The sequence below is a fragment of the Ceratotherium simum genome, chromosome 15 (genome assembly GCF_057802395.1).
Source record: "Ceratotherium simum simum isolate JZ-2026a chromosome 15, ASM5780239v1, whole genome shotgun sequence".
In the NCBI taxonomy this organism is placed as follows: domain Eukaryota; kingdom Metazoa; phylum Chordata; class Mammalia; order Perissodactyla; family Rhinocerotidae; genus Ceratotherium; species Ceratotherium simum.
The window spans coordinates 50,822,995-50,943,711 of NC_141914.1; the positions used below are offsets into that span (position 1 = coordinate 50,822,995).

The 120,717-nt window shown below is 38.2% G+C and overlaps 1 protein-coding gene across 1 annotated transcript; it reads right to left on the reverse strand.

Moving 5' to 3' along the window:
* Positions 1–27,182: 27,182 nt before the first annotated feature.
* PRKCI (protein kinase C iota) lies at positions 27,183–98,344 on the reverse strand. Its single transcript, XM_004424754.2, has 18 exons — positions 98,067–98,344; positions 84,213–84,334; positions 66,775–66,864; positions 64,544–64,594; positions 61,494–61,579; positions 59,959–60,099; positions 56,969–57,023; positions 55,811–55,869; positions 47,931–48,107; positions 47,391–47,488; positions 46,382–46,468; positions 44,284–44,419; positions 39,370–39,457; positions 38,267–38,392; positions 37,053–37,132; positions 34,512–34,601; positions 34,023–34,138; positions 27,183–29,837 (listed from the first exon to the last, which is right to left on the reverse strand). Exons 1-18 carry the CDS (start codon positions 98,165–98,167, stop codon positions 29,750–29,752), a joined length of 1,791 nt encoding a protein of 596 aa, XP_004424811.1. The 5' UTR covers positions 98,168–98,344; the 3' UTR covers positions 27,183–29,749.
* Positions 98,345–120,717: the final 22,373 nt, after the last annotated feature.

Here is a 120,717-nt window from a genome sequence, read left to right on the forward strand (position 1 = left end):
GACCCGGGGGCGCCCGGGCCGCTCGGCCGCCGCGCGCCAGGGGGAGGGGGGGGCAGGGCGGCCGCGCGGTGCACTGTGCGCGACCCCAGCAGCCGGCGGAGCGGAGGCGGGGCCCGCCCGGCAGAGTGCCGCCGCCCGAGGTCAGGCACGGCCGCCCCTCCCCCCGCGGGGCCGCAGCTGGGCCGCCCCGCCCCGGAGGCAGCCGGGTGGCGGCCGCCCCGCAGCGCCCCCAGCGTGGGCCCTGCTCGCCGGGGCTGCCCCCCACCCCCGCGGGGCCTCCCGCCCGAGGGCCGCCCCGCCAGCTGCCTGCGCCCCGCCCCACCCCCGCGGCCCCGCCTGGCCCGGGCCGCCTCCGCCCAGACGCCTTCCCCGGGCTGACCTCCATCCGCCATCGGGCCAGGCCCGAGGGCTGGCCAAAGTTCCGGCAAAACCGAGAGAAACATTTTTGTCCCTACTTCTCAGCCTCCCTTTCCCCTCTTCCCACCAGACTGCTCTCTCGGTTCCGAAAGGATGCTAGAAATTACATGTTTCTGCAGTGTTTACTGAGGGGTTTGGGGGTTTGTTTTAGAGGGGAACACGAGATGAGACGAGGAAAGGTACAGCCCAAGAGCTTTCGGCTGTGGCCTTCAGGGGCGAGTAGAGCAGAGCGGTCTTCCTGGCCAGTGTTCCCAGGATAGCCAATTAACATACTGAACTCGGCCGAGCTGCTCTGTCATATTTCGAAATATCGAGAAATCCCCTGTTCTCCACCCCACCACAAGATCAGGAACTGAAATAGTCCACTGAGTCGCAGTGCATAGAATTCAGAAGACTCGAGCTTTGTCCCCCCTTTTTTTTTTTCCTTTTTGCCCATTATCGTCCATTTTATCCTGGTTTTACTACTTCGGGGTCGCCCGTATGGGGTCCACATTTGGAGCTGGCCGACTGGCAATATTCCTATGCTCATAGATTTTTTTTTTCCTCTTTTCCACCCAACTGGCCTACCAAAGGCTCACAAGCCTCTCATTCCCTCCCACTTCCAAGTTCCCTTCCTTACGCCCCCATCGCTGTGCTCCTGGGTCGTGCCCCCTCTCCCACCCCCCACCTTTCCCTCCTTCTTGACTGCCTCCTTTCCTGAACATGAATAATTCCGCAGCACTTCCCATCTGTTATTGCCATAGAGACAGAAGCTCGACAAAGATAATGATGTTCTGTGCAGAGCCAGTGGGGGGAGAACAGCATCTGCGAGTCTGGGGGATAGATTTTTCTAATCGTGAGAATATTCAGAAGGTCCTGCTGAAGATCTGATGTGGAAGACTGGACAGTCCTGAGACTTGGCATCCGGTCAACTCTGGACACCTGGCTCGTGTCTAGCGAGAAGAAACAAGTTTTAGAAACCAAAATGACAGATTTTAAAAAAAGTGATTTCAAATTGCAATTAATGACAAATGTTTAGTACTCATTTTATCAGCCATAAAAATAATTACTTGCTAGCATGTCCAAAGGCCTAAGGACCAAAATAAATTGGACAGTAAATAGACTTTTGAGAAATCAAACACATTATCCCCTCCCCTGTTCTTTTGATTTGCTTTCCCCAGGAATCTGTTTTTTGAGGGAAGGATCTTTTGTGCCTGTGATTTTGTGTACAGTGGTTTGAGATATAGTGACAGGCAAATGTGGCTAGAACTAATCAAGCTTTGAAGGCCTTTTTTTTCATTATTCATCAAAGTACCAAATGTACCAATTTAAAATTCACTTTGTCCTTGAATTTCCAAGGTCTTGGCCTCAAAGATACAGGTTTGAACGCAAGTGAAACTAAGCAGGGTAGATCTGATGCAGATAGGAAGGCTCACACTCAGCCACATTTTTGCAGGTCTACTTAAGGATTGTCAGAAATTATTAGTAAAATTAATTGTATAATATGAAATAAACACTGAAATAAATGATAGTTTCTTTATCTCAGAATTGAACAGAGAATACCTTAGAAAAAAAGAAGCACTGCAAGGTAATGAATATTGTAATTCTTACATACTGATGGTCTTCATCAGTGTTGAAAAGTCAGCTCAAGTGTTGGTTGGTAAAGAGCTATTAGATGGGTTTCTCATGGCCTCCTGCCTCACCCCCTTGGCTGCCAGCAGGAGCTGAGCAAGGCCACTGTGTGAGTGTGTGCCTGTGTGTGCCTGTAAGAATTCCAGATGATTGGGGGTGGTGACCCTACTCATTGTTTCATCTTCCAATAAGCGGTCAGGTAGAAGGTCCAAACTGACTGGTACTAGGTGGTCTAGAATTTCTTCTTCAGTAGTTATGGCCATCTGGTAATAATAGAAACCAAGAATTTAAATGTTATAAATTCCAAGACCAGTTCTGCCCTATGACCCGATAAATGGTTTGGGGCAAATGCTTTCCTCTTGTCTCCATTTACTGATCTATTGATAATGACCTACTAATATTAATTATGAAGACTGTGAAAAGGAAAGGGTAAAGTGCAAACAGTCAATGTAAATTAATTTTGTTTTTATGAAGGAGGGGGAAGAAAAGTCAAATGAATGTTAATTGGATATACAAACACTGGCTTGTGTTTTCGATTACACCTGCTCTTTTCCAAGGAAAAGAAAGCAGTTGTAGCTTGATAATTCTAGTGCCTCCTCTCCCCGCTTCCTTGATCCTCAACAAAAAAACATTTTTTTGAAATATTTTTTTAGCAGCAATTCAGATGCTACAAGGTCCTTCAATTTTACAAAAGAATCTCAGCTATTTCCCTTTCCATCTCATTTTTTTCTGTTGCTTTTAATTTATTTCTACTTATCAGAATTATGACTACGATGATGATGATGATGATGCTCTTCAACTTCCTCATAGCACTTTAATCTTTTTCCCACCTAACCTCTTCCCTGTGTACTTTACTCTCCATAGTGGTTGAATGCTACTGCCGGCCCCTGCTGGTGCAAAGTTCCTGCCCCTTGTTGACTAGGCTTTCTCTTCGGGGCTCCTCTCTCCTTTGAGCTGCCAAGTCAATACTGGATCTACAAGATCCCAACTCCCGTTTTCATGCTTTAAATAAGGTGAGAACCAGATGCTTAAAAACTATTAACCTCCTCTTCCTAAATAGTGTCACACAGCACTTCTATTTTTCAGGGTTTTTTTTTTTTTTTTTTTTTTTTTTGTGAGAAGATCAGCCCTATGCTAACATCTGCCAATCCTCCTCTTTTTTTGCTGAGGAAGACTGGCCCTGGGCTAACATCCGTGCCCATCTTCCTCCACTTTATATGGGACGCTGCCACAGCATGGCTTGCCAAATGGTGCGTCGATGCGTACCCGGGATCCGAACCTGTGAACCCCGGGCCGCTGCAGTGGAGGACACACACTTAACTGCTTGCGCCACTGGCCAGCCCCTTTCAGGTTTTTAACTTGGGCTCTGTGCAATCGGAAAGAAAGTAAAAGGAAGAAAACAAAAATGAATATGCAGAAAGAGTCAAATAGAGAAAGAGGATGTTAGAAATGTTTGAATTTTGATGTTTAAATTGCAATGAACTCTAAAATCAATGTAACAGACACATTAAGTGTATTTCATTGTCAATTCTAGGAATTTCATGAGTGTTTAGAAAGTTTGGCAAAGTTTGACTTATTGAAAATCAGAAACTTTTTCTCTGTATTTTTTTTCCAGAAAAAAAAACGGGAGGAGTCATAATTAGCCCTATGATGTTGCCAGGCTATGATTCGAAACTTGCAAGTTGAGAGATGTTGTCTAATATGTACTGCTGAACTATAAGTAGCTCAAGTGCTTCACACTTTCCTATGAGATACATAGAAGAAATTCCCTTGTTAGCAAAAGAGAAGTCGAGGCAGAATTTAGATCACATGCCAAACCACTTTGCCGATCAGTGGCAGAACAGGCGTTAGAACCAAATATATTTGACCCACATCAGTGGAGTTTCCATTCTTCATTTCCTCACTCATCTTGGTACTCATTCAAATAAACTATAAGGACTGATTCAAATTAGCCAAAAAAGAGCAAATATTGAAACTTACAGAGTAGGTAGCATTGTACCAAGCATTGTGATATATTTATCACAACCCACAATAATACTTACCCTTTCTATGTGCAGTGCTTTCTGATATTTTATTCTGCTCTATTCTATTTCTTTGTATTTAAATTCACAACTAATGCATTGCAACTTACAGTGTAAGAAACAATTCATTAAAGAATAAATAATAATCAATGTTAACATTTATATAGTGTCTACTATTGCTAGGCTCTGTTCTAAACACTTTATGTACAATAACTCAGTTAATCCTCATGACAACCCTGTGAGGTAGTGGTTATTATTACCCCATTTTACAGATGAAGAAGCTGGCACAGAGTTGTACTCAAGATCACACAGCTAGATAAATCCTTCCCCTCAGATTGTGGAAAAGATTATACATGATTTTCAAGTCTGAGTTCTATGTAGGATAAATCTGGATATACAAAAATAGGATTAAACTTTATGTTATACGATTTGAGGGTCACTAAAGATTCTTCCACTGCCTTTCTGACATAGTGTTTGAAATTCTCATAAGATATTTTATTTCTATTATATCCAGGTTAAACTGCAAATGTTATTACTTAGAAGGAAATAAATGTTGTTGTTGTTGTTATTATTATTATTATTAATCATCTCACAACAATGCCTCAAGTTAGGCAAAATTATCCCCACTTAGATGAGAAACTGATATTTTGGGCTTATCTGAAATCTTTGCTACAGTTTGCTGTCTATATCAGATTAATTGCTCATCTAGCAGAATTCTGTTGTAATGGTACACAAGATAAAGAAACTTTAATTAAAGGAGGATGTAGAAATATAGTGTATTCGTGGTATAGTTCAAGGAGAGAAAGCTCAGGTAAAAGGACCAGAGTGGGGAGTCCTGGGCCACCAAATGGTAGAGTGAGAGTTGTAGTGGCCTCCCGTGGGGTTGGCTGCCCAGCTCTGTGTCTTTTCCTGGCTCCTGTCCCCCGCTCTGAACCACATGGCCATGGCAGCAGGCCTTCATGCAACTATGATTGACCTTGCCCCCAATTACAGCCACGTGGACCAGAAATAGACACCTGAGCCATGCTAGGCCAATGAACACCTTCCCAGATATGTCTGGAATGAACACTGAAAGAGTCTAGCCTCAGCCTGGCTAATGTATGGAATGGAGGAAATATAATCTCAGGAGCTATTGGTGGTCATACTTGCTGTATCATGGAGTGGAAAAGCAGAGAAACCAAAATGAGGCAGATGCAAAGAGAGGAGCAGATAGAGTGCTGAGAAGACTCAAGTCTTAGGGTCCAGTTTGTTCCCAGGCTGAGCTGTATTCCTGTCTTTGGATACTCCCGCATCCTTGGTCCGAATCCCCTTTTTTGGTTGAGCTAGTCAGAGTGGGTTTCTGTTACTTGCAACCAAAAGAGTCAGGAAGAAGTGGAAGGATGGGGCAGTGGCACAAAGACCTGCCCACTTCAATTTTACATATCACTGGACTTGATTACAACTGCCAATTCTCACTAGCGTTAGATTCTTCAACCAAAAAAAAAAAATCAAACAATTAAAACAGCCCATCTTTTTTTTTGCCTTTGGAATGTAAAATATTTAAAGATCTTCTCACTTCTTTTAAATGTAGGAGTCTCTAGGCCAGTGCTATCCAATAGAACTTTCTGCAGTGATGGATATGTTCTATATCTATGTTGTCCAGCAGGGAGCCCCTAGCTAGCTACATGTGGCTGTTGAGCACTTGAGATGTGACTAGTGCAACAAAGAAACCACATTTTTTATTTTATTTAACTTTAATAAATTTAAATTTAAGTAGTCACTGTATGTAGCTAGTGGCTACCATATTGGACAGCATACCTGTCTAATCATTGAAAATGGGTTTTTTTCTGTGACAAGATGCAAATAGTAAAGTTGGTTTGCAGTGTCAAGATAAGAATCAAAAGAAAATTGAAAGTAGTGCAGAAACAGTAGGGGACAACTACGAAGTGCCTGACCCGGTCATTGTAAACTACATCCCAACCTCCCACTCCATGCAATAACTTGGGAAAAGGATATTAAGATGCTTAAAGGATAATAAGAATTACCTGTAAAACAAACAAAAAGAATGAAAGGAACAAAGAGGGGAAGGAAGGAAAGAGAGAGGCACAAAGAAGCAAAGTCACTTTGAAGAGATAAAATGGTTCTTGTCAAAGAAAAATTTAACTGATTACATTAAGAAATCTGCAAAATAAATGTATCCCTCAGATGCCATAACTGGGCAGCAAGATTACCAAAACTATCTTGATTGTGGAGGTGAATGCATCAGCCTCAAGGTGTCCAGAAAACAAATTACATATTTAACCTCTCTTATTCTGACTTCTTACCCATGAAGCGAAATTCTGATTATAATTGGGCTTCCCAAACCTCTTGCACTGGGGAGGTCCATGCCAATGCAAATGTTCCAGTTCCTTTCTAACTGTAAACAAATACAGGACACTGGTTGTCCACACCAGGTGCTGTGAGTTTGGTTGAAGTGAACCTGCTCAGACCAGATCCAATCTTGTTTGTTGACAAAATCGAGTGTCTGAACCTTCAAGGCAAAGAGCCAGGTTCTAATTAAACTAGATAACATCAGCTGGATCTGTCCCTGACAGACAGCCACATGACCTCGTCACATTCTCCCCGACCATCCCAGGGACGTGTCTTCAAATTATTAATTCCTAAAGTGGAATCGGGAGAAACTCTAGAGCTCCTCAGTGGATTCTGGCATGGCCTGACAAGAACAGGAGAACCAGAGGGGTTAGGAACGGAAGACTGTGAGACAGATGAGTTGACTAAAAAGGATGGGTAGGAGGAAAAGGCAAGGGCCAGCAGCATTCTTGGTTGGGAAGAACTGGGGAGACAGAGTTCCAGATTCTCTTTCAGAAAGTTGTTTGATGAGACCCGGTACTGACTTACTGAAACAAAGAGTAGCGTAACCAATTTTTTCTATAGAAAAACTTTTTCAAATAGAAAACTTTAAATCTGATTTTCTCCCACCCAAAAAGTACCCATTAAGTCCCCAAAGCAATTTTTCTCAAAGTGGGGTTTACCAAGCACCTGGGCCAGCGTTATCTGAGAAATGTTAAAAATATAGATTCTTGGGCCCCAGAACTACCAAATTAGAATCTCAAGGGTTGGAGTGCAGGAATCTGCACTTTAAATAAACTCCCAGGTGCTTCTCTGCCCTCTCAAGTTTGAGAAGCTCTACACCAAGGGAAATGTAAAGGAAAGGTAGAGGGAAGAATTCTCTTGCCTGAAGTATGACTAGGGACAAGATCGGCAGCAGGATCTCTCAGACCAGCCACTCAGGCAGGCAGGACAGAGTACAAACGAGAACAGCTGAGAGGAGAGCCGGGCCTGACTTTGCAAACTTTGTCAGCTGTTCTACCACTCTGAGGGCAACTTGGTTTGTTTTTGTTTTCTTTTAATCTTTTACAAAATTTGCAAATGAAGTGAAAAAGAGCACCTGGAACTTTGTCTTTCTCTCTCTCTTGGATTCTAGCCTTCCTAGCAGCAGTCAAGCTGCTCTAACCTTTTCTTGAAATAAAAAACATTCTAGAGATATGGATATTTCCCAAAATAACCTTAAAATTCTTTCATAAACAGTTTCACAGAAATACAAGGAAAAGAACAAGGTTATAAAGACTCAACCATTTTTGTTTGAGCTGATTACAGAAGTGAAACTTATTTTATTTCTTATATGTTTATACCCATGGAAAGAGAGAGTAAGTATTATATTCTTGGTGTTCAGTAAGTGAAATATTAAGAGACCAAGAGAAATATAATGGTAAAAATATGGCAGGACAGTTAACAAAATTAAAATTTTTCATACCCTTTGACTCAAGAGTTACTCTTCTAGAAATTCATCCTAACAAAGTTAGTAGACAAATGCAAAAAGATGTATAATGAAGATGTACATCAATGTTCTTCACAGTACAGAAAGATTGGAAACTTCTAATATGAAACATATCAATCATGGTGCATGTTATGTCACTCCTCCATCCTCTTCTAACAGAAGCCCCCCCTGCTCATAGTCCCTTGCTGTGGTCTTAGACTATTCCTTGAGCAAAGGGTGGTCACTGAATGGATCAGGAGTGGGGACCTGGACTATAGGCTGGCCAACAACCGAGGCTTAGCCTCACCTAAAAAGCCTGGCTCAGAGGAGTTGATACTAATTAATTAGGCCAATTAGACTTTCTCCTTCTACAATTTAACAGAAAAAATACAGAATTAGCCAATTGAAATTGACATATACATTTTTCTTTATAAATAAATTATAAAGTTATATATTAAAACCTCAGGCAGTAAAATGGTTATTTATAAATATGCCTAATATAAGTATAAAAGTTATTTTCCTAAGAAAAATATTAATAACACTGTTGTTTTATCCATTAGTGTCTCAACCATTTACCAGATGAATTAGTTACAGTAGGTGGTCGACATATTCTTTCAACTGACAGCATGGGAAATAAGTGTTGATAATAAAGTCTTATATTCACAAAGTTAAATATCTTAGATCTTAAAGCTCACTAGAATTGGCCTCTGTGGGATATGAATATTGGCTCTGTTACCAAAATCAGAGACTGGATTTCTAATGAATAGGTTTTCTTTACACAGGTAATATAGATTTTAAAGAAACCACATGGGCTCATTAAAGTTAATATAAATGTGAAATTACTACCCTGAAGTTCCTTTAGCCACTTTGTTGATTTTTAAATAAATCAGCTTGTCAAATAAAGCTCTATATAATATTTTCCTCATGTGCGTTAGTCACTTTCTCCTGGATGGGCAAGTGCCAGGCATTCAGTATGTTTACACATTTAAAAATAGGTAAAATAAACACTGCATTACCATAATTCTAGGAAAATGGAGAACTTGCCAATAAATGTTACAAAATTATTTAGTTGTAAACAATCATCCACACTGAAGTAGACTCCTAAGTCCCTCCATGAAATATACACTGCAGAGATTATGATGAGCCAAAACAAATAGGAAATTGGAGTCCAGTCTCCCACAGGCCTCTGTGACTCCACCAGCAGCCCCACACCTGCTCAGACGTTCGGTTGAGACCTCTACCTAACCTGGCAGATCTTATGGTGTTGCCTCTTTCAGGTTTGGCTTCTTGCTTCCAGAAAGTGATGCCAGCCGTAACACCTGCTCCGTCGATGGTCCACATATTAAAATGTCAGAAATCTGCATCTGCTGTTACTCAGCTGTATCCACTTTCTGCCCTTCAGGCTATAACCTCTCTGCTCTTTACTTCTTATCGAAGTACGGTTGTGAGGAAGGCTAGTCGTCAAAGTTTGCCTAGAGGACCAGAAGGCCATCCACTCTGCTAAGCATGTTATATTTTTTTCCCCTTTAGATTTTTTCCTTGATCAAATCAAACCATCAGAAATGTTCGTACTTAAACAAGGAGAGTTCCCTTCCTTGGGAGGATTTTGGTATTATGCTCTCCATCTGCATAAGAGATTTTCTAAGAAACAGCCACCTGTCAATTGTTGGTTGAGGATGACGTGGCGTTCGCTTTATGAGGATGCGAGAGAGAAATTTCTGTTGCCTCTCAACTGCTTTGCTTCTGTCTTACAAATACTGAAAAGGCTGTTATTAACCATGTTTCCCCCCAGCTTCTTAGAAGCTCAGAATCAAATTTGTAGAGTACCTCCAGCTATGGTTGTGTGTTGACTCTACACCTAGTTTGATTTTATTTCCCACCTTTAATTTCTCGTTGCTCTCATTTCATCCATGAGACAAGGAAGGAGGGAGGGAGGGAGAGAAGTTGGAGGTAAGAGAAAGAGAAACTGAAAGTTCTCGTTAATTTTGTATGCAATTCCTCTCGCATACAAGGGTGAGCCCGATATCCACCTTATAAACACTAAGATGACTTTCAAGGTTTTTGTACTAAGAGTCTCAGAGCTAAGAGAGGAAAACAAAGCCCTGTTACTATTTCTATTCATCTTGTCCCTATAATTTAATCGGATAATTTGGTTAAGGAAGAGATATCCATTCTGTTTACTTCAAATCACTTCTAGGTGGAGGATTATAAAGAGACCTGTAACTGGAACCGGAAAGTCCTTAGGCTCCTAGGTAGCCTGATACCCCTTTCTTTTCTTCATAACTTTGACTTACACGTGGCGTCTTTTCATTTGAGCTCTTTCCATGTTTCTACATTTAAGTTGTCAAGAAGGAGACCCTTATGGGCTCAGAAAGTCTTACTAAGCCAGACTGTGTTGCTCAGGCCACACTTGGGAATGACTGTCGTGGATCAGGTAACAACCTCTTGCCTAACCTGCAATGGGTGGGTCACGGGCATTAAAATATGACTGCCTAGAAGAGCCTTTGGATAAGGCAGCCTCTTTGGAGGGAATGCACACAAGCAGGCACTGGAACTATCTAGTACACCATGAAAGAAGTAGATGGGAAGGAGGCTCTCTCTCCCCTTAATACCTACTGAAATTCGGGCCACCCTTCAAAGCTAGTCAATTCCCAGATCTTTTGTGAAGCTTTGCCTGTCCATCTCAGCCTTTCCTAATCTCACAATCATTTATATTTACCACATTCTGTCTTAGAATGTAATTTTATGAAATTAGATCTTCGTCTGTATTGTAAGATCTGGCAGGGCAGGAACTGCATCTTATTCATATCCGTATCCCCTTCAGGGCTTGGTATGGTTCCTTTACATGATACTCCCAATAAGTATTTTTTCTTGACAATGCAGGACAATGAAGGCTTGATCCACTCAGCCTTTCTGCTAACCCACCAAATAAATTAATAATCCTATCAGCAAGATCCTGAAACACACCAAAAACCCTGGGTTTTCGTAATAGTTTCCTGTCACATTCTGATATTTCTCTATTATTTAGGAAGAACCTCAGAATTATTTTTAAATTGAATAAAAATCAGTCACAAAGAGGAAAGAAGAAGTAGGTTTCCTGCCTCTTTCTTAGGCCCCTAATTCCCCCTCCGGCCTCTTTACTCCCTTTCAGTGCCCCGGAAAGTCTCCGGTAACTGTGAAGTCTAAGATATGCTTGTGTGTATGAAGAATGCCCTTTGGAGCCGATCAGTGTGGCCACAGCCTGTCAGTCCTGACTGTGACACATCTGACTTTCCACCAGGATGGATTTCCTGTCTGGCTGACACCCTTGGTGTACAGATTCTTATCATTAAATCAACACAGTCAGGCTCCTCAAGAGGCTGCCTTTGTCCTGGTAGTGCATTTCCTTACCCATTCTTGCTATGTCAGTTGAATAAGCATAATATTTTTTAATCCACTCTGACTGGGCACTAGAGTTCTCTACTGACTATCAAAGAGATGGATATGGCCAAAAGTTGTACTTCCAAGAAAAGTCTAGATTCAGCTCAAATATAGGTTTAGGTCTACAGCAGGGATCATGAATTTTGCTAAAGGACATAGTCAAGCTGTACTTTTTGGTCACCAGTGTTTGTTCTCTCTCACTCTCTCCCTCTATCTATCATTGAATTTGAATGCCGTCAGACAGAGCACGTGCTCTTCAATTGACCATGGCCCCAGCACTCCCAATCACTGACTCTGGCACACATTTTCACACTCAGCAATTACTACCATTCACAGTGGCAGACTACCCTGGATCTTCCTTGGCTCTGAAGACCTAGAATGACTCCAAGGCCCCACATACAGCAGGCTCTGTGACAAACCAGAGGGGGCCTGGGCATCTATACTAGCTTTCTGACTGTGTTGTAAAGAGAGTCAACCCTGTGGGATAAAGTTTGTGGCATAAGGAAGGCAGGCAAAATAAGCCTCTCTTTACTTTGTTACGCATCTCTAAACAACAAGAAGTCCTTTTAAAACACAATCACAATACCAGTGTCATACCTTAAACAATTAACAATAATTCCGTAATGTTATCAAATGTCTGGTCAGTGTTTACATTTCCCTGGTTGTCTCATAAGGTTTTGTTTGCTTGTTTTTATAGTTGGTGTGTTTGAATCAAGATCCACATACTGCCCTTGGGTATGTTTCTTGAGTCTCTTAATCTGCAGGTCCTCCTTTTTCCTTTATTTTATTTGGGGAAGAAACTGCATGATTTGTCCTGTAGAGTTTCCTATATTCTAATTTTTGATGATTTTGTTGACCACATCCCTATCACGTCAATTTGTCATGTTCCTGCCCCCTCTGTTTTCCATTGTAGTGGTAGTAAAATCTAGAGACTTGATCAGATTGTGTGTGATTTGTTGGCAAGAATATTTTACTGGCAGTGTTGTCTACTTCCTATTTATGTCACATGAGACACATAGTGTCTGCTTGTCTCTTTTTTTTGTAATATTGAGATCGATCAGTGCTTTCAGGTGTTGTCAGCCTGACCCATCTATTGCCAAGTTCCCCATCGGTTTTCAGCAAATGGATTCAGCCACCGTTGATGATCATTGCCTGGATCTGTTATTTCATTAGGGGTTGCAATATCATTTATTCCTTCCTCATTTATTAGCTGGAAATGTTTTTAAAAAAGAACTCTCCTTTATCATCTATTGGTTACCTTGAGGTACAGTGTTTTTCAGGAAAGGCGGAATGTTTGATTCTTTCCTTTTATTTACCATTTTTCAGAATAATGAGCATCCTCCAAAGATTAGGAGTTTTTCTTTCTTTTTGTGGTTTCAATTTTTTGTGTCCTTATGAACTCGTGGATTTTAGCATGTGTTATGTATCTCAATCCATTACAGTTTGATTTTGCTCAAAATGTTCCACTCTTGGCCGTAGGAGTTGCTTTGGTTCTTAGAGACAAATGACCCACAATCACATAAGTGTTTACTTTCCCATATGACTAAGAGCTACTTTCCAGAATTTACAAAATGATTTGTTATGAGTTACTTAAATCCAGTATTTATAGAACAAAATTAGTGTGTTACTAGAGTTTAAGAGGACTCTACATTCTACCGTGAAGTCTGACTGTTGTGCAGATGGTTGCAGTCAGCTCCGACTGGGAGGAGGAACTTCTCTTCAGTGTGTCATTTGCGTTGCACTGGTCATGGTTTTCAGATGCTGCTGTTCTCGTGAGAATGCTATGAATTTTGCTCTACAAGACTGAGGTTGGAAAGTGTCATTCCCGCTACCTGATATGCAGCCCTCCAGAAAAAATAATATCTGCACCTTCCCAAACCCTCAATAAAAGGTAAGTAAATGAATAAAGTAAGCATAAACCACAAGAACAAAAAAATGCAAAAGATGAGGACAAAGAGAAATGTGAGACTGATGGTGAAGGGAAGTCCCGGGGTGACAAGTCCAGATTAGTGCAGGAGGATGAGAAATGACAGAAAAATGACACACTTCCTAGTGTTTGAACATATTGAGAGAGCCTTACTTATCTGGTGAGATAGTTCGAAGATGAATGAGTGCTAAACAGGTAAATAGAAAACTAAGCAACATTTTTTTAAGGTACTTATTAATGCTAGAAAAAACAAAAAGTTATCCAAGAAATGAAAATCATAATACATTACCTGGCTCTGCTGTGAATAAAATTAGCATCGTCATACTAATGTAAATACTCTATTAAAACCGAAATTGTGGAATTGTGATTTAACTATATTGAGAGGAGGGAGGAGCCGTAAAGTGTATGTGTGTGTGTGTGTGTGTATGTGTGAGAGAGAGAGAGAGAGAGTTGAACTTTCATCCTCCATAGTAAGAAGTCCTTAGGTAATATATTAAACTCAATAACTTCAGAAATAGTGAGAATACATATTTAGAAATATGGAGGTAAATATGAGAAGAAACAGCTTAAAAAGTTGAAGGTGGTTGTTCCTGGGAAGTGGGAATCTGGAGCGTGGAGGTGGGACAAGGGACTTTTATTTTCATTTCTATTTGACCTTTTAAATTATGTAACTATGTACATTTATTCATTATTTTTCATTAAGAACTTATCACATTTCCATGTATCTCTAATTCAAATAATACTGCTGCCAGGAAATTAATCTCAGTCATGATTTGGGGTTCTCCCCCTCCTTGAGGTCATGCATGAGTCCCAGATGGTCTCGTGTGTGTATTCTAGAATATATGGGCAGGTCCTCTGGTCTCTAGTGCACATAGGTCCCCATTCTTTGCCCAAGCCCATAATCTCTTCGGTTCTTGGGCCAAAATCTCTGATTCAAACAATTGACATCCTCCCAACCTTATGTAAAGTTCTGTGTCGAGAGAGTTCCCGGCTCCATCTCAGAGCCTCTCACTCCGCCCCTTCTCCCCTTGCCCTCTCCCCAACAAAATTCTGCAGCTGCAGCTGAGGGGAGCAGGTTGTTAGCCTTTTTTTCTTACTCATGTGGTTACATTTGTAATGTTGTACTTGGTTGTACTTGTGTAATCTGTATATTGTTACAATTTTTATTGTAACTTTGTTTCTCTCCAATTATAATCAAGAAGTTCTCCTACTCCCCAAGAGAGTGTGACACATAGGTCCTTTGCCTCAAGAGCCAGTTCTAAGGCAGCGATTTCCAAAGGGGCATGTGCACACCCCAGAGGTACACATGGTGATCCCTGGGGTGTGGGAAGAAGATATTAGGACTCCTATTCATATGTGTGCTTGTATGTTTTCTAATGTGTATAAAGTATACTTATAAACAAAACAAAAAATTTATATACTTGGGGGGTGCATTCCCAAACTTCATATTTTTCATAGATGAAGTGTGTGATCTAAGATATTCGAGAGTTGTGTTCTAGGGCAACACTGTCCAATAGAAACCTACTGTGAACCACTAATGTGAGCTCCATACATAACTTTAAGTCTTCCACAGCCACAATTTTAAAAAGTAAAAAAAGGTGAAATTAATTTTAATATACTTTCCTTAACCAGATATGTCCAAAGTATTTTCAACAGGTAATAAATTAAAAAATTATTAATAAAGTATTTTACATTCTTTTTTTCCCCTAAGTCTTTGAAATCTGGCATGTAGTCTGCTGTGACAGCTCATCTCAGTTTGGAGTAGACATGTTGCAAGTGCTCAATAGTGCATGTGGCCCATGGCCGCTGTGTTAGACAGTGCACCTTGGGGGTTTTAGAGGGCATCTGAGATGTGTCCTGACTCTAGAACTGCTAAGACCATGGCAGACCTCCTGAGGTTAAGACAGAACTATACCTGCTTCATCTCTGCAGCACGTCCAAGGCAGTAAGGAGAAGAGAACTACAATTCTTAAGCACTTTGAAGTCCGTTCCATTTCATTTTCTAGCATCTCCTGTGAGATAGAGATTATTAAACCATACACAGATGAAGAAACAGAGACTCGGGTCACAGCCCTAGTTAGAATCCGTCTTCTTCACCCAATGCCCTGAACTGTAGATTCTTCTGAACAACACTCCATTCCCTCCTATAGAAGCTACTGAACTGATTCCACTCACTGTTGTGTAAGGCTGTTACCTGTTGAGATTGCTTTCGTACAGCAAGTGAGCAAAGTGCAGTCAGACCACAGGACAGTCGTGATGCCCTCCCCCACCTCCTGGAAGAGCAAAAAATGCAGATGATACCACCGGCCACTCTCCTGCTCTCCTAGACTCTCCAACTGTGCACCGTCAGATTTCCCAGCATGGCACTTCCCTGGCTGGAGCTCCTTTATGTGAAGTCAATCTGCAGTAGATTAATTAAACTATATTGATTTTCTATTCTCTGGCGTACTTCTAAAAGGGTTATATTCTTCAAGCCCCTTCTCTGTGTTAGCAGAACATTTCCCTTTACAAATGTGATACTTAGCACTTTATCACAGTCCTCCCACCCACCTCCACGCAGACATCACCCCCTCACCATCACTTGGCGTAAAATCTAACTCCTTGCCTTTCCCCAAAGATGGTCATGGCAAGAACAGGGGGAGGGAGTCCTGCTGGTTTTCAGGTCACGTTGATTTAACATTTCATGATTTATGCATCCTGGCTGTCTTGCTTGTAGATTTTCATTTTTGCGTCCTGCTAAATACCTTGCAGGAGTGTTGTTCCTCTTAATCAGTTAATGTTTGTAAGGCACGTTACACATGAAAGTGCTGTGTCAGTGCTAAATATGAACACTCGGGTATCCTCAAGCTGTCCTTTGTCTGCACAGGGGTTTGCAGTATAACACAAATCGAGTGAGATCTGCATTTGGAAAAAGGCTGGGGTATTCTCCCCTGAACTACAGATTATTAAAATATATATATTGGGGAGTTAAGAGTGGCAATAAACACAGGGCATTTTGCATTCGCACAGTTTCCTGCCCCCGATGTAACAGTGCTTTCCCCACTTAGAGTGCTATGATGGTGGAGAGTGAGAAAAGAACCTTCTCTGTGAACTGTGCGGCCTTCGCGGTAGACCCTTCACCTTCCTGACATGTAGCAAGTAATAAGTAATTTTTTTTGTTCAGTGAGTGGGCGACTGAAACAATTTAGCTGCATTTCCAATGTGTCTGAGTAGGAAAATAGATTCATTTAAAATTACAGCATGTTAAATTAGGTGTTCAGTAATGTTTCACTAAGAAAAATTTTAAATACCAGTTTCATTTGCTTTTGTTAACATAGTCACTAAACCTGAGTTTATCAAATTTCTAAATGTGTAAAGAATCGTGTTAAGCATCCTTATTAAAGTATTGATTTCAATGGCCCATCTTTGAACACAAACAAAAAATGTTTTCTTTTAGAAGATTGAGTGGCTTTCCATTCTTTATTGTTTTCTAATCCTCTGTTTTTAAGCTAGGTTTATGTTTTAGAATAAGAAAACTGCTTGAAATGGAGCAGAGAAATTTGCAGGCTTCCATTTTAACAGTGAGGATTTATGAAAAATGTGACTTTTTTGGGACCTTGCATTTTTTTTAATAAACAAAAAATAAAATATAAACTTACAGCATAAAACATATTTCTCTCAAATCCACAGAATGGCTTTTACTTGCAAGTAATTTACAGTAATGTTAATAAATGTTATTTTGGCTGATCTAGGTTTCATTCTAAGATGACAGCAAATTATCCTTCAGCTTTAAATTGCTTTTCAATGTAAGAAAAGCCTAGGTTTATTTTTAATAATCAAAATTCCTAAATGCTCCAACAGGATCCTCAGTCAATGTAAATTTACATAATTCATCTTCTTCCACTCAACTTGTTTTTCTATAATTAGTGCAGCTCTCACCAGGGAGCCACATTCTTGTGGGCAGGTAGCTATGGGTACAGCAGGCAGGCTTCAGTCAAACATTTCCTCTTAAACCATCCATCAGTTTTTTCCCTCATTTCAAATGAGTGGAGTTCTATAAAGAAGAATTTTTTTCCTACCTAGCTGATCTCCCTTTTCAAATGTTGACTCTCATTCCATAACTTACAATTCCTTCTCCAGGTCCATGTAGCCAAAATATATAAATGAACCTCCAAAGAATTTCCCGGTCAGGCCAACTTTTAGCCTGTTTCCATGCTATTTCTCTTTATAATGGCCATATTTTTATCAAGACAGATCCTCATTTCAAAATGTGGTTATAATACTGTGAAAAATAAGCCCAGCCACATAAGTACAACAACAAAGCAAGCTTTGTAAATATCTAGCTTTACCTCTTTCTAGTATAGTCTTTCAACCCCCTTACTCTTTAGTTTTTGATATAATCTTCCTCAGTAGGGCTATATATTCAGCCTTTTCTATTGTCTATTCTATCATTGCTTCATTTGTACTATTTATTTTAAGGGCTGAGTAGCCAATGTTTAAATCAACTAAATCTTCACTATAAAAAGAATTTCCTTTAAAATAATAAATGGATGAGGAAAAAGCTAGTATTGATAGTATTTAGTGAGTGCTTAGTAAGTGCTAGGTGCTGTGGAATAAATAAAGAAGTATGTATGTGCCACAATACTTAGGGGATCATAAGAGCTTAGCTAAATACAGACCAAGGGTTTCTGACTTAGATGGGGAAGAGGCTGGCAGATCACCTACATAAAAAATGCCATCATTAGAAGGCTGCTAACATAGGTTAATGGACAAGGGAAGGATTCTTACTGAGTGTATTTTATGTCTATATGTCTTCTGAATTGCCTGGGCCATAGATGATTTCCAGCTAGGGAGCTCATCACAGGAAGGAGACGGTGAGGCCCCAGGCCCTTAACACAGATGCAATCTGGAGGTTGGGGGAGTGAAAAGCTGAGTGTCTTCAAGTGTGAAAGGGACAGCTTCAAGAAGGCCAAACCAGCAGTCAGCCAGGAGGGAGGTCAGATGGGGGCGAGGGGAACAAAAGAGTAGACCAAAGTGCCCAAGCCAAAGGGAGGCCATCAAGGGCAGTGGCCTGGGCACGGGGCATCAGGGCAAGGGCTCAGAGCCCCACTGCTGTTGTCCACATTAGGAAGAACAGAAGGGGAGTCACAAGACACGTGAGCCAAAAGCCAAGGGATGCAGTGGGCAGCTGAATAAGGGACAAGGAAACTCAGTTGGCAGATCCTGGTAGCAAGGAGAGACTGTGAGCCTGAGGCCACACTGACTGGGAGCAGGGCACGGAGGAGAGCAAAGGAAGAAGCTGGAAGTCCAGCTGAGCCAGGGATCGAAGAGTGAAGTCAAAGGGGGCCATAGCAGCTGCAGCCACCAGGAACCAAGAAAGAGTTATGCTGATGACACTCTGGTGTCAATTCAGGACTTCCCACCTGATCCTTCTCAGCCTGAAACATGCTGATGCCCCTTCAAGGGTCAATTCAGGGCTTCTCATCTGATTCCACTCAGTCTGAAAGAAACTCTGCACCAGCATGGGGGAGGCATATAGCAGGCCACCAATATCTATTCGTCTCTTCTTCCTGGGCGCACAGCTGGCTGACATTCCTCAGCCTTCCTTGCTTTAGGAAAGGCCACAGAACTGAGTTCTAGCCAAAGAAATGTAAGCCTAAGAGGCAAGTCACTTCCAGGCCTGGGTGGTCACACCTCCAGTGAGTATGCCTCCTAGCCTTTCCCCTTCCTATGGTGTGAAGATGGCAGAGCCAGCATTGGCCTGGGGCTCTGAATGTCCATCAGAAACAGCCCCATCCTCCCAGCTCTGGACCCAGAGCATCTGTCCTGGACTGATAGAAGAGGAAGAAATAAACTTCTATCACCTTATGAGTCTATCCACTAGAGCTGTGTAGCCCACACTAGGTAATATTCAGTGAGGCCAGAGATTCACCAAGGCCCCGAAAGGTTTATCATAGGGAAAATGCCCCAAGGCATCACCTTTATATATGTTACGTGTATGACCACCCATGCATACACACAGAGACTGTCTCCACAGTCACACTAAGTTGATGAGTTTATTTGTCTGTCCTTTGTTTGGAACATAGAAGATCTTTCTATTGATGTATAGATCTTTCATACAAATGGTGTTAGAAATGGCAGTTGGGTCCTCCCACCTACACCTGCTTAACCTACAATACAAAAGCAATATTCAGTACAGCCCACCATCATTATAACATTTCTTTGCCTGTCAGAGGGTGAAACAGGAAATTAGGAAAGGGGAAATCAGACATCACGTCTGTCAAGTAAACGTTAATAGAAGGAGACTTTGTAATGTTACTCCAGGTTTAAAAGGAGACAGATGCTGTTTTAAGTCCCAAAGTCCCAAGAATCATGCTAGCAGGGACAGTATGAATCTTAAATGTAGACCTGGAGATGGCTGTCATAGGATATTAATCCTCACAATGCAAGATGTCTGGTAGTTTTTCAGGAAATTTAGGAGTGACTAAATTTTTTAAAAAAGAAAAATTTAACAAACAGAAAATGAAAGCAAGGCAATTCCAAATTTTTCCTCCCCTCTTCCACCCCCAGAATGCCTGTTTCCCCTTCCCATCTTAGCCACAGAGATGGGGCGTGAGGTAAGAACAGTGGTTACTCAGGTGGTAAAGGAGGTGGGCGTGGGGGTGGAGGTGGGGAGAGAGAAAGGGGGAGTCTGGGTGGGACGTTCTCTGCTATCTACGAGAGCACCCACATGAGGACTCCCAAAGACCTGGGGTGAGACCCTGCAGCTGTGTGAGCTTCTAGGGACAAGGATTCTAAACTGGAGATGCAATGCCTCTCTTTTCACCCCCACCACTCCAACCCTATGAAATCCTATCAGGAGGAGCCTGGAGTACAGAACCAATTGAACATTCTTCTGGGTTCTGTAAATATTGGCTTGGAAGAGCTTCAGAAATAGACCCTCCCCACCCTTGGCCCACAGCGAGTGCCTGAGTTACCCCAGTGAGCTCAGTGCAGGGACAACAGGCAGAGCTTCTGGGAATCATTGTGCTGGAGAGAAAATATGTTCTCTGGGTCATCCTTTCTTCTCCCTGAGGGGAACTGAAGTCATCTTCTGGGAGCCAAAGAGAAGGAGCAAAATGTCCTATTTACCTCCAGAGGTCATCTCGAGAAGTCATCCCATCAGAGGCTCCTCCGATAGGGGGTGAAGGGGATTAATGTCCAAATTCCGAGGATAATATTTCTTGGATTTGCCCCCACGTTAAACTTGACTCAAGTGGTTTTTGAGTATTTCTGAGAACAAAATCCATCTTCAAAGTAGGAAATGTGCTGCCATTGAGGATTTTTAATAGGATTCACCTTGTTAAGGCAACAGAGGCAATCTATACACTGATATTCTCCTCTCCTAAATTCCTCTTACGAAACAGAAAACTAATAATCACCTAAAATTAGTCTATGCTTTTCAGTCTCTACAATGTTTCAAGAGTCCTCTTTCCCTTGATTTCCGTTTATTACCTGAGTAGTTGGGGGCCTTCTCTAAAAGCTTCCATTTACATCAGTACTGGGAAATCCCACAAAACCCCAGAATGATTCACCTTCCCAACTGCAGCGAAAAGTTTCTCTAGCCTAGGTCAGCACATAGTGTATGGGTGAAGGCCTATCCCTAATGCAGTTTTCCAAACTTTATTAAAGCACAAAAATCATCTGCATGGTCATTAAAAATACTGGTTCCTTAGTCCCCACTCTGCTGGAGCCATGGTAGTTTCACTGTCAACCTCTACTCATGGTGAAACCACAAGCCAGTGGGAGCTCTCTCTTTCCAAAGCACAGAGCTAACGTTTGTTCATTCACTCATATACTTATTCATTTAATAAATACTTCAGGAGGGTCCATGTGCCAAGCATTGTTCTAGGTGCTGGGACTGCAATAGTAGATGGAGTTGACATGGCTTCTGTCCTCATGGAACATACAGATGATAATAAAATAAACCAGCAAATATACAATTACACATTGTCAGAGAGGCTGTGAAGGAAACAAAGAAAGTGCAGTGATAAGAGTAGTGGAGAGATCCACCGGTTAAGGTGGCCTTAGGTTGTCCTCTCTTTGGAAGGGACACACACGCCTGAAGGATATAAGGTGCACTCCTTGAGAAAGGGGGAGGAGGGGAGGAGAATATAACAGGCATGGGGACAGCATGCATTAAGGTCCTTAGGTGGAAACAAGTGTGGTAGGAAAAAGACTGATAAGAAACAAAGGACAGGATTTGGTGTTTGATGGGATGTTGGACCCCTCCCTGGTTCATTTAGACACTGAAGTTGTCAGGATGGCAGACCTTAGGGTAGAGCAGTGAGCCAGGTGCCAAATCTTCCTCAAATGAAATGGAATAAGCAGGAGTATGTTATATGACAGACGCCAAGCCACATAGCATGAACCCCAAAGAAGTGAAGGAGTAATAGTACGCAGTGGCGTTAGGAATCAGGAGAATACTAAACCCTGGGATCCATCAGGAGAATGTATAGCCTCCACTTGAAAGCAATGTCTTCATGTGACAGTCAGAAGGGGAAAGAAAGTACAATGAATAGGCTGAGAAAATTGATGATCATTTACCCAGGAAGGAAGGCCCCAGCGGGCACAGGAGAAATGTTAAGAGGGAGGAGGGAAGGTTGAGCTTGGGCAGGGCAAGAACAGAGAGGAATGGGAATGAGAGTGCAGGGCAGGCCACCTTACTGGAGTCACATCTTGGTTTGGTCACCAAAGTTAACAGATAACCAGCATATGAGTATAACTAATTCCAAGATGTCTAAAAAAAACTAACCCCAGCAGTCACCAAGTGGATTAGAGGGGTGTGTGTGTTTCTGGGGACACCCTGGTTTCCAGAAATCAGCAGCATCCTAGACTTCTTGATCTGAGGGAGTCGTAATTAGGTGAGGAGGCCAGCCACGGGATTATTTCATTGGGCAGGCTCACACCAAATGTTGGACATAGGAACAGTTTCTGATGGGCTATCACACAGTTCTGAGTGCTTGAAAGAAAGGAGTCCTGGGCTGTAAAAGAAAGTGTACTTCATAGGTCTATGAAGTGGGAGGCTCCAACCATGGAAAGATAGAGTGCAACATCATGGGAAGGCAGAGTTAGAGCCAACCAGTGAAAGGACTAAGGCCTTAAACAGACCCACAGAGATGGCAGTCAACAAGTTAACAAGATAGAGTTTGAAAAACAGTATATTAGTTGTGTGTAATCTCTCAGAGGCCAGCCCTGGTAGTCTAGTGGTTAACATTCGCTCTCACCACCGTGACCCAGGTTCATTTGCCGGTCAGGGAACCACAACACCCGTCTTGGTTGCCACACTGTGGCGCCTACATGTTACTGTGATGCTGAAAGCTATGCCACTGATATTTCAAATACCAGCAGGGTTCCCCATGGTGGACAGCTTTCAGCAGGGTTTCCAGACTAAGACAGACTAGGAAGAAGGACCTGGCCATACCACTTTTGAAAGAATCCGCCATGAAAACCCTATAAATAGCAGCAGAGCATTGTCTGATATAGCGCGGGAAGGTGAGAGGATGGTGCAAAAAGACTGGGCAGCCGACTGAGATTTTAGAGCAAACTTCACATAAACTGTCTTTAGAGGCAACAGGCACTGGAACAATATGGACCTTGAGTAAGTTACTTAACTTCCCTAAATCTCCATTTTTTTCCATCTGTTGAATGGTGATAATAGTACATATTAATACAGGTTAGTGGTTCTCAACATTTAACTTGAGATTAGCCTGAGACGCCAAGTCTCAGGTTCTACCAGCAGGATTTTAGTTTAGTAGCTCTGGGGTGGGAAACACTGTCAGAGGGATTGTTAGGATTAAACGAGATGTGTGCAAAATGTTTAGCACATGCCTGGCCTATGTCAGCTATTAAAATCCATAAATAATATTTCCGTTTGGGTGGATCTAGCGTCAAGGAGAACTTTCTTTGGGAAACTTAATTTTCTTTGGCATCACTGAAAATCAAACAGAAGTAAAAACGCCACGGCTCATTATAGTTATCAGGTACAAGCCTTCCCCTCTATTTCAAAATACGAAAAGGAATTCTTACACCTTTAAGAATACTTTGAAGTGGACAGATTTCATACTTCCTAGTTACTCTTGCTACAAAGTTACAATATGCAGATTATAAAGTGGTGTCAACACACAACAAATCTGAAAAAGTTGTTGATGAAAAACCTGTGAAGGAGAACGTGTGAGGTTGTTTAACGCAACTTACAGCACATTGTACAATCGGTTATTTTGGGCAATGAAGTAAATAACTGAAATTGAGGCATGGTGGAAAATAATTTTCAACAAGTTTAGCAGGGAAATGTCTTTCCTTGGCAAACTGATGCTTTCAACATCCACCACAAAAGTGTTTAGTGTTTGTGAAATAGCAAATGGTAAAACTCTTCTGAAATCATGTTTTTAATAGACAATAAATGTCTACAAACATTCATGGGTTAAATCTGTGAATGTCACTATTTTAATGCCATGCAGTATTTAATATTGAAAGTTCCACAACTAAAGAATGTGGCCAATTTCTTGGATTTTGTTTTAACTGAATTCCTCTGTATTTAAATGACCAAAATTAACCCTGGTTTTATTTTCAGCTAAAGGTCTCCTTCATAGATGGAAAAGTGCCCAGACAGCATGAAACATGACATGACTAGACTCTTGCTTGGTACAGCCCCAGTCCCTGGTACATAACCGGTCCTCATCATGTTGACTAAATGTGGAAGGTCTAACACCCAGAACGGTTAAAGAAGGCAAAGCAGTTCTGTGAAACCTTGCCAGACTCCCAGATAACATATTTGAGACCTCCCTCAGAAGAGCAATTCAGATGGTATATTGATTTTTAATAGTTCTGTAAAATCAAAGTGCACACGATCAGCCCTGATAAAATCCTGGAACCTCTTGGTAACTGGCCTGCAGTGACTATACCATCTCCTCCAGAGGGCTGAGGTGCGGGTAACTCTGACCTTCATTACAGCAAGAGACTGTCCCCTGGTGGCGGTGAGGTGGATAGGATCACCATTCTGAGAGAGAACCAGATACACTGCTGTCTTCCTCCATTTCCATATTCTTCAGACCTCACTACTTGAGAGAGAATGTTAATTTTTATTTTAATCATAAGAAATATCCCCTACTTAAGGGATAACATAACATAATTTGTTTTAAATTTAAGCCAACTTTTCTGGAAGGAATTTATTCCTTATATCACAAAAAAATTTCTTACAATAAAACTTTTCTAAATCCTGCAAAATCACACATTGTGAAGCCTCCAATAAATACATGAATCAAAAATTTAAACTTAAAATAATTTAGCAAAATATCAAGTCTTTGGCACACTGATTCAGATTTCCTCATTAAAATATTGTTTCAAACTGGGTAAACTTGAGTCAAACTGTTGACAAATGCACATGCTTTTATGATCCTTAAATTTAAAAATCTGACTTTTAAATAAAAATCTAGAGTGCCTAGAAAAAATTTGACTTAGAAAAAAAATTTTCTGTAGACCATAAAATGTGAGTTAGAATTAGGTTCCTGTACTTAAGTATCTTTATGTGATTTTATTCCTAAATGTATTATGAATAATGTAAAAAGTCACCAAGTATAGCCATTCACACTGCAGAAAGCTTATATCACGTAAGTTTTAAATCCGGTTACGTGGCACCGCCTCTAGAAACCCAGCACTTCCTTTTTATGAAAAAACAAAGCATCTAATTTTTCAAGGATTTTGCTAGAGCCTTTCAATGGGCTCTTTTCAACACAAGTAGAATTTGCTTCTGACCAGCTAAACTGTCGATGAAAACTTGAGCTAAAGCTCTCTCAGTCTAGTGAATCCATCTGGTGTGGGTTTTAACTTCCAGATATCCTGGAAAAGGTCACACTAAACCACCTAATTCCTAGATACTTGTAATTTCATTTTCTTCAATAAAAACATTAAAAATAGTAATTGGAGTAAAAATACAGTGTTAATGCCAGTAAGGCACAAATTGCTACATGAAGGTGAATTGCACCGCCACATTTCATATCCAAAAATCACTCTCAAATTCTGAGCTGGATCCATTTTAATTGTAAGTTTCAGAGATGGATTGTACAAAATCTAAGCAGAAGCACCTGACAATTTTCTCTCCTATTCCCATGTAAAATCCAATTCATATTTCTGAGTACAAAAGCCAAAAATAATCTTATGTACACACAAACTATATGTGTATGTTTATACTATATACTATGTGTATATATAGGCACATAAGATTTTCTTATTGTGTTTATATGAATTCTTATTGCATATGTATTAATTCTGAAAGCTTTGTGAAATCTACCATAAATCTGAAAAATGTCTAGCATGGATCAATTACATATGAATGTCAAGTAAAACTCATACAAGTTTCATTGGTGAAGGGGATAAACCATCACGATCACATGATGTCTATGTTACTGCATTTATTTGCCTCTTACCACTGGATTGTTTGTTGTGGAGACGAACATCTTTCTCAGTATGTCTGTTCCCCATCTCGAACGTCAAGGGCAGAGGTTTTGTCTTTTTATTTGCCTTATTTAGTACCATGCATAGTAAATTTCAGTATATTCTGGAACAATAAACTACGGATACAAACTACTCAGACTATCTGGGTTTTAACTGATCCCTAAAATCCTAGGGCAGAGGAGGGTAAAGCTACCCACAGAGACCATCAAATATACCAAATGACTCGCTGTTGGGTGTTGTCCAGAAACCAACCTGTTGGATTTTGAGATTTTATTTATTTATTTTTTCCCCCCAAAGCCCCAGTAGATAGTTGTGTGTCATAGCTGCACATCCTTCTAGTTGCTGCATGTGGGACGCGGCCTCAGCATGGCCGGAGAAGCAGCGCGTTGGTGCGAGCCCGGGATCCGAACCCGGGTCGCCAGCAATGGAGCGCGCTCACTTAACCACCAAGCCACGGGGCCGGCCCAACCTGTTGGATTTTGAAGACTGGAGATCGGCTTTATCTTTCAGGGAGAAATTGGTTGCCCTGGTGACTACATGCCTTAATGCAAAATTTCCCCAAATCTTCAAACTCCTCTTTGGACTCCAGTTTGGTATTCTACTAACTTAAAGAAAACAACCAAATTTATGATTTGGTCTAGGGGATAGCCCAGACAGTACTACATTAATACTGCCTTTAACTCCATTTTAAAAGCAAGAGTTGAACTCAGGATAAAATAACTGACACATGAGATCAGTCTTCAGCCGTGTTACAGGCCCTAGCTCTCTGACAAGTGATTTAAGAAAAAAGTAAAGGCATTTAAGATTTCATTCTCTCTGTGAAGGCAAGGAAACCTTAAGTTATGGTAAGTCACAGTAAGTCTGGGACACCAGGCTCACACTTGTCATGTACCGACACCAGCTACAACTGAGACAGCAGAAGTTCTGGAAATGTAGAATAGATCACTGTGTTTGGGGAATATCTTCGGGATAATCTGGGAATAATCTGTTCTGATTCTGTTTAAATTTGCTTCAATTTTAAAACTAGTTAAAATGGGCCGGCCCTGTGGCTTAGTGGTTAAGTGCGTGCGCTCCGCTGCTGGCGGCCCGGGTTTGGATCCCGGGCGTGCACCGACGCACCGCTTCTCCGGCCATGCTGAGGCTGCGTCCCACATACAGCAACTAGAAGGATGTGCAGCTATGACATACAACTAACTACTGGGGCTTTGGGGGAAAAAATAAACAAATAAAATTAAAAAAAAAATAAAACAAAACTAGTTAAAATGTTCTATGTTCAGCTGATTTTTTACTTATTTATTTTCCAATAGAAGAGATGCATAGAAGGGCAAGTTTACAAAAACACCGAACAGTATTTTATGAGTGAATGTCTACAATACAACATCCGTACTCCCAGAATGCTGCTTTAAGTACAGCAGAACTCCAAACTCTAAAATTTTCATTTTTCTTCTTGAACGAATTTCGATACACCTTAGTTCTTACACAAATTTCCAATATGCTACATATTAAAAATGTTCCAATCTTGATGAGTATTAAACATTTTATTTAGAGATTTTAAAGTAAAAAAAAGGTACACAAAGACAGATTACATTATGATGACCAAGGCAGTATTCTACATGACAAAAATCAAAACAAAATTTAAAAAGTAAATGTACAGGCACTAAACAAGCAAAATACCTGATATCCAATACAGGCTGCATACACATAAAATGACCTGGCCACATGCTTATGCAAAATAAATTTTTTCTTAGAACACCAAAATTCCACCATTCTGTCAACTGCCTTATTCCCCTGGTGAGCATTTTGAGAGAACTTCCATACAATATGAAAAGAATCGGCATGGCACTTAAAGACTACAAACAACAGAACACAATTAAAAACATTTTTGTAATGTAATTCTGTATAAAATATATACAGTAAATGTTATTAGTTAAAAAAAAAGATTTAAAAACAAAAGACCACCCTGAATAACAGTTAAAACCTCATCACAGAAAAATGCTTGTCTTTTGTAACATTATTGATTAAAAAGTTGATGGATTTTTCTTTTGAGGGGATATCTAACTTGTAGAAGTCATTTATTCAAAATTTATTTAAAATTGTAGGTAAGATAGTAACTCAGGGCCTACCCCTCCTCAAAATGTTTTATCATGAATATTCATTCTGATATTTAACTACAAGACAAAGTAAAAGAATAAAATAAAGAAAGTGTTTCTCAAAATGAGGTCCAAAGCCCCAAAGGAATTCTAAGGTGGGCTCAGTAATGTGCATTTTAAACAAATTTCCTAGGTGATTATTCTACATTTTAAATCTGAGAACTAATGCCCTAGGAGAAACAGCACCACTTAAAAGCAAGATCACAAACACATTTCTGACATAAGATGTCAGAATTTTCTATAGGGTTATGATTTGAAGTGAATACTGCTTTTTGTTTTAAAACAACTTTCAGGTATTAAGAGAAACGTATATACATGTTAAATAAACATATGAATGTATATAAACATTTTCCTTTGAGGTTTTCATTGCTCTCAGACTTAGTTATTTGAAGAAAAAAGAGCACACGGCCAGAAACTTTGGAAAAATTACATTTCTAATGAAATGTAGCATCCAAAAAATATATATATAATTTATTAAATGCCTACAAATTTTAAATCATTCTAAATTTAAGACTAGATAACTTCCCCTCAAATTAAATTTTACTAAGATTGGGCAAATGGAAGTAATTTAAATGATTCTGGTTACTTTATAAGTCCCTTTTCATAAAAAAATATTTAAAATAACAAGAGAAGAATGCTATCTCTGGCATCCCTTTAAATAATAAATTGCTAAATACTAATATTAATAAAAAATAATCTGAAGAACTCTGCCCCTGAAATGTACCTCCTCTGTGTTACATGTGTTGCCTACTTCACAAAAGCTCACTGAAGGAGCTGGAACTGTGATGTGTGTGAGTATATGTGTGTCCTGAACATTTATTCATATTTACTTTATTATTTTTCTTGGATTTCATTGAAGACTCCATAAACAGGGTCCAAAAGTATGGATAATGTGTTTAGGGGGAAGAAACGAGCATGGTTAACACACTATTTGAAAGAGAAATTCTTTTCCTGTATACTAAATTATAAGGAAAAAATAGTATACATTCTGTCTCCACTGGATAAATGGAATGCTTTTCCCAGTTTGGTAACAAGTGAGTGCCTCCTTATTATTTAAATCAAATTACAACAAGCAACTGTGGGATTTACTCTCCCATAAGAAATAAATATTACCATTGCACTTTTTTGGATCTATTTTAAATTTCTATTTTTTCCTTTCTATATACTGAGAGATTTTCTATTCAATTGCATTCTGGATCCTCTGAACTATATTTGTTAACATTCCAGTTAAAGTCCTGGCTGAACAGACAAGCTCAGAAGCCAACCCCTTAATATACTAAAGAAATCACTTGCATCAGTTTTTCAAAAATAGCTAATGATTTGGAATCTGATTCTTAATAAAATGTGCCTATTTTATTCCTCAAGGAGAATCTGCATTCCCCAATTCTAAGCAAGCAACACCTTTTATTACCAATTTAATAACTGTCGCCTTAAAAATCAACAATTATCCAAGGCAATGATAAAATTTAAAGCTAAATTTTTAAACACAAAGAACTCAGAAACTAATAGGTAACATAACAAATTGCCGTATTTTGAATTAATCTTTTATTCCAAAAGTAAACACTTAAATGACTTAAAATGACAAAAATCACGGGAGGCTTATGATGCAATCCCACCATGTGCCTTAATGAAACAGATACCCAACTCTTTTTAAAAGCAGTGATAAATATTTCCTTTAAATGAAAAGGACAACTTCATTATTCATCAGTAGGCTGCTGGATTACCAGTGTAACTAATTTTGACACGATTGTCTGGAAACTAGTTTCAATTTTCTTTCATAGTTAAACTTAGATGTAATAATTGGCTCTTACAGTCAACAACAGAAGATATTGAGTGCTTTTTTGTCGGTGGCAAATATAAAATGTATCCAGGCTAGTAACAAGTTAATCCATGCATTAAATGGCAACAAGCAAAATGCATAGTTGAGAAATGAGGATCAGACACATTCTTCTGCAGACATCAAAAGGGGATTGATATACTCAAAACCTTCAAATTCAGATTGATCAATCTTCCTCACAATGTCACTGTTGAAAGAAAAATAATTTTCATAATCAAGATTTCTTCAACTGTTTATTTAAATGGTAAAATAAGGTTAAGAAAGAAAAATAAGGCTAATTTATATAAATTATGGAAAAAAATTTTTACAAGTTTTTAGATTAATCCCAAAACATTTTCCAGAAGAATCAAGAGTATTGAAAATCAAAAAAGACTAATAATCCCACAAGCAAGTTTAGAACCAAAAGGTAGTCCAAAACTGAAGACTGAGAATAAAAAAGGCACAAGTTGTCACGATCCTAGTTAATCGTAACTTTTGACCTGAACAACATGCCTAATTATAGGTGAACATCCAGGTCTGAATTAGTATTCAATTTAGTAGTCACTTCAATAGCCAGATGGAATATAGCAAAGAGAAGGCCCAGAAGAAGTTAACCAACAGGAAAAGACAATAGGAACAAGTAAACTGAGAGACCTGGAAAAAGGAGAGACCACCACAGGGAGGTAACGGGTCACAGGGAAGGGAGAGATTGGCATTCTGTTACACTATGCTTCTGGTTAATATATAGTAAGAGTAAGTAGTACAATAGAATATTTTAATACTTAAATGTACACCCCACACTGCAGAGCACAAAGTTACACAGGATATAGTCCCTTCCTTCAAGAAGGGAAGGTACCTCACATAACAGCAGAAAGCTACAAGAGAAAGCAGTACCTGCTAAGTTTCATATGGGACAAGCTAATTCCTGTTCTAACCAAAGTTCTAAAGAAAAGGGTGACTTCTAGCTGGAAAAATCAAGAAAGGCAGCATCCATTCCACAAACACTTACTGAATGGAATTATGAAAGATTACAGTGGTTCTAGGAGAATGCACGTAATTTATTAGAGGTGGAGCACAGGAACAGAAGGGTGTTAAGTGGCAGATGATGCTGGAAGGAAAGTCATGGCTGGCTCAAAGAAGCCAGTGATGTTTACACTAAGAAGTTTCACCTTGACCCATCAAAGATCTGGTTGCATGTGAGGGAGCTCTGAAAGATGGGGAAGACTTCAATAGGTTAAAATGAAGGAGGAATAGAGAGGAAACAGCATGAGCAAGCACGCTATCAGGGAATGGTGAGTAACAGACTGATCAGAACACAGAGTCTGTGTGAGAGTATGGTGAGAGAGACGGCTAGAGAGTCAGGCTGCAGCAGATGGTGGGAAGCCTCAAATGCTAGCCAAAACGATGGATTTTATCTGCTAGGCAATGCAGGAGTTACTAAAGGTTTCTACCTAAAGGAGTTAGAGAACTGGAGTGGTACTTCATGAGGTGTACAGAATGGTTGCAAAGTAAAGAAGGAGCTCAATTAGGAGGATGGTACAATATCCTAGGTATGATATGAAAGAGATGTGAACTGGGCTTATGGCAATGCGAATGGAAAAAAAGGATCTGACACAAGTGATGAAGTAAAAGGAAAAACAGACAAGAACTTGGCAGCTGAAGGTGTTATATAGTTTGTTAAGGAAAATGAGGAGTCAACAATCACTGACAGTTTGAATCTGAATGCAGGAACACATGGTGGTATAAAGAGCAGAAAAAGATAAATAAAAACAAGGAACTGATTGAGAACAAGAGAAAAAGAGACCATAAAGGGTCACTATTTTGATTTTAGACTTCATATGTTTGAGATGCTTGTCTAACAAACTAGGGGAGACGTTAAACAAGCAGATGGAAATGCAGCTCAGGAGAGAGATCAGGGAAGGGCTAGGTGCTTTAGAAACCATCGCTCATTTAGTCTTCACAGCAACCTGTGAGGTGGGCAATACGAAAAGAAACAAGCTCGGAGAAGTTATGCAATTCACACCGAGGTTACTCTGGTAAGAAGTGGCATTGGGATTCAAATTCCAATCTTCTGATTAAATCCAGTGTTCTTTCTAACACACGATGCTGTCAGAAATAATGATTTTGGTACATATCTCTCCTTCTAGTAGACAGTAAGTTTTTTCCAAGATTGGCCTATGTCTTGATCATCTTTGAATGTCTAGTACTTAGCATAGTGCCTTTTGCTCAATAATTGTTTGCCAATTTAGCTGGGAGTCATTTAAATAGCTGGTATCCATGCTACAGGACTGGCTGAAATCTCCAAGGTACAAGCTGCATACAGCAAAGAGAAGACTGTCATGAACAGAACCATGGAGCATCTTAGTCTCGAGGGGACAGGGAAAAAGGATGACAAGTAGTCACAGAGATGAAGCAGAACCAGGATGGGTAGTGCCAACCAAAGCAAGGCCATGAGTGTCAAATGCTTTACAGACATCAGGGGAGAGGGAGACTGATCAAAAATGCTTTAAAATTTAGAAATTAAGAAGTCAATTCAGGGGCTGGCCTGCTGCGCTGGTGGCGCAGTGGTTAAGTTCACGCATTCCACTTTGTTGGCCCAGGGTTCAACGGTTCAGATCCTGGGCGCGGACCTACTCACCACTCATCAAGCCATGCTGAGGTGGCGTCCCACACAGAAGAGCTACAACTCTACAACTATGATACACAACTGTGTACTGGGGCTTTGGGGAGAAAAAATAAAAAAAAAAGAGGAAGATTGGCAACAGATGTTAGTGCAGAGCTAATCTTCCCGCCCCCCCGCCCCCAACGAAGTCAAGTCAACCTTCAAAAGCTGAAGGATCAGCAGGTTAAATTGTAAGGGGTTAAAGTGCGGGCAGTAAGAAAGTGCAAGACAATCAACGTTGACCACTCTGAAGGAGTTTGATACAGATACCGCTGATTTACTTTTCTTTTACCAGGAGCATCTATTAACTATCTTTGAAAAAGCTTGAAGATAAAAAGAAAAACATGGTGGTTCAAAGAAGTGCTAAGATTCAAGGGAAAAAATTAGGGTATCTGAGCATGTTTATTAGCAGAGGGAAAGAAGCTGGAAAAGAGAAACTAAAGATGGTGGACTAATGGAGGAAAGTGACAAAGTGAAATCCCAGAGGAAACTGAGGAAATAGGTCCAGGAAAAGAGGAGGGCACCCCTTGAGAGAGAGGGACGGCCTTCTAAGAACAGGGAAGAAGACAAAGGTTGAGAAGCGTTAGAGGGCAAATCTGAGATGCAAGGTGGTCTGGTGACAGCTGGAAAGGGGGCAAGCTCACACCAGGAGGTCTCAATTCTTGCAGTCAAGTTAAGGCAAGGTTAATCCATTAGGAGTGATAGAGGCAGGGTAGGATTGAAGGCATCTAAAATGTAGAGACAGTTTAGAACAGCTGCTGTGAGGAATGGGGTAAGAATTAACAAGATGTAAGTAAAATAACTGCCAAACAGTAATGGCCTCCTTGAGATGACAGAATGAATCTGTAATGACAGGTAAACGATCAAATATTCCCAAACTACTCTAAACCATATTTTTAAAAGATGCAACATAAACACAAAAAATAAATCAGATTACTGCTGGCTGGACTTGATATGTTGATGTAATCTTTTTAAAAAGCAATTTGGGGGCCGGCCTGGTGGTACAGTGGTCAAGTTTGCACGCTCTGCTTCGGTGGCCCGGGGTTCGCAGGGTCGAATCCCTGGCTCGACCTCTGCACCGCTCATCAAGCCATGCTGTGGCAGGCATCCCACATATAAAGTAGATGAAGACGGACAAGGATGTTAGCCCAGGGCCAATCTTCCTCAGCAAAAAGAGGGGGGTTGGCAACAGATGTTAGCTCAGGGCTAATCTTCCTCACACACACACACACACACACACACACACACGCAATTTGGCAATACATATCAAGAGCTTTAAAAATCTCATACCCTTTGACCTAATTCCCTTTCTAGGAATCTATCTTAAGGTAATAGGAACTCAGATAAAGATGGGCATTGTCAAAATGGGAAACAGTGCAGAGCAGTGGAAAGAGCACAGGCCTTAGTCAGTCAGATTTGCATTTGAATCCTGACTCTGCCACCTGATAGCTGTGTAACTTGGCTTAATCTCTCTGAGCCTTGGTTTCCTCATCTGTAAAATGCAGATGACCATAACTAGGTTTACAAGGTTGTTGTGAGAATCAGAGATAATGCATGTAAAGCAAAGTAGAAAATGGCAGTTGTTGTAATTTGTAATAGTATAACAGATTCAAATATCCCATAACTCAATGGTTAAATTATAGTATAATCTGATAATGAAACATTGTGTAGCCACTAAAAATGGGACTTTGAAAGAACTTTAAAAATATTTCAGTCTACAGAATTACTTACTCATCATCTGGAGTGAGCTGGACAGGTTCATTAGTAAACTGAGAATCAAAGTTGTCCAAACCAAATTCCCCAGAAATATTTGGTTTAAAGGGAGGTACCACCTGCTTTTGCTCCATCTAGAAAGACATATTGGATGACAGCTCAAACCTGCATTCTTAGAAAAATTCCACCTCTTCATTTCTCCTCTGCCCTCAGATGTTTCCCAGTCTTATTAAAGTGAATCCCTAGGCATGGTTCTACAATATGCACAATGATGGAAATAAGTTACAAATCTGAACATTGATGCAGGCCACAATAATATTACAACCTGGTCCATCAAATTAATATTCTAAGCCTTTATTATTTTAAAAGCTTTTTAAAAAGCACTTTAGAGAGTGGTTTTAAGTTATTTAAGTGATATACTAGTTTTTCAACATTCTTTTAAGATAATAAAATTTGGCCCAACATAATAATGAAACGTAATATAGAAAACAATCAAAATTTACATACCATATCCCAATCAACATTTCGGAAGAATGGGTGTCCCTGAATATCAGCAAATCCTGTTTGAGGATGACAACCCAATCGCTCCTTTGGGTCCTATGGTGGAAAGAAATGTTTCAAGAACTGGGTGAATATCATGCTTTAGAGTAAATAATCTTTGTGATCTGTGTTTCGTGTCTATTTTACGATACCTTTATGTCTGAAATCAGAATGGTCTACCTTTCATTCTAGAAAGTACAACACTAGACTGAAATGAGTATCTGAAGCTTGTGACAAGTAAGATTTCCTCATGGCTCCCTCTCTCATAGCGTGTAATTAAAGTGGAGATATGTCACCACTCCTTGTTAAAGAAAAATGCCAGGAAAAAGAGCAGCAGCATCATTTGAGCAGCATCCAGCTATTTCTGTCCTAGGTTAGAGTGATAGTCAAAATATGCAAAGCCCCAAACTTCACAAGTTTGGTCTTAGCTCAGTTTAAAAAGCCCTATGCCCAATTACAGCAACAAACCATAATCTGTGTACAACGACACAACCATGATCTGAATCATCGGACTGAGAAGGAGCCTGCAACTTACAGAAAAGTCTTGGCTTATTCATTACTGTGAAGGAGAACATGTTCCCATTTTTCTTTCTAATAAAAGGCATTTTATTTTGCTTATTAACACCTCTCAGCTTCATTTTTCACTGGAAACTTAGGTTTCCAGTTTAAATCTTTCCTTATAAAAAGTACTCATTTAAAACAAATTTCTTATTTTATTAAAATTCATTATTATCTTATCTATTTACCTTAGAAGGTAAATGCACATCGACCTATTTTCTAACCTACCATTTATTTAAAATAAGATTGGGGCCGGCTCCATGGCTTAGCGGTTAAGTGCGCGCACTCAGCTACTGGCGGCCCGGGTTCGGATCCCGGGTGCACACCGACGCACCGCTTCTCCGGCCATGCTGAGGCCGCATCCCACGTACAGCAACTAGAAGGCTGTGCAGCTATGACATACAACTATCTACTGGGGCTTTGGGGGAAAAAAAGGAGGAGGATTGGCAATAGATGTTAGCTCAGAGCCGGTCTTCCTCAGCAAAAAGAGGAGGATTCAGCAGGATGTTAGCTCAGGGCTGATCTCCCTCACAAAAAAAAAAAAAAAAAAAATTTAAAATAAGATTTATGATCGCCAAGATCTTTGTGATACAAGAAGAAGTATATATTCAGTCTTTCTCCCAGGTTCCTGACATAGAGCTTCTAAAACCTTTGTAATTTCCTGATAGGAATGTCTTTTGTTATTCATAACAAGTCCCTTTTGATCATACCTGAGTTTATGCTAATAAAGTGACTCTTGGTAGGTCTTTAGATAGCTTCAGGATGGGGTATGGTTGCCAGAGGAACCAACCATGTGATTAGGGGGTTGGAAGTTTCAGCCTCATTTCCAGAGGGGCTGGAAATTGAGTTCAACTACCAATGGCTGATTTAATCAATTGTGCTATGTAATGAATCCTCCATAAAAAGCTCTAAAGCGTGACGTTTGGAGAGCTTCTGGGTTGACGAACTCATCCACGTGCTGGAAGGGTGGCGTGCCCCAACTCCACAGGGACAGAAGCTGCTGTGCTCAGGACCCTTCTGGACCTCAACCTACGTACCTCTTCATTTGGTTGTTCATTTGTACCCTTTATAATAAACTGGTGATAGTAAGAAAAGTGTTTTCCTGAGTTCTATGAGCCATTCTAGCAAATTACTGAACCTGAAGTGAAGGGGTTGTGGGAACCCCCAACTTTGTAGCCAAGTCAGACAGAAGTGTGGGTACCCAATACTTGCGACCGGCATCTGAAGTAAGGACCGTCTTGTGGGACTGAGCCTTTAAACCTACGGAGTCTGATGTTAACTCTGGGGAGTTAGTGTCAGAAATGAATTGAATTGTAACATACCCACTTGGTGTCAGGAGAGTTGAAGAATTTGTTGTTGGTGTGGAAAAAAACCTACACATTTGGTGTTAGAAGTGTTATGAGTAAAAGCAGTTCAGAATCATAGTGATAGATAGATCCCCAAACTCTCCTAGCCTACCAACTGCAACAAACGAATGGTGTTCAGATTTTTTAAGAGCCAATGATAGCATTTCATTTCTTCTGATTTGATCTAATTATAGGGTTTTTGACATGAGAATTTGTAGGGAAGACCACTGCCCCAAGCCCTCAATGACTAAAGAGATTCTATAAATAATAATCCAAAGAAAATTGAAAAACAGAACTGAAAGTACCATTGAGCATATCCCCAAAGATGCAATTTTCCCCTAAATTGAGTACATGGTATATGTCATTTACGTTAAAAATACCGTAAGTAATATATAGCTGGAGGTAAATTATATTGGCAACATGGAAAGAACAACTTATCTCAGGATCTAATGCTGTCCAATTACTCTGGTGAAGAGACAAATTCCAGATCTAACTGAAAAAATTACAGTCTGATGTTTTGGAATTTTATGTTGCCTGAACCTCTACTTACCAGTTTCATTTACAGAGAGATAAACCACTAAAGACTTTTATACATGATTTATACCTTGTTGAGAAAACTCTTCAGGACACTTGCAGCTTTTACAGACAGAGAACGTGGTATGCGAATTTGTTTTTCCAAAATAACTAGAAAGATAAAATTTATGGCATTATATTTAACTATAACATGGCTGTAATCTTTAAATTTTTATTATGAGATATTTAAGGCATTCTAGCAGGAAAAAATAAGACATTACATACACTACTTAAGCGTCTCGTGTACTTTCCCAGGCCCAGTCCTCTCCTCCTTTCTCAGAGACAGCCTCTAATCTGAACACTGATTTGATCATTTACATGCATACGTTTTATTCTTTGACTACCTTATTGCGACTTGGTTTTCTCATCTGTAAAATTGGAATAAAAATAGAACTTGCTTCATAGGGTTGTTATGAAGTTTACATGAGTTAATATCTGTAAATGCTGGCACATATTCCCATATGTGATTTTATTGGACACTGCCAAATTATTCCCCAAAGTTCTTGTGTCAATTTTCACTGCCGCCAGCAGTCTATGAGAATTCCAGCTGCTCCATATCCTCATCAGCACTGGTATTATCAGACTTTAAAATTTCTGCCAACGTAGGGGTACAAAATAGTAGCTCATTAGTGCTTTAATGTGCATACCCTTAATTACCAGTGAGGATGAACATCTTTCCATATATTCCACGGCCATTTAGATTTCCTATTACATGAAATATCAATAACTACGAAGTGTAGAATTTTATGGCAGTCTTCACACTTCTTTGGACTGTGTGTTGGGGAGTCCCTGTGCTTGTCTGCTTGTTTCTGTTCTGTTTCATTCTTTGTATTTCTAATCTTGGGGTTTTCTTTTCATTTTCTGATCTCTCTTATCTTGTTGGTACTCTATCTTTTCCCCATATTGTTCACGGACTTTGGCACTCAGCCTCGGGGTCCATGTGAAAAGACTGTCCTCTCTAGCCACAAGATTCCTTCCTCCAATCTCTGTTTGTGATACACAGTCTGAAGGCACCTCTTTGTTATGTTTTTGAGTATGAGAAGGTAACTAGTAAATGGGACTGAAGACTACAGAGATTGGAAGGATGTATCCAAAAAAAAAAAAAAATCAAAGCCTCACATATTAAGGAGTATATTGTCTAGATCATTCTCCTCTTTCTTACTCAAAGTAGTAACTTGAGCCATCTTCTTTCATGCTCTACAATAGGTTATTCACAGAGAATCTCTGTAAAACACTGCAAATTACCTTGGAAGAGATAATCCTCTGTGTTTTGATCAGGGTTATCAGAGCTCCCAACAATATCAAATGGAGACCTTCCTGCCATCATCTCAAACATTAGTACCCCAAGAGCCCACCAGTCGACACTGAAACCTTCAAAAAAGAAATTTTAAAGCAACAAATTATCCATTCTGCATTCTTGAACGTCAGTAATTTGAGATTCATTTTATTTCATAAGGAAAAAGTAAACTCTAAATGCATTATAACTACCACGGTAGGCATTGAAGATTACAGGAATATTTCACTTATCAACAAGGGGAGGTACTAAAAGATAACTTTAAAAATAAAATATGTTTCTTTTCCCAAATATGTCTGTAATTTCAGATTCATGGCCTGTTTCTAATATTTTGTTTTAATGATATAATTAAACTGTAATTGAGAATAGCATTCATTGGTCTAAAACCTGATCTTCTGCTAGCTGATTCAAGATCCTTGAAGGACCCTGGAATCAGATTATGAGCAGCTGTCATAAGTACCCAGCCTCCTTTACATCTGCTGAAATCAGAGGGCCAGAACCTAAGGCGTCAAATGTTTTCTTAGGATAAACATCCTCTGGTTCCTGACAAGCAGTCAATCTTTCTCCCATCTTTCAGATTCCTCGGGGAAATATCCCAGGAAATCTGAAAAATCTTCCTGAGTCACTCTGCAGTCACATAGCTGAAGTTTAAATCCCTACTCTGCCACTTTTTAGCTGTACAACCTTGGGCAAGTTATTTAAACTTTCTGTACATTAGTTTCCTCATCTGTAAAATGAGAACTAACAGTGCTTACCTCATAGGATTACTGAAAGGATTAACTTAGTTAACATATGTAAATTGCCTAGAATAGTGCCTAGGAATTAGTGCTTGCCACTAATAAAACAGTATTCAAATTTCTACCCCCAAATACTGCCCAGGTCCCACCATCTCCAATTTCAGAGTTTGGGGTTTTCATGTAGGTTTTAAGGGGATCAAAAAAGTTTAAGTTAATAAGATCAGCACTGAAATACTGTAGAGTACTATAATGCATTTGGTACCACATTTAACCACCCTTCTAGTTCACAGCTAAAATATCATCTATTTATTTATTACCATAATCTTCTCCTCTTAAAATTTCAGGAGCAATGTAATTGGGAGTACCACAGAAAGTGCTGGTTGTATCTCCTGGCCGTAATCCTTCCTTTTATTAAAAAAAAAGAAAAAAGAAATAATAAGATCCAAAATTCTGTTTTAAATTCACCTCCCTTATTTCATCTATCATATGAGCTTAGCATCTGTAGGTAATATATTAAGCTTAAATAAAATATCACTAGCACAAGTGCCTTTAGTATTAAAATCATGAGTTGCCAATAAATAGCTTAAAGAAAACCTGTCCTCATTAGATGTTGGTAAAGAGTCAGTTCAATTAAGATAAAAATTGTATTTAAAATAATTTATATTTAAGTAAAATTTTAATACAAAAATTTAAATTATATAAGTGAAAGGAATCATATTTTATGAAGAAAAGAAGCACTTTAAATCCCCCCCCACCTCCTAACACAACGACTGCTGGCACTGTATTTCCCTTCTGGTTGTTCTTCCTATCAAGTTTTTTGGTTTTGTATTTTAACAGCTACAGGATGGAGAAAATTAAGGCAAAACACACTAATATGTATAAATAGAGAAACTACACAATAACAGATGGAACAACCACCAAGAAGTTATAAAAAACTTATGTACACCTGACCACACAGCCTCAAAATACAAAGAGTAAAAATGGACACAATTATTAGGAGAATTTCACAACCCCTGCTATGGACTGAATGTGTGTGTGCCCCCAAAACTCATCTAAGTCCTAAAGTGATAGCATTGGTAGGTGGGGGCTTTGGGAGGTAATTAGGTCATGAGGTTGGAGCCCCCATGATGAAATTAGTGTCCTTATAAGAAAAGGAAGAGAGCTAGCCTTCTCTCTCTCCCTGCCATGTGAGGATACAATGAGAAGAGAGCCATCTGCAAACCATGAAGAGTGCCTTCAACGTACACTGGATCTGCCAGCACCTTATCTTGGACTTCCCAGCCTCCAGAACCGTGAGAAATAAATGTTTATTGTTTAAGCCACCTAGTCTATAGTATCTTGTTACAGCAGCCCGAACTGATAATACAATCCCCAATCATGACCGGTGATTTTAATAGATCTATATCAGAAAACGACAGATCATACAGACCAAAAAATTAGTAAGCAGAGAAAGATCTGGACAAAAGCTAGCGCTAAAAATATATATAATATTACATACATACAGAATATGTATATCTATGTGAGTGTCTGGAGAAATGCAGGAGAAAGAGAGAGAGTGTGTGAAAGACAGAGAGAGACTCCTTGCATGCAAAATAGAGATTATCTATTCTTTTTTAAGTATACGTGGAATATTGACTGAAAACTAAGTCATAAAGGAAATCTCAATATATTTCAAAGAACCAACATCATGCAGACCATTCTCTAGCCACAGGGCAGTTAAATAAGAAATCAACAATAAAAAGATAGTCTAAAAACAAGCTGACTAATATTAAATATACAATTAAGCATCTGCTTTTTTAACTTTATAAGCATGTAATTTCCTATGTAATTAGACTTCTTGTTAGTAATGACTATAAAAATTCAACTGAACGTATGCATTTAGAATTTAATCATTTCCCTATTGTTAGATTATATGGTACAAAATTCCAAACAAAAAAGGAGGGAAGATATACGTTGAAAATCAAGCCTCCCTCCCATTCCTCTCCCTGACACATCCATTTCCAGCTCCCTAGAGGCAACCACTGTTAGGAGGTTCTTATGTGTCCCTCCCAAGATATTCTGAGCATGGTATATGTATTTTTCTTCAAACTTTACTCTATTATATTTAACACTGCTATAAACATCTAGAAGAAAGATTTAGTAACATGTTGTGAATCCAAGGACTTTCAATGATTCCTAATAGGGATATATACGTAATTTTGTATACAAAGAAATATAAATGTGACAAGTTGTTTTGTATTATTGGCAATGGCTTAAGGTACAGTCTCATGATAAACAACCTGCACTTTCAGGGCAAGAGTCAGAGGCAAGGGATGCAGTCTGTTAATATGTAACAGAGCTATGCTAAATCATTGACTTGTTGACTGAATATCTGGACATAGGCCCATCAGCTAAATTATCTACAGCATGACATAAATGTTATTATTAAAATTCCCCTGCTGATGAAAAAATAGAGTTAAAGGCACATCAATTCATAAAATGGCTCAAGTTTTTCAGTCAATAAAATCAATGTTCATGAAATATTTACACGTAAGTCTGAAGATACTAACTGAAGTTTTCATATGCCTCCAGTCATCACTAGTCTCTGCACTCTTTATATAAAAGCATCTAGGAGAAGCTGAGGAAATTAACTAAATTAATTTAACCTAAAGGAAGTACTTCTGGAGAAACTATGAAAAAAATTTAGTGTTTTAAATTTCCCAAGGAATTGTTACAAGGAAAAGAAATTCATCCAACATTTGCCTTGACTTTAGGTATATTTAAATACTGACTCTAAGTCATATAAGAACATTCAAATCTCCAAGGGATTCATTTCCCATAAGCTTTAACATCACAAGGGTATAAATGTGTCAGTGAGAGAAGAGACCAAGTATTGTCAGTAAAGTCTCTGAACAGAGTTCCAACCCTGGTGTCTTTTCCTACTAATAAAACTAAGTGGCTCCTAGAGGAGGAGGAAAGACAGAAAGGGAGGTAGGCAGGGCAACCAACTTAAAGAACTACTAAACAAGACCTCTAAGATTTATCGAAGATCCTGATTAACCTGATTGAGGATCTCTGGAAAGAATGAGAATGTATAACAAACCAATATTATTTTTCATTAAGAATAACAAAAGATTAAGTAATTTTTCTCTAATAATATCTTCCAGGCAAAACAGGATCCCTAAATTTCTTTGAATAAAAAGAGACAGAAAAGAATGAAGGGAGGAAGAAAGAGAGAGAGAGAGAGAGAAAGAGAAAAGAAAGCCTTAATTCATTTTTGTGAATTTCACTAAGTAATGCATACCCATTATAATAACTTTAAAAATACGTAAAAGTAAACAATAAATGTGTGATGCTACATAATAGGATAATACATAATACATAATAATACATATGAATTAGACAATTCTATACTTTAAAACTTTACTTAATGTTATAAGCATTTTACATTGTTATGAACTTTTTGAAAATATCTTCTTAAATGATTTCATAATGCCATGTTTTTTGGCCCTTCCATAATTTCCTTAATTATCCTCCTTACCAGTAGCCGTTTAGATTATGCATAATATTTATCATAAACTACAATAAAAAATTTTGGTCATAAACCTTTCCTCAAAGACCAAAATATTTACTCAGAATATCCCAGAGGCAGAATTACTGGATCAAAGAATATGGTCATCTTTAAGATTCCTGATACATTCCCACCAAATTCTCTACAGAAGGTTACAACAATATATACAGTCACCAATGACATATGAGAATGCCCATTTCACTAAACTCTTATAAATAGACTACTATAATTTTAAAACCAGTATCTGGCATGCAACAAAAAGTCTCGTCATTGTTTTAATGTGTATATTTGTAACAGGGTTAACATTCTTCATATTTTTTGTTCTGCTTTATTTTCCCTTGACAAATTATAGGACTCCTTTATTATTGTCATTTTTCTTTTGAAATGAGAAGAAAATCCACTGGGAAAAAAATGACACAGACCAAAAAGGTATCACAAATCTGAGTGATGGGTACACAGAGGTTCGCCTACCAAATCTCTACTTGTTTATGATCGAAAATTTAAGGAAATAGAAATTTAATATAAGAAAAGATAAATATCTGAGTTTTGTACATAAAAGCAAAAATACTTTACATGAAGATCTTCTTTTCTAATGCTGCTGGACAGATACTAAGGTTAAACCTTCAGTACTATTAGACTGTCCTATTTCATGCCAGCATTTAAATAATCTCCAGGCTCTGGAGGCGCTCCCCTCAGATGAACAGGGGAATGCAATTCAGACACTGACATGCTTGTTGCCACATTACTGTGTGAGTATAATGCTGTCTGAGCTACTTTAACAAGGAGAGTAGCTCCCTACACATTTGGTGGAAAGAGATTAGACCCTTAAATGAAACACTGCTACAAAAAGAATAAAACACCAAGTAATAAAGGAGATGTCCTGAGAATAACTAAAATTCTTTCTTTTTTTATTAATTTTTTTCTCTCCAGTGAATTTTTGGAAGAAAGTCAACTGGTTCCATGCTTCATGATGTGGGGCAATTTTTTTTTTTTTTTGAGGAAGATTAGCCCTGAGCTAACATTTGTTGCCAGTCCTCCTCTTTTTCTTCTTTCTCCCCAAAGCCCCAGTACATAGTTGTGTATCTTAGTTGTAGGTCCTTCTGGTTCTTCTATTTGGGACACCGCCTCAGCATGGCTTGATGAGCAGCAAGTAGGTCTGCACCCAGGATCCGAACTGGCAAACCCTGGTCTGCCAAAGCAGAATGCACGAGCTTAACTGCTACGCCACCAAGCCAGCCCCTAAAATTCTTATTTTGTTCTATTGTACATTATATCAGGTATTTAAATTTTAAATAGATTTCTTAGGAAAATCTTGAATTCATTATTTAAAAGTTACAATTAAATGGCAAAAACTGGAAGGTGATATGCAAGTAGTAGTGCTCAAGTCGTGGGATTGTAGACAATATTTATGTCCAAATTTTCTTCAATAGTGTCACAACTTTCAAGATAAAAAGTTACAGACATTAAAAAGAAATTAACTCTTGTAGCACATATAACACTCATAGAAAATACAGAATTTCGTAAATAGTTAGGAAATAAGTACATTTGTCTTTGTGTTAGATTTCCAAAAAGTATCCTAAACAAAGTAGCAATCATTTCCCCCTCTTCGAAGATGAAGTTATTTTACCAAAACAATTTTATGAGCTGCAGAGACCTTTTGAATAACTAGAATTTCCCTCACCTTACACATGCCATAGTCAGTGAGCTTAATGTGGCCCTCAGAGTCCAGCAGTACATTGTCCAATTTCAAATCTCGATAAATTATCCCTCGTTCATGAAGATAATTTAATGCTAGACTGATTTCTGCAGAGTAAAATCTAAAATAAAATGAAGAATAACTCATTTGATTCAAATTTTTACATTGTGGTAAGTTTCTAGAGGGAGGTATTTAAGTCATACTTCCAACTGCAAACGGAAACATCAAAATCATGTCAAAAGACTTTTTTCTCCCCATGTTTTTAGGAACAATACCAAAACACAAATTGAATACCACTATAAAATGTGTGAGCCTAAAGCACAATTATAAAAGTTCCAGTCTAAATTAAACTCACACTTTTCATAAAGTTATTAATTTGGAAGTCTCAAATGGGTTCTTTTTTTTGGTAATATTGGTTTATAACATTACATAAATTTCAGGTGTACATCATTATAGTTTGATTTCTGTATAGATGACATGGTGTTCAATCTGGGTCCTTGGATGGACTTCAGGCAGTCCACACTCCTATAACTGAAGGCAAAGTTGTATGTACATGTGTACATGAGCATCTTCTATAGAATTTCCATAACTTTCATGACTTCTCTAAGGGACCAATGACCTCCCAAAATGCTAAGAACCACTGATAAAAAGAATACTAAAAGTTAACAACTCATTCAAAACTATAAAATCTATACCAAAATTCTAGAAAAGTAATTACAAGTAATCATTCTACAACTATAACATCTAATATTAAAGAAAGAACTTTTTAAAACTGCCACCAACTCACTGGCGATAACCAGAACTTCCAATAAAGAAAATGAAACACCCAAGCTGGTTTATAGCTGCTCTGGTGAATGTTATCACCATCACATTTGGAGGTACATAATACACACCTTCTAGCTACTTAATTCTTTGAACAGGGAACTTGAGCCCTTATTCTGTACTTGGGTTCCTAGAAAAGCAAAGATGGTAAAAAACCAGAACTGGGACTTTAATACAGTAAAAACTAGACTACTTTCCCCAAGTCCAACTGAACAAATAAGGAACAAATACTGGCTATGTTCACAATTCAAAATATCATCTATGGCTTTGCTATGAAGGTGACCATTTGATAAAGCTTAAATAAACAACGGACACACAGTAAATTAAAAAAAAAAGACAACAGTTTGGCCCCAAGATTAGATTAGTCCAATTTATACCTTCTTATGAAACAGAAGGATATTATCTCTTTTTGACAAGAAATAATCAATAAACTACCAAGATTTCCACTAAAAAAGTTATTTTTCAAAACGAAATCTCTAACCTTTGTTACATACATATATGAATTCACATGTTTCATTTTGGCATCACTGTTGTGAAGCACAAAAGATGAAAATTCCTGCTAATTATGAGTAACTAAACAAAACAAGACATGGCACTGATGGATTAAATTTCTTATCCAAGGCCATGATCCTTCCTCACTTAACTCCTCCAAACATACAAACAATTTACAATCTTGCATAACAACATCAAATTAAGGGCACAAAATAAATAAATAGATAAATAAATAAATTGATATATAAGTAAATAAATAATATCTAACACTCGTTCCTCTTATTCATCAACATGTATGGGATCAGAGGGAAAAAAGCCAAAGGCAGAATAATTCAGAAATTATAATTACAGGAAAAACAGTCAGAAAAACATAATAGCTTAAGAGGAATTGTTTTATTACTCTCAAAAATATATATGAAAAATAATCTTCCAAAGAAAAACTGTCAGAGATGACTGCAAACCTGATAAGATTAATACGTGTTTGTAAATTCATTAATTATTTCCGTAGCTGATGCTGAATAGACAAAATATTTGAAAATAGACTAAAAGTTTCCCTTTAATATCGTTTACACTTTCCAATTGCTTATAATTATATTATATATGTAATATACAATGTTATGTATGTTATATATTATAATGTAAACTAACTTTTAGCTTAGCTTCCACATGACTTACAAAGAATTAACTAGCATCAAAATAAATGATTTATCTAGTGTTTTCAACCACTGGCACAAAATCCAACAGAAACAAACAATAATAAAAACCTTACCTGGCGTGTTCTTCAGGAAGTTTTCTTTGTCGCTGCATATGAAACATTAGATCTCCTCCATTTACATACTCTATGACAAAGAACAATCTAAAAGACAGAGAGAACACATGAAACCAAGATCCAAAATATGGCAGCGTAACTTTGCATTCTAAACACTAGAGACCTGTTACAACATGAAGAGCATTCTATATGATGTACCCTTAACAAAGGTTCCAGGATCTTGGTGGAAACCAAGGACAGTTGGAGTAGAAAGCTGTTTAATCACAGAAGATACAACGTAAAGCAGCATGATAATAATTCTGTAACCTGCTACTTCTGTTCTAAGGCAGTACCACTTTCAATCCAGAGCCTCTCACTCCCACCCCATATGCAAGATAAGTCATCTTCAACTGTCACTTAAGGTAAAGAAGTTAGGAATTCTCCCCCCAGTTAAACTCTAGGAAACTTTAAATCTAAAACTAGAATCTTGGGGATATTTAAAAGGTTGGATTTCTACTGCTATAGTTATGACCTGGCTTTTTTTTTTTTTTTTTTTTGGTGAGGAAGATCAGCCCTGAGCTAACATCCATGCCAATCCTTTTTTTTTTTTTTTTTTTTGCTGAGGAAGACTGGCCCTGAGCTAACATCCATGCCCATCTCCCTCCACTTTATATGGGATGCTGCCACAGCATGGCCTGACAAGCGGTAGCATCGGTGCTCGCCAGAGGTTCCAAACCCGGCCCACCAGCAGCAGAGCATGCACACTTAACCACTACGCCACAGGGCCGGCTCCACAACCTGGCTTTTTTTGTTTGTTTGTTTTCCCTAAAGCGGGTAATTTCCTAATGCTGATCTGATGTCAAATTGATATCACTGACTGGAGTATGAGTAGCAGGAAATTATAAGCATAGTACTGTTGTGCCCATCTCCATGACTTCCACTGCAGGAATTATAGTAGAAAGGGTTCTTATTAAGTAATATACCAAAATGTGTAAAGCCCAGTAATTATTCCATTATCTTTCAATCTTACCTGCTTTCTGTCTGAAAGCAAGAATGCAGCCCAACAAGAAAAGGATGATTGGATGCTTGCTCAAAAACATGCTTCTCTGTCTGTACCCAATCAATATCCTATTTTAAAATATGAAAGAAATCTATGTCAAACTGAAATGATATCATCAAAACTACGATAAACGTGTTCTTAGCAATTCAATTATCACCAATGCAATTATTAACTAACTAGGCTAAATATCAAAAGCACTGGTGATCAGAAACAACAATTTACATACAAAGAGGAAAACACCCCCAGTAAATCTTTCAATATTATGCAACAGTCTAGAAAACTTTTATGAAGCCCAAGTACTTTCCCTTGATAATAATATGGTTTAATTTTTACTTTTAAAAAAATCAAATAATCATCAGACTACTTTAAATAGATCTTATATAATCTGTTTGAAGCATATACTTAGAAAAGTAGACTGAAATAATAATCAGAAACATTAAGGTTTTCTCTGAAATAGTACACTTAAGCCAGTTTCACAGTTTAGAAGAAATAAAACATCACTGTGCTCACCTCATCGTCATTGACAAGCTCTTTTTTCACAACTTTCATTGCATAAATGCGATCTGTTTTTTTCAGTCGTACCAACAGTACTTTGGCATAACTCCCTCTTCCTATTACCCGGAGCAAATCAAAGTCCTGAAGACCTAAACTGGATGAAGCTTTGCCACTTTCCCTTGTGTTCATTGCCTGTTGAGAATGTTTATATCAGAGTTATACCTGGAAGCATTTTGCATAATACTGTATATTTCTAACAACTAGTTATACCTATAACGATTTTTCAATGTTTTCCGATTTAAGTTCTTAATGATTCTTTTCTTACATCATTCCAAATGATATAACTCTCAAGATGTTGGATGAATTCATGAGTTGAGGTCAGAGGGGTGGTGAGAGCAAGGGAGAAGGAGTTGAAACCTGAGAAATGTTAAACAATGTTTTAAAAAGGATCTGATAACTTCTGGGTATGGAGGCAATGGAGATGCATGAATAAAACAACACTAACTTTGGTGACTGGAAGACTGGAGATACCACTGATAGAAAAATAAAGTGTAAGCATAGGATAAGATTGACAGAGTTGCTGAGATAATAAGCTTGGTTTTTCATACGGAAGTTAGAAGTTACAATGTGACATCAAGATGGAACAGTCTGCTGGAAGCTTGATATATGAAATCTGAGCTAAAAGCGGAGAAATTCAGAGATGTTTTTGGAAGCTATAGGCAGAAAACAAGCATGAGGCAGTTTAGCTAAGGGAAAACATTCTGTTCTACACAATACTAAGGCTCCTTTGGAATGACAAAGTCAGCCTTATAATTCATTCACAACTAGAAACTTAGGCTTCTGGTAATTTATAGAGAAGCGTGAAGATAATCCTTTATTAGATACCTGCAAAATCTCAGCATTCGATCAACAGATGTACCCCAGAGAATTAAGCAAGAATTTTCTAAAGCAAAGAGTATCAAGAAATACAAGGAGTAAATTTTGAGAAAAATAAACTAGTAAGCACAAAACAGAAAAAAAGGTATTATGAAAACTGAACGAGACTGATGATTCAAAAGAAGGGTCATTTAAAATGCATAAAATGTGGATAAACCTAAATAAAGACTGTTTAAAAACACTAATATGCACAAGGACTGACTGTTTAAAAACACTAATATGCATACATACACATACGGAATTTTAAAATATGACAACAATAGCACCAAAGGCAGGAAAGGAAAGTGAGTGAATTTAAAGTGTGCTAAGGTCCTTGCATATTCTGGTAAATGGTAAAAGTATTATTAATAATTTAAATTGAATTGAAGTTAAGTTAAGGATGTAAGATGCAATCTCTAGAACAACCAGGAATAGAAGAGCAAAAGAATGTCAGACAAGCTAAAAGAAGTGAAAAGAGAATAATAAATAACCCAAAAGAAGGCAAGAAAAGTAACATAAAAAGGTAGGATACAGAAAACATGGTTTTAAAATGGTTGATTTAAACACAAATCAGTAATTAGTTTAAACATCATTACATTAAATGTGAAAATACGTAAATTAGAACATACTAAATACTAGAGCCAAGGACTGTCAGACTAGAGGGGAAGAAAAGCCCAACCATACGATGCTAACAAGACACACCTTAAATATATGGGTACACAAAGGTTGAAAGTAAAAGGATAAAAAAACCATATACCACGTAATCACTAACCAAAAGAGAGTTGTTGTAGCTAAACTAATATGAGACAAAGCAGTTGCAGCCTACTGTGGTAGGCTGACTTCTAAGATGGCCTCCAGTGATCCCCACCTCTTAGTATTCATGCCCTTCTGTAATCCCCTCCCCTTGAGTATGGGCTAAACCTAGTGACTTGCTTCTAATGAAAAAAATATGGCAAAGTGATGGGATGTCACTTCTGAGATTAGGTTACAAAAGACTGTGAGTTCTGTTTTACTAGCATTCACTCTCTCTGACTCTTACTGTTTGCTTGCTCTGATGAAGCAAGCTACCTTGTTGTAAGCTGCCCTACAGAGAGGTCTATTTGGCAAGGAAATGAATCCTGCCAACAACGAGGTAAGTTTGGAAGTGGCTCCGTCCCCAGTCGAGCCTTGAGATGGCAGCAGTCCTTGCCAGTACTTGACTGCAGCCTGTAAGGGACACTGAGGTAGAGGAACTAGATAAGCCACACTTAGATTCCTGACCCATGGAAACTGACATAATAATTTTGTTGTTTTAAGCCACTGAATTTTGAAGTAATTTGTTACATAGCAATTACCTAATAGAAGGACTTTAAGAAGCATTACTACAAACAAAGAGGGATATTTCATTATGAAAAAGGGTTAATCCAGGGCCAGCCCGTGGCTTAGTGGTTAAGCGCGCACGCTCCGCTGCTGGTGGCCCGGGTTCGGATCCCGGGCGTGCACCGACGCACTGCTTCTCTGGCCATGCTGAGGCCACGTCCCACATACAGCAACTAGAAGGATGTGCAGCTATGACATACAACTATCTAGTGGGGCTTTGGGGGGAAAATAAAATTAGAAAAAAAAAAGGGGGTTAATCCAATAGGAGATATTATGATTGTAAATTTGTACGTATCTAATAACACAGCCTCCAAATATATAAAGCAAAAACTAACAAAACTAAAAGGAACAAGGGAATCCACAATGAACCCTCTCAGTAGGGAAAGAACAAGCAGTCAGCGGCAACAGAAGACTGAATAACACTGTTCATAATTTTGACCTAACTGACCTATACAGAACACTGTACCCAAAAACTACAGAATATAGGTATTTGAAAATACATATGGAACATTTACCAACGCCTATGTGCTTGGTCTTCAGGCAAGTTTCAACAAAGTTCAAAGGACTGAAATCACACAGAATGTACTCTCTGACTGGCAACGGAATGAAGCTAGAAGTTAATAACAAAAAAAATTTCCCAAATATTCAAATTAATTGGTACAGTTTTATTTTTATTTTACTTATTTATTTGTTTATTTTGTGAGGAAGATCAGCCCTGAGCTAACATCCATGCCAATCCTCCTCTTTTTGCTGAGGAAGAGCGGCTCTGAGCTAACATCTATTGCCAATCCTCCTCCTTTTTTCCCCCAAAGCCCCAGTAGATAGTTGTATGTCACAGTTGCACATCCTTCTAGTTGCTGTATGTGGGACGCGGCCCCAGCATGGCCGGAGAAGCGGTGCGTCGGTGCGCACCCGGGATCCAAACCCGGGCCGCCAGTAGCGGAGCGCGAGCACTTAACCGCTAAGCCACGGGGCCGGCCTGGTACAGTTTTAAATAATACATGGATCAAAGAAGAAATCATAATAGAGATTGAAATATATTTTAAACTGAATGACAGAAAAGCATAAGAAAATAAGAGGAGAAATCAATGCACTAGAATAGAAAATAAGCATTCAACAGAAAAGAGCCAAAAGTCAGTTCTTTGAAAAGACTAACAAATTTATATCCCGCTGGCAAGACTGATGAAGAAAAACAGAATGCACAATAACTTTTATCAGCAATGACAAAGGATATCACTTCATATTCTCAGAAATTAACAACTCTATGTCAATAAATTTGAAATTTTAGGTTAGACAAATTTCAAGGAATAACACAGACAAAGGAAGAAATAGAGAATCTAAATTGTTCTGGATCTATTCAGACATAGAATCCAGAATTAAAATCCTTCCTACAAGGAAAACTCCAGGCCCAGAGTGCTTTTCTGGTGAATTCTTTTAAAAATGTAAGAAAGAAATAACGTCAATCATATAAAAGAATCCTTTTTGGGAATAGGTAAATTTCAAAATCATTTTATGAGCCCAGTATTACCTTGATACCAAAACTTGACAATGCAATACAAAAAGGGAAAATTACAGGTCACTGACTCTCATTAATATTTAAAACAACAACAAAGAAAACCCTAAACTAAATATTGGCAAATCAAATCCATCAAAATATAAAGAGAATAATACAATCACAACACAGAGTTTATTCCATAAATGAAAAATAGGCTTCACACCTGAAAATTAATGAAACTTACATATGGTCAACTCCACAAATGCCAGTGATAAGCATACCCTGATATGCATATCAAATGAAAAGGGATATCTACAAAATAAAAGCCTATAGCAAACATCAAACTTTATGAAATATTAGAACATTTCCCTCTGAGATGTGAACAAGACAATAATATCTGATCACCACTTCTTTTCAACATCATTTTGGCCATCCATAGAGGTCCTTGCTAATTCAATAAGGTAAGAAAACTAAATAAAATCTATGAGATTTGAAAAGGAAGAAATGAAGCTGTTATTCATAGATAAGATTATCATATATGTAGAAAATCTAAAAGTATCTGTAGATAAGCTATTATTATTATTATTTTTTTTAAAGATTTTATTTATTTATTTTTTCCCCCAAAGCCCCAGTAGGTAGTTGTATGTCATAGCTGCACATCCTTCTAGTTGCTGTATGTGGGACGCGGCCTCAGCATGGCCGGAGAAGCGGTGCGTCGGTGCACGCCCGGGATCCGAACCCGGGCCGCCAGCAGCGGAGCGCGTCCACTTAACCGCTAAGCCACCTGGCCAGCCAATGTAGATAAGCTATTAGAATTAACAAGGCAGGGCCGGCCCCGTGGCTTAGCGGTTAAGTGCGCGTGCTCCGCTGTTGGCAGCCCAGGTTTGGATCCCGGGCGCGCACTGACGCACCGCTTCTCCGGCCATGCTGAGGCCGCGTCCCACATACAGCAACTAGAAGGATGTGCAGCTATGACATACAACTACCTACCGGGGCTTTGGGGGGAAAATAAATAAATAAATAAAATTATAAAAAAAAAAAAAGAATAAGGCAATTTAGCAAGGTCTCAGGACACAAGGCGATTTAGAAAAAAACATTATATCACAATATTAAATTAAATTTATTTTAAATTTAAAAATTTACATCAAATACCGATAGTGCAAGAACTCTGAAAACTACAAAACGTTGACAGAAATTTAAAAAGACCTAAGTAAATGGAAGAATATACCACGTTCATGGACTGAAGACTTAATATTGTAAAGATGTCACTTTTCCTGAAACTGATGGACAGGTTTGGTTTATTTGCTTGATTTTGTGGAAACTGGCAAGCTAATTCTAAAATTTACATGGAATTCAAAAGGCTAGTAAGAGTAGCCAAGATAATTCCCAGAACAACAAAGTAGAAGAATTTTACTAGATATAAAGACTTATTATAAAGCTATAGTAATCATAACAGCATGGTATCAGCACAAGATAAATAAAATGATGGAACATAAAAGAGAATCCAGAAATACTTTATGTAATTGATGAAAAGATAGCTTTGCAGAGTAATGGGGGAAAATACACTCTTTTCAATATCCTCAATAACCCTGGGAAAGACAAAGATTTCTTAAAGGGGCCCCAAAAGCACTACCGAAAAAGGAAAAGATGGATGTATTTCACTACATTAAAAATCAAGAATACCTGTTCGTCAAAAGATATCATTAATAGAGTGAAAATGCAAGTCATAGAGTGGGAGAATATATTTGCAATATATAACTGATAAAAGGCTAATGTCAAGAATATACAAAAAAATTCCTACAAATCTATACAACAAAGGCAGACTACTCATTTTTTTTTTTAAAGAGACATACACAGGCACTTAACTAAAGATGATATTCAAATGGCCAATAAATATATGAAAAGGTGTACAGCAAGGAAATGCACATAAAAATTATAATAAACTACTACTACACATTCAACAGACTGGCTAAAATTAAAAAGACTATACAAAGTGCTGACAAGGGTGTGGAACAAATCGAACTCACACATGGTTGTATAAATTGATACAAGCACTTTGGAAAACTGGTATTATCTACTAAAACTCAATGTACACATGGCTCAGGAATTCCACTCCTAGTCATATACCTAACAAAAATGCTAACATATGTGTGCCAAACTACGTTTACAAGAATGTTCATAGCAGTATATCATAATAATCCCAATCTGGGGGAAAAATCAACAGAACAGATAAAATTAAACAATGGTGACAATAAATGAAATACTGCTATATGAAACTTGGCTGAATCTCACAAATGCAATGTTGAGCAAAAGAAGCCAAACACAAAAAGAATACATACTGTCTGAATCCATTTGTATAAAGTTTGTAGGGAAAAAAGCAAAACTAATCTCTGGTGTTAAGGTAGTGGTTACTTGTAGGGAGGATGGAGCGTTAGTGACTGGGAGAAGGCACAAGATGGGCTTCTGGGATGCTAGTAGATCCTACTTCCTGATCTGGGTGGTCATTACACGGTGTCCACTCTGTGAAAATTCATCTAGCTATATACTCACGATCTGTACACTTCACTGTATGTTATTCTTCAATTTAAAAATGTGTTAAAAATCTTGAAGATAAAATCAAATGAGTCTTTGGTAAACAACCAAACCAATAAATAATAAAACAAGCAATGAGAAACTCCAAAAAAACACAGAGAGCATAAAAGAGCATTAAAGGCCAAATAGAAGAAAACATTAGCAACCCATGGTACCACAAGAACAGAGAATTCATTCATTATTATTAGAAATGTCCTCCTTTAAATGACTCATTCAACCTATGAACAAAATATGGAAGATATGGTTGTTGCAGGACAGATTATAAATGTTAACAACCTTGGCAACGTAAAAATAAATATGTAGCTACAAGAAGAAAGTTGGAAGAAAGAGAAGGGATCGCTAAAGGAGAGTCAAGGTACTGACTAAAACAGAAAGAGAACCTAAGATACGAGATTAAATAGGTAACCAACAGATGTGCTCCAAAATAATACAAAAGGGAGAGAAGTGGGTAGACAAACAACACTGGCATGTACTAATAATTGCTTTAGCTGGGTAATGGATACAAGGGCTCTGTTATACTGTTCTGTTACTTTTATTTATGTTTGAAGTTTTCCATAATAAAAAGTTTTTTTCTCTAAAGGTAACCAAGAGTAAAACATAATACACCTATCAAACACTGGAAAGAGAAGGGAAAACGGGAGGTAGTGTGAACTAAACCTTTCATGGCCAGAAATCTATAAAGTTGAAAAATTGAAAAACAGAGGTATAAACATTATGGACACAACTAGAAATGACTAAAAAGGTGGCCTCTCTGAAGTCAAAGTGGGAGTGGAAGGTGTGAGGCATAAAAATCTTTTTCACTACAAGCTTTTTTCAAAGAATTGGTTATCAGTTTAATTAAATATTTTTAAATAAAAATTATTTTGTTTTAAAAACTGATAAAATGTTTAATCATCAGAAAAAAATAATGGCAGTTAAGATGCTTAATTATTTATACTTTAAATAAACAATCAGCCCATAAAATGGAAGGATCTATAATACACTTTAAACAATACTACCAAGTATCTAAACACCATTCTTAAATATATTATAATTTTTAGATTATATCTTAAAATAAAAATAAATTATCCCACCAGATTGTTTCTTAATTTAAATGAAATTAGTAATCTAATTATTAGATTAAATAAGAATAAAATTCTAAAATCGTTAAAAATCATTCCTGCATTTTGCCATTATGATCTAAAATCCAAGCAAGTTGGGGCCGGCCCCGTGGCGTAGTGGTTAAGTGCGCGTGCTCCACTGCTGGCGGCCTGGGTTCAGATCCTGGGTGTGCACCAAGGCACCGCTTGTCAAGCCATGCTGTGGCGGCGTCCCATACAAAGTGGAGAAAGGCACAGATGTTAGCCCAGGGCCAGTCGTCCTCAGCAAGAGGAAGATTGGCATGGATGTTAGTTGGGGGCTGATCTTCCTCACAAAAACAATAAATAAATAAATAAAATAATATAAAATCCAAGCAAGTCAATTTGTCATATTTTTAAACTGTCAAGTCATTAAAAGCTGATAACATATTGTACAACAAGATTAATTATCTTACCTCCTTTTCTTCACCAACTTGGTCCAAACTCTCATGACTTGAAGGAGTATATGGAATTACTAAAAACCCAGTCCCAAACATAAAAAAAAGAGGAGAAAAACATAGCACCCATTAACTGAGTGTGACTTAAAATTTTCTATTGATTTGGTTTTTTTTAGTTTTTATTTCTGAACAAGTTTTCATCATTTAAAATTGAATAGCTGTCCTACTAATAACAAACGGTACATAAATATGAGCTAAATTCTAATCTTTAATGAGGGTAAAGAGAACAAGAACCAATCAGTAGCCAAGTACTGATTTTAACAACTATTTTTGCTATTTTAAAAACACTTCTCTTCTTTACAAATTAATTCCTTCTATAAGAATGACTCTATTAACCCTTTTTAATTATTTTAGTATGACTGAGGCATAGAGATAGAGGGGGTCTCTGGTTTTCAATCCTCACTTACTTTACACTCAAAACGTTCCTGACTACCATACCACATAGGTCAGGTAAGAAAATGACAAAGATTGGACTCTGGGCTTCTATCCTTTCCAGCTACTTCGGGCAAAAAAAAAAGCCTACATTTCATATAACCAGCTTCTTCCATGAACAAGAGACTGCATTCTGTCCTTCCAAAAAAAACTCCCTTGCCTTCCCATTCTTGGTTCATCCCAAATCAGGCTGCTCTGTACCATTTAATTGTTCTCCAAATTTACCAGATACATATTTAAGGTTTTGTATATATTTAACATTTGAACTCACATGATCTTGTTTGAATTTTCTATACTGTACCTCTGTTATCTTTTACATAAAATCTATTTCCGATAATAAAGCTTTTAATAAAAATAGGTCACTTGAACATAGTCAACATGGTCCACAAAATCATGTTTTCATATTAAAAAAAACTAGGTTTGCTGAATTTAAAGGGGTTTCAAAATAAATTTGTCTGAATTAGAGAAAATAGTGATTTGTTATGGTTTACACAGCTGTCTTTTTAAAATGCCAAATGTATTTGTTAAATATCATGACTGATACTACCACCACAAAATACGGTTACCTAAATTTTATTTGGAAAGAACATAAATGCTTTTAAACTTGGGTGAAAGAGTCACCTAAAGAAGTCCTTAAATAATACTTTGTTAATGAACAATGGTTCGTGCCAGCGTCATTCTTACCTGTCTGTGCGTGGTCTGCATGCATGGATGACTGATCCATGGGCATCATTGGTTCCTACAAACATTTCCAAAGATATGGTAAGTTAGTGGATTCTTTTTAAATCCCAATACCTCTATAAATCCAGAAACAACACGATTTCGATGATACACAGCATATTAAAGCTTAAATTTGAAAGAACATAACCTAATAAAGTAAGAATTACATTATTATACTTAATTTATTTTTAATTTTATTTAATGAAACCATACACATTCCTATGAATGTGCAAATGGTAGTCACATTTTACAGATAACAGAAGAAACACAAAACTAATTTCAGACCGTCAATTAGAAATAAAATTAAACTCGTATGTACTCTGATTTGTTTCTCTTTTACACTACCAATTCTTCCTTTGAACTCTATAAACTCACTATAAGTCTTTGGCAAAAGGATTTTCTAGTTCATGAGTTCTTTAGCTGAGGTCCAGAGATAGACTTTAAGACGTCTATAAACCTCTTGAAATTATATGTAAAATTTTGTGGGTTTCCAATTTTACCAAAAGAGGAAAATAAATATCTCCTAGAAACTGACTTAACCAACAAACTGCCAATAACCTCTGGCACAACGCTAATTCAAACCAAAGTGTTACTAATTCATTAATCTTGGACCCAAGCTTAATGAATAACAGCAAGAAAGGGTAAACTTGAGAAGGAGCATTAGTTATACAGTTATAATTTTAACACTGTGTTAAAGATAGGCTCACGGATTTTTCAATGCGTTTAGCACCCATCCTAAAATATCAATATAAGCACTAACCCTGTCCCTCTCGCCTTCTACATTTATGAACTTACACAAGTCATTCCATCACCTGGAACTCCATCACCAAGTCATTCCATCACCATTCCATAAAGAATACTCAAGAATATCAACAGTAACTTGGATAAATTATGCTCACAATTTTTGGCCTTCTGTTTTTCCTTAAGATTGGATTTTCATCTCCCTAACTACAAACCCATTCCTAAGCTCATATGAACTAGCTAAATAATTCTAATATCAAAGAGCTACCAATAATAACCTACTTTCCCAACATCCAAAAAAGGTACTATGAATAAACGTGGTATAGTCATTCTAGAAGACAATTTAGAAAGATTCATCCAAATCTTTTTAAAAATGCATACCCTTTAACCCAGTAATTTTACTTTTGGATCCTTAAGGAAATACTAAGATTGATTTATCAGGAAGTTCATCATGATTTTCATTATAGGAAAATTTAGAAAACAACTCAAATGTTCAATCATGGGGAAAAGGTTAAATAAATTATTATTATATAAATAAAGGTATAACAAAATATTATGCTAAAAATTATGAGGATATAGAGAGATATAGAAAGATCACCAAAATATATTGTTTAGTGAGAAAAATGGGTTATAAAACATTACATATAATGATCTCACTTTTGTTAAAAAGTATGTAAAACAACAAGACACAAACATGTCATGCTTTCTGATGGATAAATACTCCATCTCCTATAAAGTAGTCTCAAAAACAACCCACAAAAAACCCAAAAACCAGAATCTAATCAAATCTCTAGATCCAACTATAATATACAGAAAATAAAGAAAACAGGGGAACATTTTAAACACAACCATGGAGAAGCAAAGAGAAAAAGTCTATGACACTGTAAATGACAACACAGTTTCTTCTACAATTAAATTATAAGGGAAAAAAGAGAGAGAGAGATGGAGGAATCAGTAAATTAAAAAATATCTAAGACATATCAATCAATTGCAAATATGGACTTCATTTGGGTTCTGATTCATAATGAAAACTATTAAAAAAATATAATATTTATGAGATAAAAATTTTGAACACTCCTGAATGAATATTTTATATAAGGAATTTGTTTTTTAGTTAGTTTTTAAAGCATCCTTATCTTTTAGAGGTACATACTGAAATATGTCTGGGATATTTCAAAATAATACAGGGTGAGGACAGGTTAAATGGATGGGGTATAGATGAAACAAGATTGGTCATGCATTGATAACTGCTGGAGCTGACCGACTGGTATATGGAAGTTCATTATACTGTTCCATCTACTATTAAATATGTTTAAATTTTTTTATTTATGTTTAAAATTTAAAATGTTTATACATATAAATTTGCACAGAAAAATTTCTGGAAGGATATACACCAAATGACAATTACCTTTAGATGGTAGATTTCATGGGGATTTTTATTTAATTTTTCTTTATTCATTTGTATTTTCCATAATGAACATGTTTTAATTACATACTTAAAATAGAAAGTGAAAAATAAAAATTTTAAATGCAAAACCTCCCCAGTAATCTCATACTTTAAATAGCAAACATGAAACCTATGACTCCTCTTACCTGATTTCTGCTTAGTGTAGATGCTAGAATAATAGGAGCTATAAACTAAGGAGCTTAGCTTAAAGAAGAGAAAAAAAAATCTCTTAAATGGTTCCCCCTACATCTTCCTAATTTAGACCAGATGATTTTATAGCAGGGTAAACAAAGTTAACTATATTCTACAAAAAAATTTGTAATAACAATTCCAAAATTCCCAGTACATTAACTGAACTGTAAAGTATCCCTACTCATTCTGCCACAACAATGTTGAGCTGTGATTCCTTAATATCTGCCTATTTTAGCCCTCTGTTCTAGTAGTGTTATCACAAATGCTCTATTAAAAAAATAGACAATTAGGGGCTGGCCAGGTGGTGTAGTGGTTAAGTTCATGCACTCCGCTTTGGTGGCCCAGGGTTCACCAGTTCGCATGGACCTATGCACCGCTTCTCAAGCCATGCTGTGGCAGGCATCCCACATATAAAGGAGAGGAAGATGCGCACGGATGTTAGCCCAGGGCCAATCTTCCTCAGGGGGAAAAAAAAAAAACAGGCAGATTGGCAACAGACGTTACTGCCTCAGGGCTAACCTTCCTCGCGCGCGCGAGCACGCGCGCGCACACACAAAAGACAATTACATCTTACCGGTGGCAAAGAATGCCGCCCACATTCAATTGTGACAAGTTTGTGGCACTTCTTATGAACCAGGAGTTTGCAGTTGATGCACTTATATCCCTGGCGTCCAAGTCCCCATATTCGGTCAGTGCAGATGGCGCAGTGGGCACGCTGGAAAGAGCAATTAATTCAACAGTATTTTATCAACAAAAAAAGGTCACAATCATTTCCCAACAGTTTGCTCATGAAACAGTGAAAATAAGTGACTTTCTTCTCTAACTCAATTCCCTTCATCATACATAACTTTTCCAAAGCTGTGATGGTCAGGGAAAAATAAAGAGAAAAGAGAGCTTGTTTTAAAGAGAGTGAAATTTGCAACCATGTTGTTTTCTGTTACAAGTCCAAGAATTTTCATTCTTCACATAATTAAGTTCAGAGAAATGAAAATACGAAGTGAATTAAACTTGAAAAACATGGCAGAAAAAGCTGCCATGTTACAAAAGTGTAAGGACTCCCAACAAACATAAACCTTCCAGACTGTGCAGAGCTCAAACCAAAGCCCAGCTCTCTTAAAGAGCAACACCTAGAGTGACTTCTCATTTTAACTTCTCTTGTTCCCAGTACTGCTGGGAACAAGAGTTTGGGAACCTCAGGTGGTGGCTTCTATTTACATTAACGAATTCAGAACATGGCACTAGTTTTAGAATGGAAATGGAGTCCATAAATTTGTAGTTATCAAGAGTAGTTAAAAACATGGACTTCTGGAGACAGATTGCTTTCATACTTTGGCTTTGCCACTTACTAGCTGTGTCATCTTGGGTAAGTTATTTAAGTGCCCTGGACCTCAGTTTTTTCATCTATAAAATGGGGCCGGCCCCGTGGCACAAGCGGTTAAGTGCTGGCACTCCACTGCGGTGGCCCCGAGTTCGCCAGTCGGATCCCAGGAGCACACCGACGCACTGCTTGTCAAGCCGTGCTGTGGCAGCATCCCATATAAAGTGGAGGAAGATGGGCATGGGTGTTAGCCCAGGGCCAGTTTTCCTCAGCAAAAAGAGGAGGGTTGGCAGATGTTAGCTCAGGGCCGATCTTCCTCACACACACACACAAAGGAAATATATAGTACCTATCTCTCAAGGGTGTTGTAAGGATTAAAGGAGTCAATATATGTTAAGCATTTGGAAAAGTGCCTGAGACATAGTAAAAGCTAGATAAGTGTTTGCAATTACTATTTTCTAAACAGTGAAAATTAAAATTACAACATAAAGTGGCTTGCAAAATAAACCTTGCTTATTTTCTGGCTGTCTTGAATTGTATTAAAAAATCCAACTTTCTTATAGTTGGGTAACCATATAATTAATCATCCAATCTGGAACATTTTTAAGAGTGAGAGGAGATGCTATTAAAAATTACCTCAAGATAACAGGTGTACTGCCCCAGGGAAACTGGGAATGTTAGGTCACCCTGCTTACTCCTTTAAAAGGGAATAACAAGACTACCTTTCTTTCATAGTAGAGAGGAAACAATTGATATCTCAAATTATCAACATTCAACAAACTAAGGTTTACCCTGTTGAAACGCTTGGCTTGAAAAGTGTGGCCATTTGCACAATAAAGCTTTCTCCAGCGGCGTGCACCTCTGCGGTAGATGGATTCTGGAGAGAGATTAAAAGTTAAAAAAAGAAAAAAAAAAGAGCAAGTGTGAATAAAATTCATTTTATAATTGTCCGTGATTTTTTCATGATATTCATTGCAAGAAAAAAATGTATACTGATAAAAACTTGAAAGTGAAAAAATAAAATGGATTCATCAAGGGACTAGATGAAAATAAAGCCTATGGAGTATAAATGTTTGAATAACTATTATTACTTTTCTGTTTTTTAATTTCCCCCCAACTTTTAATTTGAAAATTTTTTAAGCCCTCAGAAAACTTGAAAGAATAGAACAATAAATACCTGCATACTTCGCCTAGATTTACTAAGTGCTAACATTTTGCCACATTTGCTTTCCTCTCTATTTACATAACACTTTTCTTCTGAATCATTTAAAACTAAGTTGCAGACATCATAACACTTCACTCTTAAATACCTAAGTATTCACTGCCTGAGATTAAAGACATTCCCCCTAATTCTACTTAACCACAATACCATTACCATGTCTTAGAAAATTAACATTAATTCAATATCACCTAATATATACAGTTCACGTGCAAATTTCCCTATTAGCACTCAAAGTGTCTTTCATAGCTTTCTTTTTCTCTCCAGGATCCAATCAAGATTCCGGCACCGCATTTGGTTGCTATACCTTTTTTGTCTCTTTAATGTATCCTAAAACATTCATTCTGCCTTATTTGTTGTTTGTGTTTCATGATGTTGACTTTTTTTAAAAAGAGTTCAGGCAGTTGTCTTATATTATGTCCTACATTCTGGATTTGTCTGTTTCCTCATTAGACTCAGTATTAAAATTTATGGCAAAAATGATACATAGGTCATGTGTGTTTCTTACTGTACCACATCAAGAGATACACAAATGTCAGATTGTTGACTTCCACTACTGGTGTTCAATCACTCTGTTGAAGGCAGTGATTGCCAGTTCTCTTTACTGTAAAGGTACATTCTACAGTAAGTACTCTATAATGGACACTTTGTAACCACAAGAATATTCTCTTCCCCAACAATCTTTTATCCAATAGTTTTTATATTAATACTTTTCCTAAATAAACTAAGAGGTTCCACAAGATCAAATCTAGTCCACCTGCATAATTTCGGTTAAGTCAATCACTATTATATATATTGTCCATTACTCATTAATAGTAATATTCCACAGTAATCATTTAATACTGTGGAAAGATTCCATTTGCTTTCTCAAGTCATATTTTAAAGCAAATGTGGCACTAGGTTTACTACTTAAAATTACAATAGAAAAGACCAGTTAAAATGCTTTGAATTAGAAAGCATAATACAGAAAGAACTTTAAATATAGATGCTTTTATTTTTAATTATTTATTCTGTTAGGAGTAACCAAAGCAGAAAGTCTCTGTTAATAATATCTTAACCTAAAAAAACAACCTATTTCAGAAGCTTTCATGAACTACAACTTGATATATCTTAAATTTAAACAAGTTAATGTTGCCTAGGAATTAAAAGAGCCAAGAGAACCCATTAATGGTTATCAATTTTTCTCCATGCTTTAGTTTAGTAATATTTATTACACTAGGAGAGAAGAGTGATGTCAAAATCCCCACCAGCAATTTTTTTTTTTTTTGCTGAGGAAGATTTGCCCTGAGCTAACATCCGTTGCCAATCTTACTCTTTTTGTAAGTGAGCCGCCCCCACAGCATGGGCACTGACAGACAACTGGTGTAGGTCTGTGCCCAGGAACTGAACCCAGGCTGCCAAAGCAGATTGCACTGAACTTAACCATTAAGCCACAGAGGCTGGCCCCCCAGCAGGAAATTTTAAAGAGGGAAAGTGAATATAAAATAGAGTGAAAAGTTAGGAAATATTTTATCTGTGAAGTGTGCTACAGACCCATAAAAGATCTGCTACAATGGCAAAACTCTGGCCTGGACAGAGAGGACAGCTCCTTCTCCAGTAGCTCTGTGAAGGCAGCCTACACAGCTTATCCACCTGCCACTGGAACGCCAATGATATATTCCTAGCTGAATCCTAACCTGAATTTTTCACTATTGCTTCAGGGTTCTACCTACTCCTTATATTTCCCCATCTTCCTATATAGTACATAGTCCCCACTCAACTCTATATACAAATACCCATAGTTAATTTTTCTTTTTCACCAAGTTTCATGAAGAGTCATAGAATTAAAAGTTTAGAACTATTTCCCTGAATTCAAAGCAAAAATTTACCACTGTTCCTTCTAAAGTTATGGATATGTGTAGAAACCACAAATGAAAATGAGTTGCCTACTATCTACAGCTAATAAATTATACCATATATCAAAAGCAATAACTTATGATCATACATAAGTTTTCATATTTAAATTACAGGCCAAAGATTTGATTCTTTCAATTCATCTCATTAATGGTAACCACTAGCTTAGACATTCAAAAGAAAATCCCACAACAATTCCTAAGAACACAGGTTGAAGTACTTAGAGGTGAAGTGTCATGTCAGTTACTTACTCTCAAAGGGTATAGCAAAAAAATAAATAAAAATAAAACAGGTGTATTTGTTATGGATATATATGTATGCATATGTGTGCACACATACAGAAACAGAGATAAAGCAAACACAAACAATGTTAATAATTGGTGAATCTAGGCAAAGGATATATGAGTATCTTTGTTTTCAATGTTGTTTCAACTTCTCCATAGGTTTGAAATTTCCAAAACTAAAAACCAGGAAGAAACATGACTTAAAATTAACTTAATTTTCCTTTCAAATGTGCAAGAGACCATTTTGTCAGTAAGTTGTAACTAAGAACTGCCTGATTTTGATATGGCAAAACTTAGTTTAGGCAGTTGCTAATATATTCTAAATTAGATTGAAGAATGGAAAAGAAATCAAGTGAATTAAAAGTTCTATTTCTGACTTCTTTTCACTTGTGCCACTGTATCATAAATAACTCTCTTCAAAGGTACGAAGTATATAGACACTCACTATCTTCTCCTGGACAGGGCATTCCAGGACGTTCTGGTACACAAGGGAATACTGAAAAAAAATAAACTAACATTAACACAGCATATTTAAAACATACATATTACATACAAATTTTAAATTCAAATATCAAAAAAAATGACCCCGGGGGGCCAGCCCGGTGGCAAGGTGGTTAAGCCCGTGCGCTCTGCTTTGGTGGCCCAGGGTTCGCAGGTTCAAATCCTGGGCGCGGACGGACGCACCGCTTGTCAAGCCATGCTGTGGCGGCATCCCATATAAAGCAGAGGAAGATGGACACGGATGTTAGCCCAGGGCCAGTCTTCCTCAGCAAAAAAGAGGAGGATTGGCATCAGATGTTAGCTCAGGGCTGATCTTCCTCACAAAAAAAAAAAAAAAATGACCCAAATTCAACATGACCCTCTCTTGACACAAGATACTTAGCATATGGTCAGTATTACTTTTTGAAGGATCCACTTTACCAAAGCTATATGAAAGAAGTTTTTATGAAAGTGAACATCCATAAACAATGCATTAGAAGCTCAAATTACTCATTCCACTCCCTGTTACATCACTAATCGATTTTCTTTTGCCCTTAGAGACATCATTAACTATCTCTTTAAATCCTTGTTGTAGTAACAAGTTTGCTACAATGAAGAAGTAAAATTAAATTACAAAAAGGAATACAAAAATGAACATAGCGGGCCGGCCCTGTGGCTTGGTGGTTAAGTGCGCGCGCTGCAATGCTGGTGGCCCGGGTTCGGATCCTGGGTGCGCATCGAGGCACCACTTCTCCGTCCATCCTGAGGCCGAGTCCCACATGCAGCAACTAGAAGGATGTGCAGCTGTGACATACAACTATCTACTTTGTATGTCAAAGTAGGGGCTTTGGGGGGAAAAAATAAAATAAATAAAATCTTTAAAAAAAAAAAAAAAAAAAATGAACATAAACCATTACAGTATTTAAAAGATGTATACTAACTTTAGGAATAAATGAACACCAGAAACAGTACCCAAATCCAAAAATGTAAGTTTTATCTTCGAAACTATAAATTTACAAACATGCTATTATAAAGAGACAGACTATAAAGAAATAGTACGTTAATGAACATCTAGTCAACTATTTGTATTTTGTGATGTACAAAAGGACATGGTTTAATAAAGAGCACAGAGCACGAGAACACAGTTCCTAATACATTTTTAAAAGTTGAATATAAGCTAACTTCTGAAAATGGATCTGTGATATGGTACAAAAAGCAATAAAACTTAAAACAAACTGAGTGTTTAATACTATCGGTCAAGCATTTCTTAAACATTCCTTGTAGTTCTACTTTAGAAAGAGATGACAAAAAAAAAGGGATGACTTCTCAAGTTCTGCTAGGATCTCAACAAATCAGATTCTGGATCCCCTGGGAGTCACTATGCCAAATTCTGAAGGTAGAAAAAAATCAAACTACTGTTTTTTAAAAAACACACTTAAGGAAAAGTATAATGGAATAATAACAAGGTACTGAAACAATTCATTATACTTAGGGGAGCCTTATATTTGTTTCAAGTTTTAAAGAGTTCCCTAGGACTAGTCTCCTAAAGCTCCCAAAAATGTTACATAAAATATTGCCAATGTATTGTAATTAAATGCAGTATACTAAGTGGGCTCTACATGACCTAAAAAATTTGAGGGGTAGCATGACAGAATGAAAAGAACATAGGTTTGGAATCAGAATATCTAGATTGACAACCCAGGTCTACAATGTACCAGTTACATGATGGCTGAGTTTAGGTCTCTTCTACACCACTATCCACCTCTCATAACGTCTGTAATAACTATGGAAATAGTTTCAGTGCTAACCCTTAAACAAAAGAGAGGACATTTAAGATATCTTTGGAGATCATTATTTGCATATATTACAAGACTGCAAGGGGATGGCCTTAGGGTCTACTAGGTTCTCAATTCTTAAATTCTATCCTATACTTTGCTGTGATACACTGAGAGATGATCACAGTTTAACATCCAAGAAGGCATACACAAATAACAAATTTCCCATGACTATAAGAAGCTGATTGATTTTATCTTCTCTAGCATTTGAGAAATTGCCAAGTAAAAACAATTACATAGCGATGAGGGATAGAGATTTAAAAAATGACATCAGGATTATGTGTTAAGAAGGTCAAGAATATACGGTTATTTAAAGAAAAAAAAACAATTCTAGAAGAGTAAGAAACGACTACTCCTTTACCATGAATCAAGAGTTCAGAATCCTTGTTTAGCTCATAAAGCCTAAAAGCTTCTTCTAACTCCAACTGCGATGATACTGTACACGGGTCTCCTAAAAAACATAAAAAGTAAAGTAAAACTCACTTCAAATCCTCTAAATGTGATGATCAGTAAACAATTTCCATCACATAAAATCTTGAGGAAAAACAATTACATATATACATAGAGAAATATCTGACAAGGACAAATCTTTAGATGTTTATTTAGACAATTCTATTCTTTAAAGTAACATAATTTCCATTTCTATTTCTACAAAATATTACATGAGGTTCATAGATACCAACCTTTATACATACAAAACCATTTAATTCTCAAAAATGTATATTCAAAATGTAGCAAACAGAATCTGCCCTGAGTACATTTTAGATTGTCACTGCAATATGACTAATAGCCAGGGACAAGATTTGTGTTACCTGTTTCTTTAAAAGAGGAAGTGGACGTGGTTTCACTGCCACAATATGGTCAGTAAGAGGTCTCCATGTAATCATTTTGTCAAAATTTTCCTTCACCTGAGAGACTACTCAGGCTCACAGAAAGGAAGCACACCTACCAAAGTACCCTGGTCTGAAGAGCAGTCCTATGTGAGCTACTTTTAAATGGAAATGCATTTGTTTTAGTAAACTTACACACAGAGAGGGAAAGGAAGAAAACACCTCCCTTAGTCAACCAGCCAAAGAACTGAGTCATCCCTGGCAATCACTGAGATGGCACATCTCCCTGTATGATGGCATTCCTCAACGAAAAAGTCATTTCGAACATAGTTGGGGCCTGAGCTGGGTCCTCCACACTGCCATTCTCTTGCTCATTCCTGTGGTTACACCAAATGATACCACACACTAGATGCCACCAACCCTGTCCCAAACCTCAGTCACTCTCAGCAGTGAATGCAGTCTACTACTTGAGAGAGAAAAACGAAGTCATGTCTTTCCCAGGCATCTCAAAGAAATGAGTGCTTCTGTTCTTTTCTCCAACTTGGCTGCTGACTCCCTACTTCCTTTTATCTTCTCCGGGGTTGTTCCATTATTCCTCCTCAGCTCCATTTTCATTTTTATTTTCCTCCCACTAGCTTTTCTCAGGCTAAGGCATGTTTGAGTCTCCCTCTCACAAATCTCTTTCCCACTCAGGTTGCCATTCCATTCATTCAGTAGCCACCTACCTGTCTCAAGAGTAAACTGTAGACTAAAACTGGAGGGGGTGTGTGAGAAGAAGGGGAAGAAAAAGGGGCAGGGTCTCTGATTTTTGACTTCATACTTCTCTTTTGTATTTTTTTAATCATAGGCTTATAATCTTTTAGATTTATTAGAAACAACTTTTCTTAATGTTAGGAGTGATCCCATCCTGCTTTTTCCATGTTCCTATCTTCCATGCATTTCTCAAAAGTCTGCTCTCATGTTTTAGTCCAAACACTCTACTAAAACTGCTGTATCTAAGGTCATGAAAAAGCTGCTGTAGTCAATGGCATCTCCTCTGTCTTTATTCTAGGTGCCCTCTCTATAGTACCTCACAAAGTTGCTCATTGACTATTTACAGAAACTCTGTGTCTAGGTTTCTAAAACACCATTCTCCTGGTTTACCAACTCTTCTTTTTAACTTTTTATTTTGGAAACTTTCACATATATTACAAAATCTTGTTTTACCTGCATGTCCCTCCCACTGTATTATTCTGAGTAAATCTCTATAACTCCAGATAAAAATTCTTTAATATAATCACAATACCATTAAAAACCTATAATAACTAACAAAAATTCAGTACAAAATACCCAAACATACCTATACACAAAAGAATGAAGTTGAACTTTTATTTAATACCATAAACAGGGCTGGCCCTGTGGCTTAGTGGTTAAGTGCACGCACTCCACTACTGGCGGCCCGGGTTCGGATCCCGGGCGCGCACCGATGCACCACTTGTCCGGCCCTGCTGAGGCCACGTCCCACATACAGCAACTAGAAGGATGTGCAACTATGACATACAACTATCTACTGGGGGCTTGGGGGAAAAAAAAAAAGAGGAGGATTGGCAATAGATGTTAGCTCAGAGCCAGCCTTCCTCAGCAAAAAAGAGGAGGATTCAGCAGGATATTAGCTCTGGGCTGATCTTCCTCACACACACACAAAAAAATACCATAAACAAAAATTAACTCAAAATGGATCAAAGACCTAAATGTAAGAGCTAAAACTACAAAATTCTTGCAAGAAAACATAGAGAGAGAGCTTCATGACATTGCATTTGGCAAATGATTTCTTGGATATGACACCAAAAGCAGGCAAAAAAAAAAAAAAAAGAGAAATTGGTCTACACCAAAATTAAAAACTTTTGTGCATCAAAGAACACTATCAATACAGTGAAGACAACCTATGGATGAAAATATTTGCAACTCATACATCTGATAAGGGATTAATATCTAGAATATATAAAGAACTCCTACAATTCAATAATGATGACAAAAAAAAAAAACACCCAGTTAAAAAAAATGAGCAAAGGACATTTCCCCAAAGAAGATATACAAATGGCCAATAAGCACATGAAAAGATGTTCGACATCATAATGATTAGGAAGATGCAAATCAATGAGATACCACTTTATCCCATAAGGATGGCTATTATAAAACAAACAAAAAGACCCCAGAAAATAAAAAGCATTAGCAAGAATGTGGAGAAATTGGAACTCTTGTGCACTGATGGTGGGAATGTAAAATGGTGCAGCCACCTCAAAAAATAAAACATAGAATTACCATACGATCCAGCAATTCCACTTCTGTATTTATATCCAAAAGAATTGAAAGCCGAGACTCTAACAGATATTTGTACACATATGTTCACAGCAGCATTATTCACAACAGTCAAAAGGTGGAAGCAACCCAAGCACCCAAAAATAGATGAATGGATAAACAAAATGTGGTATATACATACAAAGGAATATTATTCAGCCTTCAAAAGGAAGGAAATTCTGACACATGCTACAACATGGATGAACCTTGAAGACATTATGGTAAGTGAAATAAGCCAGTCACAAAAGGGCAAATACTACATGATTCTATTTACAAGAGGTACTTAGAGTAGTCAAATTCATAGAAACAGAAAGTAGAATGGTGGGGAAATCAGGAGTTGTTTAACGGGTATAGAGTTTCAGTTTGGGAAGATGAAAAAGTTCTGGAATGTGCACCTGGACTGGCTCTGTCACTACAGTAACTAAGAAAAAGCCACAAAGTGGTGCTGTGCCAGTTCTAGGCTTCAGCCTGAAAAAGGTCTGGCACTTTTTACTTTTTGTGCTTTTGGAAGCCCTGAGCTGCCATGCAAGAGGTTCGGTTACCTCTGTTGTAGAGACAATGAGGAGAAACCAGAGAGAGAGCAGAAGCCCTGAGACTACACAGAGAGGGAGAGAGAACCAACTGTGCCAGCATCCCAGGTGAGCCTTCACATGACTCCAGACCCAGCTGCCACCTGATTGCCATTGCATGTGAGACCAGCAGAGCCAGTCACCTCACAGAAGTGTGAGAGATTATAAAATAAAATGGTAGGGCCGGGCCCGTGGCTTAGCGGTTGGGTGCGCGCGCTCCGCTGCTGGTGGCCCGGGTTCGGATCCCGGGCACGCACTGACGCACCGCTTCTCCGGCCATGCTGAGGCCGTGTCCCACATACAGCAACTAGAAGGATGTGCAGCTATGACATACAACTATCTACTGGCGCTTTGGGGGAAAAAATAAAAAAATAATAAAAAAAAAAAAGGTAGGGTTTTTTTACAGCTACTAAGCTTCGAGGTGATTTGTTATGTAACAAACACCTTCCTACCATCCTTCAAGTTGAATCCTGAAATTCTGGTAATCATAAAGACCCAGGACAAATGCTACCTATTCTGAAAAGCCTTACCTAAGGAGGTAATATTTCACATTTTCAAAAAAATGCTAAATATAATCTACTAATTTTTTAACAACAGCTTTATTAAGATATAATTCACATAGCATTCAATTTACGCAAAGTGTACAATTCAGTGGTTGAAAGTATGTTCACAGAGCTGTGCAACTATCGCCGTAATCAGTTTAAGAACATTTTCATTACCTCCCTCTCAAAAAAACCCCTTGCCTATCAGCAGTCACTCCCCTCGTCCCCTCAACCTCTCCTCCCACTGCCAGACCCAGGCAACCACTGATCTACTTTCAGTTTCTATAGATTTGCCTTTTCTGGACATTTCATATAAATCAAGTCATACAATATGTGGTCTTTTATGTCTGGCTTTTTTTGCTTAGAATGTTCTCAACGTTCATCCATGCTGTAGTATGTATTAGTATTTCAGTCCTTTTTATTAGTGAATAATATAGTAAATATTCTTGAATGAAATATTTGTGTTTGAGTAACTTTTCATAATTTCCTAGAAGTAGAACTGATTGGTTCAAAATATGCCCATTTAGAATTTTAACAATTATTCCAATTGAAAGTAACTCCAAAAAGGTTATGACATATACATTCAACCAACAGTTTATCTTTGCTAATTCTCTATAGGTAATTATTAAATTTTAAATACTTTCTAATCTGATAGGTGAAAACTGATGTCTTATTTTTAAATCTTTGTTTCTTTAATTATTAGTGATCCTTGAGTTTTTTTGTCATTTATGAATTAGCTATTTGCACCTCTTTAAGTAGATTTTTCATCTGTTTTTGACAATTATTTTATATTAGAAATAGCAATCCTTTGCCAATGTTACAAATATTTTCTCTCAGTTGCTACTATTCTTATATCTGTGATTATGGTGTTTTTGTTTTTGTTTTGTTTTTTATAATTTTTATTTATTTATTTTTCCCCCAAAGCCCCAATAGATAGTTGTATGTCATAGCTGCACATCCTTCTAGTTGCTGTATGTGGGACGAGGCCTCAGCATGGCCGGAGAAGTGGTGTGTCAGTGCGTGCCCGGGATCCGAACTCGGGCCACCAGCAGCGGAGCGCGTGCACTTAACCACTAAGCCATGGGGCCGGCCCGATTATGGTGTTTTTTGACATATAGAATTAGGAAAAACCTTTCCTCTTTACATTCACTTTTTCAGAATTTTCCTGTTTATTCTTGAGCATTTATTTTCCAGATGAAACTGTCAATTTTTAACAAATCCTATTAGAATTTTTTGGAGGTGATTGTGTTCTTTATAGATTGCTCTGTAGGGAGTTCACACTTTACATGTTGCTTCTTCCCAACCCCATTCATTCGAGTTTTGTTTATGACATCCATTTTTTTTTTTTTTTAGTTTTCTTTATATGGTTTCTACACATTTCTTCAAAGTTTATTTCTAGATTTAAAAAAAATTTTTTTCTTCCAATATACTTTCTCACTGAGTATTATCTATACAAAGGAAAGCTATTGGTTCTCTCATAGACTCACTTTGTAACTGTCTTAGTGTTGTTACCTTAAGAGGCTAGATGAAAAATAGTGAGGTCAATATGATTCCACCAGATTGCACAGATATACTATTTTTGGATCAACACACAGTACACTGATAATAACAAGTGTTGGTGAGGATGTAGAGAAACTGGAAACTCATATACTGCTGATGGGCATACAAAATGGTGCTGCTGCTTTGGAAAACAGTCTAGTAGCTCCTAAAAAGGTTAAACATAGGTACCATATGACCCAGCAACTCCACTTCTAGGTATATACCAAAGAGAAATGAAAACATATGTCCACACAGAGAGCTGTAACCAAATGTTCACAGCAGCATTATTCGTAATAGCCAAAAGTGGAAATAGTCCGTGAATATACTAAAAACCAATGAATTGTACACTTTAAATGATAAATTATATCACAATAAAGCTGTTTAAAAAAAAAGAATGCTGGGGCCAGCTCGGTGGCGCAGCGGTTAAGTGCACACGCTCCGCTTCTGCCACCTGGGGTTCGCAGGTTTGGATCCCGGGTGCGCCCCGACGCACTGCTTCTCAAGCCGTGCTGTGGCAGCGTCCCACGTAAAGTAGAGGAAGATGGGCACAGATGTTAGCCCAGGGCCAATCTTCCTCACCAAAAAAGAGGAGGATTGGCATCAGATGTTAGCTCAGGGCTGATCTTCGTCACACACACACACACACAAAAAAAAAAACTGGGCCGGCCCCATGGCTTAGCGGTTAGGTGCGCGCGCTCCACTGCTGGCGGCCTGGGTTCGGATCCCGGGCGCACACCGAAGCACCGCTTCTCCGGCCATGCTGAGGCCCACATACAGCAACTAGAAGGATGTGCAACCATGACATACAACTATCTACTGGGGCTTTGGGGGAAAAAAATAAATAAATAAAATTATAAAAAAAAAAAAAAAGAATGCTTACGGCAGCATTTTTATAAAAGTGAGTCTGATAACTAAGTAACATTCTTAGGGGCCGGCCCCATGGCTTAGCGGTTAAGTGCGCATGCTCCACTACTGGCGGCCCAGGTTCGGATCCCGGGCGCACAGTGACGCACTGCTTCTCCGGCCATGCTGAGGCAGCATCCCACATACAGCAACTAGAAGGATGTGCAACTATGACATACAACTATCTACTGGGGCTTTGGGGATAAAAAGAGAAAAAAAGGAGGAGAATTGGCAATAGATGTTAGCTTAGGGCCAGTCTTCCTCAGCAAAAAGAGGAGAATTGGCATGGATGTTAGCTCAGGGCTGATCTTCCTCACAAAAAAAAACACATAACATTCTCGTCCAAAAGCAAAGTTTTATCTTGCCTCAAAGAAATAAAGTAATTCAGGGCCGGCCCCGTGGCTTAGCGGTTAAGTGCATGCGCTCTGCTGCTGGCAGCCCGGGTTCGGATCCCAGGCGCGCACCCACGCGCCGCTTCTCCAGCCATGCTGGGGCCACGTCCCACATACAGCAACTAGAAGGCTGTGCAGCTATGACATACAACTATCTACTGGGGCTTTGGGGGGGAAAAAAATAAATAAATAAATAAAATTAAAAGTAAATTAAAAAAAAAGATAAATTCATTTACACAGACTCACTTTTTCAGTTATGCAAATTTCTCCCATTTTGCCACATACACGAAAGTGAATATAATTACATTTCATTTTTGACATAGGTTTAAAAAAACAACTTTTGCTTCTACAAAAGTATATTTAAGTGTAAGCCAAGGTTAAAAACTGGAAAGCAACATAAAAAATAATGAAAATTTCACACTTCAGTAAGTGTGCAAATTATTATTCCAGTTAGAAAAACAAGCCAGGGGCCGGTCCAGTGGCATAGCGGTTAAGTTCGTGCTCCGCTTCAGCGGCCCGGGGTTCTCCGGTTCGGATCCTGGGAGCTGACCCACTCACTGCTCATCAAGCCATGCTGAGGTGGCATCCCACATAGAAGAGCTACAACTCTACAACTATGATACACAACTGTGTACTGAGGCTTTAGGGAGAAAAAAGAAAAAGAAGAAGATTGGCCACAGATGCTAGCGCAGGGTCAATCTTCCTCAAAAAATAAATAAATAAAAAATAAAATGAAAAAAAGAAAAATGAGCCAGTTGACTAAACTAATTATCAACAATGAAATATTGGAAGAATTCTAGAAATAGAATGAATCTGAAATATAATTAACACTTCATTTCCAATTTTCCAGGTGAGGAAACTGAGGGCATGCTGGCAAATACATTTAAGTTCACCTCAGATTGTTTTTTAAACTATGAGAAATATATACATCATTTATATGTATACATATGTATGCAAGTGTACATATGTATTTCTCCCTCTCTCTCATGCACACACACATGAATGCACCAATGGATGCCTTATAAGCATCCTTTTTTTTTTTTTTTTTTTTTTTTTTAAAGATTTTTTTTTTTTTTTTATTCAGTTTTTTCCCCCCAAAGCCCCAGTAGATAGTTGTATGTCATAGGTTCACATCCTTCTAGTTGCTGTACGTGGGACTCGGCCTCGCGTTGGACGGAGAAGTGGTGCCTCGGGGCGCTCCCGGGATCCGAACCCGGGCCGTCAGCATCAGAGCGCGCGCACTTAACCACTAAGCCACGGAGCCGGCCCTATAAGCATCCTTATTTTTAAAAAATTTAAATATTAAATCCAATTTTCCCTAGACTCACTGCCTGATTTTGATGTTCTAATGGGGTATTTCTACAAATTTTTCCAAAAAACCTAAAAAAACTGAACCAAATTCAACACCCAGCAAACTGTGATTTCCACAATTCAAGTGACTTCTGCAGTTAGGGTGATTTCACTGTTGTAGTCAATGAATCAAAAAACCCAAACCCTGGGGGCCGGCCCGGTGGCACAGCGGCTAAGTGTGTGCGCTCCGTGTTGGCGGCCCGGGGTTTGCAGGTTCGGATCCTGGGCACAGACCAACGCACCACTTGTCAAGCCATGCTGTGGCGGCGTCCCATATAAAGTAGAGGAAGATGGGCACAGATGTTAGCCCAGGGCCAATTTTCCTCAGCAAAAAAAGAGGAGGATTGGCAACGGATGTTAGCTCAGGGCTAACTTTCCTCACAAAAAAACAAAAACAAACAAACCAACCAACCCCAAACCTTAACCACCTCACTTTCTGAGCAACCTCAGGTAAATCACTTCTTTAAGATGGCCCCTGATTTCCTTAATCACAGAAAAAAGAAGAGATGAGACAAAAATTGATCAAATACTATCTGTAATGGACTGGGAGTACCTTAACAAAAAGGTACTTCAGAAATAAACACAAAATAGCACAAAAGAAACATTCAAAATACATATAAAATGAACAACTAAATTAAGAAAAGATCATCAAAAAGATTACAAGGCTCTATGAAAAATAAACACAATTATGCATCAGGATGACAGGATTATGGATGTGGTTTCTGAAGTCTTCTTTCCTGTTTAAAGTTGACTTAATACTGAATTCTTAATTAGCATTTACAAAATGTTAAAAGGTCTAGAAAAATCTTTAAGGAGTTGTGTGCCTTAGAGAAAGATGTCATATTCTCAACTCATATCAACCTTTATTAGATAGCTACATGCTCCTGGAACAAAACAAAAAATCAGCCAGAGATTACAACACTCTATGTAATAGATATAAATGTTATATAAATAAGTTATGTTCTTAGGAAATGCCTGAGTCAGGCCTTTAAAAAGGAGCATCAAAAATCTCTCACAGAGGTGCCCTGTACTACTTCATACCCAACTCTCTCCCGGGCTCCAGATTCCATCTCTCTTGTGTGACTTTAGCAAAATTACTTCTTTGAGCTCCAATTTTCTCCTACATAAACAGAAAGCTATTACCTATATTGCAAGGATGATGGGAAAATTAAAGATCACATATTTAAAGTGCCTTATAGTACTGCTTGGTCCATTATAAGTGTGGCTTTATTATTGCACTTTGATAAAAAGCCATGAATGAAATTAACTGTTAAAGGGTACCATTATAATCATATTTTGAAAAATCAATTTTTCGCTCTTGCTAAACATTGTCATTTTGTCAGAATGGTATCTGCTTGCCATTGGTTGAAAAATAGGCCAGGTCAAGTACCTGCTTTCAGTATGTACCTAGAGATTGATACTTTTGAATAACCACAAGGAAGTGTGAAAATAAGAGTTAATCACTCACGTTACGTATGTTCAAACCTATTTTGTTTTTATTGGACTGAATGTCCTTGGTTCAAGTATTTCCTTTTTTGGGCCAACTGTTTAATGCCTGATAAAGCAGGACACATAACTCAGAAGGAAAACATTCCATGCAGAGTCGTCACGAAACAAAGATGAGAGGAAAAGCTATTTCTCAAAGCCCACTCTATTACTAAAGTCTGAATTCACATCCTAAAACAGGCATACACCCAGAGTGAGATCTGTTCAGTTCAATGAATTTCCAGGCAATGAAACCTGTATATTAACCAGCAGGCCTGGTCTTTTTTCAGTGTATCTACATTTTCTTTTCACCTATAAAAAAGAAAGAAGCAAATTACAGCAGTGGACCTCACAGTGTTTGGTAAATATGCAAGATCCAATTATTTATGAGATAACCTGACAAGATGCAGAACATGAAACACATATATAACACTAGTTATATTTGGTATTTCGGCACATGGGTGAATTCAGTGCCCTACATTTGAAAAAATCAACACAGCCTAAAACCAAAGTTGGCAATCTTTAACGTTTGCCTGAGACAGCACCACCACACTCCTCTCCCTGATGTCTGAGTCAGCCATAGATTTACAGACTCACTCTCTGTTCCCACCAGGACCTTCCCACTATCAACCTGCCTCTGGATACTAGGTTCAGAACACAATATACCACTTGTGCAAGTCACTGCACTCCCTACTCCACAGGGTTGCATTGCTTAAATATAGATTTGCAAAGATTTTCCAAGAATGCTATGGTGTTTAGGTGGTATCCTTTCAATGTTAGGCCCAATCACAACACTAATGGATTTCTGGCTTCTTGCTTCCTTTTTCTGGGAGGTGTAAATCAGTGGTCACCAAAGCATATGTTATAATATCATCCTCGACTTCCACTTCTGGAGAAGATGGAGTAACAGGAATTGGATTTAACCCTCCACCTAAAACAATAAAAAAACTAGACAAAATAAATGAAAAAATGGTTCAAGTTATTGGAAATCAAGCAATGAAGGATCAACTGTTTCCAAAGAACTTAAATGTATCCCAGAAGAAAAATTTTACAAATTTGATGAAAACTATAAACCCATGGATCCGAGAAGCTCAACAAATCTCAAGATAAGAAACATGAAGAAAATTAAAACTAAAGCCCATCATCATCAAATTGCTTAAAACCAGTGATAAATAGAAAAATCTTAAAAGCAGCCAGAGATACAATACGTACAGAGGAACTAAGATGAAGTTGACAGATTTTGCATTAGAAACAACGCAAGCTAGAACACAGTGTACTGAATAAAAAAACTGTCAACCTGGGGCCAGCCCGGTGGCATAGTGGTTAAGTTCGTATGTTCCACCAGGCAGCCTGAGGTTCGCAGGTTCGGATCCCAGGCGCAGACATAAGCACTACTCATCAAGCCATGCTGTGGGGGCATCCCATATACAAAATAGAGGAAGATGGGCACAGATGTTAGCTCAGGGCCAATCGTCCTCAGCAAAAAAAGAGGAAGATTGGCAACAGATGTTAGCTCATGGCCAAGCTTTCTCACACACACACAAAAACACTGTCAACCAAGAATTATCTACCCAGCAAAATTATCTTTCAAAAACAAAGGTGACCTAGAGACAAATTCATAGGGATAGAAATTCAGAGAGACAGAAAGGCAAACTCATAGAGACAGAAAGTCTAAGAAAGGTCACCAGGAGCTGGAGGAAGGGGGATGGGGAGTTATTGTTAAATAGGCAGAGTTTTTGTTTGGGATGATAAAAAAGTTCTGGAAATGGGTAGTGGGGACGGTTGCACAACATTAAAAATATGCTTAATGTCACTGAATTGTACACTTAAAAAAGACTAAAATGGTAAATTTTACGTTATGTATATTTTACCATAATAATAAAAGAATTTATAAGGGCCAGCCCAGTGGCGCAGCGGTTAAGTGCGCCCAGGGCTCGTAGGTTAGGATCCCGGGCACACACGGAAGCACTGCTTGGCAAGCCATGCTGTGGCGGCGTCCCACATAAAGTGGAGGAAGATGGGCACAGATATTAGCCCAGGGCCAGTCTTCCTCAGCAAAAAAAGAGGAGGATTGGCAGATGTTAGCACAGGGCTGATCTCCTCACAAAAAATAAATAAATAAACAGAATAAAAACCATCTGCCTAAGAACGTGCCTGGGGTGCAGCACCCCACCTCATCTCCTTTTCAAATTTTTCTTCTCCTATTTTATAAAAAACAAGCATATATACCTATCAGATGATCCAGCCATTCCACTTCTAGGTGCTTACTCAAGAGAAAAGGAAATACATATCCATACAAAGACTTGTACAAGATTGCCACAGCACTTTTATTTCTAACAGCCAAAAACTGGAAACAACTTCAACGTCTGTCAACAGATGAATGGATAAACAAATTGTGGTATATCCATATGCTGGAATACCACTCGGTACAAAAAGGAAAGGAACTACTGATACACGCAACACAGTTATCAATAACTATGCTGAGTGAAAGAAGCCAGACCAAAAATAAAGAGCACGTGCCATACGATTCCATTCCTATAAAACTCTAGAAAATGCAAACTAATCTATAGTGACAGAAAGCAGAGAAGTAGTTGCCTGGAATGGAGGAACAGGAGTGAGGAACTGCAAAGCATAACCAGGAGTGAGGAAACGTTTGGGGGTAATGGACACATTCTTTATCTTGCTTGCAGTTATGGTTTCCTGGGTGTGAAAACTCATCAAGCTGTACACTTTTACTATGTATAGCTTATTGTATGTCAATTAAACCTCAAGAAAGCCATTTTTCAAAAAGGTGAAATACAGCCACAAAAAAGCTGAAAGAATTCATCACCAGCAAAACTCCACTACAGGAAAGGTTAAAGGAAGTTCTCCAAGCAGAAGGAAAATACCAGTTACAAAATGAGATCTACTCAGGAGTACTTAGATTTTTTTTTCCTTACTGATGTTGATTTTCATTTTTAATTTTCAGGTTTGGAGCTATAATACTGCTATCTAAGCAACTGAAGCAACAATGAATATACATTCAGTCAAAAAGGTTTCCCTTCACCAGTTTTTCTGACATGATTACCACTCTCGGTATATAGAGCTGGGTGATAAAGTAAAAGCTCGAAGAATGATTTGCTATTTTAGTTCTTAACACACCTGCTAAAATTATACCAGACTAAAGATGTTCGGAAAACATCACATAAGAGAAGTATGTTTCTTACCATCCTACGTATGGTTTTGCTACATCTTGGCACTCAATTTACCCCTCTATGAACACATCAGATTTTATAACGCAAGTCAGGAAGAAGTTGAACCTCCTAGAATTCAGAAACACCCCATACTCTTTATGTCAAAGGCTTATACTCATTTTAAATTTTCATGAATCTTACCTATTGAAGCCAATAGGACATAAATTAAAGAACTACATCCAAATAATACCCCCTCCCATGCTCTACAAATCACTTACATTTTTCAACTTTTTCCCTCAGTCTTTTACAGGGTGTACAAAAAAAAAACAAAAAACAATTCACATATGCTATGGGTGAAAGTATAACAAAAGGTACAATATTTTTGGAGATCAATTGGTACCACCTATCATCAGGGACAAATTACATTTCAGAGAATTTATCTTACATATAATGCAGTACAGGTGCCCAAAAAAATCTATGCACAAAGATATTCTCTGCACCAATATGTTTGACAGTTAAACTGCAAACAATACAAACACCCATCAAAAAGGGAGTGGTTAAATAAACTGTGGTACAACCATGTTATATAATACTACACAGCCTTTAAGAGGAATGAGATAATCTACATGCACTGATATGGAAAGATAGACACAAGATGTTAAGTGAAAAAGTTAAATAACAGCTTGTACAATATTAGTCTATTTGTAAGAAAGAAAAAAATTGTTACCCTATCCCTTCTAGTTGTATATTCACAGAAAAAGACATCATCAATTTGTTTATCACAGCTGTTTCTGGGGATATGAGGATCCCCAGAGATACATTTTCCTTCAGAAAAATCAATATTTTTGTTAAAAAGCATGCATTATTGTTAATAAAAACTTTAATAAGAAACAAAATATCCAAAGGCTAGTTTCTAGTAAAAGAGAAGTGAAAGAACAGAAACATGGTTAAACTTAAACCAGGTAATCAGACCTTAATAAATTAGAAATTTATAGAATTAGAAATTTAGAAAATTCTTAATGTTAGGTTGTAAATATAAAAAATACATGCTTAAGGAAAAACACTCACAATTAAAACATGATGAACTAAAAAGTCCCATTTATCATTCTCTGCCCCACACTCTCTCACCAAATATGAGAAGGGAGTATGATTGTTACAAAATGACTATTCATTCTAAAATGTTCAGTTAGATTAAGCAAACCAGTTTTTCCACATGCACATCAAAACAAATCAGTAAAACTGGCTTTGAACACAAGGAAAAATGGCAGTTGTCATGAATCTGTTTAAAGAAATGAAGCTTATGATCTTTATTTGCTCTACTATAAAATCCCACAATTAAATGTTTAGCTTCTTGAACAGTGTTTCTCATAAACCAGAGAAATCAAATTATAGTCCTGTCTCCACTGATCCAAGAGAAAACTTTTTCTCCTGATAAGCATGCCCAATGCCTACACGGCTAAAAATAAAGGTGACAAAATTACAACTGAAAAATAATTGCAAGGAACTTCAAAATAATTACTACTGGTTCTGTATGCATAAAATTAAGAAAAGATGGATAGCACAATTAACCAGAGTAAGAAGGATCACATGGGAATCAACAGACCTTAATGGAAAGTTTAACCTTTTACTTGAATGAGGCAAAGGCTACAGTTTTGTAGTTTTCCCAAGAAAATTGGGACACTTAATAGCTATTTAGAGAGAAAGAACTATGAATTGCATTATAAAAAGATAAAGACTGTTTCATCAGAGAATTAATTTACTATGTGAATCTGTTAATTAAAATATGATACTCGGGCCGGCCCTGTGGCTTGGTGGTTAAGTGCGCGCGCTGCAATGCTGGCGGCCCGGGTTCGGATCCCGGGTGCGCATCGAGGCACCACTTCTCCGTCCATCCTGAGGCCGAGTCCCACATACAGCAACTAGAAGGATGTGCAGCTATGACATGCAACTATCTGCTGGGGCTTTGGGGGGAAAAAATAAAATAAATAAAATCTTTAAAAAAAAAAATAAATAAAATATGATACTATGTTAAGAAAAAATAGAATAAACCACAACTCCCAATGCTTAAATCTCTAATAACTAAAATAAACCTACACCATGGAAAGGCTTGCTATTAGCGTTTTACACAATTCACAAATATTCTTTGAGCATTACTGAGTACTGCTCTAGGCACTGGAGCTCCACCGCAAATAACAAGATCTCTGCTCTCACGGAGCTCACGTTTTACCAGACAAATAAGACACAAAGTGAATAACGGTAAGAGGCTTCTTGGAGGACATGATATTTCAGTTAAGACCTGAATGACAAGAAAGACACAGCCATGTGACAATCTGGGATCAGAACTCTCCAGGCAAGGGCAATACAAAGTACGAGGATAGTATAAAAAATTTTAATGGATTGTCTCTAAACTAATTTCTTTCAATAAAAGGCATTATCTATTGATTCCTATGTGCACCACAGTTCGAAAACCACTAGTTATAAAAACGATCAACTGCAAATAAATGGCATGAAATGATCAGGACAGGATTAAAATGAGAATAACATTGGTTCATAATAACAATCAGTTTATTGATGCTAATTATATTCTATGCACTGTGCTAAATTATATAGTCTCATTTTCAGGCTGAAGACACACTGTGAGACATCCACATCATTTGTAATTAACAATATTTAAACTAAGCTTGTGATAGAGTAGGTCAAAAAGTGGTTGAACAGATGAAGATACTAAGTTTTTCTCTTAAATAATATAAAACTTAAAATACCAAGCTAGCATTTCACTTTTTGGATTTCCAAAAATGTTCAAGACTCATAACACCTGAGGTTGGTGAGAGCAAGACTGAAGGGATGTTCTCATTCAATGTAGTTGTGCCATAAATTGGTTTAACTTTTTTTGACAGCAAATTATCACTAGCTACCAAAATTTACAATGCGTATATTCTGCGAATTTACTACACAGAGTCCCATACGATAGCACAAAATTACACACAAAAATGTTCATTATATACTGCTTATAGTAGCAAAAAACTACAGACAGTCCCAATGTCCATCAATAAAGGATTAAATAAATAAATCATGAAATATCTACAATACGGAATATTGTGCAGTGTTAAAAAAAGTAATAAGGCAAATTGATGCAGACTGAAATGAAAAAATGTCCAATACACAGTGTAAAAGGAATATTGCTTAAGTTTGTATATAATTCTTTTTGTGCAAAAAAAAGTGTGTTTATAAATAATGTATGGAAACATACGTTTGTATATAGAAACAACAGAAAATATCTAGAAGGATATATACTAAGCTGTTACCAGTAGTTTCCTCTCTTAAGACTAGGATTCGTGAGGGAGGAGAGAAGAGAAAGGGCAAAACAGAGACTTCTTTTTAAATTTCATCAACATCCGTATTATTTGTTTTTCCCAAATAGTGAACATAGATTACTTCAGAAAAACTTTTTTAAATGTCTTTAAAAAATGAAAAGGGGTTTGAGTTTACCTATAGCTTAGAGCTGGGATAATATTTTTCCAGGGCTCTTCATATCAGAGAACATAGAAATGGCCCCAAATATTGAGCTAAATATTATAATGACATTCCTTAAAATGAAATTCCATTACAATTAATAGAAAACCATTTTACAAAACTACCTATTAACTACACTTCAGTGGCATTCCATTATGTAAAATAAAGTCTAATATGGTTTGCAAAGCCTTCTGGGATCTAGTCCTATGCTTCTCAAACTTTACTATTCATGCGACTCACCTGCAGATCCTGTTAAAATGTAGATTCTGATTCAGCAGCCTGCACTTGGGCTGGAGAGTCCCCTTTTCTACTAAGTTCCACAGACCACACCTTGAGTACCAAGGATCTAGCCCAAGTTCATACCTCACCACTCCCCACACTAAATTTTGTGAATTATTGCTCTTCTCCACACACCATGTTCTTCATACCTGCATGCCTTTTTATATCTTATTCTTTATCACAAAGGGTTATCCCCTTACCTCCTCCACTTCAAAAACTTTTACTTGTTATGGGTTTAGTTTAGAAGTTGCAGATATTTCAGGCACATGTAGATGCTGTTTCTTTTGTATTCCGAGGCCCCTACGCATTTTTGTTCAGTTTATCACATTTGTTATTCACCTGTCCACCTCCCTATGAGACCATGAGTTTGAGGATACAAAGTATCTATCCTCAGCACACAGATACTCAAGAAATGTTTTCTGAGTACAAGTCATTAAGGTATCGAGTTTCTGCCACCACCTTTGAAACTACAGTTGTCACAATCACTTTTATTCCATAACATTTTCTTCAAAAGTAATATTCAGTAAAAAACACTGTCAAATTATTGAAGATAATCTCAAGTTAAAATAGAAGATAATCTCTTAAGTTAAAATATAAGACAACATTTATATTCAAAATTAAAGTAAAATGTAACTATTTGATGAGACATTTACCTTATTGCTAGAAAAGAGTCACATTAATTTCACTCTATGTTGCAGTAAAAAGGGCAAAACAAAGATTGTACTCTTTTAATTCAAATACTTAAAGAAAAACAAGAATGGCATCAAATTTCTAATATTCCTTTTCCCCATTAAATTAATTAGGACGTTTATCATATTTTAAAAACAAATGACAGAATAGTATCTTAAATCAAATGCTCACACAGCAGCCCTCTCTTTACCACTCACCTTCCTCATCTATCCATTTCATGGTGAAAAGCTGTTCGTTGTCAAAAGAACACATGTCTCGAACCTCACTGCAAAGGCCCTCAAAGGAGATCGAGGGTTCAAAATGTGTTATCATGATATCCCTGAAAAAGAAAAGGGGTTTTGAGTTTGACAAAGATTAAATCTACATATTACTGCATGCCTGACAATTCGATAGACTTCAGCTATTTTGCGTGTGCATCAACTTGTGCTGCTTCCAGCAAACTCTCTGTAAAGTAAAAAATACATTATCAATACTAAATAATGCTTAGAAATAAAAATAGTGGATTTGTAAGAAACCTTAACTCAGTTTCCCCTCCTTATTCAGGAAGCACACCCTAACTCCTCTAACACACAGTAGCCCTGCTTCCGCTTAACGTTAGCAGAAGCTCACTCTTTAGTGAGGCATTGCCCTCCACAGATGAATAGCTCTATTGTTGATAAACTTCTGCCTTATATTTAACCGAAATCTGTTCCAATCACTAGTCCCCTCCCCAAAGTCTACCCTTTGTCCAAGAGATGGCTCTTCAATAATTTGACACAGAGCTGTCATGTCCTCTTCCTCAGCCCTGACTACACAGATTAACCACCCATGAGATTATCAACCATTCTTTGCAGGATCTTCAGATCTCACACCTTCATTTTCACATTTTTCTGAAAGAATTCCCATTTGCCAAAATTGTTTTTAAAATATGATTCATCTTTTAAGGTAGAGACCCAAAAAAACATAAGAATAGACATAAATGTGTATTTATTTTTGTATCTGTTAGATAAGGAACAGTATTTAAATAAATCCACCTAGCAGCTATTCACTGTAAGACTTAGAATTGCAACAAAATGTTTTAAGCAGAGGGCTGAGGTTTCCTCCAAGGAGCAGTGAGAAGGCTCCCTATGATCTGATCTCCACACAGTAGCCAGCTATAGTCATCCTTTCAAAAGTAAGTCAAATAGTGATGACTCAAATTTAACAAACACTCATATAGGGATCTCTATGTGTCACACTCTGTTTTAAGGATTTGATAAAATTAATATAGTTCATGGCATTCCTCTATTTTAAACTCTTAAAAGTCCTGTCCCCTCTCCTGCAGAGTAAAATCCAAAGTCCCTAGCAGGGTCTACAAGGCCCTGTGTGAACTGGCCCTGGCTACCTCTCTGACCCACCTCTTCTACCACCAGACGGATGAACTGAGGTTTACAGTCCACCATCTACCCCAGCTAGAATGTAAGCTTGGTGCAAGTAGGGATTTTGTTTTGTTCATTATATTCCTAGCAGCCAATGCAGTGCCTAACACAGAAGAGGTACTGGATAAATATTTGTTGAAGAAAGCAAGGAAATGACACCATAAACTGTGAACAAACATGGGTATTTAGAACATAGAATACAGAGTAGGAAGTAAGGAATTAAAAATTTTAGTCATCTGCAAAAAAAGTTAAAACTGCAGGGGCTATAGAAGGTAAGCAGAGAGCCAAGCATAGAAATCAAATGGCCTTATCTTGATAATCATTCTCTTTCTAAGCATCTCATAGTTTTCTGCCCCTCCCTCTCAGAACCCTCTAGCCTTGGCTTTCATAACACTATGCTTCTCTGGCTCTCTTTCTACTATTCTGAACACAAGCCTCCTTTTGTCTTCAATCACAAGACATTCTTTACATCCTCTCTCATATTCATGCTCTGTCTCTCTCTCTTTCCCTCTGAAACCTAACTCACATTCAGTGTTTTAACTATTATCTCTATGTAGGCTCTACTAAATCTGTGATTCCAGCTCCCTGTGAGGTATTAAGACTCTTGATAATCTGGTTCTAATTTCTATTCTCAACTTGATCCCACCATTCCCAACACAAATACTCTACTACAGACAGCAGGTTTACTCACACCCCCACACATAAGACCTTGAACATACAAGTTTTAATCCTGACATTTCTTCAGGAAATTTAAGGCTTAGTTTAGGGAGGAAGGTGGGGACCAATCCTTAACTGGCATTTCAACATCAACTTCCATTAAATCTTCTTCAACCACACAAGTCCAGTGGTCTATCCTTCTAAGCCTGTCCAACATGTATCTTATGCTCCATCTTTTGTTATTTCACTCATCATATACTGATAACACATCCTCAACTAAAGTGTAAACAACTGGAAGGCAAAAATTCTTGGACTTTTTAATATATTCACATAACTACTAACATAATAGGGACTCAAATATTTCCTAACTGAAGGCAGAAGAAATACTTTCTAGGAGAAACTTATTTTTCAGAAAATGTACCTTTTTTTTTTCTGGTGAGGAAGATTGGCCCTGAGCTAACACCTGTGCCCGTCTTCCTCTATTTTATATGTGGGTTGCCGCCACAGCATGGCTTGATGAGTGGTGTAGGTCCCCACCCAGGATCAAAACCTACGAACCCGGGCCATCAAAGTGGAGCATGCTAAACTTAACCACTAGGCCACCGGGCCAGCCCCAGAAAATGCACTTTTGACAAGGAAATATTACTGTTTGTTTCCTTTGCCTATAAACATTTATAGAATACTTAGGATGTTCTAGGTGTTTAAACGAACTTTATCTTATATAGTCTTCACAATAACTGCCAAACTAGACATACTAATCCTATTTTACAGATTTAAAAAGCAAAGCATAACGGCATATTTGCCAGAGTCTCACAGTTAGGAAACAGCACATGAACTCAAATTCAAATCTCCTAATGACACTCAGGGTAGACACTGTGATCTGCCTTCTCCCTCCCCACCCCATCCCCAGAATCCCCCACTAGCAACAGAGCATTTATTATACCACCTACTGGGAGCGCTACCAGTAGACAATTCCCAGTCATCAGCCTCCTTCAGAGATCTGACTCCTTGCCTATGGTCACACCCCACTCCTGAAGCAGCCTACAACCAATGACTGATTCACTGTGGGGGTATAAAGATCCTAGACATGACTCGGAAAAGCTCTAAAGTGTCAACTCATCTTCAGAACTCCCCCGAGGGTCAACTGAGGTTTCTGTTGAGACTTCAGGGCAGCTTGATTTTTTCCTATCTAAGCTTGCTTCCCCCCTTCTCTTCCACAGCTGTCAATCCTGAGCACTCCCGAAGAAACCTCCTGCATGCTCATCTGAGACACCACTTTCCCAATGCATAGCTATTATCAGATGATAAGTTTGGACAAAAACATAATGGATACAAACAGTCAATATCACTTTTGAGAGACTGGCTAATGAAAAATGTAATCCTGATTTTGGAGATTAAATTAGTCTACTTTAGTACATAAGCTAGTTAATTTTTTTATTCTTCAGAAAAATACATTGTTAGCATATATAAATTATATATATTTTATTGTCTGTCTCCCCAACTAAACATAAAATCCATGAGAGCAGGCACTTTTTTTGCTCACTGCTGTATCACCAACAACCTCAGGCAGTGTCTGGCTCAGAGTGGACGTTCAATTAATATATGTTGAGTGAAAAGAGGTGTCACACGTTGGACTCTAAAGAAAGCATGGGGAAATGTAAAAATAAAAAGCATTCCAGAAAGGAGTAATGGCATATAAGAGGCAGGCACAGCATAATGGTTAAGACCATGAGAGCTAAAGCCAGGATGCTTGGGTCTGAATCCAGGCTCTGTCACTTACCAGCTGTGTGACCTTAGGTGAGTTACTTAACTACTCTGTGACTCAATTTCCTCATCTATAAAATGAGAATAATAATATCTCATATGGTATTATAAGGATTTAATGAATTAATATTTATAATACTTAGAATAGTGCCTAGCATATAGCACACTCTATACATGTTTAATAAATTTAAAGAGCATTATGTACTCATGTAATACTTTAAATAGAAGTGAAGCCTCACTAGAGAGATTAAAAATGATCCAACCTTCTAAAAGCAACGCACAGATGCTTCTGGTTTAATATGGTAGCACGAACACACATCTATATCCTTTCATCCTAAGGGCCCACTGAAATGACAGAAAACTGAAATGACAAATTATCAAAGTCTTAGAAAACAAAAAAGGCACCAGCAGCAGACCAGAAAGTATGAGAAAATCCTAGATGATTAAAAACAGACAGGATAAAATTGACCAAGAAAATATATCAGCCCTAAACAAAGTTAAGGGGAACCTTCAAAAGAGAGAAGTTTTATTGACACAAGATTACTTTTCCTTCTCTAAGCTTCTAATCACACTAGTACTTGGCTCTTTAAGTGCGTAACACTTATATAAGCATTCTTTATAAATGCTTTTTAAAATCACTTTAAAGAAAAATTTATGAGTTAAAGAATAGAATAATGTTATAAACCTTTACAACGTAAAAATTACTAAGAAAAATCAAGATGTGGAGAAAGCGAAAGGACGTGTAAATTCAAAAATGTCTCTATCTAAAACTAATAATTTAAAAATAAAAGCAGGGTAGAGGGATGCACTTATATGGTGACTGATAAACAATAATGTACAACAAAAATTTCACAATAAAAATAAATAAATAAAAATAAAAGCAGAGAACAAGAAAAAAATAAATAACCCAAATAAACAATGGGCAAAGGACTTGAACAGACATTTCTTGAAAGAGGATATACAAATGGCCAACAAGCTCATGAAAAGATGTTCAACATTACCAGTCACTGGGGAAATGCAAATGAAAACCACAATGAAATATCGCCTCACACCCATCAGGATGGCTACTATCAAAAAAAACAGAGAATAACAAGCGCTGACAAGGATGAAGAAACAGGAGCCCTGTGCACTGTTGGCGGGAATGTAAAACGGTGCAGCAGGTATAGAAAACTGTAAGAAGCTTCCTTAAAAAATTGAAAATAGAATTCCAGATGCCAGCAATTTCACTTCTGGGTATATATTCAAAAGAACTGAAAGCAGGGAATCCAACAGCTGTTTGTACACCCATGTTCATAGTAGCATCATTCACAAGGGCCAAAAGGGGAAGCAACCCAGGTGTCCATCAACAGATGAACAGATAAAGAAAATGTGATATATAAATATGACGGAATATTATTCAGCCTTGAAAAGAAATCCTGAGACATGCTACAACATGAACGAACCTTGAAGACATTATGCTGAGTGAAAGAGGCCAGTCACAAAAAAGACAAATACTGTATGATTCCCCTTATATGAGGTATCTAGAGTAGTCAAATTCACAGAAACAGAAAGTAGAACAGTAGTTGCCAGGGATTGGGGGGAGGGAGAAATGGGGAGTCGTTGTTCAATAGGTATAGAGTTTCAGTTCTGCAAAACGAAAAAGCTCTGGAGACTGGCTGCACAACAATGTGAATATAGTTAACACTACTGAGCTGTACCCTTAAAAATGGTTAAGATGGTAAATCTAATTTTTTTTAACCACAATTACAAAGAAGAAAAGCAGGAAAAGGTATATTATTTAAGTTATAAATGTAACCACAAGAACTAAAAATAGTCAGTAGAGGAGGCAATGAAGAACTGCTGAATTCCTCATCTTTCATATTGATCAACAGATATAATAAAACAAAACAAAATTTTAAAAGTAGTTAACTCTGGGTGGTGCAACTGGAGATTGGAGAGAGACTAGAGATGGAAAGATATACTTTCTACTTGGACTCTTCTGAATGGTATAGATAATTATCAATTTTTCTACCAGGAAAGGTATGATTTTATTATAAAATTTACTTTCTAACAAAATATAAAACAAATTTAAAATGACTTTTATAAATAAAATTATTGTTTTAAATATTTTTAAGTTTTATTTTTAAAAAAGAAAATAAAAATAGAAAATAGTTCCTTCTTCTAATGACATTAAAAAAGAACCTGCTTACCTTAAAGCAATTTTCTTTCAAAATACCCTCAAGGTTACTAGTATGAGGGGGTAAGGGTTGGGAGAACGTATTTTAGAATTAAATCAGAAGAGAAGGAAAGGCTCCCACGGAATTTCTCTGGCAAAGAACAAGTGTGACATTTTTTGAATGCAGGAGAAAAAAAATTAGTATATCAGACTTCACCAAATTTGACTTCCTTATTAAGGTCCACATGGAGTTAAAATTAACACATATGTAAGCATGTCTTTAAACAATATTTTTTCAGAAATCTTATTTTTCAAGAGCTAAAAAATATTTATCGGAACATACAAATATTTTTAAAACACATGTAATCCTTTAAAAACGTAAGTACATACATCCTAAAGAGATTCAATGAAGGAGTCATGCTTTATCAACCACCACTCCTTAAGTTCCAGGAACTAAAACATTTAAGGGAGTTTTATATAAACACTTCCCTAAGTAATTGCGAAAGTATCATGTTCAAACAGTCCACAATCACCAGATCCTTATTATAGTAGCAAAGCTAAAAATGAGCGGCAAAATAAAGATATTACTACATTCTAAAGGTATAAAACAAATTATGCATGCAAGATTTTTTTCTCTGGTTTTAACTTCAGTGTTACCATAAATTATCTTACCACTGGTCTCCAACATAATACAGTTGCCTTCACCACAAAGATTCCCAAAATGGAAAATTTAGTTATAGTTTTAGCTGAATTCTTAAAAAAGGAAAAAAAAGGCATTTTTGATTTTGCTATTGGATTCAGAAGACAAACTGCTTTAAGCATTATGTTCCTAAGTTCTAACTATAGAACCTAAAGTTTTTCCTTAGGGCTAGTTCCTTTTAAAAATAAACCAGAAAAAGAACCACGCTCAGCCCTTCTGCTATTTCAACACAAGCTTTTCTCCTAAATTAAATGTAGTATAATCAGAAAAAAAAAGTTTTATTTGTAATCACCAATATAATGGATTTAGGCAGGATCATCCATGGATGGTAAAACCACTGGTGAAAGGTTTTGGGGAATAGAATATTCATACAATCTCAAAGTATCACCCTTCAAATTGATTGTTAATTATAAAAAAGTCATAATGCAACTTCTTCTTCTTCTTTTTTTTTTTTTTGGTGAGGAAGATTGGCCCTGAGCTAACACCTGTGCCAAACTTCCTCTATTTTGTATGTGGGATGCTGCCTCAGCATGGCTTGATGAGTGGTGCGTAGGTCTGCATCCAGGATCTGAACCCAGGAACCTTGAGCCTCTGAAGCAGAACACGGAGGAACTGAACTGCTAGCCAGTGGGCCAGCCCCACTGAAAGCTTTTTTAACTGCAAAACGTCAATGTCCCTTTAAACAAATTAATAAAAAGGAGAAAAAGACTATAAGACAAGAAATGGGCAAAAGATGAATAGACAACCGACAGAGGAAATACAAACGATCAATAATGTATAAAAAGATACTTGAAGGAGCCAGCCCGGTGGCGCAGCAGTTAAGCGCGCAGGCTTTGCTTCGCCGGCCCGGGGCTCGCAGCTTCGGATCACAGGTGCACAGGAGGCACCGCCTGTCAAGCGACGCTGTGGTGGCGTCCCATATAAAGTAGAGGAAGATGGGCACGGATGTTAGCCCACGGCCAATCTTCCTCAGCAAAAAGAGGATTGGCAACGGATGTTAGCTCAGGGCTAATCTTCCTCACCAAAAAAAAAAAAAAAAGATACCTGAAAAAAAAAAAAGTTAGCATTTTTTGGCCAATCCTATTGGCAAAAATTTACAAGATCGATAACGTGCAATGGGAGCCTAAGGAAAACGCTTCATCTGTACACTGTTGTTGGGAATGTAAATTGATAAGTTTTTGGAGGACAATATCAAGTTTTAAAACAGGCATATATTTGACCATCTTTGGCAAGAATATATATTAAATATAAGGATGTGCCTTCAGTATGACTTGAAATAGTGATTTAATGAAAGTAACTTTATATGTTCATCCATCAGAAAAGAAGATTAAATAAATTATGGTATAAATACTGTGGAACACTATGTACCAATTATAAAGAAAGAGGTGGCTTGCTCTGTCTGTCTGTCTATCTATGTATGTATCTATCCATCTGTCTACCCTGACATGGAAAGATGACCATGAATGAAAAAAAATCGAGTTCCAGAAACATGCATAGAAATATGAACCCATTTATTGGAAAAATAAAAGGGTGTGTCTGTGTGTACATATATCTATACTTACAGATATACTGATATGATATAGAATATCCCAAACTGTTAACAATGGCTACCCCTAGGAAGTGGAGGTGACAGGCTGCAGGGGGAACTTTCCACTTTATGTATTTCTGTATTTTTAAAATTTAGCTTTAGTGCCTTGCCTTTGTGATCTGTATTTGGCCACTGGTGGCATTTTTGTTTCTATCATTATTCTCAGCCACATTCCTACATAAGTGAGCTGTCATGCACAGTACTTGGGACACAGAGCAGGCACACAATAAATGATCTTTCAGTTAATTCTGGACATTTCCACCTAGATGCCTTGAGCTAAAACTCGCTTACTTGTTGCAGATAACGAATTAACTTCTCTCACAAATCTCTTCCTTCTATATTCCCTTGCAGTTTTTTTTTTTTTTTCCAAAGTGGGTAGCCAGGAAGAAGAGGTCCTTCTTCCTAGTCTTAGTCTGGAAGCTCCTGAAACCTGTCCACCCGACCCTGCTGGTATTTGAAATACCGGTCGCCCACCTTTCAGCATCACAGCAACATGCAGCCACCACAGTATGACAACCGACAGGCGAGTAGTGTGGTTCCCTGACCGGGAAACAAACCCAGGTGGCGGTGGTGAGAGCACTGAATCTTAACCACTACACCACCAGGGCAGTTCTATATTCCCTAGTCTCTCTCAAATAAGAAAAACTACAAGTTGACAGATCTCTCTCCCTCTTCCCTACAGGCGATCAGTCTCTAATTCATACTGATTCTATCCCCTAAAATCACCATTGAATCTATACCCTCTTTTCTATCTCCTTAGAATCTCTCTCCTGAACTACTTCCAAAGCCTCCAAATTAGTCTCATCCATCGCCAATTCATCTCCCACACTCGGTCCAAGAGTGTTCTTTCTAAAATGAAAATCTAACCCTGCCTCTCTCTTAGTTAAAACTTTCACCAAGGAGAAAAAGTCTGAAGTCCACAGTATGATATTCAAGAATCTTGATGACCTAGTGCCTGTGAACCTTCTTATTAGTCTCACTTCTCATCAGTGCCCACTCTTCACACTTTATGTCCTAATAAGGAATGAATACGGGACTAACAACTAAACTGATCTTAATTCCCCAAACATATCAGGCAGTTGTACAATGCCTGGAATGAACCCCCACCCAACAGCATTAACCACCAGGCAAACCTATTTATCCTTGAAAAGCCTCCAACACTTCATCCTGTAGGAAGGCTTCCCTCACCCCAAACTCCTCCCCAACATCCATCCCTGCATGTACCTTATACATGAACACACACACACACCTTTGTTAACTCTTCTATGTCTTTCCTCCCATAGGTCTCGCAGTTCCTCAAAGGCAGAGCCTTGTATTATCCACGTCTGCAGCCTCTGTGCCCACCCTAGCACCATGCACCGGGCTTACAGTTAAGTGTTTATTAAACTGAGTTTAAAGATTTTATTTATTTATTTATTTTTTTCCCCTTAAAGCCCCAGTAGGTAGTTGTATGTCATAGCTGCACATCTTTCTAATATTAAACTGAGTTTAAACACACTTTGTAACATGTGAAATCTTAAGCAAGACTGGAATTGTAAAAACTCATGTTTTAATTAAACGGCTCATTTCAACCACAGAAAAACAAACACTCAAGTTACCTTAAAAAGGGGGTTGGGAGTTGTGTTAGAAAGCTATCATAGACCTCTAGGGAGAATTTTTTCGTAGAGTGCTGCTTCTTTCTCCTTTAGTTTGCACATGGTCAGCCCTGGCTTCACCAGCCTCTCTCTGAACTCTGCGGCTTCAGTCCTCACTGCTAAGATGCAATTTATCTCCATATTATCTAATCCAAATTTCTGAGAGGGTTGTTTTGGTTTTGGTTTCTGGCACCAGGCCATCATGTTCTTTCTCTCTCTCTGGTAAAGCTACGGATCAGCTGCCCTATAGTGAGGCGCCATATCAGAAGTTCCAGGACCAATAGCTCACATTCCCCCAACTCGCAACTCAATATACTATTTTTATTTCTTTAGAACAATTACTAAAGTATATTGCTAAAATTATTTTGCAATACTTTTAAAGCCAAGTCTCGCCAAGACTTGTTCACAGTGAGAAAAATCCTTCACACTTCTTCACTGAACCAGCTATACATTCCAAATGTGCAAAGAGTTAACAATCTCCTTTTATCTGTAAATGGCACAGAAAGAATCCTCTGGATTGTTATAACTGCTCAATAGTGGTTTAAAAAGCGTTTTTACAAGTTTTTTGCAAAATTTCCCATACATTTATAATGTCAAGAAATGAAGAGTCCAGACATTTCCTTGTGAAATTCTATCCCATAATATCAAGTAACTTTATATAAGGATAAGCACATACAATGGCAATCTATCACTAACCAACAGAACCTGTTTCTCTTCCTCCACACTAACACTACTAGGTAATGATTGAAGAAGGCGGGCCACTCACTGACAAGCTCTCGTGGCGAAGAAAGAAGGGTACAGGCTGTGAGACAGGCACTCTTAGGTGGTCTCCAATAAAATCAGACTCTCAGTGCTGTTAATCTCCTGCTTAAAAACTAGAAAAAAATCTAATTAAATGTCTATTATATGTACGGAGACAGCACATTTGCACTAAGAACAAATTTAACAGAATGAGAACACTATACACATCTTTGAAAGGAGAGGGCAATTTATTCACTAAAATATTCTGGCTATTCCGAGATTAAACATTTGCTGGAAAGAAATACTGTTAGAAGGGGATAAAGGGAAAGCTCTCTGAAAATGGCCATTCAGAAGATCTGAGGGAAAATTTTTCAAATGCAGATTGTCCTTACATTTCTTGATATAAAGGAAGAATTTTCTATTTTCAAATCAGGTAGGTGATCTAGGTAGCCAACCTGTTTATTACCTATCCTCAGTGCTGACTCATTTTAGTTTCATCTGTAGTAATGAGCAGCTGACTCTGTAATATCATAACCATCAGTTTAGACTATTGTTAATAAACATATAATCTTAACAGATCTAATTTCAGAGGACAGAAATCGGTACAATTTACAAAGTGCTGATGTTGTCCTTAAATGAGGCTTGAAATGAAAGCACTATTAGAAAGCTTTCATTGACTAAAAAGCACTAAAGAGCAAGGGATTGATTCTTTCATTTCTTAGCAAAAATTCATAGGTTTTAAAAAAACAAAGAAAATGTAAACTTGAATGTCTTGGAGAAATTTTAGTCAAGCACTAAAAGGGTTCTATGTCCTTATTCACTTTTTTTAAATAATTAGGGCAATAAGCCAAGAAAATATGATACCTACATTCCTAAAGTATAGCAAGCCGACTTTGGTTTCTTTCCAAAGGAAATGCTTACAATGATTTTCATTTACTAACTAGGCCTATTTACATTTGTCAAGCTAATAAAAATGGGAAAAAAGGAAGAAGGACTGGTCTCTTCATCTTTCATAGTTGGAATCATCCGAAACTATCTAAATTTTATAAGTCAAGAATTTATAGGGCCGGCCCCGTGGCTTAGCGGTTAAGTGCGCGCGCTCTGATGCTGGCAGCCCGGGTTCGGATCCCGGGAGCGACCCGAGGCACCACTTCTCCGTTCAACGCGAGGCCGAGTCCCGCGTACAGCAACTAGAAGGATGTGAACCTATGACGTACAACTATCTACTGGGGCTTTGGGGGGAAAAAACTGAATAAATAAAATCTTTAAAAAAAAAAAAAAAGAATTTATATTATTTAAAGTCATAAAAGTAGACCGGAGAACTAAAAAATAAGAGTTTAACAATCAAAAATTGAGAGGCACCAGAAGGAGAGGAAGCAAAAGGTAGTGTCCACCCAATTTCTCATCTCTCAGAGGAAGGAATCAATAGATACTATCTAAAGTTGATAAATCATGAAACAGAAGTATAACTTGTAAAGTAATGAAGGAAACCTCCAGAAGAACCAGAAATAACTGTCAGCAGTAGTTACCTCTGGAGGTTGGGAGGAGGAGATGATGGACACTTCTTATTTTATACTCCTATACAATTTGCACTTTCCTACTTTGTGTGTATATTCATTTTTTAATCTAGTTTTTTAAACTGTCAAGAATCAGGAATCTTAAAAAAAAGAACATGCACTATATTTCATTCTCCATACCTAACAACTCATGAATTGTCATCTTAAATAATTTTATTTATTTTTTCCCCCAAAGCCCCAGTAGATAGTTGTATGTCACAGTTGCATATCCTTCTAGTTGCCGTATGTGGGACGTGGCCTCAGCATGGCTAGACAAGCAGTGCGTCAGTGCGCGCCCGGGATTCGAACCCGGGCCACCAGCAGCAGAGCGCGCGCACTTAACCACTAAGCCACGGGGCCGGCCCGAATTGTCATCTTTATAGAATGGAACACTTTCTAGAGTGAAATATCTCACCTATCAAATTAAAAAAGCAAAGCTTTTTTCCCCTGGTGCAAAGCTCATTGCTGACCATCCTCAAGTCAAAACAGCTCTTGTCACAACTAAAATCTTTTAAAAAACATACACACGCTACTTGGTATTGTTTTAAAATCAAGACCTCTTTGATCAATTTACCCGAACACTGATACTGTCCAAAATAACTCGTATAAACTACTCCTAATACAATCAAGCGAATAAACAGGGTCAGAGGCTTCATGGCAGCAAACTAACTAGTAAGTCTTTACATCAAATCAATAAGACATTTAGGGGCTTATTTTTCTTTGAAATCAAAACAAGAGAGGCATTTTGAAAGTGTGCTATCTTCACTGATCCTCTCAGGAATTTAAAAGTATGCACTGCAGTTTCAACCTCCTAGTGCCTGAGTTCTTGTAAAACAATTTACTTCTGCTTGGACAAGCAGTAAGACAGGCCAAAGCCGTGGGGTTTTGTTAACCCTTAGTTTCAAACCTTTATGCTCACACTAACATTTCACCTTTCTAATACTCCCAAATATAATTATCGTAAATAAATTCCAAACCATAACTGAATTCAAGGGAAGGGGGACACTTCAGGTCACTGATTACAGAATATGATTTAATACAACGATTTTAGGACTGGATTATTTCTGGTAACCACAGGAGTTATAACTTAGGTAATGATATGAGTAAGGATCACAGATTTTAAAACTGTGCCGAGGCTCGTCCTCTTCTCCCCATGCAATATATCTCACTCTATCGGGCGGTCCTTGAAGCAACGCTGACAAAGAAGCATTCACAAAATTTTAATTTACACATACGGAACCTAATCGTGGCGAGGCATAAGTACCGAATGCAGATCCCTGAAAACGCACCAGCTTTACGCTTAAATAATAACGCCTATGTCTAATACACTGGCAGCCTGACCACAGTCCAGATACACTTCGTGAAATCTAGGCGATGAAGATAAACCTGACTTAGAGAACCAGAAGTTTTAGGCCTGTTGGTAATCAAAAGGACCAGGAAACTGAAGCAGTCCTGTCTTTTAAGCCCAGCGTGCAAACTTAGTTAACCGAGGCATCACTCGGAATCAACTCTCAACCCCAAATACACCCAGATTTAAGCCCTGTAAATCTGTTAGTAGGCAAGTCGCTCGAATCCACCAGGTGGACCTACGCTATTCCAAGGCTCCTCCCTCGGACCCTACTCCGGACCCTCAGCCACGCGACTCCCGCGAGCCCTGCACCATACTTTGGGGGTGCCCCAATCCAGCACCCCATGCTGCTCCCTCGACCACCCGGTCACCCATCCCAAGTCCAAAGAGTCGTCCGCCCACACCAACCCGCCCACAACATCTCCAGCCCCTCATGCTCCCCTCCTCCAGGCCAAGTCCAGCTGGCCTTTCCCCCGACCCCTACCCCCCACCTCTACTCCGAGACACTCACCCGCGGTAGTAGGCTTTCACCCGGACCTGGTGAGAATGGTCCCCGCTGCCGCCGCCCGCGATCGGGTGAGACATGGTACTGCTGTCCCTCTGGGTCGGCATCTCCTGACCCCCCCCGCCTCAACGCCGGAGGCCGAGGGTGCGGGGGGCGCGCCGAGCGCCGTGAGGGACTCCGCTGCCCGAGCCTCTCGCAGAGCCGCGGCTGCCCGCTCACCTACCTGTCCTCCCCGCCCGCGGCGCGGACCCAAGGGTCGCCTCGCCGGGGCAGCCGGAACCGCGCGGCTCCTCCCACAGCCCGCGGCCGCCACTGCCTCCCCCGCCGCCCGGGCCCAGCACGCCTCCCCACCCCGGTCCCTCCCACCTGGCTCGCTCCAAAGGCCGCATTCCGGGGGAGGGCGGGCGCAACCATCGATCCCACTCAAGGAGCCTCACGTCCGGCTGAACCATTCATTCGGGGGACAAGAAAAGGAGGAGAGAACGGGAGACGCTCACTGTCATTCAAACACGCGGGAGGGGGCCTTTCGTGGAAGCTGTGACTGAGAGGACGCGAAGGTTCGGGTAACTATAGTTCTGTAAAAAGCCCCCTCCCCGCAGGGAAAATGGTAGGGGACAAACACTACGGCATCTCACCCCAGTTTCTTAACTTGGTCGCATCCGCGGTCAGCCGACTTGGCACTCCGAGTAGATTTGCCCGGTGGGCTTCTGGGATTTGAAGTTTCCGTGGGATTCTGGGACTTGGGGATCTTTACGTGTAGAGCGCCCCGCCTTCTCGCTGACAGAGTCTGTCTCCACCTTGCGCCCTAGGAGCCGTCGGCGTGGAAATCCTGAATCCAGCCTGGGCGTCTGAGGTCACTGGAAATGATTGAGCTTTGTCACATTCTAGATTTTGTTCTCTGATCCCTTCCGATTGCATAAATCATCTCAATTATACAGTGCCTTTTTGGGGAACAAGAATTTGGTTACCTGCTCAGCACAGCTTCTTTTGTGGAAAGAATTTCATAATATATGTAACAAATGTAATAATGAATGTAATAAAGGAGGAAACTCAACTAGAAGATATGATGGAAGACTGACTTTTCTTCCTTCGCAGCCCCCATATCTAGGCCCCTGTATATTGACATTGCATGGAACGGATGCACAATGAATATTTGTTCAATTAATCATTCATCCATCCATCCATCCATCATCATTTTTTCTGTTAACACCGGCTACCCAAGGATTATAAAGCATCCGTCCTTGTAGCCTAGTCTCTGACGTTCCACTGGTCTTGGCTCTGTCACATACTGCAAGTACAGGTAGCGTGAATCCAGCCCCTGCATCAGTCCTGGTACCAACACATACTAAAAGGGTTGGAATAATCAAAGAAATAACTTTCTTTAGGCGTGGGGGATTGACTCATTGGAGTTATGTGTCACACAGCCTGGTAGGATGTCCTTCAACTGCTATAAACTTGAATTATACGCTCTTAATAAAAATTCCATTGGAAGACTTGGTATCAAGGTTTTTGGCAACTGAGGATCTGCATCAGCATGTTAAATACGAATTAACTGTGGAATATAAACTATTTCTAAAGTGGGATTGTGAAATTTTAATTGGATTAATGGAAAATTTAATATGCTTGTGACAAATTTGAAAGATTATATAATCCTCTAGAAAAGGAAATTTATGTTATACGGGAAGTAAGAATTTAGAAAGGCAATGCATGGGGCCAGCCCCATGGCTCAGCGGTTGAGTGCGCGCGCTCTGCTGCTGGCGGCCCTGGGTTCAGATCCCAGGCACGCACCGACGCACCGCTTCTCCAGCCATGCTGAGGCCGCGTCCCACATATAGCAACTAGAAGGATATGCAGCTATGATATACAGCTATCTGCTGGGGCTTTGGGGGAAAAATAAATAAATAAAATTATTAAAAAAAAAAAAAAAGAAAGGCAAGGCAGGAAAAACTTATTTTGGATTCTTATTCCTTAGAAGTTTGAAAAATCCTTCAGCATTGGCCTCGTAGCATTCTTTGAAAGTAACCATTGTTTTCAGAGGAGGCTTATTGCTTACTTTGTCATCAATAAGAATCTGTAAATATTGATAATTTGCATCAATCCCACCATATAAATAAGTTTTTGTATTCCAAGTGATGAAAGCTCAGGGAAAGCATGAGCTTAATTTTTTTAACAGCATTATGGAGATATAATTCACATAACATACAATTCATTCATTTAAAGTGTACTATTCAATAGATTTTAGAATATTCACAAAGTTATGCAATCATCACCACAATCTAATTTCAGAACATGTTCACCCTGGCAAAAAGAAACTACACATGTATTAGCAGCAACTACCCATTCTCCTTAGCCTCTGGCAACCAGTAGTGTATTTACTGTCGCTATGGATTTTCCTATTCTGGACATTTCCTATGAATGAAATCATAGAATATGTGGCCTTTTGTGACTGGCTTCTTTTACTTAGCTTAATGTTTTTGAAGTTCATCCATGCTGTATCATATTTTAGTTCTTCATTTCTATATATGGCTGAATAATATTTCATTGTATGGGTATTCCACATAAATGCTGCTATGAACATTCATGTATAAGTTTTTGTGTGAAATATGTTTTGAATTCTCTTGGGTATATATACCTAAGAGTAGAATTGCTAAGTCATATGGTAACTCTATGTTTAACATCTTAAGAGAATGCCAAACTGTTTCCAAAGTGGCTGCATCATTTCATTTGTACCAGCCGTGCATGAGGGTTCCAATTTCTTTACATCCTCGCCAACACATGTTATTGCCTGTCTTCTTCATTATAACCATCCTAGTGGTTGGGAATGTGGTATCTCATTGTGATTTTGATTTGGATTTCCCTAATGACTAACGATGTTGAGCATCTTTTCATGTTTTTATTGTCCGTTTGTGTATTTCCTTTGGAGAAATATCTATTTAAATTCTTTGGCCATTTTTAAATTGGGTGATGTGTCTCCTTCACCGAGTTGTAAGAGTTCTATATATATTCTGGAAACAAGTCCCTTGTTAGATGATTTCAAATATTTTCTCCTATTCTGTGCATATCTTTTCATTTCTTGGTGGTATAATTTGCAGCACAAAAGTTTTTAATTTTGATGAACTCAAATTTATCTATTTTGTTGTTGTTGTTGCTTATGCTTTGGCGTGATGTCTAAGAAGCCTTTGTCTAAGCCAAGGTCATGAAGATTTACATCTATGTTTTCTCCTAAGAGTTTTATAGTTTAACTCTTACATTTAGGTCTATGATCTATATTGAGTTAATTTTTGTGTGTAATGTAAGTGGTCCAGATTCATTTCTTTGCATGTCGATATCCAGTTGTCCCAGCACTGTTTGTTGAAAAGCCTATTTTTTCCTCATTTAATTCTCTTGCACCCTTGTCAAAAATCAGTTGACCAAAATGTAAGAGTTTATTTCTGAAGTCTCAATTCTATTCCATTGATCTATACATCTAACCTTATGCAAGAATCACACTGTTCTCATTACTGTGGTTTTGTAGTAACTTTTAACACAGGGAAGTTTGAGTCTTACAACTCTGTTTTTTTTGTGTGTGTGTGAGGAAGATCGGCCCTGAGCTAACATCCATGCCCATCCTCCTCCACTAAATGTGGGACGCCACCACAGTACAGCTTGACAAGTGGTGCGTCGGTGCGCGCCTGGGATCTGAACCCGCGAACCCCGGACTGCCGCAGCAGAGCGTGCGCACCTAACCGCTTGTGCCACCGGGCTGGCCCCTACAACTCTGTTTTTCATTCAAAATTGTTTTGACTATTCTGGGTTCCTTATTTCCATATAAATTCTAGGATCAATTTGTCAATCTTTTCAAAATAGCCTGCTGGGATTTCGATAGAGATTGCGTTGAATCTGTAGATCATTGTGTGGAGTATTGTCATGTCAACAGTATATAGCCTTCCTACCTAAGATGTCTTCCCATGTATTTAGATCTTTAATTTCTTTCAACAATCCTTTATAGTTTTCAGAGTAAACGTTTTGCATTTCTTTTGTTAAACTTATTCCTAAGTATTTTATTCTTTTTGATGCTATTATAAGTGGAATTGTTTTCTTAATTTCTTTTTTTTCTCTTTAATTTTTTCATTCAATCATTCTAAATGAGCATTTTACTCTTTTATAGCCTGGAATCCTAAAATGCTTGAGATGTAATTACTTTGAAGTACGTTAATTTCATGAGGTTTTAGAATTTGATTTAGCCTATAAGTACAGAAAATGGTTCTGACATCAGTGGCTTTTAGCTCTGGCTACACATGAGAATTGCCGGGACAACTTTTACAAGCTATGTTGGTGGTGGTAGGGGAGCATCTCAGACCATTTGAAACAGAACCTCAGGGTGGGGTCCTGGGCATCAAGATCTTTTTTACTTTCATTTTTTTATTGAGATATAATAGACATATAACATTATATTAGTTTCAGGTGTACAACATAATGATTCAATGTTTGTATATATTGCAAAATGATCACCACAATAAGTCTAGCTGGCATCCATCACCACACAGTTACAAATTTTTTTCCTATAATGAGAACTTTTAAGGTTTACCTCTTAGCAACTTTCAAATATACAATACAGTATCATTAACTATAGTCACCACGCAGCAGTACATTATATCCCCAGGGCTTATTTATTTTATATATGGAAGTTTATACCTTTCTACCACCTTCACCCACTTCTCTCACCCCCGCCCCGCCACCCTTCACCTCTGGCAACCACCAATCTGTTCTCTGTATCTATAAGTTCAGAGTTTTTTTCAGATTCTACATATAAGTGCTAATCATATGGTATTTGTCTTTCTCTAACTTAGTTCACTTAGCATAATGCCCTCAAGGTCCATCCATGTTATCACAAATGGCAGGATTTCCTTCTTTTTTATGGCTGAATAATATTCTATTGTGTATATATACCACCTTTTCTATATCCATTCATCCATTGATGGACACTCAGGTTGTTTCCATGTCTTGGCTATTGTAAACAATGCTGCAATGAACATGGGGGTGCAGATATCTTTTCAAGTTAGGTGTTTTTGTTTTCTTCAGATAAATACCCAGAAATGGGATTGCTGGATCATATGGTAGTTCTATTCTTAATTTTTTGAGGAACCTCCATACTGTTTTCCACAGTGGCTGCACCAATTTACATTCCCATCCTAATTTCATTTTTGATTATTCATTGCTAGTGTATAGACATACAATTGATTTTACATATATCTTGTATCCTCCAAGCTTGCTGAACTCTTTTATTAGTACTAATAGTGTTTTGGTGGATTCCTTAGAATTTCCTATATACATGATTATGCCATTTTAGAAGACAGATTGATTTACATCTTCCTTTCCAATCTGGATGCCTTTTATTATTTTTTCTTGCCCGATTGCATTAGCTAGGACCTCTAATACTATCTTGAATAAGAAGAGAGTGTAAACATCCTTGTCTTATTCTCAATCTTATGTGGATAGTTTTCAGTCTTTCACCATTAAATGTAGTGGTTGCTCTACATTTTTTTGTAGATGCCCTTTGTCAGGTTGAGGAAGTTCCATTCTACTTCTGGTTTATTGACTATTTTTATCATGAAAGGGTGTTGGGATTTTTTTTAGTGCTTTTTCAGTGTCTATTGAAATAATCGTGGTTCTGTCTCTCATTCTATTGGTATGATATGTTACATTAACTGACTTTTGGATGTAAGCCAACCTTGCAATCCTGGGACAAATCCCACTTGCTTATAACATATAATCCTTTTTATATGTTGCTGGATTCACTTTGCTAATATCTTGTTGAGGAATTTTGAATTTATACTCATAAGCGTGGTTTCCTTTAGTTGTATAATAGCTGCTTTGAAGTCTTAGTCTGCTAAGTCCAACATCTGTGTCTTCTCAAAGGCAGTTTCTGTGTGTATGGGTCCCAATTGCCTGTTTCTTTTTATGTCTCTTAATTTTTTGTTGCAAACTATACATATCCATTGTAGCAATACCAGAGACTGATCTAGACTGGTTCCAGGGCTTGTTGTCATTGTTGTTGTTGTTTGCTTGTTTATTTGTTTAGTGACTTGGCCAGACTAGTTTAGTAAAGTCTATTTCCCCTACAGTGTGCAGCCTCTGATGTGTCTCCTCAGAGGGTGTAGCTTTGGCATGCACACTGTCACCCTAACTCCATTTCCCTCCCCTGGGGGATGACAGTGATTTTAGGCAAGTTCTCTTTGACCATCTCTTTCTTTCATCTCCCTACCAAGCTTTTGGCTGGTTGGCCTTTATTGATATCACTCCCAGCTGTTAGCCTCCACTAATTGGCAACTGATTGTCCCAGTGTTTTTAACAATGCCCTGGGACATAAACTGTTTCACAGTCTGATCCCATGATAGTTTTTTGTTTATAATTTTCACCAGTTATGGTTGTTTCATTGGGGAGAGTATACAGGGAGCTCATGTCTCTATTCTGGAAGTGCTCTGACATTAATTTTTAAAGTCAATGTGATGCAATTGAAATAGATATAAGGCACAATGAGTTATGCATATAGGAGGGCATTTGCAAACTAGGAAGGGCATTTACAAACTCACCTCTGCTCCCAATGACGATTGATGCCAATGACACGTATTCCCGTCTTTGTATATGTAGTACCCTCTGCTTAGTCTGAAATGCCCTCTCTAGGAACCTTTGACAAACTCACCTCTGCTCCCCAGGCTGTTAGGTACCCATTCTCTTCATTTTTCCTCTTCCTCTGTACTCCTGCTCTACACTCTGTTTATGTATCAGTTACAATGTATTGCACAGTATCAGAGTTTATATTTTTGCTGGCATGTTCACAAGGCTGGGAGTGTAATTTGTTCATCTCTGTGTCCCCTGCATCTAGTACATAATAGGGTTTCAATAATGTCTGTTGACACTGAACAATACCACTTTGCTTCATTTTTCTTATCTATAAGACAAAAATAATGGTTTGCTTTACCTGATAAGGATTTCCTGATAAGAAATTATACTTTAATTCTTAAAGTATAAAGTAGCACAATGTTAATAGAAAAAACACATGAAAGAAGAGGTTTGTTCTTTTTTTGTTTTAAATAATTTTATAGAGGTTCTTTTTTATTTATTTATTTTTATTGATTTAGTTTTTTGTGAGGAAGATCAGCCCTGAGCTAACATCCATCGCCAATCCTCCTCTTTTTGCTGAGGAAGATTGGCCCTGGGCTAGCATCTGTGCCCATCTTCCTCTACTTTATATGGGATGCCGCCACAGCATGGCTTGGCAAGCAGTGTGTGGGTGTGCGCCCCAGATCCGGGCCTGCGAACCCCAGGCCGCCGGCGGAGCGCGCACATTTAACCCCTAGGCCACCGGGCCGCCCCGAAGAGGTGTGCACTAATGAACCATCAATAGAGAGTCCCATTAAGCAGAAGATTCAGCAATAAAAAAGAAATTATAAAATATTTACTTAAAATCACTGAATAATCAAATAAGTCTAAGAAATGTCAACATAATTAACTCCTGTGGGGTTAATTGGTGCCACGCACTATGCTCTTTCCTTCTTTTCAGGAAAGTTACAATCCAGATAGGAGGTCAGGACATATACCAATAAAGAGAAAAAATGCAAAATAGCAAGATATGTGCCAGTAAATGACAAAGAAAAATTGCAATAGCTCGTGAGTACTACCTCGTCTCCTTTGGGAGCCAGAAGAACCCACTTGTGTCTGGATTGACTGAAAGGCACAAAGTTGACTAGTAAAATGACATGTTGAAAGAGCCTCCATCAAAACATAGAAACTTCATTTAGAAGTATCATTGTTTAATGATGTTTGCATACTAAGTATGCTATCACTAACAGCAATCAACCATTAAATGTAAGCTATTCTCCAGTTTGAAAAGGCAAACCTGTTCTTGAGGATGACATATTCAATAAAAAATATAAACCTTATCTAATATATTCTCCCTGCCCCAGCAGCTCACCCACCCCAGCATTGGCCTCCTTCAGTAATCTAGTTCTCTCTCACAGCCTCTGGAGTAAACTCCTCTCCCCTACACAGTTGGCAACCTCTCTCCCCTCCCACAGAAGACTAGTTCATTTTCTCTACCACCTCCACCTACTTCCTGTTGGACTCAAATATTTTTGTATTGAATTTCTGATGACCTTGAATTAAACCATGTCCCATTTTGGACCACAGAGAAGTCAGGGAAAAAAGCAGAGCTCATAGTCTATAATGATGACTGACTGCTTAATCACATGTACAGTGTCAACTGGAACATCACTCTTGAGATAAAGCTGCCTATTAGTTCACCTGCTCACTGTTCTTATCACCCTGTGACTTGAGCACAAGATACTTTACTGAATTGGTATGGCTTCCTATTCTGGATAATAACAAATTACCAATCAGTCTAAAATCAACCAGAGTTCCACACACTGAGACTTTTAAACCAAAGCTACCATCTTCATTAGATGCCTCAAGAGCAGGAACCTTTTAGCACTTACAAAATGGCACTTAGAAAATTGTAGGTATTCAACAAATATTAAATTATTTAATTTAATGTTTAAATAATGTTACATTGGTTTATATCCACTTAAATACTAAAATTAATCTTAGTGTGAGAGGAAGGAAGCTGGCAACACTGAACAAGCAGAGCAAGTCTTTATTTTCTATTTGCCTTGTTAAAGTTGAGACCCAAAAAGTTAGTTCAACTTGTGAGCAATCTGTTTACTCAAGTCAAACACAACTCCTAAGGAAGTCACTCTCATTTTACCTAACTTGGAATCTTTCAACTGGAATCATGGGATGGTAGAATTTACTACCTGGAAGTCACTTTATATCATCTAGGCCAGTCTTCTCTAACTTTAATACGCATACTAGGTGGGGATTTTGTTAAACTGCAGATTCTGATTTAAAAGGTCTAGGATGGGACCCAGATTGCACATATCAAACTGGCCTTCATGATGCTGATGCTACTGGTCCACTGATTACAGTTTGAGGAGCAAAAAAATCTAAGCCTTATTTTACAACTGAAGTCCAGAGAAGTGAAATGATGACGATTTTATTATTGTTGCAATGTTTTTCATTCTTTAACATAATTTTAAAATAGCATGAATTTGAAACAGGGACTGAGTGATTTCTGGCAGATGGGGAAAAAAATTAACTTCACAAAATTCTTAGTTTTGTTTTTTTTTTTTTTTTGTGAGGAAGATCAGCCCTGAGCTAACATCCATGCTAATCCTCCTCTTTTTGCTGAGGAAGACCGGCTCTGAGCTAACATCTATTGCCAATCGTCCTCCGTTTTTCCTCCAAAGCCCCAGTAGATAGTTGTATGTCATAGTTGCACATCCTTCTAGTTGCTGTACGTGGGACTCGGCCTCAGCATGGCCAGAGAAGCAGTGCGTCGGTGTGCGCCCGGGATCCGAACCCGGGCCGCCAGTAGTGGAGCGCTCGCACTTAACCGCTAAGCCACGGGGTGGGCCCTGTTTTTTGTTTTTTGTTTGTTTTCCTTATCTAACCACATGCTAAACTGCTGTCTGGGTTCATTGTCATTAGAGAAGCACTTTGACCCACAGATAATTTGTTCTTATTATAATCAATTAACAGGCTCACTGTATTTCCATAGATGTGTGACAGTGTACTGAGTATCATGTCATGACATACTCATTCTTCCTCATTCAGCAACCTTTTACTTAGTCTTAGTTTTATATTTTAACTCAGTAAAACAGTTCCAAAGATTCTGGTTATGTTCTGCAAGGCACTGTTCAATATGCAACTAGATTATTCCATCTCCTTCCTCCACCTCATAACTAGAAAGCAAGCTTGAGATAAGACGAGAAACAGGACGTCTTTCTCTAGTTTCTGACTCAGTAATTTAAGACTATGACTCAGAGCTCCCCTGAGAGTTAGTTTAATTTACTGGGTTCTTGGGGGGAATTCTGCCAATCTTTTTTATCCTTTTAATAGAATTTTAAAACTTTTAATAATACTATTAAGAAATATTTAAGTATATATGTACTAATTATTTGGTCTCTAATCTCTCCATTCCTCTAGGAAAGCAAGTAGAGAGTCACTAGAAAATTTCCAGATGATAGAAGGTGTTTCTCCTTTAGAGCCTCTCACCATGAGCATCTAAAGCATAAGCTGCCTTATCATCTACAGGAGGCGGAAAACAGAACAAAACTCAGACCTAATAGCTTCTTTTTAAAAAATGAATTAGTTAAATACACCAATAATATCAAGAAACATCAGCTGCATGTCCACTAGGTACAAGGCTCTATATTTCATACAATAAAGTATAAAATCCAATTTTTGCCCCTGAGTCTCGTGGGTAGTTTACTTAGGAAGGCCACATATTAGCCTGTGATAAATAACAATTCAAGATTATGTAACAGTCCACAGGAATAGGGCAATACAAACCAAATTGCTAATTTTGTGGAAGAGCAAGTAAGATCTATAGAAATTCAGAGAAAAGAGTAATTATGTACAGCTAGGGTGGAAGAATTAAAAAAAAAAATCTCTGATAGCAGTTATCTCAGAAGATAAGTGTGGTATGAAACAGAAGCAGTAGTCTTTTATCTGGAAAGGGCTTTATCAAGGACTAACTGAAAAAATCCTTTGTTAACTTGTAATAGTCAGAATGTAATTTCAAACAGACCTGGAACCCTCTGGCAAATTTACATGAGATAGGCCATAGGCTGCTATTCAGCATTTCAAGGTCTGCTTTTTCTTACTGGAAAATAAGGGGGTCCGTGATCTCCAAGACCCATCTCAGTCTAGGATTGTAAGATTCTGGGACCCCTTGGAAACTTTTGGGTTGAAAAATTCATTAGATTGTGAGCTTTATGTATAAAACTTCCCCAGCACCTAGCAAAGTCTATGGCACTTGGTATCTGTTGGTTGACACTAGGAATCTCCAAACAATTTTTCATTCATTGAACCTGTTGAGGGTTTACTATGTCATAGTCCCATGCTAGACATGGAGGTAGGAGTACAAAAATCCTTGCTCTCAACCAGCTCACTGTAGCAGACGTGTCAATGTTTATTTATTTATTTATTTATTTTGTGAGGAAGATCAGCCCTGAGCTTACATCCATGCCAATCCTCCCCTTTTTGCTGAGGAAGACTGGCCCTGAGCTAACATCCATGCCTATCTTCCTCCACTTTATGTGGGGCACCGGCACAGCGTGGCCTGACAAGCGGTGCATTGGTGTGCACCCGGGATCCGAACCCGGGCCGCCAGCAGCAGAGCGCTCGCGCACTTGACCGCTACGCCACAGGGCCAGCCCCTGTCACTGTTTATTTAAAAACACATGGTAAGGGCAAAGACAATTCAGTAGGGGGAATACTAGTTTTTATGTTTTGTTTTGACAAACAAATGCTGGAACAATTGAATATCCATATACAAAGGAATGAAGTTGTACCCCTACCAAAATCATTTACAAAAATTAATTCAAAATGGATCAAAGATCTAAATGTAAGAGCTAAAATTATAAAACTCTTAGAAAAAAACATAGTAAATCTTTGTGACCTTAGATTAGGCAGTGGTTTCTTAGATTGACACCAAAAGCATAAATAACAAAAGAAAAAGATAAATTGAACTTCATCAAAATTTAAAATGCTGGTATTTCAAAGGACACCATCAAGAAAATGAAAAGTCATCCACAGAATGGGAAATACATTTGCAAATCATATATCTGATAAGTGACTAGTTTCAGATATATAAGCAACTCTTAAAACTAAATAATAAAATGACAACTCAATTTCTCTTTGTAGGCAAAGGATTTGAATAGACATTTCTCCAAGGAAGATATACAAATGGCCAATAAAAACATGAAAAAATATTCATCATTAGTCATTAGGAAAATGCAACTCAAAATCACAATAAGATACCATCACAATAAGATACCACTTCACACCCACTAGGTTGATTATAATCAAAAGACAGATAATAATTGTTGGCGAAGATGTGCAGAAATTGAAATGTTCATACACTGCTAGTGGGAATGTAAAGTGATGTAGCTGCTTTGGAGAACAGTTTGACAGTTCCTCAAGATGTTAAACATAGAGTTACCATATGACCCAGCAATTCCACTCTTTGTTATATAACCAAAAGAATTAAAAACATATATCCGCACAAAAACTAGTACACGAGTGTTCATAGAAGCATTATTTGTAATAGCTAAAAAGTGAAATCAAACCAAATGTCCATTAAATGAAGAATGGATAAACAAAATGGGGTATATCCATAAAACGGAATAGCATTCATTTATAAAGAAGGAATGAAGTACTGAAACATATTACAACGAGGATGAACCTTGAAAGCATTAAGCTAAATAAAAGAAGGCAGATACAAAAGGCCACAAATTGTATGATTCCATTTATATTAATGTTCAGAATAAGCAAATCTATAGAGACAGAAAGCAGATTAGTAGTTGCCCGTGGTTGCCGAGAAGGGGGAATGGGGAATGATTGCTTAATGATGACAGGTTTTCTTTTAGGATGATGAAAATGTTCTGGAATTAGATAGTGGTGATGGTTACACAACGTTGTGAATGTACACTGAGTTGTACACTTTAAACAGATGAATTTTATATTATGTGACATATCTCAATTAAAAATAAACATATGGTTAAGTACTTAGAGGAGTATAAACAGAGTCCTATGGGGGCAACTAACTCCATCTGGAGGAGACTGTGAAGACTCAAGAAAGAAAATGTCGAGCAGAACCTGAAGAGTAATTCCAGATGACGACAGTGGGCGGAGAGTCAGCGTATGGGAGAGGCTAGAACACGTACTTTGGAGTTGGACTTTGGTTCCAAAGCCAGTCCTGCCACTTACTAGCTGTGTGACCTTGGATGAGTTACTTAATCCCACTAAAATGAGCATCCTCATCAGCAAAATGGAGAATAGTAATACCTACTTCATGGATTTGCCGTGTAAATTAGAGAGAATACTGTGGGTAGAGCACTCATTAAATACTCAACAAGTGGAGCCTCCTCTTTCTCCCCTCAACCTCTCCTTACGGCTCTTTTAGGTGGAATTAATGCTGAGTGTAAAGGCAGAATGGTGAGAAGGCCTAGCTTGCGTCTGAATGGTGAGAAATTCAATGAGGCTTAAGTATAAGGGCAGTTGGAAGCAGAAGAAGGTGTTTTAGAGTCAGAAAATAAAGACTGTGTAAGCCAAGGAAGGAGCTGTGGATTTAGTCCTATGACTTAGTCCTAAATCAGCTGAAGTTTTAGGGAGAAAAGGAATGTGAAGACACTGGTTCTTTGGATGAGAGCAGAGGGAAGGGTGGCCCAGAATAGACAAGAATGGTAGCTTTAGGACCTCGGGAGAGGATGCAGATTCTTAACTTCATTAAGGGTAAACCAATGCCTGCATCTCAGAGGCACTTGATGTGGCCTATTTGCTGCTAATGAATTGCTAACGATTATTTGATGACAGATTTTCTCTATTTTAATTGCTTGCTCCAGCAAGTATTTTGATAAAACCAAACCTTAGGTGATTCCAGCAAAAGAAGGTGCTTATTGTGGGGAGCAGCACAATCTCCAGTCTGAGTTGAAAGGCTTGCTTCTAATTTCGACTCAAGCAGGTTACGTAACTTGCTGTGTATTTATTTCCCTTACAGAGAATAAATGACGACAACTTTAACCTAACTGACTTCAAAATATTATGAAAATAAATAAACTTTTCAAAGCTCTTTGAAGTTCATTGATGGAAAGTACCCTTTAAGTCCAAAATTTCACTATATAAATAGACAGAAAATTATTATTCTTTTCCTGAATCAATTTTTAGTGTTCTCCCCTCTGATCTTTCCTTTGAACATTTCTACAATTACAACAACAAAAAACCTTCTCAATTGTTACTCTGAAAAAACGTCCCTGCAGTATTTTGTGGTAAGAGTAAACTTTAAACACATGTACATAGTGCATTGCTGTTACAAAACACTTTGACAAATACAATCATATTTAGATTAACTGATTTCTCCCAATAAGCTTATCTGGTAAAGATTACTGTTATCCCTGCTTTAGTGATGAACTTGGTGTTCAGACAGGTTAAATGAATTGCCTAAGCACACTCAGCTGGAAATGGGCAGGGCCAGAGTTTAAACTCAGGCTCTTAACTCCAAATTTCAGGCCCTGCCCATCTTCCTGCATTGAACTAGACAAAGATTCATACACACAGACACACACACAAATATTTAATTACCTCCAAAATGTTTCATATCTGTTACAAAGAATAGATCCCTTGTGGGCTCTTAAATATACTATATTAAGACAGACGAAATTTATTGTAGATTAAGATTAAATAGTATACTGTTGGCTAAGAGAAAATTATCAGCTTTTAAATGTTTTAATTTATTTCCATAAAACTACTTCAAATAAGTAACCCAAGCATTTTTCAAAATAATATGTCAATATTATATGATTTATTTGAATAAAACTATATAGATATATCAAATCATAGCAGAAATCAATGTATATCATATTGTGCTTTGTATAAGTATATATTGTATTTAAACTACCACATAGTAACAATGGATTATATCTTTCATCTGAAGAATTTAATTGGGAAATCAAACTTCATAATACCTAAATTAGGTTAGAAATGTATTAATCAGCTTTTTTATTTTGTATATTTTATGATGCTTTGACACCTTGGTTGCCTTACTGACAGAGGAGAGCCAGCCGTTCCCAGGGCTAGCTAATTCCTAGAGATAGCAAATGACTCCCCTATGAAAGTGCCTTTCATATGCAAACCAACCAATCCAAAGCCCACATCCCCAGTCACCTCTTTTATCTAACTCGCACACACCAAGCCAATATTTCCCCTGCCCTAAATCACCCCAGGACCAGGTACTAGAGAGGTAGAGACCACCCCTACAGACCAGAGTTTGCTAAAATTATTCAAACTATCCAATCCCAAATTTGCTCAAACTTTCCTGCACTGTCTCCGTCATTCCTTCCTGCAGAAACCACAATAAAGGCTCTGGGCCATGCTTTCTTTCCACTCTTCTGCCTCCTGACAGACCCCGGTACTTCCCCACGTGGCTTTGCATGGTGTGGCATGCCTCCTTCTCTCGGGAACTAAATAGCAAACTCTTCTTTCAAGGGCAGTCGTCTCTATGTCTGTCACCTTACCATTCCCAAATAAAACAAACCCCAGGTACAAATCAAGGCAAGTATAGTATTGTTTCTTAACTAAGGGTAAATAAAGAACTGAAGAAAAAGAAGGCAATGCTCTATCCATCATGCCCAGGAAGTGAAAGATCAGATACACTTTTTTCAGTGCGTTACTTACAAGTTTATTTATTTTTCCAACACTTATTTACTGAGGGCTTGCTATGTGCCTGGCACCTTATGAGGCACTGAACATACAGTATTAGGTTTGGTCCTATTACTGTATACAATAATATACGCAATAGGTTCAGTCCCTGTCCTGGTGAGATTCACAGTCCAGAGAGAAAAAATCGGCAAGAAAACAAGTGAACAAACACATAACTACAAACTGTGGTACTTGCTCCAAGGGAAATCAGTATTGTGCAGTCATAGAGAACAATGGTGGGGAGGACTCTATCAATTAACCAGGAAAACCTATCCACATAAATGACGTTTATGCAGAGAATTAAAGGGAAATAAAGGAACCAGATTTGCAAAGTATGGGAAAGAATATTCCAGGGTTGTATGGAAAGCCCTGAGGTAAGCAAAGTTTAGCATGTTTGAGGAACTGGAAGGAAGCATGCACACTGACACAGAAAGATATAGTGTTAAGTGAAAAAAATTGCAGAAGAGTAATGTAGAGTCCAATATTGTTGTTGGTAAAAGAGATATATAGACTCATATGTATGTCAGTACACAGAAATTCAAGAAGCATATACAATAATAGGCTGTTAATAATAATCATCTGGGGGCATGGAAAGAGTAGATTATAGTGGACTTTCACTTTCTACTTTGTATATATTTCCGCATTATTTAAATTTTTGCACAATTTTGTGTTCAGAATTTACTAAAGATAAATATTAAAATCAAATTCTGCATCTTTGTATGCTTCTGTCACACAACTTTTCCCCAACTCTTCATCCCTGTTCACTAGCTTTGCTTGCTCCCTGTACCATATTTTGTTCTGCCTCCTGTTGTCTGTAGCATTTTATGTAATTATGAGAGCCTTATCTCTCATAAATAGAACATTATAATTAAGATTTAATATGAAACTGATATGACACTTTATTTTAATACATTAGGAGCATAGAGGCAAAAATCTATTCTCAGACGCTGACACTAAATATTTTAAAATACAGCATATGCGAGTTTAAAAAATGTATAATGCTAACTTTCAAAAGTAAGAATTGCTTAATAATTTTAAAAAAATGTATAACCTTTGGAAATAGGATAAGAAATGATTTTCCTTTTACTTTAAGCATAGTAATATATGGCAACATAACAAAAAAGCGAGCAATAATAACAGCTATGCTTAGTGAGCATTTATTATGCTCCACCGTTTATATACATTATTTGATTTTTTATTTAACTTCTACAATAACTTTGTGGTAAACATTATGCCCATTTTTCAGATTAGGAAACTGAGGACTAGAGAGGTTAAGTAGCTTCATTCACTGAAGGCACATTTATTGAGCACTTAATGTTTTAAGAACTAGGAATAGAGGAATGAACAAAATGTGGAGCTTACAACCTGCAGGTTGATGGGAGTAGTAAATAAATAAACACATACGTACATAACAAAATGTCTGGTGCATTGAAGTATCATGGTGAAAAGCAAAGCGGCATAAGGGGAAGAAAGTGACGAGAAGGCCCTATTAGGTTAGGTGGTGGGAGTGCTCTCTGAGGAGAGACATCTGAGAGAGTCCTGGAGGATATGAGGAAGCAGATCGTGTGAAAGGCATTCCCAGCTGGGGAAGCAGCAAGGGCAAAGGACGAGAGAGAAACAGGCAAGGGCGGCTGGAGCAGAGTGAGCCAGAGAAAACTCAGGGCTTGCTGTTAAGTGTCATGGAAGCCACTGGAGGATTTGAGCAGGACAGTGACATGATCTGACTTACAGTTTTAAAATCTTATTTAGGCTACTGTGTGGAGAATAGACTGCAGAGGAATAAGAATAGAAGCAGGGTGACCTGTGGGGAGCCTACTGCAGTGGTCCAGGAGAGACATGATGGCGGCTTGGCCTAGGCTGATCACAGTGGAGGTGGCGAGACGTGACTGATTTGGTTTGTATTGTGATGATTTCATGCGTGTTCATGGCGGTGTGGCCAGAGATGAGGTCATGTTTCGAAGGTGGAGCTGACAGGATTGTAAGAGGTCACACAGCTAGGGAGTGGCAGAGCCAGGATTGAAATCTAAGTTTTCTGATTCTAAAGCCCTGCTTATAACAATGCTTCTAGGCTGCCACAGTGCTAAGCACACACTAAGTATACAAGCACAATGGAAATGAAAGTACACAGCATCTTCAAGTGTTTATTGAGCACCAATGTGAAGGCTTTGTGGCACAAGGCAAAAAACTCTGGACTGGGTGGATAGGAAATCAGAGTTCAAATTCTGCTTTTGCCATGTATTCTTCCTCAGTGTGGGTCACGTGGCGTCTAATGTTCCTTCCAGCCTTCACGCTCTGTGTTTCTACTATTCAGCACCTGGGGGAATACAGCAGACTGCTCACCCTGCTGCCCACAGGTATACAAGGCAGATAAGACTGATAAGCATATGATAGCATATTGCATATTGGAGAAGCAGATGAGAGGTGGCAGGACTAGAGATTGTCTTCAGTTTCAATACTATTTGGTTTAGTAAAAGTATTTGGTTGTATATTACTTGCAAAGAAAAGAGAAAGCAAGTCTATACATCGCGTCATTCCAATTTACAGGACATACTAGAATTTTACACCTCATTCATCCAAATATTCAAGCATTCATTCCCTCAACAAACATTTAAAACCTATGGAGGGGCTGGCCCGGTGGTGTAGTGGTTAAGTTTGTGCGCTCTGCTTCCACGGCCTGGGGTTCGAAGGTTCAGATCCCGGGCGCAGACCTGCACATGGCTTATCAAGCTATGCTGTGGCAGGTGTCCCACATAAAGTAGAGGAAGATGGGCATGGATGTTAGCCCAGGGCCAATCTTCCTTAGTAAAAAAGAGGAGGCTTGGCGACAGGTGTTAGCTCAGGACTAATCTTGCTCACAAAAAAAAAACCCTATGAAGTCTTAGGCATACTCAATAACATTTATTGAGCAAATCTAGGTGAAAAAAGATCTTGATAAAAGTTAAAAAAAGAAAAAGAGGACTTTTTTAGAGTTTTATATTTGGCTTTTTAGGACTTTATCTTGTAACGTGTTATGGTCCTCCTTTTTTTCACATTATGAAACTAAAACTTGAAGCAGTTCGATCATTTGATTACGGTGGCTCACTTGGTAAAGTAATGAGTCCAGTATTCAAATCTGGGTCTGCTGGACTTCTTGTCTCATCCCATAGGATCCTATGAGAGCGATCACAGTCTAGTTGGGGTGTAGGACAGCGTGTGTGCTGTATTAACTGCTCTGAAAGGGTCCAGCACAGGGTGATCAGTGATCTAGAATAGAGTTCAGCAAATTTTTTCTGTAAAGGGCCAGATAGTAAACGGACCATTATAGGGTGTGTTGCAACTATTCAACTCTGCCCTTGTAGCAGAAAAACAGCCGTAGATAATACATAAACGAATGAGCATGGCTATGTTCCAATAAGACTTTATTTATGGACATTGAAATTTAAATTTCACATAATTTTCACTTGTCACAAAATATTCTTCTTCTTTTGTTTTGTTCAATCATTAGAAAATGTAAAAACCATTCTCAGCTTGAGGGCTGTACAAAAACAAGTGGATTTGACCTGTGGGTTTATGTTAGACAGTTAGGGCGCTATAACAAATACCATAGAGTGGGCGGCTTAAACAACAACTTCTCCCAAGCCTCCTTCCTGGCTTGCAGACGGCCACTTTGTTGCTGTATTCCCACATGGTGGACAGTGTGATCATCTCTCTCATGTCTCTTATTATAAGGGCACTAATTCCATTTTTGAAGGCTCTACGCTGATGACCTAATTATCTCCTAAAGGCTCCAAATACCATCACATTGGGGATTAGGGCTTCAACATATGAACTTGGGGGGGACACAAACATTCAGTGCATAGCAGTTTATGAGGGGAGCCCTGGCATCTGTGAAGAGCTCTGTTATTGCACTTCTCTGGAGGCCAGACCTTACAGTGGGAACTATAGCCACTGAATTGGGAAACCTCAGTGCAACAGGAGTAATTGGATCCCAGGGTGGCAGGGGCCAAGCGGAGGCACTAAACTGCCAAAGGCAAGGTGGGCATGGTTACCGTGATGGACAGCAGAGTCAAAGCAGCTATCAGAATAGTCTGACTTGTGCAGACCTATGTCGTTGGCTAGTTGATCATGGTGTTCCTAGAAGTGAAATAGGTAGGAAGCTTACTAAATTCTTACTTGAACTGTATCAGTAAAAAAGTTCTAGGTCAAGTAAACAAAAGTCTAACCTGAATAACAAAAAGAGAGTCACAATTCCTCAATCAATTCCCAGACTCGAGCAAGTTGACAGACCCCAAAACCCCTTAAATGAAGGAGAGGCTACATCCCCTAGAGGAAGGACACCAGTACACTACCAAAAATTTGTATAGTTAATCTTTCTTCAGCCTTTGCCAAAGGGACCTACCACCTTTTACCAGAGTAACTGTGCATTGGGGAAAAGGAAATGATCAGACTTTTTGAGGACTACTAGACACTGGCTCTGAACCGACACTAATTCCAGGAGACCCAAAAAGTCACTGTGGCCCACCAGTCAGAGTAGGGGCTTATGGAGGTCAGGTGATTGGTGGAGGTTATCTCAATTCTGTTGCGCAGTGAGCCCTGTGGGTCCCCAAACCCATCCTGTGGTTATTTTCCCAGTTCTGGAATGCATAATTAGAACTGATATAATCAGCAACTGGCAGAATCCCCACATTCGTTCCCTGACTTGTTGAGTGAGGGCTATTATGGTGGGAAAGGCCAAGTCGAAGCCACTAGAACTGCTTTACCTAGAAAAATAATAAATGAAAAGCAATACCACATTCCGGGAGGGACTGTAGAGATTATTGCCATCACATCCCCATTCAATTCACCTATTTGGTCCGTGCAGAAGACAGACAGTGGATTTTGTAAGCTTAACCAAGAACTGACTTCAAGTGCAGTTGCCATACAAATGCGGTTTCATTGCTTGAGCAAATTAACACACTCCCTGGCACCTGGGATGCAGCTACTGACCTCGCAAATGCTTTTTTCTTGATACCTGTTAGTAGAGACCACCAGAAGCAGTTTGCTTTGAGCTGGCAAGGCCAGCAATACACCTTCATGATCCTACATCAGGGGTATATCAACTCTGCAGCCCTATGTCATAATTTAGTTCACAGGGATCTTGATCGCCTTTCCCCTCCGCAGGGTATCACACTGGTCCATTACATCGATGACATTATGCTGACTGTACCTAGTGAGCAAGAAGTAGCAACTACTCTAGACTTGTTCATAAGACATTTGCATGTCAGAAGGTGGGAAATAAATCTAAAAAACATTGGAGGACCTTCTACCTCAGTGAAATATCTAGGGGTCCAGTGGTGTGGGGCATGTTGAGATATCCATTCTAAAGTGAAGGATAAATTGTTGCATCTGGCTCCTCCTACAAACAAAAAGGAGGCACAACACCTAATGGGCCTTTTTGGATTTTGGAGGCAACATATTCTTCATTTGAGTGTTTTACTCCATCCCATTTACCGAATGACCCGAAAAGCTGCTAGTTTTCAGTGGGGCCCAGAACAAGACAAGGCTCTGTGACAGCTCCAGGCTGCTGTGTAAGCTGCTCTGCCAGTTGGGCCACATGATCCAGCAGATCTAATGGTACGTGAAGTGTCAGTGGCAGATAGGGATGCTGTTTGGAACCTTTGGCAGACCCCTATAGGTGAATCACAGTGCAGGCTCTTAGGATTTTGGAACAGAGCCCTGCCATTCTCTGCAGATAACTACTCTCCATGTGAGAAACAGCTCTTGGCCTACTACTGGGCCTTAGTAGAGATACAATGCTTAGCTATGAATCACCAAGTTACCGTGCAACCTGAGCTGCCCATCCTGAATTGGGTGTTATCTGATCCACCAAGCCATAAAGTTGGGCATGCATAGCAGCACTCATCATCACATAGAAGTGGAATATATGTGATAGGGCCGAGCCGGCCCTGAAGGCACAAGTAAGTTACATAAAGAAGTGGCCCAAACGCCCATGGTCCCCACTCTTGCTACACTGCGTTGTCTCTCAACCTTGTGAGGATACAGCTAGAAGGTGGCTGTCTGCAAACCAGGAAGAGAAACCTCACCAAACACCGAATCTGCTGGCACCTTGATCCTGGACTTCCCAGTCTCCAGAACTGTGAGAAATAAATGTTTGTTGTTTAAGCCACCCCATCTATGGTATTTGCTATAGCAGCCCCAAATGCCTAAGACAGATATAGTTTGCCAACCCCTGATTGAGAGTCCATACTGGCACTGTCCAGTAGAACTTTCCGCAATGATGGAAATCTTCTATATCTGCACTGTACAATATAGTTGCCATTAGCCACACATGGCTATTGTGTGTGGCTAATTAAAGTGTGACTAATACAACTAAGGAACTAAAATTTTAATCTAGCCCTCCTTTCCATTTTTGTAGCCCTTATCATTTCTCCAAGGATTAATACAGTTTCTCAATTAGTTTCCCTGTCTCCATTTTCACTTTCCTCCAATCCATCCTTCACAAAGCTAGAGGGATTTTTCTAAAAGCAAATAGGATCCTAGCAGTTCTCCAAGGTAATGGCTCCTGGAAACTTTAGAAAAAAGTTCAACCCGCTAGCATGCCACAAAAATCCTCTCCTTAGGAAATCACAAAGAGGTAAAACACCTTCCTCTGATCAAATAAGTGACGGTAAATTTCTTAAGAGTAGTCCCTCATCATACTTCGTCTCCTCTAACATTTCACACAGTGGCTTGCTGAATGATGCAGTGAAGAAAACTTGGCTTTGGGGATGGAAAGCTTAAATCAGAACCCCACTTCTAGTACATTCTACAGGCACTTAATCACCTTGAGCCTTGAGTATATTTCTGTGCTAAACTGGAATGATGATAACTATATCACAGCATTGTTGTGAAGATCAAAAGAGTTTGTGGAAATCCTCTGCACTTAGTAAAAGGCTATACAAATGTTAGCTGTTGTTATAATAAATATTGAGTTTTGAAATGTTTCTAAAAAGCAATACTGGTCTGACTTTACCTAATATATGTTTTGCACAAGGTGACAATACAGATATAGGCCTTAGATGTTCAAGGGAAAGAGGGATGAAAAGGAACAAATTTGGCCCATTGATTCCAAACATTTCTCTGAATTATGCATTTTTCATCTTTAGGTCTAAGACTGTGCTTTCTTCACATTTGTTTTTCTCAACAAAAATTTCAGTAATACCAATAGACAGTTGATACTTGAGAAGTGAATGACAACGACATCATATGAGCACGTCAGAAAAGAAAGAAAAAGTAGTAATATCTTGTTTTTAAGCATCTATAGGGACTTTTCAAAGGGGACTTTCTCAGTGAGTTCTTGTAGGGGGAGTAGAAAAGGCATTGCTCTCAGTGAGGAAAATAA

Coding starts and splice junctions, on each gene's coding strand:
- PRKCI (XM_004424754.2), bottom strand. CDS start 98,167: ATGCCGACCCAGAGGGACAGCAGTACCATGTCTCACCCGATCGCGGGC. Junction 61,580..64,543: donor GCCCTGTCCAGGAGAAGATA/GTGAGTGTCTAT, acceptor ATCTCTCTCCAG/AATCCATCTACCGCAGAGGT. Junction 34,139..34,511: donor GAAATGTTGATTGGGATATG/GTATGTAAATTT, acceptor ATGTCTTTCTAG/ATGGAGCAAAAGCAGGTGGT.